Genomic DNA, 110,987 nt, shown 5'->3' on the forward strand with positions numbered 1-110,987 from the left:
AATCGTGAAACTGTATTTATCAGATAGTCTATGTTTTGCGATCGCAAATGATAGTTTTCGGTGTTAAGTATAGTTTACGGTTGTGAAACATAGATTATCGCGTTAACTATAGTTTACAGATGTAAAATATAGATTAACGTTGTTAACTATAGTTTACAGTCCGTAAACTATAGTTTACAACCGGTAAACCTAATTTATCGATTGTGAAACTATGATTTGCTCATTTTTGTGAATTTGGCGTGCCATAAAAAATTCTAAATTCTGGTGTTTACATCCCAACCCTACCCAATCCCCCCAAAATTCTTTAAATTGGTTTGTAAAAAAAGGTACATGTTCATAATTTTCAACACAACAATAAAATATTTCTAAATATATTTAACAAAACAAAAAAACTAAAATAAAACTCATTATTTAAATAATGGAAATTCCAGCAAATTTATGGTGTATTTCGTTGCCATGGCAACTGAAATGAAATTTTTATAATCATTTTTAGAAACAACACAATACTTGCTTTCAGAATATATATACATTGGTATATACAAAAATTACAAGAAATACCTCAAAATATGCATTGAATATCAATTTTTCTAGAAATGCCATAAATCTTTGCCATGGAAGGGGTTAAATAGTAAGAGTAAAATAACACATTCCTAAAGCTAGCTCATGTACATGAATTAACACACCAATTTAATATTCAAATAAAGGGAGTTATGATTGAGCATGCTCAGTAAAAAGCTGTGAGATAGGAATAGTTTGAAGCAAAACCCGCTTGCATTAAAAACCATCTCCCAGAGACAAGGATTCTGTGCCTCCACAAGAAGGGTTTCTGTGAGAGAGGATTCCTCACTCCAGACTCAGAATCTGTGTCTGTGTATATGGTAATCCAGAACCCATGCAGTTTTTAAAAACCCATGCAGGTTCCGTGTCTTAGCCAATTAATTGCCTATTCCACCTCTACATTTTGTACTGGGGACCACTCTTTCTGAATGCAAATATATATATATATAATTTTTGAAAATATCTCACCTCTTCAGTGTTTTATGGGCATTTTAGTATGCCATCCAAAACGTTGTTACTCACTGAAAACGTAATGACGTCGTGTGTATCTAGTTCAATTTCCAAACATTAAAATTACCTATTATTTAAATGTCCTTAATCATTTTGACAAATATAAACAACTTGAGAAAATATTAAATTTTTTCTTCCAAGCCACTAGTAATCCCTATGGGAATTCACATGTTATTACTATATCCATTTTATTTTAGAGCAGATCTAATAATTTTGTAAAGGGTGGATGGCATCTGATTATGGAAACCCGTGGGTGATTACACTTCGTTCCTTTCTCCATCACATCTGACAATGGGGATCTAAACAAAATCTAGGAACAGTTTATAATGCATTGAGTGGAAAAAATAAGACTTGTTTAAATCCACACAAATTATTCTTTTTGTATAAAAACAATCTAGTTCATTTTATAACTGTAAAATTTTAAACATTAAAAGAGAGAGAAAGAGATGTCAAAGAAAAAGGATTTTTTTCTCAAGTTGTGATTGGATTGATCAACTTTAATTGACCAATCAGCAATTGTTTTTTAAAATGACGATATTTGCGTTCATGACATATTTCAACACTTTACTCTTGTAAACGAAAAAAGCAAGTACATATGTAAACAACAATCATATGTCATCCAAAATCTTAAGATATATGCAAAATATGAATTCGAACCTATATTGAAGATGTAGATTTGCACATTTTTTAAAAATAACAAATGAAGAATCAATACCTTCTTCTTCCTGGTAATTATTCTTTGAAAATTACATGATTTAACTGCGCTATTTATTTCTGATGATGACGCAGTTTGTCCTATTCAAAATTCAAGATCACATGAAGAAAACAATCCTGTCTTTTCACAGCACTGTATGCCAAGAGTAGCATATCAGAAACCCTTAGCTAGCAAAAATGCTAGATGAGGTGCCAGCAAAGGCTTTCAAGATTCATCTTCCCGTGCGCCCTTGCGAACTTAGCCTGGGACAAAAAGGTGCCCAGTATCCGTCTGCTTCCACGTGGAGGCATCGCATAGGACTTGTTGTGGAGAGGCTATGTACTGGCAGGGGAAGACATTCCCTTTTCGCATATATTGCTGCTAGCCAGCGGTGATGGCTGAAAGCGAGAGGTGACAAGCACACAGACACTAACACCAACACACTAGATGCGTCACACAACATTAAGCAGACTGTTAGTAGTTTTAGTAGCTTCTTAGTAGGGGTGGGACAATACTCAGATCTTGCGATATTATATGTATCTTGAAAATAACATAACACTTCTACGTATCTCGACATTATGATAAATAATAAAACTATTTTGAAAAAAAATTTTTTATTTTTTGTTTTGACTTAAAGTCAACAAATTATTCTATATATCAAATCATCACAGTGCTTTAAAATTAATTTTTGAAGCTCATCAATTTCACTAGAGATTTACAAAAGCAATAACGTGTACCGATTCATTTGACAAATGTCTATAAACAAGTTGACTACAAGAACACTGTCATGACTAAAAAATTCACTTAAAAAAATAGGTAGATTATTAATAATTGCTGAAAGTTTTAAAATTTCAAATTCTAGAAATTAGAGAACCCATGCTTTGTAATGAGCTGTTGGTACTAACAATAATATCAAACGTTGTGGAAATGATACTTTCTGTGTATAACACACTTTACATCCTGAACTTTTCTTGTCCTATCTTATCTGAGGATGCTTAAAAGTGAATATATTTTACCCCTTATTTACGACTTATTAGTTCTAAAGGGTGTTTTCAATATCAATATCAACTCTACGTTTCGCACAAGCCATCATTTTCCAAGGACACCTACTTTCACTTTCAATTTTTTGGTAGATCATTCATATATCGTTTCATTACAATATTTTGATGCACGTATTGTAAACCATATCTTAGAGGAAAATATCGGTATGTATCAGTTTATCATCCCACCCCTATTTGTTACGATGATTTATTGGTAGTTGGTTAGGATGATTTGTTAGGATGAATTGTTAGAGTTATTTGTTAGATTAGTTTGTTAGAGTGAGCTCTTCATCTGCAGCTGGGTGGGTGGGTAGGTGCTCCAGCTTGTACCACGTCCAAGTGCCTGAAAATATACAACTGAGAGGAGATTAGTAAAAATTTAAAACAATGAAACAAAGCACACAAATTCAATGAAATTACAACAAAATGAATGTTAAGGGTAGGGGATGGTTAGTTCTGTTAGATTAGGGAAGTGCTCAGAAGACAGAGAAGAGACAGAAGGAAAGAAATAAATTCAAAATGCTTCTCTGTTATGCTTCCTGGTAGTGGAATTGGAACCTCGGCCGGGCTGGGCTGCGTTGGGCTGAGCTGGATCCCCTGCTGGGCTGGGGCTGTGGAGGACTGGGCTGGGCTTGGCTGCTGGCTGCGCATCCTGTCAATTGGAAAACAAGAGGTCAGATGCTGATAGGTCAACATTTTTTGGCAAGGCAAAGATCACAAAAGGCCGCAAGATGTACATTGTCAATCTTACCTCCTCTTCTTTTCTTGACTACAGTTGGAATCCTTCCGGGTCAGCATACACCTCCTCTTCTGCTAACAAAGCAGAATCAAAACATCAAAACAACTTCCTAGTTTACAAGATTTCAGCGAGTGCAAAAAGCAAAGTTAATGTACCTTTCAACACGAACACGCACTAATGAAATTGGACACACTGCAAGAATTTCATACTGCGTCTTACCTACACATTAGGGATTGACCGCAGTGCATTGCAGAACTGCTGCCTACTGGTGACAGTCTGCTCTTCTTGGGAATAGAGGGCTGCATCACACCGCATACCTACAGTACACAGACAAGACATCAAGAGAGATCACAGTCTTCATCAAGTGAGGTGAGATGAGTAAAACATGAATCAACACAGTAAATTCAGGTTGGACATGAATCTTACCCTCTCTTCCATGTGCGGTCGCAGTCGATCCTTGCTCCCCAGAATGCTGCTGTACGTGTGGTTGTGATCGACGCTCCTGAAAACACAGAAAAACAAGAGGTCAAAAGAAGAACCCTAGCTGCTCTGATCAAGTTGTAATGTAAAACAGGGATGTAGAAGTGCTACAAAACAAGCCCGTTACTCACCGCCTTGGCCAATGTTGGCTGCTAGACAAAGCTGGGCGATGGGCTCTTCCTCTTCATCTGGGCCGCTGGCTGGCTGGCTGGCTGGCTGGGTGCTCCAGTGTTGTACCATGTCCGAGTGCCTGAAAATATACAACTGAGAGGAGATTAGTAAAAATTTGAAACAATGAAACAAAGCACACAAATTCAATGAAATTACAACAAAATGAATGTTAGGGGTAGGGGATGGTTAGTTCTGTTAGATTAGGGAAGTGCTCAGAAGACAGAGAAGAGACAGAAGGAAAGAAATAAATTCAAAATGCTTCTCTGTTATGCTTCCTGGTAGTGGAATTGGAACCTCGGCATGGCTGGGCTGAGTTTGGCTGAGCTGGATCCCCTCCTGGGCTGGGGCGGACTGGGCTGGGCTTGGCTGCTGGCTGCGCATCCTGTCAATTGGAAAACAAGAGGTCAGATGCTGATAGGTCAACATTTTTTGGCAAGGTAAAGATCACAAAAGGCTGCAAGATGTACATTGTCAATCTTACCTCCTCTTCTCTTCTTGACTGCAGTTGGAATCCTTCCGGCTCAGCATACACCTCCTCTTCTGCTAACAAAGCAGAATCAAAACATCAAAACAACTTCCTACAGTTTACAAGATTTCAGCGAGTGCAAAAAGCAAAGTTAAGGTACCTTTCAACACGAACGCGCACTAATGAAATTGGACACACTGCAAGAATTTCATACTGCGTCTTACCTACACATTAGGGATTGACCGCAGTGCATTGCAGAACTGCTGCCTACTGGTGACAGTCTGCTCTTCTTGGGAATAGAGGGCTGCATCACACCGCATACCTACAGTACACAGACAAGACATCAAGAGAGATCACAGTCTTCATCAAGTGAGATGAGTAAAACATAAATCAACACAGTAAATTCAGGTTGGACATGAATCTTACCCTCTCTTCCATGTGCGGTCGCAGTCGATCCTTGCTCCCCAGAATGCTGCTGTACATGTGGTTGTGATCGACGCTCCTGAAAACACAGAAAAACAAGAGGTCAAAAGAAGAACCCTAGCTGCTCTGATCAAGTTGTAATGCAAAACAGGGATCCAGAAGTGCTACAAAACAAGCCCGTTACTCACCGCCTTGGCCAAGGTTGGCTGCTAAACAAAGCTGGGCGATGGGCTCCTTCCTCTTCATCTGTGGCTGGGCGGCTGGCTCGCTGGGTGCGCCCGCGTTGTACCACGTCCAAGTGCCTGAAAATATACAACCGAGACGAGATTAGTAAAAATTCAAAACAATGAAACAAATATACAACGGAATGCTGCTGTACGTGTGGTTGTGATCGACACTCCCGAAAACACAGAAAAACAAGAGGTCAAAAGTCTGCTCTTCTTGGGAATAGAGGGCTGCATCACACCGCATACCTACAGTACACAGACAAGACATCAAGAGAGATCACAGTCTTCATCAATTGAGATGAGTAAAACATAAATCAACACAGTAGAGAACTCTAGCTGCTCTGATCAAGTTGTAATGCAAAACAGGGATCCAGAAGTGCTAAAAAAGAAGCCCGTTACTCACCGCCTTGGCCAATGTTGGCTGCTAGACAAAGCTGGGCGATGGGCTCCTTCCTCTTCATCTGTGGCTGGGCGGCTGGCTGGCTGGGTGCTCCCGCGTTGTACCACGTCCGAGTGCCTGAAAATATACAACTGAGACGAGATTAGTAAAAATACAAAACAATGAAACAAAGCACACAAATTCAATGAAATTACAACAAAATGAATGTTAGGGGTAGGGGATGGTTAGTTCTGTTAGATTAGGGAAGTGCTGAAGACAGAGAAGAGACAGAAGGAAAGAAATAAATTCAAAATGCTTCTCTGTTATGCTTCCTGGTAGTGGAATTGGAACCTCGGCTGGGCTGGGCTGCGTTGGGCTGAGCTGGATCCCCTCCTGGGCTGGGGCTGGGGCGGACTGGGCTGGGCTTGGCTGCTGGCTGCGCATCCTGTCAATTGGAAAACAAGAGGTCAGATGCTGATAGGTCAACATTTTTGGCTAGGCAAAGATCACAAAAGGCTGCAAGATGTACATTGTCAATCTTACCTCCTCTTCTCTTCTTGACTGCAGTTGGAATCCTTCCGGGTCAGCATACACCTCCTCTTCTGCTAACAAAGGAGAATCAAAACATCAAAACAACTTCCTAGTTTACAAGTTCAGCGAGTGCAAAAAGCAAAGTTAAGATAACTTTCAACACGAATGCGCACTAATAAAATTGGACACACTGCAAGAATTTCATACTGCGTCTTACCTACACATTAGGGATTGACCGCAGTGCATTGCAGAACTGCTGCCTACTGGTGACAGTCTGCTCTTCTTAGGAATAGAGGGCTGCATCACACCGCATACCTACAGTACACAAACCAGACATCAAGAGAGATCACAGTCTTCATCAAGTGAGGTGAGATGAGTAAAACATGAATCAACACAGTAAATTCAGGTTGGACATGAATCTTACCCTCTCTTTCATGTGCGGTCGCAGTCGATCCTTGCTCCCCAGAATGCTGCTGTACATGTGGTTGTGATCGACGCCCCTGAAAACACAGAAAAACAAGAGGTCAAAAGAAGAACCCTAGCTGCTCTGATCAAGTTGTAATGCAAAACAGGGATCCAGAAGTGCAAAAAAAGAAGCGCATTACTCACCGCCTTGGCCAGTGTTGGCTGCTAGACAAAGCTGGGCGATGGGCTCCTTCCTCTTCATCTGTGGCTGGCTGGCTGGGTGGCGGCTGGCTGGGTGCTACTGCGTTGTACCACGTCCAAGTGCCTGAAAATATACAACTGAGACGAGATTAGTAAAAATTCAAAACAATGAAACAAATATACAACGGAATGCTGCTGTACGTGTGGTTGTGATCGACACTCCCGAAAACACAGAAAAACAAGAGGTCAAAAGAAGAACCCTAGCTGCTCTGATCAAGTTGTAATGCAAAACAGGGATCCAGAAGTGCTAAAAAAGAAGCCCGTTACTCACCGCCTTGTCCAATGTTGGCTGCTAGACAAAGCTGGGCGATGGGCTCCTTCCTCTTCATCTGCGGCTGGGCGGCTTGCTGACTGGGTGCTCCCGGGTTGTACCACGTCCGAGTGCGTGAAAATATACAACTGAGACGAGATTAATAAAAATTCAAAACAATGAAACAAAGCACACAAATTCAATGAAATTACAACAAAATGAATGTTAGGGGTAGGGGATGGTTAGTTCTGTTAGATTAGGGAAGTGCTCTGAAGACGACAGAAGGAAAGAAATAAATTGAAAATGCTTCTCTGTTATGCTTCCTGGTAGTGGAATTAGAACCTCGGCTGGGCTGGGCTGCGTTGGGCTGAGCTGGATCCCCTACTGGGCGGGGGCTGTAGAGGACTGGGCTGGGCTTGGCTGCTTGCTGTGCATCCTGTCAATTGGAAAACAAGAGGTCAGATGCTGATAGGTCAACATTTTTGGCTAGGCAAAGATCACAAAAGGCTGCAAGATGTACATTGTCAATCTTACCTCCTCTTCTCTTCTTGACTGCAGTTGGAATCCTTCCGGCTCAGCATACACCTCCTCTTCTGCTAACAAAGCAGAATCAAAACATCAAAACAACTTCCTACAGTTTACAAGATTTCAGCGAGTGCAAAAAGCAAAGTTAAGATAACTTTCAACACGAATGCGCACTAATAAAATTGGACACACTGCAAGAATTTCATACTGCGTCTTACCTACACATTAGGGATTGACCGCAGTGCATTGCAGAACTGCTGCCTACTGGTGAATGTCTGCTCTTCTTGGGAATAGAGGGCTGCATCACACCGCATACCTACAGTACACAGACAAGACATCAAGAGAGATCACAGTCTTCATCAAGTGAGATGAGTAAAACATAAATCAACACAGTAAATTCAGGTTGGACATGAATCTTACCCTCTCTTCCATGTGCGGTCGCAGTCGATCCTTGCTCCCCAGAATGCTGCTGCACATGTGGTTGTGATCGACACTCCTGAAAACACAGAAAAACAAGAGGTCAAAAGAAGAACCCTAGCTGCTCTGATCAAGTTGTAATGTAAAACAGGGATGTAGAAGTGCTACAAAACAAGCCCGTTACTCACCGCCTTGGCCAATGTTGGCTGCTAGACAAAGCTGGGCGATGGGCTCTTCCTCTTCATCTGTGGCTGGGCCGCTGGCTGGCTGGCTGGCTGGCTGGCTGGGTGCTCCAGTGTTGTACCATGTCCGAGTGCCTGAAAATATACAACTGAGAGGAGATTAGTAAAAATTCAAAACAATGAAACAAAGCACACAAATTCAATGAAATTACAACAAAATGAATGTTAGGGGTAGGGGATGGTTAGTTCTGTTAGATTAGGGAAGTGCTCAGAAGACAGAGAAGAGACAGAAGGAAAGAAATGAATTGAAAATGCTTCTCTGTTATGCTCCCTGGTAGTGGAATTGGAACCTCGGCCAGGCTGGGCTGCGTTGGGCTGAGCTGGATCCCCTGCTGGGCTGGGGCTGTGGAGGACTGGGCTGGGCTTGGCTGGGCTTGGCTGCTGGCTGTGCATCCTGTCAATTGGAAAACAAGAGGTCAGATGCTGATAGGTCAACATTTTTTGGCAAGGCAAAGATCATAAAAGGCTGCAAGATGTACATTGTCAATCTTACCTCCTCTTCTCTTCTTGACTGCAGTTGGAATCCTTCCGGGTCAGCATATACCTCCTCTTCTGCTAACAAAGCAGAATCCAAACATCAAAACAATTTCCTACAGTTTACAAGATTTCAGCGAGTGCAAAAAGCAAAGTTAAGATACCTTTCAACACGAACGCGCACTAATGAAATTGGACACACTGCAAGAATTTCATACTGCGTCTTACCTACACATTAGGGATTGACCGCAGTGCATTGCAGAACTGCTGCCTACTGGTGACAGTCTGCTCTTCTGGGGAATAGAGGGCTGCATCACACCGCATACCTACAGTACACAAACCAGACATCAAGAGAGATCACAGTCTTCATCAAGTGAGATGAGTAAAACATGAAACACAGTAAATTCAGGTTGGACATGAATCTTACCCTCTCTTCCATGTGCGGTCGCAGTCCATCCTTGCTCCCCAGAATGCTGCTGTACGTGTGGTTGTGATCGACGCTCCTGAAAACACAGAAAAACAAGAGGTCAAAAGAAGAACCCTAGCTGCTCTGATCAAGTTGTAATGCAAAACAGGGATCCAGAAGTGCTAAAAAAGAAGCCCGTTACTCACCGCCTTGGCCAATGTTGGCTGCTAGACAAAGTTGGGCGATGGGCTCCTTCCTCTTCATCTGTGGCTGGGCATGGCTGGGTGCTCCCGCGTTGTACCACGTCCGAGTGCCTGAAAATATACAACTGAGAGGAGATTAGTAAAAATTTGAAACAATGAAACAAAGCACACAAATTCAATGAAATTACAACAAAATGAGTGTTAGGGGTAGGGGATGGTTAGTTCTGTTAGATTAGGGAAGTGCTCAGAAGACAGAGAAGAGACAGAAGGAAAGAAATAAATTGAAAATGCTTCTCTGTTATTCTTCCTGGTAGTGGAATTGAAACCTCTGCTGGGCTGGGCTGCGTTGGGCTGAGCTGGATCCCCTGCTCGGCTGGGGCTGTGGCGGACTGGGCTTCGCTCTGCTGTTGGTTGCGCATACTGCCAATTGGAGAACAAGAGGTCAGATGCTGATACTGTCAACATCATTTGGCAAGGTAAAGATCACAAAAGGCTGCAAGATGTACATTGTGAATCTTACCTCCTCTTCTCTTCTTGCCTGCTGTTGGGATCCTTCCGGGTTAGCATTCATCTCCTCCTCTTTGAAATCCCTTTGAAATGTTGTTGTACGTCTTGCAGGGATCAACGCTCCTGAAAACACAGAAAAACTGGAGATCAAAGAAGCCCCCTGGCTGCTCTGATCAAGTTATAATGCAAAACTGGGATCCAGAAGTGCTACAAAAGCAGCCCGTAACTTAACACCTTGGGCAATGTGGGCTTCTGTACAAACTGTTGCTAAGTACTGAACTCCTTCATTTGAAGGACTTGCCATAACTACATGTATTGCATAATCCCTTAATCCACTTTATCGAAGGATACTTTGTGGCAAGTTTAATTAAAATTTAGCCTAGTTGTTTGAAGTTCTGGTGAATAATTTGAAAACGTAAAATGATTACAGACAACTAATGACAAACACACACCCAGACTCTTCTTGAACAGAAAATCATGTTCACTTTACCCTTCAGCTCAGCTATGTACCCCCCCCCCCCACCTTTTCAAGTACCTCTGATCCAGGGGCCCAAAAATTAACCATTTTGGAAAAGGCAGCTTTCTTCATCATAAATATGTACTTAAATCATTGGCATAATACCCAGGAGCAATTGAAAATATTTTTAAAGAATTCACGCATTTTCATTATACATGTATAAACATTAGAGCCCCGCCCTAACACAAGAAGCCCTGAAATTCACAAATCTCAAAGAGGCATCCTTCCTCCTCATAACTATGTACATAATTAATTAGTTTAATACCAAGGCGCAGAAAAGAAGATTTTCAAAGATTTTCACTATATAATCTTTATAGTCCCGTCCTAGCACTAGAAACCCTGACCCTGGGTCACAATTTTGGAAGAAGCAGCCTTATTCAACATAACTATGCACTTGGTTAGTTTATTTAATGTCCATTAGCAAAGAAGAAGAATTTCAAAGAAATAATGCATTTTCACTATATATTATATAATCTATATGTATAGCCCCACCCTAGCACTAGAACACCGGACAATAGGGCCATGAAATTCACAATTTTAGAAGAGGCATGCAGTCTTATTCAACATACCTATGCACTTGGTTTGTTTAATTAATGCCCATGATCAGAGAAAAAGAATTTCAAAGAATTTATGTATTTTCACTATATAATCTATATAGCCCCACCCTAGCACTAGAACTTTAAAATCCTAACCGGTGGGGCCATGAGATTCACAATTTTGGAAGAGGCAGCTATATTCAACTTAACTATGCACTTGTTTAGTTTATTTAATGCCCAGGAGCAGAAAAGAAGAACTTCAAAGAAATTTTGCATTTTCATTATATAATCTATTAAGCCCCTCCCTAGCACTAGAATTCCTGACCCTGGGGCCATGAATTTCACAATTTTGGTAGATGCTGATTACAATCATACCAACAGTTTGACTGCTTGATGTCCAGGAGTAAAGAAGAAGATTTTTAAAGATTGTACTATAATTCTAACGGTTTTGGTCATGCCCCCAGGCCCCAGGGGGCATTGACCATGAAATTCACAATCTTTATTCCTCTTCACCCATAGATGCTATATGCCAAAATTGGTTGAAATTGGTTCTGCAGTTTCAGAGAAGAAGTTGAAAATGTTCAAATGTTAACGCACAACGGATGATGACGGACGAAAACGGATAGCAATAGGCACTCACCTGAGTTTACTCAGATGACTTAAAAATGGATACCCAAGCGAACCTAAAATACTTTAGACAAGACTTTTGTAGAAAAGTGGTAGATTTATGAATAAAATCAGTAGGTGGGAGATGGAGTGAAAAAGCGGTAGACTCCCGCCTAAATCGGTAGAGTTAACATATATATTGTATGTGAGAACAATATCCTGAAATAGATCCTCATCTTTAAAAAAATAATAGTGAGGTCAAGATAAGACAATAGAGACAAAGTTGAATATACAAGTAATTCTTGTAAAGATGTATCTTTTTTTAAGTTTGAAGTAACAGTTTCTTTGAAAATCAGTTAAATTCAAAATGGTGAAAAGTGGGGTGAACTCTATAATGAATGGCAATTTGTGAAATATTTGTGACAAATTGTAATAAAGTGGTGAATAGTAAGGCTAAGATAAAGGAAAAGGTCATAGCTCAGAAAATAATGACAATTTGTTGAAAAGTTCCCAGAAATCAGGGATAGACATTAAAACCTTTATATTCACTTGTCCTTCAGCCAAGTGAACTACAATTTTGACTTGTCCGAAGGTAAAACTTAGTTGCCCAAAATTTTTAAAGAAGAAAATTCAGTTACTGTATATTAATTTGTTAATTGTAAATATGAACTTTCAGAGTGACAAATTATATCTTTTTTGAACTTAACTGCCAGGGAAAATGTTGATATTGAAGTGATGCTACATTTAATTTTTTGTAAACATATGTTTACTACTTTCCTTTGTCATTTTCTATCCTGAGAACACACACAGCAATACAGGAATATTATTTTCCTACGAATTTTTCCCCGAAATTTAACTTTTCACCCTCGCTAAAAAGAAAATAGTACGTTGCCATGTTTTGAATCAAGATACATTGTGCACCGAGAATATTTATATTCAGAATCTGTAATAGTGAATAAATAACCTTTCACAATAGGAATGTAATGTAAGTTGTCAGATGGAGAGCATATTTTTGTAAACTACGAAAGAAAACAGAATAACATTAACCCGATTTCTTACAGAGGGTATACTCCAGAAACGGTACCGAGGGATTCCAAATGCAAAATTGGTGGAAATCAAGTGTTCAATTTATTGTGTTTATTGTTTATAAATTAATGTTGAATTTTAAAGTGTTTCTAACAAATATATCAGTACATCGATAGTTTCACTTGCCCGGACTAAAAATTACTTGTCCCGGGCCATCAAACTACCGTTAATGTCGATCCCTTATTGGCAATATGTATGAGTGAGCTGGTCTGATTATAATCAAAAGTTTATCATAACAAAATTTTAAATAATTATTTTCATACTGAGCTCAACACAAAATAAAGAAGAGTAATTAAAGTCTATGCCACATGAAAATTCAAGTAAAGGATGCCAGATTAAATATACCGACATAAATTTGAATTCATAATTTGAATCTTGATTAAAATCTTAATTCTCAAGAACAGTGTCTTTGAAACTGGGCTAAATGCAAGAAACGAGGCTAAATGCAAAATTTGACAGATGGAAGGTTGGAAGCTTAGAGGAGATAAAACTATTTAAATGTGGAACTCGAACCATTCTCACATGCAAAAGCCAATTCATGTAAACATGTCATGGTACAATTATTTATCTTATAGTTATTTTAATGAAGCCAAATATACTACAAGTAGTATGGATGGTCAGAAAGTTAATAACAAAGTCCTAATATTTTCAGTAAATATTTCCATTTCTATTTAATTTCTCTGTGATAACTATTTGAAAGTTGGTGGTGTTGATTTCTTCATAATTCTACCAGAATTTATCTCAAATCTCATGCGAGTTTTCTTTGTGTCTAAAGCTAATGAGGCCAGATTTGCATGTAAATCCATGCGACTGTCTTATGAGTTGTGGTCAGTATCACTGTGTCCACTCGTGCATGAAAAGTAAGACCTTGATCAAGCTATATAGCTTTATCAAGCTATATATACCTTTATCAGGGTATTGTGCTGGACCTGTTATTCTACACTTTTAAAATCTAAATCTACAATTTTATTTCACAAAGAAATGGAAATATAGGAATCACTGTCTCAGTATAGTATGCCATGGACATCAATGATACTGGTAAAAGTGGGATAATTTATGCATAGCTGGCTTCAACTGTTATGCAAATTATCCCAAATTTCTCACTATTATTGATGCCCTGGCATACTATACTAACTAGACAGTGATTCCTTCAGTATATCAAGTAGATAACTGAATTTAACCCCCTTCTCCTTCTCCCCACTCCCTGTTTGGAGTCATTGTGAAGAGAAACAAAGGAGTAAGAAGACAGATTTTTTTTTATTTCTCTTTTTTAAAAGATCATGAATCTGATTTATTCAAACACCCCCCTCACGCTTCTAAGAAAAAAAATATGGATCTCTTAATTGTCCCTCAGGTTAATACGACTGGTATATTGCAAGGGGATTTTTTTTTAAAAACACAGAAAGAGAAAAGTCGAAACGTGTTTGATATGTACAGCACTTATTAAAGATCCAACAGCATTTTGACCTAAAATTATCTGATAGAAATTATCTATTTATAGGAATGGGTTCTTCAAATATGGCTATAACCTATTTGGTCATGAATTATGATTGTTCGTCTAACTTTACCGCTAAACCCCTCGATATCAGAGTTTCCTAGAATTATACATTTCATACAAATCAACGATTTATAACAAACATACTCACAAAAATTCCTTCGTTTTATGAGTAATGTGCATCTTCTAATCTGTAGAGTCGATGAACCGTCTGAAATCGGACTGCCCGCCTTTACACGAACTTTACTCACGGTTTGCACGAGCTCGTAAAACCGGAAGTGTATTCAAATTACTTTTAAAAAATAATACATCATTTCTGGCCTTGATAATTATGAAATCTATACTGAATTTAAATAAATCAATTGTTATAATAAAATTTAATTTATTTTGGATTTTTTTTCTTGGAGGGCCAAATGAACCAAATGAAAAATGAGTGTTTCCGGTAGCATGACAAAAATTACATCCATTTGTAAATTGCTGCATGTTTAACATTCATTACATTCTATCAAAAAACATCAAAACTTATCAATTAATGAAATTTATTTCAACTACACTTAAAAAAAAAAACCTTTTCATACCTTTTTATTTATTTGTTTTTCACCCCCCCCCCCCCATTTTTATTCAAAACATACAAATCAAACTCATAAATTTTACAAGATAAACAATGCAAGGGCTGGGAGGCCAGGGAAAGCCAGAGACACAGAACAATCTACGATTCTTTGTAACGAACGTCGCATAAATCGAACATACCCCAGTAATTGTATTTATAGTGAGCGCTAAAGCGCTCGTGCATGAAAAACCAGTTTCTTAAGATACGAAGTTTCACTGAGAATACCGAAGTAAAAACGTAAAGAAATAAATTTTGCCTCTGCTTACTAACTTAACTTATTTTATACTATCATTTCCACAAAAACGGGATTTCTTCAACTTTCATGTGTTAATGCATGTAGCATTGGCTACTATAGTTCATATACTCATATTCTTTTTTTACAAAATATTTTATATTATTAATAAGTATTAAAATAAATGATAAATACTCTTAAATGAGTATTGAGATAAGTACTCTTAAAGAACCATATTCCTTCTCATAGGCCTAATGAGTTCTCCGTATTTTCATTTTGAGAGTATGAAAATTCACGAAACAATGACAACACTGTTTTTAGACCTACGTTTCTCGAATATCTAATTTTGTAACTCTTCGTTAACATGTTCATTTACATTTAATATTCCATTTGGACTACTAGTACATTGATATTGGTTTCAATAAAATTTCAAATAGTCCTCACCTTCACCTTCGATGTGACGCCCATTAATACAAAACTGCCTGGTTTTTCGGTGGACTGCCTCGAAAATGTCTCAAAAGATAAAATCGACAAATATTGTTAAAATTGCAATTTCAGTTATGTAGCGGATCCCTAGAACTGGGGGGGGGGGGGGGAGGGGGTGATGAATGACTGGCATCATACCTTATATTTGTGAGGAAACCTTTTAAATAGCAAAACTGAAAACACTAGTTCTTGGATAAATTGTTATCGGCTACAGGAGAGGTCGATCTTTTCGTATTTGCAGTACAAAGTGTGCATTTGGGAAATGAGAAGTTATTCATCAATTATTTTGATAAATAATTTTTCAATGATAAATTGATCAAACAACAAATTATTAGGGGAAATGCTTTAATTTTACTTACTGACGGTATTATCTTTAATTTTTCCTCTGATAGCAATTATTTTTTTTTATTAGATAGAATGAGTTCAACAGTAATTGTATGCAACGTGAATGAAAATTCTTTGGGTCATTTGCAGCTTTAGCATGCTCAAAACACTTGTTTTACTGGTAAACATTTCAATATTTATCCATTATTTTTACCATTGTTATTATTGTCAAACATTTCAATATTTATCCATTATTTTTACCATTGTTATTATTGTCAGTAAAATCATATGAATTTATCTTACACATTCATTCCCATGTTGCGATATTATGTTCACTCTACTGTATCTTGCGCTTTCCTTGGATGCTTAGTGTCCTTGTGAAATTGCTTTGTGAATGGTAAATTTTGTTTTAGTCGATATGATGCTTCTCATTTATCCTATTTGTGATGACATACATAATCATGCCTCTTAAAATGCGTCGAAATCATACTGGGAATTTTGGATATTCCGTACAGTAGAATGAGATTTCCAGTAGAACAAAATACATCTCAAGACGAACAATCGTTATTCTGGGAATTTTTTTCTGAGTGGATTCGAGCTTGTACATCTTTCTTATGGAAAATCATGCTTAACATATATATTACACATAACTTGAACTTGGATATCTCACACGATCAATAATTATCAATTAGTAATCCAAGTTACTGAGACTTAAAACACCCAATCCTCGCCGTTGGACAGTGCTCAACGTGTTGACTCAAGACCCCTGGCTTGCGAGGATGAAAACACCTGTACGATTGCATAATCCACTAAATAGTTTACAAAATTGATCCATCTCCAATGTTCCATTTTAAAGGAAAATATCTTTTTGGGCAGCAAAATAGTAGGGAATAAGCTGAGGTGCCTCTGGTACCCTCTACAGCTTTATGTTTTAACTATACCTGGTAGAAAAGCAATATACAAGTGAAATGTACATAAATATTTAATTTTTGAAATTGCTAAGACGTTTGCTCATATAAAATATGAGTAAGTTTACTTTTTTAAAAACATAAGCAAGACTCTTTATCCATTCCTTTATGTTTACATTATTATAATCATATTTATTTTATTTTATTATATAAGTTTGCATACAGCATACACTCGAGTAGTGTGGATTCAAGTCATGATTAAAAACCTTCGCAAGAACACCTCAGCCATGTTTAGTCATATGAATGTGGAGCCTCCTCAGACAGTTTAGATTCATTTTTTTTTCAAACTCATTACTACTAATCCCAAGACCATAAACTGAGAAAAGACTTAAGCCATAACAAGCTATTCAAAATCAACTTTTGACTTGAGTCTGTTCTCAGTTATGGTCCTCAGGCCTGGCGGTAGGATGGGGCTACAATAGGGCAAAGGTAAATATAACGGAGAAAAAATCTGATGATGAAGAATAGTATACTTAGGGTCATATTGATTCAGGTGAGCATTGTGGCCCATGACCCTTCGATATACTTCCTTCTACTTCACTGAAACTTTAAACATTTAAACTGTTCGGATGTCAAGCTCCATCTTTTTGTCCCCCCACTAAAAGTAGGTGATGTCAATTTCGGTCCGTCTGTCTGTCTTTAGTTCTGTCTTCTGTAACGCCTCGTTTCCACGCAATATCTCGAGAACCCTTAGAGCATTTGCAATAGAATTTTACACAATATTACTCCCTTTGGCCCAAGGAAGACCCCTATTAATTATGAGGTCAAAAGGTCAAAGATTAAGGTCATAAAGTCAAATATTTGGTCCGTCTTAACACGTTTCCGTGAGATGTCTGAGAAGCGCCTGAGCTTTTGCAATGAGACTTTATACTACAACTCTCTATGGTCTAAGGAAGACCCGTATATATTTTGAGGCCAAAATGTCAAAGTCCTGAAAGGTCAAGGTCGTAAATTCATACATTTCCTGCATGTGTGTGCAAAACTTTGATTTCCGGGCAAAATATCAAGAAGCTGCTGAGTTTTTTCAATTAATGTCATACCATCAATCGATCTTATGCTCCTTCCACCCTTCTTAAAGTGCCCCCTCGACCCCTCCTCCCCCCTCTGGGTCGGCGCGTTTTTGTCTTTTTAGCTTTACTGGTCAGAGATCAGAAAAGCTTATGCGATAGCAAGGTATCCGTCATCCGTCTGTAATCATTTTTTTTTTCAAAAATGCTACTCCTCCTACAGTTTTGGTCCTTATACATTGCCATGGTTACTAAAAATAGAAAGTTCTGTGAAACTCCTATAAAATGTTACCCATCCTAAAGTTTTGGTCTGATTTCAATATAACTCGGCATACAGGGAGCCTACACTAAGAAACACAATTTAGTGCTTCAGTTTTTTATTTCGATGAACGGCGTTGCCATGGTTACTAAAAATAGAATTTTATTTGAAAATTCTTTAAAATGCTACCACTTCTAAAACTTTGGTCTGATTTCAATATAATTTTCCATACAAGTAGACAACATTAAGATACATAATGCTCTTTATTGATGCCTGTTGCAAGTTTCAAATCCAAGTGCTACTTTTCCTCTATTATACGTACAGATATACGTACAGACCAGTAGAGCTACAGTCTCACCAGAGACTTCTGGTTTTCAATGAATAATTTGTTCCCTTACAATTAAAATGACTCAGGTATGATTTATTCAAGGACTGATGTTTGATGTAAAAATGCAGTAGTAAGGGTGCACATGTATAATGACAAGTCATAAAATATTTCAATTGAGTTTATTATCACAGAATTTTTTAAGAATGTTGCAACAAAATATTCACACAAAGTTTTGTACAGCTACAGTAAATAAACCATCCTGGACAAATAAAATTCTTAAGATTTTGTTTCATTCAAAATCTAGAATAGGATTTTTACAATTTAAAAAGAGACTCAATTTTACATGTTTAAGGTACATTGATACTCTGATAAGAGGGATAACTCTTAATGACATAAATGTCTATTATTCCTTTATAAATTTGCCAAGTTAAAGTGTCTTTTTTGTCCAATTTTGCCCCGCAAGCTATGTTATAGTTGTTTGTATTTTACTTATAAAATACATTTCTTTTGGAAAATCACTTAGGTTCAAGCAACATTTTATATGAATGAGCACAGGGTTTATGAACCTTAACAGATTGTATAATGCACTAGATTACTGAATGTTTAACTTTAATTTAGCATTTTTCTAATGTTTATAGCATTCTGGATTACATTGCATCATTCTAATTTGAGCAGAGCAACTGGATTGCGAAATAAACATACATGTATATAATAAAGATAAAAATGAGAAAATTTTAAGCTGAAGAATTTATCTGTTACACTACTCATCATTTGGACAGTAGCAATTTTAATTATGATATAATGATTCTCACATAAAATTTAAATATTTACACATTCAGAAAAATATTAAAGTGTCGTTTACATAATTCACACACCAAATGTCACATGACAAATATTTGTTTTCTAGTTGTCTGTCAGGTAAACTGAAGTCTGAAAGTAATCAACAAATCAAGAAATGTGAACCACTCATTCTTCAATGTGCCACTATAAACAAAGAATACAACCTCCAATGCTCTATGTATGACATGATAACATAATGGCAAAAAAAAGCACCATATTACACAAATCACAGGAAAACAAAAATTTTAAAAATGTCAGAAAAAAATTCAGAGTTTGTATTGTTGAAGAAGCAAATTCATATTAGTAAAATTGCTTTTTTTTTGGCTTACTTTTCTGCTTCAAGCTCAAAATTTTACATTAGTTCAAATGTAAATGAACAAAAATGAAGCAATGGTAAATGTAAATCCTTGTAAATAATGATTTGATATGTGCAGGAAAAAAAAGTCAACATCAATTCCACTTCAGTAAAACTGCAACCATTAAGGAGCATTGTGCATTGATTGATGTATGTACACAAATACTCAATACAGATTCAAAATGTCAACTTAAAATATTGTCCAAATACCATGGTTATGATATAAAATTAAATTTCTTTCCCCAAATAAAAACAGATTTTCCAGAAGGCAGAAGCACCCCGGCCTAAGGAATTAATGCACTGCACCCTTTTGATTTTACAAAATTGGTAAGTGAATATCAGAGAAACTTGGAATGAAATAGGTCAAGAGAAAACTGACTGGAGTAGAGGGAGTTTCACAACCAGACCTTAAAGTTCCAATACAAACAGGAGCAATGTAATACAGTGTTCTATCATAGTTCTTAACTGAATGAATTCAGAAACTTCTTCTAAAATGCAACTGTCACAGATAAATGGAAAACATGTACATGTACTTGCAAAAATCATACAACCTCTAAACCCATATACAGTGTTATGCCGTATATCTATAAACACATATTCTTTAAAAATAATCCCCAACTTAAAGATGAAAGATATATTGCCATAAAAACATACATAATACAACCTAGAAATACTATAATTTGACAGAACTAAAGGGTTTGAGCATAGGTACCCATCTGAAGTACATTGATGATAAAAACTAATACAAATAATGAATTTAAAATTTGAAACGTGTCATCAGGTCACTTCTACTTCTCTAAAAAGGGTCATTTAAGCTTTTATCACCTGAAATTTTCAATTTATACCTTATTAATGCACAATATTGAATGACACTTTCAATCTTAATGAAATACATGAACACATGATGTCATAAACTAAAACATTTCATCACAACTTGTATACTCAAGGTATATTATATTGATCAAACATGATAATTCTCATAATAAATAAATTCAAATTCATTTACCTCCCTTTAACTGCTAGATATGTACTCATCATTCAAATCTTTTCACATCTGGGACCACAAAATTGTAAATTTTTTTCTTCAAATTCATAAAAACCTTACAGTAATACATGTATACAGGGTTACTTTCACCCCCTGTTATTTTCATCCATTCACACTTGCAAATAATTCTGCCCCAATTTAAATGTGCTTAATAAGTTATGTTTAAGAAATCATACTGTTTTCTTTGAATTCGCCCCATTTAAATTCACTCACCTGCGAGTAAAGTAAAAGGGATGAAAACAGAATGGGGGCAAAAATTCCCTTGTATACAGTAATACAGATTTAAGTTTTGTGGATACCATATCGGTCACTGTTATCATTATGCACTATTTTCCCAGCATTTCTGCCTTCAGACGATCAGCTATAGCTTTCCTCATGGCCATCTTTTTCTCCTCCTCGGGACTAAGTTTATTGGATTTTTCTGACACTCCATCTTCCATGGCTGATTTGGCCATGCGAGCAGACACGGGACGTTTTGGTTGGGACTTTTCTGCAGCTAATAACTGCTTTTCTCTTTCCTTTTTCTTCATTTCTAGCAATTTGTCTCTTTGTTGCTTCAAAAATTCTTGTCTCTTCTTTAGTTCTTCTGAGTTCATGTTTGACATGGCTGCCTGTATTTCAAAATGAAAAAAAATTATTACTTAACTGAAACAGATCTAAGTTCATGTGTATAAGTATAATTTTTTCTCCACAAATGCCTTGTGATTGGAATTTTAAGCTGTTCAAATACAGAAAAGTTAGATAATTAATCTAGTGTATCTTTTGCTATTTTTAACGTTTCTGCAATTCCACTAAACAGTAAACATAGAAAAAATGGACAAATTCTTGTTGCAATTTTACAGTATCTGTCATTTTGATCAAGATTTTGCATGTTTCACAAGTAATCTTACCTTTCCAATTCAAATGGCCTTGTATCTAAATTACTTTGAATTTAATAAAAAAAATATATAACCAGTGAAGAACCTAGCTAACACAAATACACAAAGCAGAATTACAGATCCCAGTACTCACAGCAGCTGCCTGGACAGCCGAAGTGGAAGGTTTGTTTGAAGTGGGCGTGTCATCTGTCTGTTTTAACCAGTTAGCTGCAGCCTCTGCACTCGACATCTGCGGTTTCTGTTGACCGACACTTGGTAGTTTCTGGGAGGCGATGGCTGCAGTGACACTAGCCGCAGGGACAGGTTCTGCTGGTTTAGGAGGGGGTGCGGCACTTTGGGGAGCAGCAGGAGTCACTGATATACTAGGCTAAAAATATGGTATAAATAGCTATTAATGAAATATGCCTTTTCTTTATAGTTTGCAAGACAAACAGATCAACTAAATAAATGTCAAATTCATTAAACAAGAGGTACAAATGACTCAACCATATTTTTGCCTTTTGTTGATTATCTCCCCTTGAAAGGGAGCTTGTTCTGTTATTTGAACAACTTATAACGAAGACTTGTACCAACAAATTACAATTGGACAAGTTGTTCTAAAGAAGAAAAATAGTGAAGAGTTTATGGATGGAGAGCTTAAAGCAGCTGAACAAGCAACTTGACAGTTAGACAGACACTTGGCTATGGGGGATCAGAAAAGCTTAATTTAGCTTCAACTAAGATGAGCTAATAATATACATTAAAAGGTAAGCAAGTTTGATTTTTGATCATTTTGCACTAGGAGTCTTCTCAATTGGATTGCATAAAAAATGATACAGATAATCTTTAAAAAAGGCTTAAAAAAATTGAAAGAAAGATTTGAAAATTTACTTCATCATCAATCAAAGGAAAAAACATTAAAATCTCAATATCAACAGGAAGAATGAGTTATTTTCTGTGTTCACTAAGTACACCCACCCAAGAGTTAAATTCTCAAAATGCTTAACATTTATTATGATATGTTTCGTTCATTCTGTGTCAGTGTGCTTGTACTTCAACAATACCTGACAATTTTTAAACATAATGCATGACCTAACCATATGTTTATAGTTTTGATGCTGAAACAAACATGCAGGCAAACAACCTCCCTTCTACAATTACAAATTATGTGCAGAACAATACATGAAATACCTAATAGGGTACATTACCTAGCTAATTCACAGCTTTGTGATCTATGACAGATTAACATATTAAGCAGACCTGTTTCTTTGCTTCCTGCAAATCCAAGTTAAAAATCCCACAAATGCATCAATACATTGAGGAAAATGGGGAACATAATCTGACAGTCAGAGGTGATAATAAAGTGATAAAGATTCTCCAGAATTGGATTACTAAGCATTCACTGACTGGGTAACCATTACTAGTTAGTAGTAGATACTGAAAAGTATAGGATGGAAAAAATTCACACAGGCATCATGACCATTTCATTAGCTCCTTTGATTGGAAAATATTCCCACTCCAACTTGACATTTATTTCATAATAATTATTTTATCAGATCATACATAGTTTTGTTTTAGGTTTTCATGTTTCCACATTATTTCCTGCTTGCACCTGTAGTTTGCTATCTTGATTTTGTAAAACTTTCAAGTTTGCACCAGTAAGTGCTGACTTGAAAAATATATGTGTTTGTGCAAATAGACTTAAAGTGTTTCATTTACAAGCTAAAGTGATATTTTTTACATACCTGTACTGCTGACTTGAAACCTGTTCTGGGGTATTGCTAGAAGTTGTTTCTTGTTTCAGCTTTCATTTGTGATTTATACTTACCACTGGATCTGTCGGAGGTTTTGCTGGTAATTGTTTATTGATTCCTGATGTAATACATGTACTTACTGCTGACTTGACCATGTTGAGATGTACATGTTGTGGTTTTGTCTATTTTGTTTATTAGTGAATAGATGTAATACTTACCACTGACTTGAGGTCTGTTTGTGGTTTTGGTGGTGGTGGTTTATTAGTGATGTAAAACTTACCGCAGACTTGAGGTCTGTTTGTGGTTTTGGTGGTGGTTTAGTCTCCTTTATTTATAAGTAATGCAATACTTACCGCTGACTTTAGGTCTGTTTGTGGTTTTGGTGGTGGTGGTTTTGTCTATTTTGTTTTTTAGTGATGTAAAACTTTCTGCTGACTTGAGGTCTGTTTATTGTTTTGGTGGTGGTTGTTTTGTCTATTTTGTTTATTAGTGATGTGATGACTTACCGCTGACTTGAGGGCTGTTTGTGGTTTTGGTGGTGGTTTAGTCTCCTTTATTTATTAGTAATGTAAAACTTACCACTGACTTGAGGTCTGTTTGTGGTTTTGGTGGTGGTGGTTTATTAGTGATGTAATACTTACTGCTGACTTGAGGTCTGTTTGTGGTTTTGGTGGTGGTGGTTTATTAGTGATGTAATACTTACTGCTGACTTGAGGTCTGTTTGTGGTTTTGGTGGTGGTGGTTTATTAGTGATGTAATACTTACCGCTGACTTGAGGTCTGTTTGTGGTTTTGGTGGTGGTGGTTTATTAGTGATGTAATACTTACCAGTGACTTGAGGTCTGTTTGTGGTTTTGGTGGTGGTGGTTTATTAGTGATGTAAAACTTACCGCTGACTTGAGGTCTGTTTGTGGTTTTGGTGGTGGTTTGGTGTTTCCTGCTGGTGGTTTACTAGATGCACTGGTTTGTGGAGCCGATTCATTTAATGTCATCCCAAACAAAGCCTATAATGCAGTGAATACAAATCTTCTAATATACATGTATATGCAGATTGACTGTGGATGGCAATCAAATACATGAATTACTAATTGGATAACTACAAGATGACCTAGTTCTGACCGATTAAATGGAAAATTGTATCAAAGTGGAAACATTTAAAACAAATTATTTAAAAATGTGCAAGCAATGACCAGAGTCAGTTATGTAGCATCAGCTTTCTCTGACATACACTTATAGTTAATCTGAGCTAAAGAGCAATGCCAATAGACTGAAGGAAAAAAAAACTACACTGTCATCTCCTGCTGACCTGGTCTAGTTTGGTTTTCTCTTTACTTTTCTCCTCCTCCAGTCTGGAATGTTCGACCTTGGAGATCGTTATCAGACTCTCCATCTCCTTCTTCATCTCCTCTTCTTCCACTGTCTTTTTCTTCTTCTGTTCTTCCTCATATTCCCTTTTGGACTGTCTAATATATATAAGAAAAAAATGCTTATTGGACTGCAAAAATCACTTTTTAATGACAATATATTTCCTCAGAAAATATCATAACATTATGAACTTTTAGTACCATTAGCTACTTTAATTTCTTTTCAGATGATTTTTTAAATTTTTTTTTAAATATATTTTTGTTACAATTTACTGGATTATAAAATGAAGCATTATGCCTTACTCTAAAACAGCTTTCAGGATTTCTTCCTCATTCTGTGCCCCGTACTGCTCATTGGAGGGGGCAGGGGGTGCGGATGTAGAGGGTTTTGATGTCCCCTCACTCAGGCTTTCAGGGAGAGCCCCCTGCATCTGCATGATCATGGCTAGAGCCTGCTGTTGTAACTCAATGTTTTTCTGAACCATCAGTCGAACAAAAATGGTGTAGTCCTCAGCAGCAAAGAACTGCTCAAACAGGCTCTGTAAAACAGATATCATTTTTATATACAGTAATTCAGTCAACAGTATTGAATCTAAGCCATTCATTTTTTTTATTTATCTTAGATCTATTTTACAATTGTTGATAGATATCAATTTGACAAATGGACATGGTGATACCCCACATCTTATTTTTCTTAAGGGGGAGTCTAGGTGTAAATTTCAATGCAATCGTAAAAAGTGGAATCCATGTATGGCATCATTTCAAATCAGACTCGAATTGTATGACATTCATTTTTAATCAAACTCAAACTTTTTAAATGTGTGGGGATTAGAATGTTGCATACAAAGAAAAAAATTGGTTTTAAGGTGGTGAGAAGAGGTCAATCAAAATAAATCAGTGACGAAAAAATAAAAATATGCATTTGAGCTTATTTTTTATTTTAAATTCATTTCCATAAAAATTACAATCTTTATATAGTGTAATAGTCTTCAACACAAGTGCCCCACTTACTCGCCAGTACTCCATTTCTCCCTGTTTATTAAATAGGATATTGATTTAATGAAAATACAGAGAGAGAGAATATGAATAGATAGCAAGGGCCACCTTTAATGACTATCATGAAAAATTTTAAGTTGCCCCAGATAATTTGAAGTATTCACATCATGTACAATTTAAGATTAATTTATATTCTGGTATTCATGAATATACTACTTAGGTTGATTACTTCAGAAATCAATATAAACTGTCTTTGTCAGTATCACTAGAGGCAGTGAAGCGGCTAAATTTGTAACAGAACTAGTCATCAGGTGGCCATGAAATGAGGAATAAAATTTCATTTTACCAAGCTGACTCTGCACTTAGCAGGATAGTAAAAATTACAAAATCCAACTAGCTTTAATTGAACATGAAATACTGGATCTCCTGTTATTTCTATAGATATCAGAATCCTTCTATTTTGTTTTCTGCTTTTCAAATTCAATACACAAAATTTACCTTGAGAGAATTACAATGCATGCATATAATTCTATGCTAACCCTGGGTACCATATATTTGTTTAAAATTTTTCAATATATCTTAATAAATTGGAAATTTCAATGAAAATAAATTATAATTACCGTATAAGTGGAAATTTTAGCGACCATTTTATTTTGGCATTATAAGCGAGGGTGCTGTGATCGCTAAAATTGAATATCGCTAAAAATTAATTGGGTTTTATTTGTTATAGCTTCTTAAGTGAGCATTTTAAAATCACTAAAATTAATTATTGCTAAAAATGAAGTACCAATTTTTAAGGAGAAATCGCTAAATTTGCGTCTTGCTAAAATTTCCACTTCTACAGTATATTCTAATTTAAATGTTAGAATGCATGCAAACTAAAACAGTTTATGGGAAATAAGATATTAAAATTAAAACTGCTTGGATAATGTGTTGATCATCTCTTTATATTTAGATCTACACTTTTTCTCTTCCATGAAATCAGCAGCAATACTGCCCTGATTTTTTTGTCAGATAATTAATCAATAAATGTGATTAAGGAAATAGGTTGACACAGCGCAATTGCTCAACCAGGAATAAATTATGGTTGCGAAATAACTTCACTACAGGACTTTGAACTAGTACATGTATTCTATTAATAATACTTCAATCTGAATTTTGCAAGAAAATATCATGACAATCCCTAAAAGGTGTAAGAAAAACTTGTTCTGAAATGACAATCAAACAATTTTCAAAACTTTTTAGAGAAAGGTGAGGAGGGGGGGGGGGCTTCTTCTTGGGATTTTACTTTCAAAACCTGAGTTAATGCACTATCTATAAATACTTACCTGGAACATTTCTTTGATTTCCTTTCTCCTGTTCATGTCTTGGACAGCTTTAATGACCTGGTCATGGCTTATACCTGTATCTTTTATGAAGGCGTCCAGCAACTTCTGAATCTATTTAGACAAAGAATTTAAAATCTGAAGTTTTCCCTAGAATCAGTAGAAGTCTCCAGACCTAAGTCTATGGAAAAGAACGACAAGAACTCATTTTGCCCTTCCTTATTTCGCAAATAAAACTTACAATAGCTTTGTATTCCTGGTGAACTTTCTTGTATTCCTCACTGTCTTCAATACTTGGATCAAAAACTGAAATTGAACAGCTTCATATACTTATATAAGCTTGAACCCAACATCACAAGTGATAAAAGGATTATGAAAATCTTAGATAAAAAATAGCAACTGCTTTTCATTTCACTTGCTAAATCAATATAAGTCCGGGCATATCATTATCTTGCAACTTTGAGCTTTTTCAAGGAAACAACAGCTCCTGGGAAAAATTTTGAGAAAATTTTTCAGTTATTTTCAGTGCAACTCCTTTTATATTCTTCAAAATCATTTCAGAGTGTATCTACATGTACTCTGATTTCTTTCCTATATTACAACTATATAAGACATATTTTAACTGTTAGTCTCATTGTTCTGACTATGCCTTCTCATGTTATATATGTATCTGCCATGGATAATTAGAGTCCAAATTATATATCTTCAGACCTTTTTCCAAATTATATATCTTCAGAATTGCGCCCATGTGAAAAGGGTCCTTATGGCAATTTTTATGCATTTTGAGTTTTTCACGGATTCTGATAGAGTAAGGTTAGAAGTTGTCAAATATGAATTTTTATGGTCCTACGTCTACTCTAAGTAGGTTTTTTCTTCATTTTTATCAAATATACTTTAACAGGTTAATAATGACGTCATGTTTTTCAACAACGTCAAACGTTTTCAGAGTGAACGTTAAATGATTTTCTTCTGTAATTTTACTACGGTGATTAATAGTTGTATAATATTTGATATTTTTCCATGCACATTATTTTTATCTCATTGTCTCTTTTAATTATTAATAATTATTTAATAGTTATATATATTATGGATTCATCAGTGGTGTATAGTATTATGAGTGAGTGTTTGTTTTACATATCACTTTTCTATGACACCAGGGGGAAACCTGAACAGCGGGCAACATCCATTAATTTTTTTTTTTTGTTTTTTTTTTTTAAACAATTATTTTCTCAAACAAAATATTTACTGGTAATCCATGCAAGAGTCATTTGATAAGCCTGTAGAATTCATTTGAAAATTATTTTAATTTAAACATTGCTCTCGATAGGTCAAGATTTCAGCATAAACGATATATCTTTAGTTACCATATATGTGAAAATTGCAACATTACGCTACCTAAATGCTACTGCGAAGCGAAAATTTATTTGATTGTTCTTTCTTTCTAAATTTTATATAAAAGACAGAAAAATTGTGAAGTGTGGTACATGTAACATGTAATTACGATACACAATGCAATAGACAGTAAATAAAAAGGAAATTCGGTTGATTCACTGCATCTACGAGTATAAGGTTGTCTGTCTGCATTGGGTCAATAATGACACTGCTTTTTTGAGAATATAAAGGATACACGAAATATTTTTAAGTTTAGCAGTAAAAATATTTTAATATTAACCAATCAAAAGGTGGAAATTTTACAAACAAATGAATGAGTTATAATCCGCAACATTTACACAATAGATAAACCCAGGATTAACATTTGTAGGATTATGTGTATGTTGGTGAAGGGGGGTGGGGGTGGGGGGGGGGGGGTTAAAAAATCTAAATGGCAGAAACTTACAATTCTTGTGAACACGAGTTAAAATAAATAAAAAATATTTTTTTTACTTCAAAAGTTTTAGGTGCACCCAGTACCATTAACCCTACAACTTGAAGATTCACTTTTTTATTTAGGTTTGAAATAATGCTGCCTATCATTCTTCATTTTATTTTTGTACCTTTAATTCTGAGCATTGTCATTTTCAAAATCGCACAGCGATCATAAACACTATGAGCCTGGAACTGAATTGCTATGAATTCAGTATTGTTAATCATGTATATAATGATACCCTAAAATTAAAAAATCTGGTTTTATTTTATGAAATGGATGGTTTTAGAAGCACACCCATAGAATTAAATCAAAGATGCCATTTACGGTTTATATGTATAGCTTTTGTTAGGGTAGGGGTGGGTTAAAGATTAATAACATGTAATTGTTTATGCCTAAATATACAGTCAGTTGAATATGACTGTTTTGTATAATATATTTCCTGAAAATTTTCTGTGAACTGGCTGAGCTTTGAAATGTCAGATTTATGTAGGGATGTAAACATCTTAGAAAATCATCATATTATTTATGACCTAATTAAAAAAAAATCCCCTTCATTCTAATGTTGTTTTCTAATTTTGTTCTATAAAGTGAGTTTTAAAGAGTATGAATTCCATTCTGGTCCCGTGCCCAGGGACGTAGCCACAGTGTGTGTGTGTGGGGGGGGGGGGGGGGGGGGCTGGCCCTTCACTTTTTTCCCCAACCTTACTTATACTATAGGAATTGATAATTGAAAGTCTGGTTGCCCCCCCCCCCTCCCACTATTGTGATGTACGGAAAACATAGTATAAAAATTGGTACTGAAAAAAATTGGCCTCTAACCCCCCCCCTCCCCACGAAATAGGATTTTCGACTTTGTGCAACATTAACCTTTTTTTTTTTTTTTTTTGCCTGTCAACTTTTTCAGGGAAGTAAAAAAAATTCTCTGGCTGCCCCCCCCCCCCACTTTCAAAAACGATGCTACGTGCCTGGTGCCAGAAGCTTGGATATGCTAAGTCTTGTAAAGCCTACATGTTACGGAAATATATATAAGCACCCCCCCCCCCCCCACCACCTCAATCCCCTGCACTGCAGCCAAAATAAAACAAAATGCAAGCATATTGTTGCCGTTATATGTCATGTATTTTCAGCATTGAATTTTATTTTCTGTTAGCAATTACATGTAGAAATAAAACCCGACCCTGAACTTATAAAGATTTTTTTATCAACCAAAACAAATAAATATTTTTTGAGCATATTTAATAATATTTATCCATAATTTGATGGCAGGTTAAACAATATATTATTCCACACTGATAACTGCAATGAGAAGTTCAGTGATGATTGAGTTTTTAGCATGATAATTGATCTGTTAAGAGACATTCAATGCTGATCGAGCTTTTATGAAAGACAAAGTTTGGCATGGCTTAAAGAATTAATTTGCAGATAATGCTTAAAACATTTGAACTCCGTATGAAAAAAAAAACAACAACACGTAAGTACCAAAGAGTTACATGTATATTAAACTTGGAGATCTTGAAAATAAATAGCTATACATGTATATATAGTTTAGAGAACAAAATTGATATTTTCTTTCATTTATTATTTCATTTGTTTTGAAAACTCATCTGTTTCAATAGAGTTTCACATTTCTCAATATTAGATAAATAGATTCAATATAAATATTTTTATCTATATACCCTCTCCTCTCTCTCTCTCTCTCTCTCAGATTTACTTGACCAGCTCTATTTAAGTTAGAACATTAAGAACATTTTTTTTCATTCGGATGTTTTTTGCTTGTTTTAATTTCTCTAAATTGAAGTGTCTTTGTGCAACAAGAATATAAGACAAAACAACATTTTTAAATTTTAATTTATTTTATCTTGATTATAGGGTAGACCTTTACATGTGTATTATTTTTTTTAAATGAAATTCGTCATGAAATTATTTCCTGCAAAAAAAAAAAAAAGCTATAGATAAGAGATTTGAAAAAAAATTAAAGTCTGTTCAATTTTGAAGTTTTCTTTTTTTTTTTCTTCTTTGTTTTTGTTTTTAAGTTAACCTTATTCCCAAAGTACAACAATATTTTTTTATTTAAAAATGCATGATTATGATGACGATTAAAAGTTTTTTTTTTTATTTGGTCATAAAATATCTCTTTTATAATACGGGAGAAATTTCATGCGAACATGCAGCTGAAATGTGAAAAAGTACGCAGTTAAAATAATGAATGTCCCTGCCTGGTACCCCTGTTACATCGATTGTTGACATCAGAGTTATCTCTCCTATTTTTATTTATAGAAAATACAAATAATCTTGACTATCGTTCTTACACATTCTTGCTAGATTTGTAAAAAAGATGTATGTTTAATTTCAACATTTGTACAAACAATTTAACAACAGTTTAAGCAGTATGCACCGATGAATCAATGTTTACAAGTGATCGACGCGATCTTGATGTGTATTTGAGAGTGGTGGAGCGGATCTCAAAGAAGTAGGAAGACATTTTTCCTTTGCAATATTTTTTTCGACATACCCTGTCTAAGATGTATTCTAAAAATTGTATAAATATGTAAATAAAATTTATCTAGCGTGTAAAGGTTCAATATCCTATGATCAGAAAACACCTTGTCTACAGCTTCTATACATTTAATCACCTATGTAGGAAAACTATTGGTATTATAGAGACGTATTTAATAATGTTTGTTAAGAAACCAGTTCTAAATGTTTTTATTTATATCTATTATAATCGGTGGATTAGAAGATTCAGATATTGATTCAATTAATTTAACGATGAAAATAAATTCCACATGCTGGAAACAGCAATGAAAACTCTGGATGCGTCAAACGTCAAAACACGTGGTTAAAAAAAATCTGTGTCGAAGTTCACCGTCAGTCTGCAACGTCACATCTTTATGACGTTATTTCTCTGTTTTAGCAAAAATGCCATAAGGACCCTTTTGTCATGGGCGCAATCATTTGTTTCCTTCATAAGAAGTGGAAATTTAAAGAAAAACTGTTCAAAAGATATGGAATATATCAATTCATATTTTACTATGCTATTTTATGCACTCAAAATGGTCATTTACATGATGAAATTCAGTTGGGTCCCGCAAATGTGCTTGCCCTGCACCGCATGGGATCTGGGGTGGTCTCCAGACCCCCAGCTGATTTTCCCATTTTCTCCAGAAATGGTAGTTTTCCCTAATAGCTAGATTAATAATAATCCCTAATAGCGGAGAAAAAATTACATAATTAGCTGCTAAATGTTCTAAATTAAAATTACCACTGACCGGACTTCGGTTTAGTATTATAAATGCAACATACATACAACGTCTTGTGACGTCAGAGTCTAGACGTAGCAAACGTCACATGCTGTTTGATGAGACCAAACTAAAATAGGCAAAATTAAATAGAAATCTGCGCCCTAGCTAACTGTCAACATATTATTAACATTTGTAAAATTCTGATGCCTTCTTTTACAATCCATCCACGCAGAAAAAAATCAAAGGTGTGAGAAACTAAGAGTAGATCTAGTGGAGATATTGCAATAGGTGAAAATAAAAATCGATGTCGAGCATTGGCATGCATAGCAATGACATACATGAACTTTCTCTTTGTACACATTTATATAAAATAAACATTCACCAATAACGTGAAAAAATACTCACTTAAACATTTTGATTCCATAAAAGTTAAAACTGGGACTTGAAAGAAAGGATTTCCCAAGAAACACAGTAGTTCATCGTAGACCCAATCATCTCGCTTCGCCATCTTGACAAAATGACGCCAAGTCTCGCGTTTCTAGGGATTTTATTCGGAATTCTCTAGACTTTACCTTGAATACACATCGGAAAAAATTAATTTGCTCAAAATTTAGTCGTGTCTATACTTGATTCAGTATAATTTAAAAGGGACCAACTCAATAGATACTCAATATCTAATTGTAATTTACGATCCTTTTGCTGATTAATCAAAAGTACTTAAATATTCTTATTCTTGTTATATTCATAGGGTTATAGCAATTTTTTTCTTAGATATAAAATAAAAAAAGAAGCTATTTAAGAGTTTCATTAGTTAGAAAAATGATATTTTTTCAGATAAAGGAATAAATTTGTAAATCATCAATCATTTGGTTCATTTAAATTATCTTTTGTTTTACTAACAATGTATACTTTTATTAATTTTTATCTTTGTGTAAATATGTTAAAATAAAATCGGTTAAAGAGCTTACCACAGCTCATGTTATCTCTATTGTACTGTATATATGTGCCGACTATTAATAAAATTTACTTGACTTGATTATGATACTCAATACAGTTTGGGTTATTTAGAAAACCGTACAAAATATCTTAGGTATCATTTTGAGGATACACCGTTTAACCTCAGTTTCAGTATCAATCTTTCGGAACCCATTTCGTATTTCCCTTGGTCAATTCTGAGAGATAGTAATGAGATGATGAAAAGTGTAAATTTGAGCTTCTACAAGTTTGAGGAATATGATGTTTTAACTTAGATAAGTTAAGTGGATAAAAAGAACTGAAAATGACAACCCGTGCAGCAACATGTAAGTATAAGGATATTGTGACTGCACTTTGAGAAGACGCAGACGATAGGTCATGAATGCAAATGCAATGATGGACTAATCTGATTATTATGAACGTCCATTTTTCGATGGTTGTATGCGAGAGCGTATTATCACGTAGCTCTTTCTTCCTCTGTCCTAGTGAATGTGTATTTTAAAAATAATTTTAGGGATGTGTATTTTCTAATGATTTTATAAACCAATTTTTGTATCTTTGAATTTTGTAAACTGCTACTCCCTTTAATAACAAAATGCCAATTTGAAAAATTTGTGACATATATGAGGCGCCGTTTTAATATTTTTGGGGTATTTTCTGATATCCAAAAAGAAATTATTGATATCAATAATTTGAATTCTTGATATCAAAAAATATTTTTTGATATCAAAAAATAATTCTTGATATCAAAAAAAAGATTTTTTGATATCAGAAAAAGATTTTCTGATATCAAAAATTCGAATTTTTGATATCAAAAAATCATTTTCTGATATCAAAAAAGAAAGAAGAATTTTTGATATCAAAAAATACATTTTTTGATATCAAAAATTCGATTTTTTGATATCAGAAAATAAACAAGATTTTTTTATATCAAAAAATCAAATTTCTGATATCAGAAAATCGTTTTCTGATATCAAGAATTCGAATTTTTTATATCAGAAAATGATTTTTTGATATCAAAAAATGATTAGTATTTTCTGATATCACAAAATCAATTTTTTGATATCAGAAAATAAGAACCAAGTAAAATTTCGATCGATTTAATGAATGATCCCCGTTATGAACTTTCAGTTCCCGCCACACAAATTGTTGCGAACTTTGTTGAGTTCTAATAAGTCTTAAAATTGGACATGTTTGGATATGTTAGGATGCTGTCGTCTTTTGAACATGCTTCTCATAAGTTGAAGACCTGTCTTGTTATAAGGATGTCATCGTTCTTTTACACTATTGACTATATTTTAAGAATTTATTGTGCACACACAACTTAAGCACCAACTTTATGGATAACTCCGACTTCACCTTGAAGACCACACAACGAGTACTTGCTGGTCAGCTGTGATGTTACATCACTTTAGACATTGACAAATATGCAATTGGAAAAGCTAATGGCTGCTGTTGATAGGAGTAACAGAGAAATTCTAAGTCTAAGCCCGACCTACAGCACACCTAGATTGTTGCCGATAAACAACAATTTCTTTCTGTTTTACACTTTAATGTCTGAACATGTGTTTAACGAATATACAACGTTTTCTAAACATTTACTGTAGCCCGAACCCGATCCTAAAACAAGATTATTTTTACAAAGATGGATTATTTACTCAGATTTATCCCAAAAACTAAAAAGTAATATATTTGAATTCCATGCAAATAAATATGACCAAAAATATCAAAAACACTTATTAAATTCTTCCATTAAAAAATATTATTAAAAACCTGATTTAAATTAACAAATTTTAGTAGAAAGCAAATCTGGCACTGAAGTTCGGGATTTTCTCAGATCAAAGGAGTATTCATTATTTATGTGAAGTTTCTTCGACATTTTATTTTATTTTCTGATATCAAAAAATATTATATATATATATATATCAAGAAATCAATTTGAATTTCTGATATCAAAAAATCATTTTCTGATATCAGAAAATCGATTTTTTGATATCAGAAAATGATTTTTTGATATCAGAAATTCGAATTTTTGATATCAGAAAATGACTGATATTTTTTGATATCAAGAAATCGAATTTTTGATATCAATAATTACATTTTTTGATATCATAAAATCCTGAAGATTTTTTGATATCAGAAAATGATTTCTTGATATCAGAAATTCGAATTCTTGATATCAAAAAATGATTTTCTGATATCAAAAATTCGAATTTATGATATCACAAAATGAATTTTTGATATCAGAAAATACCTTAAAAATATTAAAACGGTGCCCCATAGACATATACATGTGAGAAATTGCTTCATGTAGTGGGAGCTCTGGGAGCACAAGTAAGAGTATTTGGTATCATTTTGGCTATATGCCCAGCATCACTTGGTCTCTAATCTGCCTAATATATTAATTGTTTATCAATGCCTTAATGCATATATATCTTTTGAATTAATTGTAAGAGGAAAACGTTTAAAATTTTGGAGTATATATATTTCATAAGAAATTACAAGGGCTAGTAAGCTCGTGACCTAGATCCTGTTGATATTTAACTTTGACATTTCACAGTGAAATTGTAAACAATTTGATATTTTTTTTTTAATTTTAAAAACAAGGGAGATAATATATAGCATGTACATTACTAATTTAGCCTTTGCAAATCACTGACTTGGGATCTTGAACTTGTTCTTAGACTTTAACTTTTCTTATTAAAGTAAGCTTGACTTGATTTTAAAATGTTAATCTTTCAGGGCTAGGACAAAACTGAACATTGGCATCTTTCAATTATCATTATGCTAAAGAAACTAATTACTTTAATTCTCTGGAAGTCTTTTATGAATATGAGTTATTCTGTATGTCTGTGCATTAGATTTTTTTTGTATTGTGATAGACACAATCCATGCCTCAATCCTTTTCAGTCAATTCAAAGATCAAGAATCTAAAGGACTATAGATTTCGGATTTTAAACAACTTGACCCCACAGCCCACTGGGATTGAAATCGAAAACACACTGAAGTACTTTTCCCAGACTTTAAGAAGGTGAGCATTTTTTGTGTGCTTGTAATGTTTAATAGCTGCTTACAAATTACCTACATTATATATACAGTGCAATCCCCTCTTTTATTTTTGCACCTTTTGCCCAACTCTCAGTTGGGTGAATTTAAAGTGGGACAAGTCAAGGAACACTATTATTTCTTGATCAGAACCATGAAAAAGTGAATGAATTTAAAGGAGACTAAATTTTTTACAAGTGTCAAAGGGCAAAAATAACTTGGAGGGGGGATAACCCTTTATGCAGTATATTTTAATAGCAAGAAATGATTGACAGCCCATTAAGGCATAAACTGTATATAATTGTAACAACACCCTTACAACAGAGAGAAAATATATAACACCATGAGTTCATGACCATCTTCGATGGATCCTGCATCACGCAGCAACAATTTATGTTGATAATTTAATCACAGACTCAAACTTAGTGTAGATGGTACATCTGACCGATACTTTTGTGATGAACTGCAAGGCTAAAGTTTCTTACCAGGTTCTTTACTTAGCATCTATAAGTCGCACCATAGCCAAACTGACATTGATGCTGCTTCCAAGGATGTGTGTGGAGTTCATTTCAGCTGGATGGTAAAGATGTCATATGATTGGTACAGAAGAAGCCAGATTTACATTACTAGAGCAGCTTCATTTTCATATCTGATAAAAATTTACCAAATTTAGACTTTCATGTATGAAACTTCTAGGGTTGCTTATTAGCTCTGACAACTGAATTTATAGTTTGTACTAATAGTTTTTAAATTGAACATTGAATTTGTGTGAGACTAATCCTGACTTGTAAGCATACGCCAAAGTGACCTTCCTAGTCTTATTTTGCCTATTTCCAGTGTATTGAAGGATGTCCCCAACATTCCAGCAGAGAGCTATGGACCACGACAGAGGGACAGTGTGCGGCAGTCGGTTTTTCCTAATCTGAACTACACAGGGTTGTATTATGCCATCCTGAATATGATTGACATTGTACCTACAATGCAGATGAAACAGATAGGTATGTATTAAATTTTTGCCAGGAGGAACCTGTCAACCAATCACAAAACAATTATAATTACAAGAGCTGAGCTTGATTTTTGAAAATGTTAATGTTTTTCATAACAGATATTGAAGTCTGAAATGTAGATGAAAAACTGTGAAATCAATAAATGGATATCTTTTTTTTTGATATATATACAATGAATATGAAAAAGACATGAGTATATATGAGTTATTTATTTACAGAAATAGGGGAGTATGTTCTTAAGGTTCTGGGATGCCTTGTTCCATTTTTGGAGCACGATCTACTGGATTCTCTACCTTACACAGTGGCTTCAACCTTAGCAATATTTCCTCCTACATTACACAAGGACACCATTGATCTGCTTTGTAGCAACATGCTGCCAATGACTCTGGGTTTGTATTATCTAAAAGACCACATTGCTGTCTGTGTGTACATCTTTTCAGTCTTTTTTTTTTTTTTTTTGATATTAGGAACATAATTTTTATCAGCAAAATACTGTTCATATTTATGAAAATGATAAAAGAAGAAATCAAAATAAAATGGAGGTCTAAACATTTTGCCTTTTTATTCCCTCATATCAAAGTTGGAGAGATATAGTAATGAGTTTGTGTGTGGACGGGTAGGTGACTTAGTAATTGCATGCATCATAATGGAAGAGATGAAACTACATTGTAATAATGTATATCATGATTGATGTGCTCCTATGCAAAGATGATAAACATATGTAGCCAAAGACTATTACCATGGTGCACTTCAGTAATATGAAGTTGCACATGCACTACAATATTTTTTTTTGTCTGACAATTGTTCTTAGGTGATACATGTACATATTTTTAAAGTTTATTTAAGAATAATTTTTTTTAGCTCACCTGAGCCGAAGGCTCAAGTGAGCTTTTCTGATCACATTTTGTCCGGCGTCCGTCTGTCTGTCCGTCTGTCTGTCTGTAAACTTTTCACATTTTCGACTTCTTCTCAAGAACCGCTGGGCCAATTTCAACCAAACTTGCCACAAAGTATCCTTGGGTGAAGGGGATTCAAGTTTGTTCAAATGAAGGGCCACGCCCTTATTCAAGGGGAGATAATTGGGACTTAATGAAAATTTAGTGGCATATTTTAAAAATCTTCTCAAGAACCACTGTGCCAGGAAAGATGAAACTTATGGGGAAACATCCTCAGGTAGTGTAGATTCAAGTTTGTTCAAATCATGACCCCCTGGGATAGGGCGGGGCCAAAATGGCCGACCAAAGTTTTACATAGAAATATATAGGAAAATTCTTTAAAAATCTTCTTCTCAAGAATGACAAAGCCATAATTCATCATATTTATATGGGAGCATGCTCAGGTAGTGTAGATTCAAGTTTGTTCAAATCATGACCCCCTGGGATAGGGCGGGGCCAAAATGGCCGACCAAAGTTTTACATAGAAATATATAGGAAAATTCTTTAAACATCTTCTTCTCAAGAATGACAAAGCCATAATTCATCATATTTATATGGAAGCATGCTCAAGTAGTGTAGATTCAAATTTGTTCAAATCATGACCCCCAGGGGTAGGGCTGGGCCAAAAAGTTTTTAAAGATATATATGTAGGAAAATTCTTTAAAAATCTTCTTCTCAATCATTTTCTAAAAAATAGCTAATCCATGATTGGTCATGGGACTACTTTTGGATTTAAACTTTACAATAAAAAGCCGTTTTCTACATTTTCCTACCCTTAGTGCTCAGGTGAGCGATGTGGCCCATGGACCTCTTGTATTTATAAAGTTCTAAATTTCCAGGTTATGATGGCTGCTTTGAGCCTTCCTATGCCAGCGAGTCAGCTGCTGCCATTATAACGATGGTTCTCCAGCATACAGACAATGGTTGTAAGTTCTAAGTCATTTGTTTAATCTATTGCTTCATCAGAAAAAAAGTTAAACAGTTATAGAAAAAGTTCATATATATATAGTAGTATCATGATAAATATTTTCTCTGCAATGTTGCATGTGTGTTTTTATCTTATTTTGTAAAAGATTAAAAAGCCATAAACAAAAGTGAAGTTGGAGGTGAGGGGTAGAAAAAAATACCCTGGTAATGCAAAATGATGTAAGGTCATGCTCATTGATGTTTATTTTATTTTTTATATTACAGCATTCCACTCACAGATTTTAGAATGCTTTATGAGCATTAAAAGAGACCTTATTAAGGTAATTTTTACATCTAAGTCTTCATACTTTGCCATTGTGTGGTAAACAACTATTTCAAACTAGAAAGTTACATTCCAATATTTACTGTTTCAATGTGTATTAAAAATTTCTTTATAGCATATTGAAATACTAGTATATTGAAGCACTTTGAACAGCCCAGTGGGGCTAAACTTTAGGAGAATATTTCTTAGCTCAAATCAGAATTGACTATAGCCCCATCTTCGCTAGCCAAGGGTGTCCGATCCAAAGTCTACTCTCTGAATTGTTGTAGAGTAGATTTCGGATCGGAAACCCTTGGCTAGCAAAGATGCTATAGCCCATGCTAGTGAAATCACAGAGGGAGTAGTGCTGTATTAACTCATTTTATTGTAGGACATCCTTAGTATTGTGGCCTATGGACCTTTCACTGCTAGAGCCCCTGCTGCCAATCTGTTGTTTTATTACTGGCCTCAGCTTAATCCTGCACTGACAGATAGAAGAGGAATCCACTACAAATACACAGGTAAACCAATACATTGTCAAAATAGGAAGTTAGCCTTTATGAGGATATCTGTATATAAAAGCTAAAGAAAATTAAGAATCGTGATGATTATAGGAAAATTGGTAAAAAAAAGTTGGTCCGCCTATAAGTTGGTTGTATATTTTGAGCTTATATTGTAGGGAATGACCAAATAACATATCTACCTTTTTATAACTCATCTATAAGTGGGTCAAAGTGTTTTGGACCAAAGATTAATCTAAAAAATCCGACTTATAGGAGAGTATATTAGTAATTTAAAATGATAATATATTGCATATTGTATTGTTAGCTCACCTGAGCTGAAAGCTCAAGTGAGCTTTTCTGATCACATTTTGTCCGGCGTCCGTCTCTCTGTCCGTCTGTCTAGCTGTCTGTCTGTCCGTCTGTCTGTAAACTTTTCACATTTTCGACTTCTTCTCAAGAACCGCTGGGCCAATTTCAACCAAACTTGCCACAAAGTATCCTTGGGTAAAGGGGATTCAAGTTTGTTCAAATGAAGGACCACGCCCTCATTCAAGGGGAGATAATTGGGAATTAATGAAAATTTGGTGGCATATTTTAAAAATCTTCTTCTCAAGAACCACTGTGCCAGGAAAGATGAATCTTATCGGGAAATATCCTCAGGTAGTGTAGATTCAAGTTTGTTCAAATCATGACCCCAGGGGGTAGGGCGGGGTCAAAATGGCTGACCTAAGTTTTACATAGAAATATATAGGAAAATTCTTTAAAAATCTTCTTCTCAAGAATGACAAAGCCATAATTCATCATATTTATATGGAAGCATGCTCAGGTAGTGTAGATTCAAGTTTGTTCAAATCATGACCCCCGGGGGTGGGGCGGGGCCAAAATGGCCGACCAAAGTTTTACATAGAAATATATAGGAAAATTCTTTAAAAATCTTCTTCTCAAGAATGACAAAGCCATAATTCATTATATTTATATGGAAGCATGCTCAAGTAGTGTAGATTCAAATTTGTTCAAATCATGACCCCCAGGGGTAGGGCGGGGCCAAAATGGCCGACCAAAGTTTTTAAAGATATATATAGGAAAATTCTTTAAAAATCATTTTCTAAAAAATAGCTAATCCATGATTGGTCATGAGACTACTTTTGGATTTAAACTTTACAATAAAAAGCTATTTTCTACTTTTTCCTACCCTTAGTGCTCAGGTGAGCGATGTGGCCCATGGGCCTCTTGTTATTTTTAGCTTGGCCTCCAGTACTCTGTCAGAGACAAGGTTGTGTTAACTCAGGGAACTGTCAGGCTGTCAAGGTAAACCTTCAAATAACAGCAATAATCTGTATAATAATTTTAAAGTTCCTCTTTCAGGTCACACTTTAGATAAATTTTCTTGAAAAGAGTAAATTAAACTTCTTTTGATCATTTCCTCATTTACCAGTAGGTAAGTTAAGAATTAAAGGCTTTGTACATGTATTAAAGTTATTGTTTAAACTGAATTGTTCGATTCCGTGATAGTGACCTTTTATATTTCCTTGTATTTGAATAGATGTGTTTAAACCCTGCCCTGGCCATTCACTCTGGAGACAAGCCCCCTCCCCTGTATATCTGTAGTGACTGCGCCGATGAACTGAGAAAGGAACACAGTGAATACATCACAGATATTCTACTGCCAATGTCACATGTATCAACTGTCTGTGAAAATAAGGTTTCATATGGCTTCAACATTTAATTGAAAAAATAAAAATAATCAGAAAAACTTAAGAGAATTTAGTTTATTTACTGTTGTTACAGAACAATTGTTGTAAGGTACAATATTAGAAGCATATTACTTGAAAGTCTTAATATATATACATGTAAGTGAAAATGAAAAAAAAGGTACACAATAAACATACAGCAATATAAATTACCTGCTGTATGTAACTTTAATTCTATTATAGAACTGCAGGTCAGAAGACAATCTTGCTGTCTGTACATGTTTCTCTATTGAGTGTGCCAGCTACAATGGCAATCGACCAATCAGATACTGTGAGTACTGTGACAGCCAGCGCCACCACGGACAGAAAGGAGAGCTCCACATCTACCACCGCAGTATTCCAGAAATATGGGACTGTAACATGGAGGTCCAGAGGTACCTTACTGATGGCATTGTCAGGTAAGGAAAAGTGTCCATGCCATGCAGATTTCTTTTCAATTTCAACTATCTATTTTTGGCCAGAGATTAATTTTCTAATCTGTTCAAGGCAACTTTTTTTCAGTAGATATTGAATCATGTAATGGAAAAATACAATCCTCATGTTTATGAGTCATGTCTTAATCATTGATATTGGTTCAGGATGGAGGATTTTTTCACTTCTGCAACATGAAATATTAGTGAGGTTTCTCTTTGTTTAATGAGGTCTAATTTACATGTCTAAGCTTACTAAAAGAGGCCCAGCCAATAGAAAGCAAGCGTCTGCTGGAGATGGGAGAAGAGTACCAGCAGACTACAGCTGAGGAGGAACAACTTCTGCTGATTGAAGAAGCAGGGGAGAGAAAACTACTGAGTCGATACGGAATCTGGCTGCTGGTAGAACTCTGTACCCCCAGGGAGGATATTCCTATTGTATGTATTCTGTAGAACAAAAAGATAGTGAATGTTAGATAAGTGTGCATTGTTCCTATGTTAAATATCCAAAATTATTAGTTAGTCCTGTAAGGTTGAAATGGCGCATCATATAGCAGCATGAATGTTTAATTGTGATTCCTCCTTAAATTAGTACCTTGTGCATGCATACATGTATTGTTTAAATGGTGTTGAATTCAAATAACAAAAAATATATAGCAAACTTAAAGCTTTGTGTCCAGCAAAAATCAGACAAAGTCAATGTTAATATTTTCATCCCTGGCATGGTCATCTTTAAATTCAGAAGTGTAATATAAAAGAAAAAAATCCAGATCTTGTACTCTGTGATATGCTTGCTTTTAAGGGACGTTGGTATGGAAAATATGGTGTATGTTTTTATGGTGTTCCCTATGAATCTGTTACATTACCATAACATTCTCTCTCTTATTTTGGATTTCAGGTTCCCTTTTTTGTATACTCTTCTGTGCATATCCTTTGTATCCTTGGGTTTCAGTTTGCATGATGATGTTAGTGAAGTAATAAGTGTAAGGGTTGTACCTGAAGCTTGAAACTTAAAAGGTAAAGGGGACTTAGATTTTTGTATCACAAAAGTTTTCTGTCACTATGCATTGTATAAGTAAATGTGACAAACAACTATTTCTGAAAAATATGTCTTTATTGTAGTGTCTTCGAAAAAATCCTATTTGGCAATGCATTGATTTCTCAGTTTAAAACTTTCTTGTAGTACATGTATATGAATTTAGGATTGACAAACACTTTTATGCACATGATAGGATTTTTAAAAAAGACTTTAACGACATGATTTTTTTTTTTCAAAACAACAATGTTTCAGAGCCTAAGAGATTTTGTTTTTCAAAGAAATTTTGTTGACATACAATGTACATGTAAATAAGACTTGGTTCCCAGACTTTGTATGACTGTTGTAGGAGGTGCTAGGACGCTTGTTAGGGATGTTGTTCCAGTGGTTTGATGCTACAGCCTATTTACCTGATGGTGAGATTTTATATTCTGTTTCCTTATACAGCTGATTTATCATAGATATAATATAGTTAAAAGAAGTAAACAACTAAACTGTATTTTTTTCAGACAATGTTGGAAATGCCTTGGAGAGATTAAAGGATGAAGTATGTACACATTTTGATTAAAGAAAAAAAAAGTTAGAATAAAAAATCAGAACATGAAAGAGGATAAAAGTGTCTTAAAATTGATTTCCATGAAAAGTTTACATATATATTATTATAACAGTAACTTGATCCAAAGGGTCGTATCACGTCGAGTTGACAGGCGCGGATCATCAGATCAAACGAGACGCTTCATGTCATAAACAGAATTCAATATTATTTTAGCTGTATTGTTTGCAAACATTGACAATATTTTGATATACATGTATCACTAAATTATATGTACTATAATACATGCACTAGTATTTACATAATACATTTAATATATAAACAACTAAAGGTATTCTTTGGAATCATTGATGTATCACCCATATGATCTCTAACCCACCCCACTGTGTTACAGTATGTCTGTGATTGGCTGGATGAAGTGGCCAAGACTCACTTTGAGGTCATTGTGTCCTGTCTGTTGCCACACCCAGTTGAGTATGCCAGGGTGGGCGGATTCTGGTGGGTAGTTTTCTTTTAATTTATCACGTTTTAATTAATCTTTTAAATTGTTAATTGCAATCAATGTAAAAATGTTATAATATTTGTAAATAATACATAATCTGTAAAATTTACAGATAACATAGTTTGATGCTGGAATAATTCGCTTTTGTCCATTTTTTTTTCAGGGACACCTTGTGTTCCAGAACAGTGCAGATCAAAGAAGGCCTCAATTGTTTCTTTTGTTTGGTGCCCTATGATGTCATTACTTTTGAGGTATATACATGTATTATGAAATTTATTGGCATAAAAAACTTCCTCAATAATCTATTAAACATACAGCTAAAAGAGAAATTAGAGAAAATGGAGATATGCAAGTACATGTACATTGATTTATTCAATTAATAACAGTTCATCAAATCAAATTGATCCTTTGTAGATATGGGACTATGTGATGCCGTACTGGTTAGAGGCAATCCGAACTGAAGTACCATCAGAAGATTTGCATCACCTCAAAGTTTTGCTGAAGTAGGTTTATAAAAAAAATAAGTTACCAGATTAAGTAAGTAAGACTGAGTACTTTCTATTGTCATTTGCAAGTGACATACACCTTTAACCATAGTGTCTAGGTACATACATAATACACTTTATTACTGTTTATTGTAGTAAGTCTTTTGACATGGACTTGTGCCCTTTACCCTTTGGTACAGACTCTGACAAGATGTACCATTTTATATCTGAGAGGTTTGATGACAGCAGTGCTTATGTACAGGAGCAAGCTTTACAATGGCTACAGGTTTGTTCTCATAGAAAATATGTCAAGTGCTGAGTGAACATGATGAATACAGAATACCAGCAATAAAAGATAACACAATGAAAATTGGTATTGATTTTGCTCCGATATTTTTAAAACAGATTTTGTAAACATTGTTTTTGACAGAAAACTTTGGAAAGTTTAAGCTAAGTTTCTGTGATGTTTTTTTTTTTAAATTGGGGGTGGGGGTGGGGGAATAAATAAATTAAAATGAATTTGACTATCCTTTTCAGATCCTTTCCACACTGGACATCTACTTGCCAATCCACATGCTACTGAGTATGTTTATATCAGGAGTACAGAACATGACAGAGCTCCTAAAACAACAGAGTACAGCTGAACCGGAATCCCCCACCAAGGAAACTAAGCCCTCCCAACCCCGCTCCTTCCCCCAAAATTCTCCAGAAGAAGAATGTCCCCCTCCCCTCAGTCCAGCTAAGTCCCATGTGGTGGTGGAGGCATTTGAAATTTATGACAGGGAGACGGAACTTGTGCTGCCTTGTTACATTATGATGCTGGATTTGATTTTGAAACAGGTACGAAAAAATTAACACTCTTGAAAGTATTGATATGGCTTATATTTTTATTTTTATGAATTTGGAGGGGATATTAAGATATATTTATGCCTTTTAAGTGTGTGAGCTCTTGTGTTATCGAAGAGAAAATTTAAATTAGGATCAATGTGCTCTCTTGTAAGGGAGTATTCCACTTTCCATTGCCTTTGTTTGTTATTTTTGTTATTAAATTTATTTAATACATTCCAGCTGGAGCTTCAAAACTTCCCTAAGTACCTTGGACTGTACAATGAGACCAGCCGTCAGATTATGCAGTTACTGACCCTAATGCTTGGGACTCGCTGGGATGGCACCCACATCTGTAGTGATGAACAGCAGGCCAACAGTTGTATGTTCTGTCAGAACACAGCTCTGTGGCACCAGGTCACTTCTCAGGTGATGCAGAACTTCTGTCCTCTCAGCCAGGTGAAGATTCCAACCAAGGAAATTCCACGAGTGGACGAGTCCAAACGATTATCCACTACTCCAACATGCATGTCAAGGAAAAGTAAGTAGTGCATAAAATTTGAACTGACATTTTTGGGCCCTCATTTAAATTTTTTTTTTATTGCATTCAGACAAAGCATTCTTTGAACTGTACAATGCACATGGGAGAAGTAATTAATTCTTGCTGATAAATTTTCTTTGGTGAAACTTTAATGGAAACAGATATACAATATGGTATGAACAAGTTATGTGTGTGTAAATCATCTCATAAGAAAATTTTTTTTAAGGTTCAGTGACTTCCAATGATGATGTTGAGAGTACAGTGGGGGAGAAAGAAGAGGAATGTCCAGGATTTGATATGACTACTATGCCTCTACACTTGCAGCTCCACCATGCCTTCCTACAGGTAGATAACATTCCAGGATTTAACACTTCTGAAAGGTCAAATTGAGCTACTGTACATACCAACTACTATATACCACATTTTTCATGCATCAGTCTCCCTTAATTAAACCTTGTCCTTGACAAGTAATGATAAAGATTAAGGTTCCCTGTTTAAAAAACCTTTTCAAGTTGAACTTTTTTGTAACCCTAAATATCCTTGAGTTTTGTTTATATGCATCATCTGAAACCCAATACTAATCTTCCATCAATACCTGGCCATGGGTTTCTGACAATGATTTACTTGTGAATCTAGCAGATATACTTGCACACTTGTTACCAAAGGTTAAGAACAAGACTGCATTTTGCAGAGGATTACTACACCAAACATCAGTGTAAATACTTCAAGAATGATAAAACACGAAAAGTCATAAACTCTTATTAGTCTAGAGTAGAGTTGCAGTAGGCTCAACATAAGCACTCTGTGAAACATATAATATTCACATTTATGATAGCTAAATAAAGACTAATTCCCTCTTATTCAAACTGGAAGAGGAGAGTGAGCTATATTTAAATAATCATTTAGGCAGTAGTTTATAAAAACTGTATTGTATTTTATTTTTTCATCATTTGCATTATTACACTTGTTTGCAGGAACTTGAAAATACAACAGATACTGATGCTGGGTTTGCTTTGTTGACATCTATGAAATATTTGATTCTAAATGGAGAGTGCTTGAATTACACTGTGACACAGTTCCCAGATTATGTAAAATTCTCACTCAGCAAGTACTTAATTCCTAAGTAAGTCCTATCTGTACTCAAACTTATATGTTCATGTGCCAGTAGCTCTCAATTGAACAAATGTATTTAATTGTTATTTCATTTAAATTTTCCCTTGGTTTGAAGTTTTTATCCTCACAACAAAATAGAGGTATGGCTTGGTCAAGACTTTGAAGTCCAAAATCTTTTCTTTAAATTATGTTTTGATATTTTTTTTTTACATTTCCTCATTTTAGAAATATTTGAGATAATTACACTGTTATATAATCTTTGTTTAGTCTGTGGAAATCCCTGAAAGCCAAGCAATCCCAGCTGGCCTATGTTTCTGTCCCCCTTCTTTTACATTGTCTGACCCTCCCCACTGGGGCCGACGTCTTCTGGAAGCTGGTAGAAGAGGACTTCACCAATGATGAGTGGAAGATCAGATTTGCTGCTGGTACGTGTACTGTAATTGACATAGCATTTGATGTAGTAATGATTGTTTTAATCTCATTGAAATTTGAATGATCAGCAGGGTACTCAGTTTGTATACTTTTCACTGAGTTTTAATTCAATGAAATAAATATTTTGATTTTATAGAGAAAAAGGATAAGTATTTAAGTAACATTTTCATGGTAAGCACTAAACTAATGTACATGTAGATCTATGTAAGTGAATTGTGTTCTAGTTTGATGCTCTACTCCATTCTTATCTGTAGTGGAGAAAGTTACAGTGCTGGCCAGATTTTTAGAACCAGATGGTCTACAGAACAACCAGATTATCCAGACAGCCCTGGCTCATGCCTTCTGTTTACTGATTGGCTCAGTGGAGGACATCAATGCAGCGGTTGCCCAAAGGGCCACTCAGTATCTGGAGACAATCAAATTTGCAGCAATCAAGGTATTTTGGCTTTTAAATTTTATTAGATATATATAATCCACTGATATAAAAAAATCTTTATCAGAAAAAGTTTGAATTCAACTTATTAGGAAATTGAAATTTTCTGGCATATTCAATTTGATTGAATTCTACAAATTCATTCTCTATGTTTATTTTGAGAGTATAGTAAATGCTCTGCAATTGCTGTAATGATAACTTACGTCTCAGCAAAATTGTTTCGCTACTTCAAAGAAAATAAGATCCAGAAAAATTGAACACAAGTACCTGTATGTGTATCTGAGTGTGACTATTTGCAGTGTTTGTGTAAGTGTCTGGAGTTCCAGTTTGACCACGTGATCAGTGACCGGATCATGATTCTCCAGAGACTCCACCTCCTGTCTAACATCATGAAGGACCACGAAATCCTCAACTGGGAGTTCTTCCTGGCTCGGTTTGACGCCCTCTCCCTCGAGGCTCAAATAGATCTGGAAAATAGTGGTGAACTAGCTTGTCTTACAGGTTATCACGATTACAACAAATTCTCAGGAAATGGTCTTGTCTCAGAGTTTCTAGCATTGCCGTGGTGTTTTTCTTCTAAATGGTGTGCTCTCTTCTTGAATATTGTCTCCATTTAGAATGTAAAACAAGTAATATATCTTTGGTGTTTGGCTGTTTTTATTGGACATTCTGACTTTTCAAATCTACTAGAAATTAAAGAAGTCCCAAATATACATCGTGTAATAAGTAAATGTATTCATTAACAACTAGTACATAAATGCATGAATACAACCCAATATATACATGTATAAATGGTCAGTTCTTAATACTGTATAAGCAGAATATTTAGCGAGAATTTAATTTTGGCATTATTAGTGAGGGTGCTAAGATCGCTAAAATTGATATCGCTAAAAATTAATTGTGTTTTATTTGTGATAGCTTCTTAAGTGAGTATTTTTAAATCGTTAAAATTTAATCTCGCTAAAAATACTAGTTTTTAAGGTCAAATCGCTAAATTTGCTTCTCGCCAAAATTTCCACTTGTACGGTACATGTACATCTAAATACATACAGTATATATACATTTGGTATAAAACATGTATCTGCATAATTCAGTAGACAAACTTAGAATTACTTGTCTGTAATACTTATTCTATTTATCAGACTCATGCCTGCTTTAATAAAATAATTGATAAATATCTATTAGCACTTCACATTGCTGAATGTTAACCCTGAGTCTATTAATCTGTTTATACTATTTACTTTTTTTTATTTTCTTTATAAATGAAACAGTTTAATTTGACAAATGCATGTTGATAACAATTTTTAAAAATTTTATCTATATTGATTTATATTTCATTCTAAAATCTGTATTCTCCAGTTCTTGAAAATATAAATATACATGTAGCATGCATACAAGGATATTTTTAATGTATTTAGTAAGAATCTGCACACACACTTATTTCATTAGACACTGAAATTTTCTAACAACATAGCATGTAAGATTTGAAGTTGTCAGAATGTCCAGAACACTGCATATATCTATCCATTTCTTGTGATTTGTTGTGGTTCAAATGAAATCTCAACACTGCTACCATATTGGGTTTCTTTATGTTTAATAAATATAGAATTAAAAAAAAATCATTCACACTCATGAATAGTACATGACATCTTTATGGAAAGCACTGTTTGCTTATTAATAATCAATTTTGGAAATAAACACATTAAATTGTACAAACCATCATTTTTTTTTTCCATTTAAATGTGCAACCACATTACATGTAACTGCATGCAGCATTAACAAACTTGAAATGTCCATAATTCCATATTAATTCTAATTCTTAAACCACTTTTTCTGAAGATGTTCTGTCAAGGGGAGGTGCCAGCTTAAAGTGTCGAAAATTTCAGTTAAGCAGTGTTGATGTTTCAAATATGTTTTGTTTAAAAATTTTCAAATGAAAATTGTGTTACTATGTAACTGTTTTGATATGTTATTTCATATTTTAAAAATGTATTGCAGTAGATGATGTACATGTATCTGGTAGTAAAAAGTAGATGAGGTTCCACTGTATTTTAAAAAAATATTGCAGTAGATGATATATCTGGTAGTAAAAAGTAGATTTGTTGAAGCATACATAGTGTGTGCAAAGTGGCAGATTTTCTCTGAGAAATAGCAAACAATCCTTTCCAGAAATTATAAAATTGGGAATAATAAATATTTTAAAGAGCCATTCTCTGTAAGATTTGTATTTATAAGGGCTGTGGCACATGAATATATAAGCACAAATTTCCTCATAACTTGGTAAAATGGAGGTTATTCAGTACAATTAATAATTAGTAATAAAAAATATTATTTTTTTAATAATTTTTAGAAAATCAAGGAAATCATCCATGAGTGGTTATTATGGTAATGGCTCTCAAAGTTTTAAAAAACAATTTTGAAATCTTGCTGCATACTCTTGCAGCAAAGTGGAGCAATAATCATTGCTGAAACAACTAAAAAGCCCACTGGAAATTTAGTCAATCTGTGGTGTTACCTGGAAACAAAAATGAAAATTTTAATAGATTGTTACAGCTGGATTTTCAAAGTTTTTTTTTAACGTCTTTTGAACATTCACAGATGACAGTAAATGCAAAAGGTAGAAAATATATACTTAAAGACCTTTTGAAGGCTACATACATGTACTTTTAACAATAACATTGTGCATGGGGGAATTCAAGGATGCAAACAAATGCAGATTTTTTCTGTTTTCTGCTCTTTTTGCTTAGTTACTATGGACACCAATTTGTATTCCTAATGGACATGGAAACAGAAATCCATAACAACATTTTAAGTTTGCAGTATTTATCTACATAAAGTTTCAAGAAAACCCTGATCATAAGTGCCAAAAAGTTTTAAACGCTTTATACAGAGAATGGCTCATAAAGGCTTCTTGCTTTTAGCATTGTTTAGCATTATTTATACCGGTAGATGAATTCATACTCTTTCATTAGTTCGTTTGTACATTGAACTTTCTGTTTTATTCTTCTTATGAAAACCACTTACTTTATTTTGAAAATACAAATATGTTTATAGATGAAATGCAGGTTTAAAATTCAAAGAGTATACATGTTTAAAATGATTATTTAAAGAATTTAAATTCATGCTATGATGAAAGTTTGGCTTTAAACTTTGCATGATACACGACAAGAATGGTGTGGGTTTGGGCTTCATCATGAATTTGTCCAAGAAATGAATATCATGGTAGACAAATTTGCTTAATTGCAAGATTTTCTTTGCAAAAGTAAGAAGATTTTTGCCTTTGAAAATTTCCTGTGATGTTGTTTATTATTGAATTCTTTGTTTCAGCTGTACCTATGACTTAATTTTGTAATAAAATTAAGATATTTTTGATGAGCACAATTCATAGGTTTTAAATATCTAATGATATATTTTGTACTGCAGGCATTGAAAAAAATCACCTCTAGATATAAAAATTATAAGTACAGAGGACACTTGAATGCCCCATGTAATCAAGAATTCAGGGCATAAACTTTTTTATTTTTAAAAATCAATAATTTCAAGAAATTTCAGTATTTTTTTTCTGTATTTTCATTTAGATCTGACAAGCAGTGATCGAGATAGTGAGCATTTTTTAAGGAAATTGAACCGAGCTCGATTTGCCTTGGCCAGGACGGACAGTATTCGCTCTGTGAGTAAAAGTGTAAAGCCGCCCTACAGACGAGCTGTGTCTGTTCCTATGCACCTGCTGACAAAGACCACACCTCCCAAAGGTAGACTGTCTCTTACTCTAAGTCAATATCTGTAGAAACAAAATTTCCCCTGCTTTTATTAAGGGGTAAAGGGATGAGGGAGGGGGTATTTGTCTGTCAATCCATATGTTCTGTATATGTTCTGTACGTGTCTGATTTTGAGGTCAAAAATCATGGTCAGAAATGGTTTGTAGTTTATATTTTTAGATCTCTTCATGCTTTGGCATTGAAATTGAATATCAATAAGACTGTAACCCTCTTAGACTTTATGAAGACCCTTCTTTATTTCAAGAACAAAATGTCAAGGTTAGAAATTCTTAAAAATGCAAGCTTTTTTAAGATGATCAAAATGCATCAGTGAATCAATATTTTTAAGGATTATCTAACTTAAGGTGACAAATTATGATCAATATTTTATAAATTATAAGGCTGTCAATAAATATATAATTGGGCAATGTTTGAACACTAAACCACCACCAACTTTTGTTTAAATACTAGCATTTAATTTTTTTCGTTTTTTTATTAATTTGTTTTCAAATGTATTTGAATGCAATTATCCTGATCATTATTGAAAAACAGTCATGTAATCATGCTTTTAGTTTTCTGTTTATTTTTATTAAATAATGTACAGTAAAACATGGTTATAGCGAATATGCTAATAATGAGTTAATTACACTTACAGTAAAGTGATTTTCATTCCCTGTACTTTTTTAAAATAAATTTTATCAGCTTAATAGATATAATGAAATTCATAACAAATCAATATTAACTGTCATTGGCACTCTGCAATAAGTGTGTTTTACTGTATTTTTAATTCCAATACATGACGCTTCAAACACAGAATGTGACCTTATTTACAGAGATTCTCAATAAGTGGAAGATGCTTATGCGTAAAGTCCTTCGTAAGTCAATAACAATCAGTTGCCATTAATGCTTCTATTTTGAACTTTTGTAGCTTCTTGGAAATGTTTGACACATGCATGTGTGGATTTTCAGTGTGACCAAAACTTCAAATCAACTTTTGAATGAAAATTGTTTGATTGACTTAGTTTAATTGAAACTTTCTACTTTATGTAATTATAAATATTTTATTGTAATAAGGAAGCCCAAGCTGAGTGTGCAAGCAAATGTAATGCAAAAGAATTTTCTGAAAAAACTTTAACTAGATCAGAGTAAAAAATACTCAGAATTGTTGTTGATATCACTTTTTAGTGATATGTATTCTATTGATATAGTTGAAGTGTCAGTTCATTTTTAGCTCACCTGAGCTGAAAGCTCAAGTGAACTTTTCTGATCACCCATTGTCCGTTGTCCGTCCGTCTGTAGCTGTCTAGCTGTCCGTCCGTCCGTCTGTTAACTTTTCACATTTTCAACTTCTTCTCAAGAACTACTGGGCCAATTTTAACCAAACTTGGTACAAAGCATCCTTGGGTGAAGGGGAATTTAAGTTGTTAAAATAAAGGGCCAGGTCCATTTCAAAGGGGAGATAATCAAGAAAATACAAAAATAGGGTGGGATCATTAAAAAATCTTCCTCTCAAGAACCACTGGGCCAGAAAACCTGAAACTTATGTGGAAGCATCCTGAGGTAGTGTAGATTCTAAATTGTAAAAATCATGACCCCCATGGGTAGGGCGGGGCCACAATAAGGAATCCAAGTTTTACATAGAAATATATAGGAAAATCTTTAAAAATCTTCTTCTTAAGAACCAGTGGGCCAGGAAAGCTGAAACTTATGTGGAAGCATCCTGGGGTAGTGTAGATTCTAAATTGTTAAAATCATGACCCCCGGGGGTAGGGCAGGGCCACAATAGGGAATCCAATTTTAACAGAGGAATATGTAGGAAAAATCATTAAAAATCCTCTTCTCAAGAACCAGTGTGTCAGGAAAGCTGAAACTTATGTGGAAGCATCCTGGGGTAGTGTAGATTGTAAATTTTAAAACTCTTGACCCCCGGGGGTAAGGAGGGGCCACAATAGGGAATCCAAGTTTTACATAGAAATATATAGAAAAAAAATCTTTAAAAATCTTCTTCTCAAGAACCAGTGGGCCAGGAAAGCTGAAACTTATGTGGAAGTATCATTGGGTAGTGTAGATTCTAGATTGTTAAAATCATGACCGGGGGGGTAGGGAGGGGCCACATTAGGGAGTCATAGTTTTATATAGAAATATATTGGAAAAATATTCTTCTCAAGCACCAGTGGGCCAGGAAAGCTGAAACTTACGTGGGAGCATCCTGGGGTACTGTAGATTCTAAATTATTAAAATAAAGATGGGGATTGGGAGGGGGTAAGGGGCCACAATAGATGTAAGTAGAGGGGAAATCTGGTAAAGAACTGCATCACCAAAGTTACTCAGGTGAACGATGTGGCCCATGGGCCTCTTGTTATGGAACTCCTACGCTTTTATCTAGCAAAAGATATACTACCTAATTATTTTTGCCCTCTGAAACCTTAATTATTATCCATTCACAGGCCTCATTTGTATTTAGATATATGTGTCAGTAAATCAATGATATTCAACCAATTTTCTTATAAATTTGATTGATTTATACTGAGGTTTGCCATTTTTAGCAGATTTAGATTATCTCTTTAATAGGCAATACTTATAGCACATAGCAGTTTCTGAGAAATCAAAATTATAGAAGTCTCTACTTGATAGAAATCCAGTTTAATACACAGGTTAATAGCTGTGATAGATTGATGTCCTAGTCATATATTGATCTTCAGGTCACTGCAACATTGAATGCCAACATCAAATGTTATCCATCCAATATCCTAGTATCCCCTGCTTGATGGTCATCACACTTTGTTGGCCAAGGTGAACCATTGATTTTCTAGACAAGGTTGTCATATTCCCTGCTACAATGCACTGTTGTCCCATTTTCATTGGATAATGTTAGTTACCAAAGAAGTATATGCAATATATAGCATATTTTTGCCCCCACAAAAGTCATACTTTGAAAATTTCTTGAAATGTGCTGAATTGTATAAATTGTATGAGAAATATAAATTAACAAAACATATTACAGTTTTAAAGTAGGTTATTGATGATTTTTAGCTCTACTGGTCAGAGACCAGAAGAGCTTATGCAATAGTAAGGTGTCCGTCGTCCGTCCTTCTGTCTGTCTGTCTGTCCGTCTGTCTGTAAACAATTTTTCAAAACGCTACTCCTCCTACAGTTTTGGTCTGATTTTAATATTACTTGGCACACAAGTAGACTACACAAAGATACATAAAATAGTGCATCGGATTTTGATTTCGATGAACGGTGTTGCCATGGTTACTAAAAAAAGAATTTCCTGTGAAATTCCTTTAAAATGCTACTCCTCCTACAGTTTCAATCTGATTTCAATATAACTTGGCACACAAGTAGACTACACTAAGATACAAAAAATAGTGCATCGGTTTTTGATTTTGATGAACGGTGTTGCCATGGTTACTAAAAATAGAATTTTCTGTGAAATTTCTTTAAAATGCTACTCCTCCTACAATATTGATCTGATTTCAATATAACTTGGCACACAAGTAGACTACACAAAGATACATAAAATAGTGCACAGGATTTTGATTTCGATGAACGGTGTTCCCATGGTTACTGAAAATAGAATTTTCTGTGAAATTCCTTTAAAATGCTACTCCTCCTACAGTTTTGATCTGATTTCAATAAAACTTGGCACACAAGTAGACTACACTTAGATACATAAAATAGTGCATCGGATTTTGATTTTGATGAATGGTGTTGCCATGATTACTAAAAATAGGATTTTCTGTGAAATTCCTTTAAAATGCTACTCCTCCTACAGTTTCAATCAGATTTCAATAAAACTTGGCACACAAGTAGTCTACACTAACACGCCTGCTAATCGATCACTTGCAACACCAGCAGTTGTGTATAACAATCAAAAGAGATCGATTTCCGGTTGTGCAGTTGATGCGAATAATTCCAGTGCACAGGTAGTAAATGGACTCGATTCAGGCAATAATTGATATTTTTATTAAAATATAAGAATGTGATTCCATGAGCAATTTATTTTTCTTTAATTTTACACTCTCATAAAATGCAGTGATTGTCGAATAGCGACTATATTTGTTTTGAAGCAAGGGCTGGTAGAGTGAAAACGCTGATTGAAATCAGTATTCGCCGACTAAAATTCGTTTTAATCTCAACCAACCTTGAAAATTCAGTGTCCACCATGAGTATGCAACAAGTGCATCCTATCCACCAAAACTGGGACTTCTATATATGTTTAATTTGACAAATATTCAAAGAAAAAAACATTGCTTGTGCATGCGATCATTCAGTTGTGAAAGAGATCTCGGGTTATGCATGAGATAAAGGATAAAAAGTTACCCAAGTATTATACAATCTCCATAATTCACCTCTTATACTATTTATTTTTGGTAATTATAAAGTGTTAAATATTGTCTATAATATGAAGACATCGCAGGGGCAGATCCAGCAATTTTTGAAAAAGGGGGGGGGGGGTGGGTGGGGGTTGTCCATGTGTCCAACACTCATGCATATAGGCACTTCAAACCTGGCAACACTAAGTTTTCAACAGTTCTATGGGGGACTTTGACAAGCCAATCACAAACAAACAAAACAAAAACACAAACAAGCAGGGTTCGGATTGCATGTGACGGTACTCGGAGGAAAGCATATTAAACGAGGGAACTTTATTTATAGCGATCAGAAAGGACAGACATTGAACAACATGTACAGTGTATTTATTTTATTCGAAAAATTTTTTTTATTCAAAGTATTTATTTAACTCAAAATATTAGACATAATAAAATATCCGTGTTACATAACTCTCTCTCTAATCAAATAGAGGGGGGGGGTCCAACCCCAGGAACCACCTTCTAGATCCGCCAATGATGTACAGTCATTTTTGCAAGCACATTTTGACTTTTTCAGCAGCAGAGGCCGATCTCTTATATCGGGAAATGAGGCGTTATTTTTCATAAGTTCTGTAAACTAATCTTAATTTTAAAAACTTTCTTTAAACTGAGCATTTATTGTTGTTGTTACAATTTCATTGCCATTTCTAATTGGGTAATTATCAGGCACGTAGTATCCGGGGGGGGGGGGGGGCCTGGCCCCCCCCCCCCCACTTTTTCTCCCAACATTATCTTTACTATAGAAAATGTCTATTGAAAAGGTGGTTGCCCCCCCCCCCACTTGTAACCACAGTATATACATAGCAAGGAAATATAGGAAAAAATTGGCAGTGAAAGGAAGTTTGCCTTGAAAAAAGTTGGCCACTACCCCCACCCCCCCACCCCCAACGAAATCGGATTTTCGAGTTTGGGAAATTTTTTTTTTTTTTTGCTTGTCAACTTTTTTTAGTTAAGTAAAAAAATTTTCTTTCAAAAACGATGCTACATGCCTGATTATATAGAAAGAGTTTACAATAGGTACTCCCCAACCAGGGAGTTATCAAGATAAGAAAGGAAATCGTCATGATTTTCCAGATAATAATGAAGTGGTTAAAGTTGCAAGGTGAATAAAAATTGAAAAAGTTTTTCAACAACACTGTAGTAAAAATTGTTTTGAATGTGCTACAGATGTGACAACAAAGATTTTTCTTACATTTTTTCCATCAAACTACGCGCCTTGATTAGCCTACTGCAGAAACCATGGGTATTATCACGTGATAAAGATCCAGGGTTTCGGCATGTGGTTCATCTTGAGAGACCTACATCTTCATTCATACATTCTCATAATTTTATTGACTTTTTTATTGATTCATTGATGACTCCATTTGATGAACAAATGCACTAAAATTTCTATTTAATTAAAAAAAAACCATTTTATTTATTTTTGCTTTGAAAACAGTCTGAAATGAAATTGATCTATTTCAGCTTTGAATATTTTGTGCTTCCCATGCATTGATGCTTTTGAAATAAAGAAAGTACTAGTAATTTTTGAAATTATAAATTTTGCGGCTGAATTGATGCTTTGCATTAATTTTATTTGGAATGTTTAATAGGGATATTTTTTATTGAACGACTATTTTGGATTTTTGACGATTTTTCCCCTATGGTATACATGATGAATAAATGTAATAAATATAATTTGTGAGAAAAAAGTGTCCAACAAGTCCGGGGGGGGGGGGGGGTCCTGTCCAGAAGCACCGGTAATGTGATGTTGTCATCTTGGTCCTTTCCATCTCGATAACAAAATTCAGGATACCTAGCTTCAAAACACCAGGAAATATTTACCCCTTGGCAAACACATATCATCGAGAGCCTGCCTCTTATTTTTTCACAGACAGCACTTTTACTTTAAATATATATATGAAATGAAAGCATGAAAAATTCGGTCTTTCCCTCCACTTTTGTTAAAGTACCGTCAAATAAAGGTAAGGTATGTTTGAGTTTTCGTACTGAAAGAAAATGATATACTGCCCAGTAGATGCTGTTTTTTTTAATTTTATTTTATCTTTTTTTTATTATTAATTTTTTTTGCATACGGAATAGTCATATTAACCCTTTGTGTGCTGACTTGTTTTACGTGCACTGTAACCTCAGGACTGAGTTGTTTTGTAATATCAACAAAATTATCACAATGGTGTACTAAAATGCAAATATCTAAAATTGTTGACAACCAATTTACTTGAAATTTGGCAAATATATAGCAAATGTTGTGTTTTTTAATATTTACTATTTTTTTTTAGAATCTAATATTTTATGTTGCCATGGAAACCAAATTTTCAAAAAAAAAAATTTTTAAATGACTTTTTAGCATTTTAACTATATTTTTCAGAGAAAATATTGCACTTTGATGAAAAAAAATAAACCAATCGCTTTAAAAATTCAACTTTAGTTTAATATTATGCAAAAAAAAATTAATTTAAACAATAACTCAATGATCAAGTCAATGTTTTATATATATATATATATATACCGTTATGTTGTGAAAAGTCATTTTATACTTATCTGAGTAAGGGATATATTCATGTAGGTTTAAGTGAATTCTGATTCAAGTTAATGGATTTTTTTTTCAGATTTTAACTAAAAAGAGTATAAATTGAAGATTCGAGTAGCCTGTAAATATAAAACCAGTGATTATTTTAAGAAATATGGGCAATCATATAAGAAAGTATGATCCTTAAAGAATATGTAGTTTTTGAGGTTGGGAAATCTTGGAGCAAATTGGCACAACAATGAACTAATTGCTGTTACTTGTATTCATTTTCAAATTAAAGCAGTCAATATGTTAAATAAATAAAAAAATAATAAAATAACATTTACACTATGTTATAGAGGTCTTATTTTCTAATGACTGGTATCTAACAGCCCTAAATATACTCTAGTAATTCTCAAATCTTTTTTTTTAATTTTGCTTTTATTGAAGAAAATGCATTTCTCCATGTTATTTGTAAAGTCAACTTTCCTCCCACAGTACTTTTCACTCTGTAAGAAATGTGGCATTTATTTTAGAAGTTTTATTCCTGGCTGGCAACAATAATTGCCAGCAGGAAAACTAGTACTTTAAAATTAGAAATTTAAGCACCTATAACAGTCATTTATAATGTTTTCAAAAATGACTTCGTTCAATGTGGTCACTGGTGAATAAAAGTTTTGATTTTTTTCAATTGATTTTAGTTAATGATGGTTGACAGATATGTACCATAATATCAATCAATATATTATGAAATACTTTTAAGTTTATGCAAGTCTAATGGTATGGGTCATGGATATAGGCCAAGTAAGCTCAGTCAGTAGAGCATCTGACCAGTGATGCAGGGGCCCCTTCTTAGATTCACGGTCCAGCCGTGCATTTTCTCCTTCCTTCTTACATATTTGATGCTATTGACCCCTCTGGATTTGCAAGTGAAAGTCCTGTCAGGTGTGTCTGCAAGGATAAAGATAACTTTAAGGAGGGATATGTAATGGTTGTGCTATGGGTATCAACCTGGGTAGCTCATTCGGTAGAGCACCTGACTAGTGAAGCCGGGTTCCTGTGTTCAATTCCTGGTGCAACCATAGTTACCATACATTTTCTCCTTTCCTATTACACAAGTTTTAAATGTGCCTGAATTTTTACTTCAACAAAAAATATTATTCCTAATACTGTATACAGGGAAATTTTCGCCCCCGTTTTATTTTTTACCCTTTCACCCTCTCCTTGATTGGATGAATTCAAATTACACCTCATAATTTCCTAAACAGAACTATGACTGGGTGAATTTAAAACCTAGGGCAAAATTGTTCACAAGTTCAAAAGGGTGAAAATAACACGGGGCGAAAATAACCCTGTATACAGTAATGAAATTTATATTTTATTTCCACTATGGGATTTCTTTGTATTCTTAGTAACTATTCATATTTTCATATTTAAAAATAAACATATCTTTGGAGACCAAAATGTAATATTTGTTGATAAGTAATTGTACAGGAATTTGCATTTTTGAAGAAGAAAAAATTTGACCATCATTAAAAAAAAATTCTCACAGCAAGTCTTAGCCTTTTTCTGTATTCATTTACTGTTACATATCTAGAAGGGATGGAATGTAGAAGCTTCTTGTGCCTTATAAATTTGTAAACTAGAGGACATATTACATATTAATAGGTGAAAACTTGTACAGTGTGTACTTTTGAGGTTGAGAAGTGCAATTCCTACAGTAAAACTCAGTTATAACGAAGTCACTGGGACCTATGAAATTACTTCACTATATCTGTAATTCATTATAACTGTATAAAGAAATCAATTAAATTTATTTAGCTGGCTATCCAAATTGACTTCGCTATATCCGTAAATTCGCAATATTCGTGTTCGTACTAAACAAGTTTTGCTGTATTACCCAGTCTTTATTGTAATTTATTGAACAGATGGACATGCAAGTCCATACAACATGTACAATTTACAAATTACTCATTCTAAAGACTCTGATCTCCTTCTTATGCCTACAAAAATGACAATTCATCTTAATTTTAAACTGTAGAGATACCTTTTATTTAACCAGTGAATTTTATATTTTTGTGTGTGCATGTATAGGTTGGGGCAGTCTCACTGTTTTTGGTTTTTAATAAAATAAAAAGTGGAGGAAATGTGCAATTTCATCCACATGCTTTATTCTGGCAAAATTCCATTTTAAAGAAAAAGAAAATTTCTCCCTGATACATGTTCTTACACTTGGTTTAAAAAAAATTCTGATACATGTAGTACCAATTATTTTCACTTACTAATTAGGTCCCATGCAAACTAGAGTATGTAAATGCCTTGAAGAAATCTAACTCTTAAGATACCAAAGATCCCAGATCATGTTTCGTTTTGAAATTATTGAGAGTCTATATAATCCTCATCAAGGAAATAAAATGGTATTTTATTACTTACTGAAATAAAACAAATACCACAGTTTACACAAATGACAGTCATTTCAGGGAAAATCAGCACTTCAAAATTTTTTCATCACTTTTTACCATTTTCATGTATATGCACATGATCAAATGCATCAATGCATCTTTTCTGATAACTAAGCTTACATTTGAAGACACTTTATAGAAAAAAATCAACTTTATTTTTAATTTTTAATTGTGCTAAAAATTTTACAATTTATCATATACTGTTATGAAAAAATATTTGAAAGTTTTCCTAAATAGATGGAACATCAAGCAGCTTTAAATCAGAATTTTTAGGTGTAGTTAGGGCCACTTAATTGACTCAATGGTTGTCAATTATAAAATTCATAGTGTATATTTCGAATACGTGTATCATGAATTAATTTTGCTTGATCACAAAAATATGTTGATGGATATATATTCTCTATATATCTCTTTTCACTCACTTATTAATGCAATAACTCATTGGAAAATTTTCTACAATGTTCAAGGTCCTCCACATTTATTACTTTTATTAGATGGAACCTTTTTTATCTTTCAACATTTTTGTAATGGGTCTTTAGATTAAAAAAAATGTTCACTTATTTATTTGTTTATTTATTGTTTTAAAAAAATGCTCTTAATTAACAAGATGCTTCAAATTATTTTTTGTTAACCTTTATTTCAAAGCAAAGCTTGATTGACGTATGTAAACAACGTGCACAGAAAAACGTCTGTGACTTGCCAGGTTCAATCTCGCGCATTATTGTTTTCATTTAGACGATGTATTGTATGTCTACTTACAAAACACCAAATAAACAAATAATAACTACCGTATGTCCAAAATATAAAACTCTGCCGTCCATATAAGCTCTCGATATGCTTCAGACTGAAGTTCAGGTTCAGTAGCATGTGCATCCTACTTTCGTTTTAACAGGAAAAACATCGCAAGGTTAAGGTCAAGTCAAGTTAACCAGAGTTTTTCTCACAGGCGCTTGTTTCATACAATAGGCTAGTTTTTATACTATACAATAACACAAGGTATCCATCTTTTTCGAGACCAAAAATATAGGTCACCAGATCAAACCCCCTTTCTATCTATTGTCCGCAGCTGGCCCCCCAAAAAACACATGTAATGGTTAGCGGAACCCCCCTTCTTGAACCTCATGTATATTTCCTTACCTCACCCCCTCGAGAACCTTGACACTGGCCATAAAATTACACGCTTCGTCGATCGAAGTCAAAAGTACACATCTAAACAGCTCTGAACTTCCGGTTTGCTGTATGCGATATGATACACGCGATCTCATTGGCTACTGATATTCTCGGGTGTTTTCCATGCAAATGTATAAAGACACAAGAGAATCCCCAAATTTCACTTGGCGCAAAATTTAAAATCACTATTTTTTCGAGGTTTCTGTCAAAGATGACAACCTTTTGGTATGTTTTAAAATTGATTTGATAGTAATTATTTTTAATTGAATATTTGTTAGGACCTTCTCTACATCAGCACAAATTTTTTTTTTGGACAATTGATAAAAATATATTGAATAAAAGTTAGGCCTAAAAAGTTTTAATATTGATCTTTTTCACTGCATTGTATGGCACGTGGTATTAACCCCCCCCCCCCCCATCTTCCCCCAAAATGTTCAAAACAACACAGAGTCAGTGAATAGAAATCACTGTTTATTATTTCAGTTGAGTAAATATATGTAAATAACCTATAAACATGGTAAATAACATGTTCATTCAATTTATCTTTGCCTTTATAAATGTCTAGAATTGTTTACAAATTGAGTAAAAATCAGCCTTGTCTGCATGTAATTGTGATACACAAATTTCAAAGTAAAATATTTTAAATGTACTTTGAGATACAAATATTTTAAACTCAATTTTTACATTGCCTTTTAGGCTCTCAGAACACATTCTATTATCTGAGCAGCATAATACACCAGTTCAAGAATTAATTGAGAAAATAAATCAATCTTGTGGAGAAGATGAAAAAATTAGCACAAAGACTCTAACACTTTTGTTGCCTACACTTTTTCCAAATATTGTGAAATCAAAAGTCAGACTGAGATGTGAGGACAAAAATATGAAAGTCAGTTTCAGAATGGAAATCAATGACAAAATCAATTCTACAGCACTTAGTTTCTCTGATATTCAAAATAATGTGCCAGTTGATTGGTTTATCATGCACAAAACCACTACAGAAATATCCTTGGGACATTTACTACCAGCAAAAAGTAATGGACAGGGTATTATACTTCAGGTTTCCCTAGGTAGTGATGGGTCTGTGTCAGCAGCAATAGCCAATCAGACACTTGATTTGAAACAGTATGGAATTCCTCATCACATTCTTTACACATACACATCAGTACCAGCCCTCTTCAGGTGTTTTAAAGTCATACAACCATGTCTAGGTTATACTCATGATGAAATTAAAACTGGTCAAATGTTATTAAATTCAAAAACTTCCCGAGAACTTATCACACTTGAGGAAAAATCCTACTTTGCACTTCGTTCCAAAGTTTGCACTAGAGGGGTATATCTCTCATCAACTGCATGCTTGAAATGTAGAGCATGCTTTTCTTCAACAAAAAGAAAACTTGATCAAGACAAAGAAAATGTTAGTCCTGATACTGATAAATCACTAGATGAAACTTATTCTAAGTTGAAAATGCTAGCTCCTAATCTATCTGAGAAACAAATAAAATTAATGGAATCGCAAATCAAAGCATCAAACACGAGTAAAAAGGGTATGCGTTGGGATAAAGATATCATTAGCATGTCAATAAGCATATACAATAGGAATCCGGGTGTTTACAGAGAAATTGTACAGCAGAAATGGCTTCAACTTCCTTCAGAATCTCTGGTTGGTCTTTACAAAAATTGTGTGAAACAGGGCCCTGGAATTTTACCTGACATGATGACATGGATGAAAAATGAAGCTTTCCGCCAAAACGTACCCACATCAGGATATTATGGAGGCATCATTCTGGATGAAATGGCCATCCAGGAGGATCTGCAAATAGTAAACACCAAATATGGAACACAGGTCCATGGCCTTGCAGATAGTGATGAAAATGTGAAGAAAATGAAAATGTTGAATGCAGGAAGTGTGAGTGAAAATTTAGCAAATCATGTACAACAATACCTCTTTAATGGATTTACAGGTTTTCGTTGGCCATTTGCCAACTTTCCCAACCGACAAGCTGACCCGGCAGAAATATTTGTCACCACTTGGAAGTGTATAGATGCACTAACTGATTACGGATTCTCACCTCTGTATTGCTGCATGGATGGATCCTCAAATAATCGAGCTTTCCTGAAGATGCATTTTGATGGAGATCCAGTATCCTCCAAAATGATTGCTTCATTTTACAGAGACCCTACAAAACAGATCATTTTTATCATGGATCCACCTCATTTACTTAAGAAAATTAGAAACAGTGTTCTTAGCAGTGGCTTTCTACAAACACATCAACGCCTCCTTACTGTGAATGGAAAGTTCATTCTTTGGAAGATGTGGGTCGACGCATACACCTGGGATCGACTTAACACCTTCAAAACTCACAATAAACTAACAAATGAACATATCTTTCCGAATGGGGCCCAAAAAATGAGAAACAAACTTGCATTTCATTGTTTAAACGATGACATGCTGAACCTCATGACACAGTATGCATCAACGTTGTCACCAGCAGGGCAAGAAGATCTCAGTCAGGCAATCGAGTTCCTCAGAAGAACCAGTTTCTTGGTTCGTTTCTTCATGGACTCCCGACCTATAAAAGAGAAAAATGATGAACGACTGACTGCGTTTAGGGAGGTGTACGATTGGTTTAAGGCCTGGGAGAATTCCGAATGTGAAGGCAAGGATGTACACAAGAGGTACAAAAGTTTGCTTACTATGGAAACGCGAGAGGATTTAGATTACCTTTTCCATGGATTTATGTCACTTGTTGACATGTGCGTTGACAAGCTACACATTGATTTGATTCCCAGTCGCTTAAATAGCGATATAATTGAAAACATCTTTTGCCAACAGAGAGCCCTTTATCACGGTGCAAACACTAATCCCAATTACAATGAATACCGGACTGGTATCAATAGTATTATTTTAGGACAGACCACCACCTCTAGAAAATCTAATGTGGGGATGAAGGAGCCAGCAAAACCATTTGCACTGGGGAAACCACTTATGTAAATAATGGACTTTTATGATTGTAATTGCCAGTAAACATATTGCACTAAAACAATGATTAGTTGATCATTCACATTTATAAAATAAGAACAGTTACAGTTTACTTGTTAAGATCTTAATGCATTTATGATAAGTTTAGTACTTACCTGAATATTCTACTATCTAGGAGTTACCACATTACTGGAATCTTGTTCATTCCTAAAAATACACAAAATAAATTTACTGGTATGAAATAAATTTCTTAAGGATTTTATCAAAGACAAATGCATTAATTTATTATATTTGCAAGAAATTGTCAATTAAAATCTGTTTTCTTCCTCATTATATCTGAGCCATTACTAAACATTTTTAAGATCAGAGAATAATGATATGTTTTAGCTTTTTGTGTACAGTAATAAAATTTACCTGACATTCTGCACAATACCAGTCAAAATTTTCTATGTCTGCCCACTGATCATCTGTTAGAGCTGCACAAATAGGATCATACCATCTATCACACAAATCACAAGCAATCCAATTTTCACCTTCAACATATACTTTGTGGCATTTGGGACATGTTACTTGTTCTGATTCTTTGGATTTTCTCTGTTTCCTTTTCCCCGATGCCGCTTTAGATTTAGATCTTCGTTTCCTTGGCACTTTTTCTCTTTTTTCCATTTGACTGGTACTTGGCATCTCCGAAGTCTTATCCTTGTTTGTCTTCTTGGAACTGTCTGAGCTGGTTTTCTCATTACCTTGACCAGAGACAACTTTTTTCCTAAGCCTTTCAGATTTTTCTTTTCCATATTTCTGGAGTATGTCTTTCCTGAACTCATTATTTCCAATTTTTAGGAATCTGGTGACAATGTCTTCATACAACTCCACTTTGCTTGCCTGAAGTGAGTCCTCTTCTATTAATAATCTCAGACTGGGATTGTCAAAGTCATTAAAAAGAATTTCCCAGATGCTTTTTAACTCTGTGTCCTCTTTAAGATCCTTGTCACAAAGTGTCAGACATGATGCACCATGTAAAGCAAATGTCACATCATTGTGAAACTTAAGTCTCCTTTTACTTAGCTCCAAGAAGAATTCAAATACACTGTCAGTAACAATTGTTAGACCATGTGAAATGTTTTGTTTTCTTTCAGTTTCAAGCAAAGACTTTGGATACTTAGAAGATATCAAGCTGTCCTTTATACACAGATGGTCTAACATTTTCACTTTTAAGTATGAATTAGATGACTTGTCTTTATTTTTATACAAGGACTTTCTTGTTAAATTCATAAAATGAAACTTTGACTTGGCAACACATGCACCACCAATGTAGCGTATTTTACCATGGCTGGTATCAGATATTGTCATTGTTGAGTCCCCTTTTCCAGCTTGAGAGATTGCCAAATGAGACGTGTGTTCCTCTATAATCGAAGATGATACTTGATCAAATATATTTCTGCATAACTGAAATTCCTGTGTTGTAGCTTTTCTCCCAAAATAAGCCTCAACAAGTTTTTTGTATTTTTCAGAGGTTGAGAACTTGTACACTTCTGAATAATAACATGTCCAACTTTTGCTATTTGTCTTTAGATTTTCACCACCAGTTGTGTGCACCTTTTGAAAAATATCCATAATTTCAGTTTTTAAATTATTTTCAAAATTTGTAAGAGAAACTTCGTTGGATTCTGCAGTACAGAGTCTGTCTATTTCTTGAATTTCGTCATGACTGAAATCCGATAATTGATTTTCCTCGTCGACATCATATGTGATTAATTCTACGCAATGTTGATCCTGTTTACCTGTAGTTGCAGATAACTCTATTTTACAGCACTTTAAATCTTCATTAAAGTCAATACACACATTGTTGTCACAGAATTCATACACTTGGGAATTGTGTTTCAGCACTGAATTTGGGTTAAAGTTAATAATTCGAAGATTTCTCTTGATTGTTGTTCTTCCTATTGCCACCCCTAACTGACCAGGGCTGAAGATATTGTCCCCATCCACTTCTATTCTGTCAAGGGTGAGGCCTTGGGCCTTGTGGATTGTTATGCTGAAAGCAAGGCATAAAGGAATCTGGATACGTGTTGCAATTACTTTTTCCTGTGCAGTGCAGTAAACGCTAAATGATTCTGGTCTTAACTTTACTTCTTTTGACAAACTATCAAAATACACAGTGACATCATTAGCAGAAAGTTCTGTGATTTTCCCTCTGAGTCCATTAACTAAGTTATCACTTAAATTCTTCAAAAGTAATACTGGACAGTCTTTTTTCAGGTACAGTATTTCTGGTACAGACAAAGAATTTAGATATTTTTTTTCACCATTATCTTCAGCCACATAATTCATTGTTTCACCTTGCATATCAATCAATTTAGAGGCATTATAAACGTCACAGTCAAATTTTTTTGCACAAAGTCGTACTGGAGGTGGTCCTGGGGGTAGTGGTCTTTTCATTCGCCTAAGAAGTGCTAGAGACTCATCGGTCATATTTCCTTTCGAAACTTCATTTATACAGTTAATAAAGTCAATTTCATTTTGTCTTTTTACTTCGTTTAAAACGATACAGTGAGTAAATGTGTTTGTAAATCTTTCTGATAAAAAGCAAAATTCGCCTCTGTCGCCCTTTAGAGGATCAGGCACAGGTGGTAATTGAAAAAAGTCACCAATGACAATCACTTGAATTGAGCCAAAATACGTGTCACTGTCCCTAATTTTCCTGCAAACATGCTCCAGGGTATCAAATAGCTTCAGACTAAGCATAGATATTTCATCTATTATTAACGCATCAGTGTTTGAAATTGCTCTTTTCTGATCAAAGTAACTTTCATCTAAGAGAATTTTTTTGCACAGTGTCTCAGAGGAATCCCTCCCATCTCCTATCCCACTCCAGCGGTGAATCGTTGTCCCGCCTATATTTAATGCAGCGATGCCTGTAGTTGCCGTCAAGGCCACTTTTTTCCCACATTCTTCTAAGGATTTTTTTAATTCCTTTCCTAGAAAAGTTTTGCCCGTTCCACTTTGGCCAAGCACTGCCAAATTATGGCCTTCTTTGGCTTTAAGTAATACTAAATTTTGTTTTTCGGAGAGCATCTCAGCATGTCAACCATGTGTTTACATTTACATTTGTGTTTTTTTGGTTTTCTTTACTAGAGAGCTCTAGAATATCAGTAGCCAATGAGATCGCGTGTATCATATCGCATACAGCAAACCGGAAGTTCAGAGCTGTTTAGATGTGTACTTTTGACTTCGATCGACGAAGCGTGTAATTTTATGGCCAGTGTCAAGGTTCTCGAGGGGGTGAGGTAAGGAAATATACATGAGGTTCAAGAAGGGGGGTTCCGCTAACCATTACATGTGTTTTTTGGGGGGCCAGCTGCGGACAATAGATAGAAAGGGGGTTTGATCTGGTGACCTATATTTTTGGTCTCGAAAAAGATGGATACCTTGTGTTATTGTATAGTATAAAAACTAGCCTATTGTATGAAACAAGCGCCTGTGGTTTTTCTGCTAAAATATCGAAAATTTCTAAGTAATTTTAAGTGTACTAACACAAATTTATTAGAATTATTGATATTAAACTATTTCTTGGAATTATTTCTTTATTTCCCTTTATATTTGAGCAAGTTAGTAGATATTTATTACATGCGCGTTTTTTCCCTGTTTCCAAAAATAGCGGACTGACTTTCATCGTAACAAACGCCAAACACCTTCACTTTACATCACAATTTCACAAACAATTCGCATATTTTCACATCTTAATTACCTATTTTTCAATGTGTTGTAGTTGTATAATACATTTTGATAGATTCTGAATAATTCACAGCTCATTTATACGTTTTATACGACGTTTTATGTGACGAAGCGCTAATTTCAGACTCAGACCCAACATATTGGGTTCCCGCACGCAAGCGTTTGTGACGTCAGACCCAATATATTGGGTTCCCGCACACAAAGGGTTAAAGATGCATTGGATAATTCTCACAAGATTTATGATTTAAATAATACACACATAATTTTTTACTGTAATTAAATTGATTGTAACTGAAACTTTAACCCCCTCCCCTAACAGATCTACTTCAACAGTTTACTTATCTTATATATCTTTTTTTCACACAAATTCAACTTATTTGCAAGAAAAGTCTATAGTTTTATGTTTTAAATTTTGCAAGACTACGTTATAATTATATAATGTTTAATTTTATTCGTAAAGTTTGAAACTTTTTGTCCTTCATCTCATGCATAACCCGAGATCTCTTTCACAACTGAATGATCGCATGCACAAGCAATGTTTTTTTCTTTGAATATTTGTCAAATTAAACACATATAGAAGTCCCAGTTTTGGTGGATAGGATGCACTTGTTGCATACTCATGGTGGACACTGAATTTTCAAGGTTGGTTGAGATTAAAACGAATTGTCGGCGAATACTGTTTTCAATCAGCGTTTTCGCTCTACCAGCCCTTGCTTCAAAACAAATTTAGTCGCTATTCGACAATCACTGCATTTTATGAGAGTGTAAAATTAAAGAAAAATAAATTGCTCATGGAATCACATTCTTATATTTTAATAAAAATATCAATTATTGCCTGAATCGAGTCCATTTACTACCTGTGCACTGGAATTATTCGCATCAACTGCACAACCGGAAATCGATCTCTTTTGATTGTTATACACAACTGCTGGTTGTGCAAGTGATCGATTAGCAGACGTGACTAAGGTACACAAAATAGTGCATTGTGTTTGATTTTGATGAACGGTTATGCCATGGTTACTAAAATAGAATTTTCTGTGAAATTTCTTTAAAACACTACTACTCCTACAATATTGATCTGATTTCAATATAACTTGCCACACAAGTAGAATACACTAAGATACATAAAATAATATACCGGATTTTGATTTCGATGAACGATGTTGCCATGGTTACTAAAAATAGAGTTTTCTGTGAAATTCCTTTAAAACGCTACTCTTTCTACAGTTTTGGTCTGATTTCAATATAACTTGGCACACAAGTAGTCTACACTACGATATATAAAGTAGTGCATCGGATTTTGATTTCGATGAACGGTATTGCCATGGTTACTAAAAAAATAATTTCCTGTGAAATTCCTTTAAAATGCTACTCCTCCTACAGTTTTGGTCTGATTACAATATAACTTGGCACACAAGTAGACTACACTAAAATATATAAAATAGTGCATTGGTTTTTGATTTTGATGAACAGTGTTGCCATTGTTACTAAAAAGAGAAATGTCTGTAAAATTCCTTTAAAACACTACTCCTTCTAAAGTTCTGATCTGATTGCAATGGCCTCTTTTCTCATCCTTTGTTATAAGTACAAACCAGTAGAGCTACAGTCTCGACAGAGACTTCTGGTTGTTTTTATGACATCACAAACTAGTAGGATTTTGCATTATTTTTCAGAAAGAGGTCAAAATGGACAAAATTTTAACAATTTTAGCTATAAAATTTATAGAGCGCAGGCATGCTCAAGAATAATTTTTATATATATTTCATTGATATTATCATTCTACACATTATATCAAAATATTGAGCTTAAGCAGACCTGTGCTAGGTGACTTTTACTCAAAACATCGCCGTAATATATACCCTTTTCTGGAAAAACAATGGAAATTTTAAATTTACGTCATTTTCCTGACGTCATTTTAAACATACGACGTCATTGCTTATGAAGATATTCAGTGCTTTGAAGTCTGCAGATATCCCCCCATTTTAGAACATAATTATATATTTCTCCATCAACGTTTGATTTTGGGGGAAAATGTTGGTCATTATCTAATAAAGTCCTTTCCAAAACAGGCTGGCTGGCTATGACAAAAATAATAAATCTTATTTTATAGAATTGAATTTGGAGGAGAAGAGGAGGGGGGAGGGCTTGTATGTTTTACTGATATTTTTTGAGTTTTGTTAACTGTCAGTTTATCATGGAATTGTTATTTTTGAAAAGATATAGTCTGTGAACATCAATATGTATGCAAATAATAAATAGTGGGCACTTCATGAAAATTTGTTTGCACACGCCATTACAATTATAAGACTCTATCTTTTAAAAAATATTTACAATTTTTTAAACTCCCTGCTTTGTCTTTAAATGTGATTTATATTCAAAATCTCTTTATTATCCTTCAGGCAAGTTTCAATTAATGGGAGAGCCATTGCAGCAGCTGCTACATTTAACTGTTCCACGAGAGTGTGAATTTTGATTTTTGCTAATGACTTTTCCCTTGCATGGCATATTCAACATTTGTGAGGTCAAAAAACTTAATTTAATGTTTTGTCCTCTGTACCCATTTTGATGTTGATGCCAAAGAATTCCACACATTTTGTCAGCAAAATACATGTGGGATGTAAATATACAAGTAAATACCTTAAAACTTTGGTTGAAATGATCATATGAAAACAGATTTATTTTGTGTACCAGGACTTTGAATATGGTGAAATAGATGGGGAAAAATGTCGACCCGGGACCTCTGGCTAACCATGCGAGTGCTCTAATCACTGAGCTACCGGGCCAGCGTACCCAATCTTTGTTACAATGGTTTACTAGGCACCTTCTTGGGATTAATATGGTCAAAATTTGCCCACAAAAAGAACACTTTGTTTTGAATGGCTTTCTAGCCACAGTTACCTTGAAACTTGCCAATTTATTGTCAAGTGGTGCCAACTTAGCGTTGTGTGATTTTCATTCATACTGTATTAAGAATCTGAACATGGGCCATTGTTTGTAATGCTGTTCCACTTTAAGGTTTAAATATAATTTGATATGTGTATTGTTAAAAGTTCTTACATATTGTGATCATTTTTACTTCACTTGATGTTCTTTTTTGTTTACTTTGTTCATGTGTACATATATTATAATGAATTTAATTCTGTTTTTAGCTCAGCTGTTGAGCTGTTCTGTTCACCTGTTATCCGTTGTCTTTCCCTCTATCCATCTGTCTGTGAACTTATTAAATTTTCACCTTCTTCTCAAGAACCACTGGGCCAATTTTAAACAAAGTTGGTATAAATCATCCTTGAATGAAGGGGAGTTTAAAATGATAAAATGAATGGCCAAGCCTCCATCCATTCATCATCGCAAACCACGGGTTTTGAGTCCAGAAGCTTCCTCAAGATAGAGAGAATCGATGTGAATCATCCGTTGGTTACCGACGATGCCATCCATTGGGAAATAATCATGAAAAGACAAAAATAAGGGGATGGGGGGTTCGTTAGATTACTTCTTTTCAAGAACCACTGATCCAGAAAAGCTGAAACTATTGAGGAAGCTTTTTTAGGTAGGGTAGATTCTACATTGTTTAAATCATGGCCCTTGGGGTAAGGGCGGCCACAATAGGTAATCAAAGTTTTACACTGAAACATATAAGAAAATCTTTAAAAATCTTCTTCTGAAGAACTACTGGGTTAGAAAGCTTAACCTTATGTGGAATATTCCTTAGATTCGAATTTGTTCCCTGGGGTAGCGTAGGGCCACAAATCAGTGTTACAAGGAGAAAAATCTGATGAAAAACAGCTGAGCAAAAGGGACTTGGGTGAGCTTTGTGGGCCTCTTTTTAAAAAGAATATTTTTTTGCTGCTTCTTTGCAAGTTTAAAGCTAGTTTTGAATGGTACACAAGAATGCTGCTGTTTAGAAGTGAATTACTAGTATCAGTCTTACTTATTTCAGTGGAACAAGCCAAAGAGAAAGCTTGCATTAGACAACAATCAGCACCTCACTTCAACCTAGGCAGACGAATGACCACCAGGATGCAGTTCGGAGCATTCAGTAACATTTTTCCAGGTTTAGTATCCATTACGTTTTATCTTAATTAAAACCCCTGCTATTTAGTAATTACAATGTAGATAAAAAAATAAGGTTTTTTGGACAGAATTTACATTGCCCAAGGAAAGTAAAGTCCATGCAAAATGACTTCGATCCTGTTTTTCATAAAAAACTATGAAAAAGCAGTCTGTGTGAACCAGATTGTCATATATGGCATTTAGTTTAATTTTTTCTTTTTATTTAAACATGTTTTGTCAAGGAATGATGAGCTCATAAATGCAAATATTTAGCATTTTTATATACTGATGAATATCAGTGTTTTCTCTTTATTTCAAAGTAAAGGATTAGAGATGAATTGTAACAGGCTTTGAACCGAGGTTCTGTAGACCTTACAACAATTAAACTTTGATTTTTTTTAATTTGAAACAGCATTTTTGTCAATTGAAGCGGTCAATTTGGACGGTAGCCGGTTCTTAGGGAAAACACTGAATATAAAGAGTTTTTTATTCTAAGACCTTATTTATTTAATTAATACAGGAATTGAGGCGTATTAAAATGATTTTTTTTTTTTTTTTAGGAAAGAAGGTGTTATGTAAACATGCAATTACAGAAATTAATTGATGAAAATGTTAATTTTTTTTTTTACAAAGGAGGTAACATCAAGGAGTTTACAGATGAGGAGAGTAATTTTACTGCCCTCCTGCAGAAAGCCATGGACCTGGAGGGTATCGACCGAGACACGGTGTACCAGTTAGTAGCCCTGTTGATGAAGGTTGGTTTGCAGTACTGTAGGCTATCAGTCATTGTAATAAACAAATTTGCTAACTGTATATTTCAATAAAGGTCTATATTCTTTCATAGTTAATATATGCCATCCAAAATCAAACCATGCAATGAATTAGTTTTAGCCATTTTTTAACTTAATTATTTCAGTTTATGGTAACAGTGAAACCAAACGAGGACAAAAAGAAAGATAACAGAACTCAGGTTAGTTAATCAATTGTCAGACAAACCTACTCTGTAGAAATTTCAGTTCCCACTCCCAAGATGGGACAAAAATATGTACAGAATTAATTTATTATTTACTGTATTCTTTTCATTTTAATTTGTAGAACATTGTACTTCGACATCTGAATGTTCTCTTGGGATACAATCAGACAGAAAAATCCTTCAGTGTCCCCCCTCATAAACTCAGGTACAGTGCAGTTACTTGATATATATTTACATGTATAATATAGAAATAATTCTCCAAATCCATTTCTTTTCATGTTAACAAACTTGACTAATTTTCTTACATAATTCTACATTTCAGATCATCTGCTGTCTTTAATGCTTTCCTGAGTGGGGTTCCATTTGTAAGCTGTTCATTTTGTTTTGTGTTATTTAAAAATCTTTCATAATAAAAATTGTTTAATTTGCTTCTTAGCTTCATAAGAATGTCTCAGATACAAAGAATACTGAGAGTAATACTTCTGTTTAAATGCAAGTAAGATTTTTTTCCAGTGTGTCAGTCTTGATGATATGGAAGTCACTAAAAATTTCAAATTTTTCCTCACTTTTCAACTCCACTGTTCTTTTGTAGGTCTTGGATCGTAATTTTGACCTGGGGAACCAGATCCTCCCCATCACCCTGTTGTTACTGCAGTATGGACCCTCCCCCCAGAGATACGCCAGTGACTACCAGCCCCCTAACTACACACTGTGGTACATGGAGCCCTATACCCGCATCTCCTGGCTAACCACACTGCTTGTTATACTATACAAGGTTGGTACAAGGTGCTACTTTACTAAGGTAGTTCCATAGTTCAGTACACAGGTTGTTTTATGCTTTGAAGTGGTGCTATAAAGGTGATAATATACTGTATAAAGCATGTTACATGGTAAAGATTTGGAATTCAAATGGTAGATGGTATAATTGTTCACTATTGGTACAAAGATGTCACAGTGCTAAAATTGAAGAAGGTTTCTGTATCGTTTTTATTATGATTAAGTAATTAAGACATGGTTGCCAATGTAATTTGTATAACATTTTACATAAATACAGCCTCTGTTTACAGTATCAGTTCTACACATCCCCAGTATCTGCCATAATTCAGACCCTGGTAAGAGTTGTGATCAACACAATTGATGCTCAACATCACCGCTGTAAGAAATCTCACGAGGAGGGGTTCCTTCCACCCAGTCCTTCTATGCTCAGGAGTAAAGGTACTGTGAAAGCTGGTAAAGAAACATAAACAAGTTTAATCAGTGATAGAAATGTGTTGAGATTGTGATGATCTATTACTTACATGTCTTGAATCAACAGTTTAAGTGCTATATCTGATTCAGCATTTGTGTTGATATTTTTCCAGATTTCTTATGTTTCTTTTTTTTCTCATTTAGAATCATACCAGATTCTTTGGCAATTCCCAACAAAGTGAAAAAAAAGCTTTATTTTCTTTCAGATTCCACAAAATTGAATGACTTGGAAAAAATTCAGGAAACAGACACACCTCCACAGAGTCCAAAGGTCAAGGACACAGTAGAGGTGAACTTGATGTCACCTCCAGAGTACAGCACTGTCCAATACAAAACAAATAACACAGGGGGTGTGTCTCCTTCAGAGGAAGATCAAGGACAGGAGGTGTCTGAAACCCCCAAACGACCCTCCAAGCAAAGGAAACCAAGACGAATCATAGAGTACACAGAGCCAGAGGGGGAGAAAAGTTTTAAGTCACGGAAACAGTCACCAAGGGTATAAAGCTTGACTAAATGACTTATCTTCTCTAACTCTTGTACTGGAAAAAAGGGCATTTTTAAAAATTTGCAGTTTTAATGTGTTTCAAACATTCTTTTTTAGAATAATAGAATTAGTTACATACTTTATTAATGAAACAAAACATTGCATGAATGATGGCCAATAATAGTTTAAAGAGTTGAAATTTGCAGATCTGTTGTATTTTTAGAGAGCTGCAGAGATCAGAAGAGGTCAGCAGAACGTCATATCCACTCCAGAAAGATCCACCTCCCCAGCTCGTATAGAGACAACCCACACTTCTGACGCAAAGGCAGACGCTCCTTCTGTTGACCTCATCATGGCCAAACAGCTGAAAGAATTCAGTGAAAAGGAGGACAAGTCATTTAAAGATACATATTTATCTGGTCCGCAGGTCTCTCAGACAACCGACTGCAGTAAAGGCACCATGTTCAGCAGCAGTGTGACGGACGCCTCCAGTACGCTGACAGGACACACCTCCACCACTGAACACAGCAATGACATGACATCCGAGGTAGAGAGTGGGGCAGAGGACAGCGAGAAGCAGACAACATCAGACACTGACGGAGAGAAATACACGGGGGGAGCCACTGACTCGGGGGAGGCTGACACACTGGAGGAGGGTAAAGGTACAGTCCAGTCGTCAAATGATACTTAGAGTAATAAAAACCCAAGTAAATAGTCTTAGCTGGTCTTCATCTACCTACTGTAAACTATATAAAAGTATCAGTTTTCTCAACTCTCTTACTTACATGCAGCTTTGTTGCGGACATCAAGTGTACTGAAAGGTAGTCAGCCCAGGTTCAGAGCTCGCAAGCCCAGGAAAACAGGACTGATCACTGTGGAGCTACAGAAGGCCTTCCCAGAACTGAACGAACAGCTTCAGGAGGAGGCAGTCAGCAAACCAGGAGGGTGAGGGCATATGTGTTGTTCATTTTCAGTCTTTGGATGTTAATAATATTTGATTTTAAATCTATGATGCATAACATTAGTGGCTTATGAAAATATTAACAAGAATATTTTAATACCAGGAGAAGAGCTAGAAAAAGTGAGTTGCTTGCCAAACAAAAAGCTGCCAAGAAAGCCTCATCCTCTAGATATGGAGAGAATGTCATGGTAGAACGTTGCCCAGAATGCAATGCTGTTCTGGAACAGTATGATGAGGATACGATTGGTTACTGTATCATCGTCCTGGCAACCTTTATACACAGAGAGCCTGCTTTAGCTACACCTCTCTTGTTGGAGACTCTGCAATGTGTGTCCAGGTTAGTTCTCTTTACATGATTTGAAAGGTGAATAATCTTGTTGATTTAAGTTTTAAAAAATTATGCCTTTCAAGTTAGTTATTAATTTCCACTGTTAAATTTATCATAATCTGTTATATAACTAATCTGTAGAATTATCAGCAATAATTATGCAGTAATATTTTTTTCTCTAGAATTGCATCAAGCAGTCCCTATGTTTGGCAGGTTGACAGGTAATTAGTCAATATTTATACATGTACAGTGGACCCTCATTTATCCGGACACTTTGGTTCCCGGTCAATTTGTCCGGATATGTGAAGCATCCGGATATCTGAATCACCAGTTAAACAGGACAAAATAACATTTAAAAATTTTGTTCCGATGAAAAATCGTCCGGATACTGAAGCATCTGGATATCTGGCGTCTGGATATCTGAGGGTTCACTGTATATGGATAATTTCAAATTTTGTACAACATTTCTATTAATTTAATTATTTTGAAAAATTTTGCTTTTAGCTCTTGTATGTTTGGTATTGCTATAGAATACTACAATATTAATTTTGAGAATAGGCTTTGAGTGTTGTTTAAAAAAATGCATTAGATGAATGACTTTGAAATATTACAGCAATGTCATGGTCCCAGGAAATAGTGTGAGCATTGCCAGACAGTTTATAAGGTGTGTGCTGCACCAACTGGCTCCCAATGGGATCTTCCCAATGCTCTATCAGAGTAATTTTGAGGGTGAGTTTCTCTGTGAAGGATATAGCACCCAAAGAATACATTTGTATTGCCAAGGTTTACTGTAAACCAACTCTTATTCACGTGCGAGAAATTTTCACGCTGTTCGCGAGAGCCCCTTCATCGCGAATATTTCTCGCCGCGAACCTGTCCTTAAAGTCTATGTGCCTATTAACAACAGATCCAAAATAGGCTTTGCTGCAAAAATTGATCGTTGCGAACAAATTTAACCACAGTAAATTGTGAAATAAAGTCGTCGCGAATAAAAGTTGGTTTACAGTAATAGGTATTACTGTACCCTAAATACTGTATACAGAGTTATTTTTGCCCTTTCACACTTGCAGACAATTTTGCCTGGTATTAAATTTGCCCAGTCATAGTTTTATTTAAGAAAACATACTGTATATAGGGAAATTTTTGCCTGATTTAAATTCACCCAAATAAGGGTATCCTTAACACAGGCAAAAATTTCCCTGTATACCGTATTCACAATTCTTTTTACAGATGTGGATTTCTTCAAGACTATGGCTGCAGCTCTGGCAGACTTTACAGAGCTTCCTTGTCATGCCCCCATACAACTTCTTCTGGAGGTATGTTGAGAAATCTTTTCTCTTAATAATCTAAAGCATCAGTGGAAAAAATAAATCCCCTAAAAATCCAAAAAGTAAAAAAAAAAAAATCACAGGAAGGTAGCTCGTTTCCATAGAATTTTAAGAATTTGGATTCAGCAATTATAAATGTAGACACTTGCCAGTCCACATGGTTGATACAGATATACGGGTATGGCATTTTGCAATTTAATTTGTTTTTGGTCTAAGTAATTTGATTGAGTTGTAAAAAACCATTTCAATAGGATTCATATTCTTTGAATGTCGCAGGATAGAGGCATGTATACTGTTTCTATTTCTTTTGTGATTGATATCTAGGGTTTGAACAACAAGAAGAGTCTGCCCTCGGACACCATCATCTTGTTGCTTAACAATCTGGCAGACTACATGAACTGCATCTCTTTGGAGACCTCTGCTCCTATGTGGAACAGCATTGTGGGTAGTTTTGAAATCTTCCTGAGAAAGCTCTACACAGTGCTGCCAACACCATTTGATCCATCCTCACTTCTGAAAATCATGATATCTATCCTGAAGGTGTCTGGGATTAGTAACTCCAGGGTACGTTTACAGAAATTCTGACAACTCTTATCAGGAATTTTCATCTTTACCGGTAAATGATATTTAAATATCAGCGAACTTCAACAAAATTTCCTTGATTTGTCATAATTTTCACAGAGAAAAAATGGAGAATATTCAGTACCAGTAATAACCTCTCCAGTTTTACAGCCACCTTTTTATTCTCATTTGTATTTTGCTTTTATGTCCTAATAGGAAAAGATTTGCATATTATCTTAAATTAAAAACTAGTGTTGGCAACGAGTACCCGGTTAACCGGTTAACCGTCGAACGTTGCGAGTATCGGTTAGTAAAACTGCTATTCGGTTACTCGGATAAAATAAATTATGCATAGTAAAGGCATAGAAAATGAATGTTTTATAATTTATGAAAGTATACTAACTTACACATTTCCCTAATTTTAGGTACAGTTAGACTTGATCTAGTGCATGGTTGTAGTTGTTTTGATTAGTTTTCACAGTTTATATAATTGATAGCTTTGATTGCTTGGGGTATACATATTTTGAAGGCCTGAGTTATAATTACCTCATTTGATAATTTAACGAGATACCGCCGCAGACATAATAAGCTTGGAATTGTAACAAAAGAACAGCTGATTCAAAATCTGTTAAATCACCTAAGCTTAAATTAATTATTCGGAAACCAGCGATTTACTGGACACTCCACATATTAACTATTAATTATGGAATATGTAAATAAATATTCTCCTTGAATGCGACATATTTCGGGGGCTGAAATAGAAAGTTTAAAATGGTGATTGACGATGACATATTTATTTGTCTTTGTGTATCGAATTCCTATTAATTTTCTTTATTTTAAAATCGTAAATCTTTGACAATATCGTATGTGTGTATTGTAAATATAATGTCAATAAACAGTATATTTGTGTATTACTACTATTGATAAGTATAGAATAAGATAAATAATAGATATTGATAATTTTACAAAAAATCATCCGAGTAACCGGGTACTCGATCGGAAGATGAAGCGAGTAACCGGTTACTAAAAATCGTCCGATTTGCCAACACTATTAAAAACTGTTATGTGTGGTTTGTTCTCTTCTGCAGTCAATATTGGAGCCCTTTTCCAAACTCCTGAGCTTTACTATCTTGAACTGTTCATTCAAGTTACAACAGGTGCTGGACATTTGCTCTCTATGTAATAGAGTCTTTGTCAAGGTAGGGGAATATGCTAATGCTGATAAAATTCCAAAGAACATATGCAAACTTGTCCATTAAACATTTTGAGTGAGTAACAATTTTGTTTTTGTTGAACAGGAGAGAGACAAGATGTACTTGACCAGAACTGTGATCTTTGAGCTTGTCCAGGCTCTCAAGTTCAAACACAGTTTACCTGATGAAAACTTCCTGCTCTTGGTACAGGTAAGAACACCAGATCCTAAAATTAACTACAACTCTCTGCACTAAAAATGCTCAAAATGAACGAATCCTGCATTCAGCAAAATAAAAAAATGCCCAACCACACTCAATTGTAGTATGTATTCTGTAAATTCCTTGTTTTAGTTTGTAGTGCTAGATGCCTATGGAACACTAGGGTCCACTAACAGTGTTAGTAAGATGTTGATGTGATTTTCTATTTTCCTTGTCACGTGTACAGTTTGTAGTACTTGATACTGGAGGTACACTAGGGTCCACTAACATTGTCAGTGAGATTTTGATGTGATTTTCTATTCTCCTTGTGTTGCAGTTTGTAGTACTTGATACTGGAGGTACACTAAGGTCCACTAACATTGTCAGTGAGATTTTGATGTGATTTTCTATTTTCCATGTGTTACAGTTTGTAGTGCTGGATGCTGGAGGTACACTAGGGTCCACTAACATTGTCAATGAGATGTTGATTTGATTTTCTATTTTCCTTGTGTTTCAGTTTGTAGTGCTGGATGCTGGAGGTACACTAGGGTCCACTAACATTGTCAGTGAGAAACTGATGAGATTTTCTATTTTCTTTGTGTTTCAGTTTGTAGTACTTGATGCTGGAGGAACACTAGGGTCCACTAACATTGTCAGTGAGATGTTGATGAGATTTTCTATTTTCCTTGTGTTTTAGTTTGTAGTGCTAGATGCTGGAGGAACACTAGGGTCCACTAACATTGTTAGTGAGATGTTGGTTAGATTTTTAGCTCTTCTGAGCCAAAGGCTCAAAGAGCTAATGCTATGGCCATTTGTGCGGTGTGCGTAAACTTTTTAGAATATGGGCCATAACTCAAGAACCCATGGGCCAATCAGTACCAAATTTGTCACAGGGTATCCTTGGCCCAAGGGCTACCATTTGTACTAAAATAAGGGTTGGGACCCTTAAACAAGGGGGAGATAATCAGGAAAACAAAACCAAAAGTACTGGTTGCTAAAAAATCTTCTTCTCCATAACCACCAGGCAGATTTTCACCAAACTTACATACTAGGATCAGGATATGTCGAAGATTAAACTTTGCGCGGGGAATTACCCTGGGGCAAAGGGCGTGGTCTCAAGGTCACTTCCAAGTTGACCTAAATTTACAATTAATAAAAACGTGTATATTTTGCTTACTATAAGGACTAGGATCATCAATTCTTGTAAGTTGATGCATCTTACGACTTCACATCGTTAACTAAAAAGTAGGTCACAGTGACCTACTTTTTAAATTTTGCGGGGATTTGTTTTCAAATTGATTTGAAGGCATATTTTGGACACTTTAAGGCCTATGATCATCAAACTTTGTCAGTTGATGCATCTTGGGTCTTTGAACAATGTCAACTTAAAAGTAGGTCACCGTGACCTACTTTTTGAACTTGATGACTTATCCTTTTAAAAACATTAAATCCCATTATTTCAGACACTGGGAGGTTTAGAATCATCAAATCTTGTACTTTGATGCATCTTGGGACCTTAAAACATATGTATGAAAAATAGGTCACTGTGACCTACTTTTTAAAAGTTGTTTAAAACGCATATTTTGATTACCTTCAGACCTACGATCATCAAACTTGGTCAGTAGATGCATCTTTTTGAAAAAACAAAAAGTAGGTCACGATGACCTAGACATTTTATGGCTATATTTAAGTATCTTAGGTATTTATTGGCTAAGAATCATCAACTTTGTGAGTCCATGCATATTTGGTTTTCCCTCTAAAAGTAGGTCACGGTGACCTACTTTTGATATTTTATGGCTTTATTTTAGTATCTCCGGTACTTATTGGCTTAGAATCATCAAACTTTATATGATGCACAATTAAAAAAAGTAGGTCATGGTGACCTACTTTTGACATTTTGTGACTAGAATTAAGTATCTCTGGTACTTATTGACCTAAAATCATCAAACTTTGTGAGTTGATGCATCTTGGGTTTACACAAAAAGTAGGTCACAGTGACCTACTTTTGAGATTTTATGGCTATATTTAATATCTCAGGCACTTATTGGCTAAGAATCATCAAACTTTGTCAGTTGAGGAGAGAGACAAAAAATAGGTCACAGTGACCTACTTTTGAATATCTCAGGTACGTATAAGCTTAGAATCATCAAACTTTGTCAGTTTAGGCACCTTGGGCTCGGAGAAGTTCAAAAAGTAGGTCACTGTGACCTACTTTTGAAATTTTATGGCTATATTTAATTATATCGGGTACTTATTGGCTCGGAATTATCAAACTTTGTCAGTTGAGGCATCTTAGGGTTTCATTGAATGTCCAACAAGAAAGTAGGTCACGGTGACCTAATTTTGAATATCTCAGGTACTTATTGGCTTAGAATCATCAAATTTTGTCAATTTAGGCATTATGGGTTTTTGAATAATGTCAACCAAAAAGTAGGTCACAGTGACCTACTTTTGACATTTGATGACTATATTTAATTATCTCTGGTGTAATTGGCCTAGAAGTGTTTTGAGATGATGCATCTTGGGTTTTCAGTTTGACCAAAAAGTAGATCATGGTGACCTACTTTTGATGCTGGTACTTATTTAATTAGAATCATCAGTCTTTGTCAATTAATGGGTCTTGAGTCCTCAGAAAATTGTCAATCGAAGGGTAGGTCACTGTGACCTACTTATGGTATTTTATAATTATATTATTCAGTCTAACTGTGTTATAGTTTGTAGTGTTGGAGGCTTCTAACAGAAGTGATAGATTGTACAATTTATCAGAAGAGGATTCAAGGTCCTTGGGCCTAATTTTCTTGTGCTAGTGAGATGTTGATGAGATTTTCTATTATCCCTGTGTTTCAGTTTGTAGTTCTGGAGGTACACTAGGGTCCACTAACATTGTCAGTGAGATGTTGATGTGATTTTCTATCTTGTGTTACAGTTTGTAGTACCAGATACTGGAGGAACACTTACATTGTAAGTGAGATGTTGATGAGATTTTCTATCTTGTGTTACAGTTTGTAGTACCAGATACTGGAGGAACACTTACATTGTAAGTGAGATGTTGATGAGATTTTCTATTTTCCTTGTGTTTTAGTTTGTAGTGTTGGATGCCGGAGGAACACTAGGGTCCACTAACATTGTCAGTGAGATGTTGATGAGATTTTCTATGTGTTTTAGTTTGTAGTACTAGATGCCGGAGGAACACTAGGGTCCACTAACATCGTTAGTGAGATGTTGATGCTGTACAACCTTCAGAGTCAAATGTTGATATAGCAAAGTAAGTACCTGACTTTGCTATAACCGAGTTTTACTGTAGTTACATATTTTAATATTTTTTGTTGTATCTTAAGTGAGCATTACTTGTTTGTTTATTGATAACAGATTAAATATCGGTTTCATTTCAAAAACATATTTATTTAAACCAGGTTAAAACATCAATGGATTTACTTGACATTGTTTACCCTTAAAAAAATTACTTATATGCGGGTCAAGGAATTTTATCAAAAAATAACCGACTTATACTCTCTTATAGGGTTAACATATCAAAGGTTTACATGAAAAGATTTTTTTATTATGATAAGAATTGAATGCTACCCATTACTTAGACTTAAGTTAAGAATAACCTTATACTTAGATTGTAAAACTAATGACTGCATTTCATGAGTATCTGGCTGTATATGTAATTTCAGAACAATATGAAAGGGGGAGGAAGCAGCTATTTGAATGAGGACACACTTGGAAATCAGCTGAAGTCTGGGATAGCTCAGTTTGTTGCCTTGGAGATCACTCGTGGCAATGGCCGTGACAACAGAGCAATATCTCGTTACCTGCCCTGGCTCTACCATCCCCCCTCCACAGTACAGCAAGGGTGAAGATTTTATGATAAATTATATATTTTTTGGTAATAAATTACAGTACAACAGAAAGTAAGGATCTGGAGATAAATAGCTGTACAAAAGAATTAAGGTTCTTGTGAAAAATGGAAGGTTCTGTAAATTAACTGACAGGATAAGCTTGTAGTGATGCAGTAATTTACTACAACAGGATACATAACAGTCCAGAGGTGGCAAGAATCAGAAGATTCTAATGTTAAAAATATAGAATAATGTTTTAGAATCTAAGGATATTTTTTCCAATGCTATAGTTTACCATGTGATTGCAAAAAATGTGTTCAAATCTTCAATGCATGTGTGAGTTTGATAAATACAATGTATATCTTTGCTTTTAGCCCAAAAGAGTTTACAGACTGTATTGGCCACATACGTCTTCTCTCTTGGCTTTTGATTGGTTCCCTGACTCACACAGGAATGACAGAAGGAACCGCCCCCATTTCCTGTCAGCCAATCCCATTGGATGCTAGCTCCTACATTGCAGAACATGTTTTGGTCATTATGACTGGATTTGATGAGAGATCAAAGGTTAATTCTTATTAAATTACTAGAGAAAAGTATTTTTGATTACTTTTATTTTAATTACATTGTAAATTATATATGTTATATGTATTTTTTATTTCATCACATTTTTTGTTATCTTTCTGTTAACACTGAATAATAAAATCTAAGGAGTCTGTATTCATTTTAATTTTGAAAATTGCATTTTCATATTTTAAGGACATGAAGGTATGAAGGATATTGTATTTTTGTAGTCAACTAAGTGTACTGCACTAATTAACAAGGAATCTTGATACACTGTGATGACTTGATGATCTATAAAATACTGTTGCCTTATCTTGTTTTTTCTTGTCGACCTTTGCTTTTGGAAACCAATTTGAGAACTTAAATTTCTTGTAAATACATTTATTTAAAAATTTGTTGTTTTACTTTGCATAATGAGCAAACAGGCTATGTGAATTAAACTAAGATTCATTATATATTCATATATCATATATCAGTGCCATGATTTTAATTAAATTATGCTAGCTTTAGATTTTCTAATGGCATGTGCATTTTTGAATGTACCAGTTCCTTATGCTACATGTGCAAGCTAAACTATAATTGTTATTACAGTTATTGTCTTTCTGATTTCAGGACTCGGTATTGCACATGAGTTCCCTCTTCCATGCTTTTATCCTCTGCCAGGTTTGTGAACATAAACAGTAAAACAGTGTATTGTGAACATAAATAATTAAAATTAATATTATATTACCATAATAATTTTGTAAGATACTTGTATTGGTATGGTTCACAGACTTCTATCTTTTAAGAGATTTGTTCTGTATTTAGCTGTGGACCATGTACTGTGAGTCGACGGCGGCCCAGTATCCTATGGACAGTGAGAACCACAAACTGGCCTCCACCATGGTGATGGACTTCTGGGGGCGGGTCACGCCGGGGATACTGCAGATGTTAAACACTCCCAAAGAGGTACAGCATGATTTCATCTAGCCTCTCAAGTAACTTAGAAGTTTAAAGAGGCAATTTTATATGTTGTCACTGATTAAAAAGAAAACAATATGCCATGCATATTATATGAACTAACACAGATGTCTAATTCGTGAATACATTATTTTCTAGCAGCCCTAGTCTTTAGCAAAGTATTTTTATAGAATTTTATATTACAAAGTCACAATTGATTCACAATCCATTAAGACATCTATTACTCTTTTAATTGCACCATGGGGTATACAGCATGAGAGGCCACAAAGACAGGTTTGTTTGATGTTTTTGCCCATGAAAATGCATGACAATAGATGACCCATCTTAAAATTGTATGGTCCAGTACAATCTTTTGTAGCAAAGCTTCAAAGGTTATTGTGTTTTAGCTGTGTTTTAAATTTTTCCTAGAAATGTTTTGTGATTGAGGAATATTCCACCAATAGTATGTGGGGGAAATCTGGGTCTCTTGGTATATTTGAGCTAAAATCCTCGCCTTTATTCCCCATTTGTTTTGAAAATATTTGTACATTTTTTTTTCTTGATATATGTTTTCTTTGGTTGATATTTTTTATTCTTTGTTTTACATTTGGGGCTTTTTTGGTTTGAAGATACTGTTGAGATGCAAATAAATAGCTTTGTTTATAGTACTTTTATGTTACATTTGCAGTTGGCAGAAATGGTCAATCTTCATTTTCTAAGTTTGATGGAGGCCCTAAGGGAATGCAATTCTTCGGTTCTGGCCAAATTGTACCCCATGTGGACTTCAATTTTGTTTACCTACCACTCGCAGGTAAAGAATACTGTAAATGGAGACATTTTTTACCAAAGGTTGAATATTAGAGAGCTTTTGCTTTCAGTCTGATCCAGTCTATTTCTCTTCCTTTATACAAATTTCTAAGCCCTAAGTTCTAAAATACAATGTACATTGTATGAAGGCATAAATTGTTAGTTTTATTATAATATACTGTGGAATCATTTTAATTCGTGGGGGTCAATGTTCGTTGGTAAGCAAAATTTGACCTGTTCGTGGGGACGTATTTTCATGGGTTACTCGTACGTACGATGGTTCAATGAATCAATATGTTATCAAAATAAACGTTCGTGGAGATGTAAATTCGTGAGTATGGGTGACCCACGAAATCCACAAACATTGGTCCCCAACGAACAATGATGATTCTACAGTACATGTATACACAACTAGTTTCACATTGATTTTTAAAGCTAAGGAACAATTTTAACTCAAATTTGCATCATGGCAGTTGGAAGTCCATCTATGCCTTAGTGATAGAAATGCTTCAGACTCTTGTTCCTTATTAATAGAAATGACTCTGTCTACTAGCTCCTTATTTATTTCCACAGTTGCCTGGACATTTACAAGTGAGACTTCAGACAGTGGAGAACTGGAAGCCTCCCAGTACATCTAAGGACCAGGCTTCCTTTAACATCCTGTTGACCTGGCTAAAGCGCATACAGTTCAAACTGGGTCAGGTGGAGGTGCAGTCCTCGGCTGCCACTCAGTTCTACTCTGTTTAATCTGGGAAGGGGGTCAGAAAAGGCCATAACTCAGATCTAGTAATCTGGGGAGGGGGTCAAAATAGGCCACTAAACACTAACACAATTGGATGTATTAAATTGTCATAATCAAAGAATGCTAGCTGGATCATGTATTATGGATTAAATCTCATTCATTGATTTTCCTAACATTGTAGCTTTATAGAAGGCATATAATGTTTAAGATGGTAGTATTTAAAGAAGTTGAAATAATAACTACTGTACATGTACATATACTGTACATAAATTAACTTATCCAAAATTTAGCTGAATCTCTAGTTATTGCGTTGTTGGCATATTCATACTAAAGCACCATATATTTTATGTATAAACAATTTCTTGGTGGTATTCATGAGTTAGTATATCGTTGTCCTATAGCTAAAGCTGCTAAAGTATGAAGCCTGCTTTTTAAGGTGCACATACAGTATTTTAGAGGGGTTAGGATTTGATTGATGTAAGAAAATTACATTATTTGGTTTTCAGTGTGAAGAAGTTCGTACATTTTTGTATAAAAAGTATAATTTAGTAGAGGAATGTTCAAATATACATTTATTAGTATTTGTTGTATACTGAAAGAATGTATGACGGTATAATCCCTATTAACTGCCCCGGGCGCTTAGAAAATTGCGAAAAGGGGACGGTTATTTTGGTACATGTATTCTCTTTATGATATTTAATGTCATATTTTAACTTAAAAAAATCTTTTGAAAAAAAATAATAAATACAAAGAACCACTAAAATAATTTCTAGCTTTTTAGCTCACCTGAGCCGAAGGCTCAAGTGAGCTTTTCTGATCACATTTTGTCCAGCGTCCGTCTGTCTGTCCGTCTGTCTGTCTAGCTGTCTGTCTGTATGTAAACTTTTCATGTTTTTGACTTCTTCTCAAGAACCGCTGGGCCAATTTCAACCAAACTTGCCACAAAGCATCCTTAGGTGAAGGGGATTCAAGTTTGTTCAAATGAAGGGCCATGCCCTCATTCAAGGGGAGATAATTGGGAATTAATGAAAATTTGGTGGTATGTTTTAAAAATCTTCTTCTCAAGAACCACTGTGCCAGGAAAGATGAAGCTTATGGGGAAACATCCTCAGGTAGTGTAGATTCAAATTTGTTCAAATCATGACCCCCGGGGGTAGGGCGGGGCCACAATGGCCGACCAAAGTTTTACATAGAAATTTATAGTTAAATTCTTTAAAAATCTTCTTCTCAAGAATGACAAAGCCATAATTGATCATATTTATATGGAAGCATCGATCCTCAGGTAGTGTAGATTCAAGTTTGTTCAAATCATGACCCCCGCGGGGTAGGGGGGCCACAATGGCCAATCAAAGTTTTACATAGACATATATAGGGAAATTCTTTAAAAATCATCTTCTCAAAAATAGTAAAGCCATGATTGGTCATGGGACTACTTTTGGATTTAAACTTTTCAATAATAAACCAATTTTTACTTTTTCCAAGCCACAGTGCTCAGGTGAGGGATGTGGCCCATGGGCCTCTCGTCTTGAAGTGAGGATAATCCACCCAAATTATGCTAATTCATTTTCCACTGAGAAATTGGATAATAGACAAGTTTTATTTTCACTTTATCCAATTTTTTGATACGATTCTAGTTGATTTTAATAACTGTACAGGGGGCCCTTATTTCCAGACAACTAAAAAATACCTAAGGGGGCGCTTATAGGGGCAGGGGCGGTTAATAGGGATTATATGGTAATCCATAAATATTAGAATGTGTAAAAATTAAGTAGTGTTTCTTTAGATAAAACTAACCGTGCTGTTAAACAATGCATAATTTTAAACCCAGTGTATCAAAACAAAATTTTTAGGGCTATTCCAGATTTAAGAGTGCAATAATTACATGTATTGTGATATTTAAAAATTATATTCTCCTTAAAAATGTTGACTTTTCATATCTACAAACTGACATATAGATATCTATGACTGTATGTATACTGTATACAGGGTTAGCTTTGTCCTGTTTTATTTTCACACTTGCAAATGATTTTATCTAATTTTAAATTTGCTCCAACTTGATTGTTAGAAAAGGAATTTCTCTGTTGAATTCACTCATGTGACAATCAGGATTGTAGGAGCAAAAATAAAATTGGATTGAAAATTCCCCTGTATACAGTGTAGTTAAAATATGTAGCTCACTGATGGCCAGAACATGCATAGATAGAGGAGAGATTGTTATTCATTCTATATTCTTCAGACTACAAATCAGATCAGAAGCCTGATATGGTTAATGTGTAATATTAGATCATGTTAATGTTTGTTGTTTTTGCAACTTATGTGTTAGAATAAAAATTATGTCTTGTTTATCATATTTTCATTGTGTTTGAATTTCAATCAATTCATCAACAAAAAGTATGATTCATTTTAGAGTCTTGTTTACTGTAGATCACCAAATTTTTGTGACACCTTTTTTCCGTCAGGTATTCATTAATGCCACTATAATTTTTCCAAGATTTGTAGTTATTGCTCTAATCGTAATATAATCTTACGGAATACTACTGTATGTGAGAATGAAATTTTAACAAGCACACTGTCACACATACTGTAAACGAACTATTATTGGTGATGGTGATACCGTTGGTGTCAGTTTTCTTTTACCGGATAAGTACTTCTATACTGTAAATTATCTAAGAGATGCATGGAAGATGCTTCTAGTGTGCTTTATTGTACAAGTCAAGGTTTCAGATGCTGCAATTTCAACAAAGGAATCATCAGGTTAATGTTTTTGGAGCAGGTTAAAGTTTTGAGTGCATGTCTCGTTTCCAAGTCAATAAAAGCCCAATTTTGACCAAAATTGCATGGATGATACATCTAAGGAGGCACACTACCAGGCTTGCTCAGATGCTGGATCTGACCTGCATTTTCTGGATGAGTGAATAGGTTTCAAGTTTTTGAAGCAGCTTCATTCAAAAGTAACTATAGGGCCTATGTTGAAAAAACTTGCATAGATGGTACCTTTGAGGATGCTTCTGATTATGGAGCTGACACATTTTACAGACTTGCTTCAGATGCTGGATTTGAATGATTTTCTGTTTGAGTGACTAGTTTGAATTTCTTGGAAAATACTATTCCAAAGTAACTGCAAACCCTCTCTGAATGAAATTGCATGAATGTTGCATCTTGGGATAGTTTAATGTGGGATTTTGCCTTAATTAAAGATTAAATATCTGTTGAGATGAGCTCTGTAATCTCTGATAAACTGTTTAAGTGATGCAACTTAATTTTCACCAATTCTTAATTAACCCCGCTTGGGCATGTGTAGCCCTTCATTAAACAAATGTAAATCCCTTTTACCCATGAATGCTATGTGGCATGTTTGATTTCATTTGTAGGGATACATTCTCACAATGCCAGGAGTTCTGAATCAATTTGTTGTCGTTGGACCTCTGACAAATTTCATTCAATATTTGTGGGCTTGCTTCTCTCATTGATAAGCACCACTCAAATTAAAGCTTTCATAAGAGATAGATAATGTAAACAGAAAGGAATCAGTGAAAACCTCAAATGTATGTGTTACAAATTGTTTATCAAAAGATTGACTTTAATGTGATAGGCCATGCAGAGTTAATTCCTTGGTTCTGAGGTCTTTTTTCAAGAAATATGAGGGAGGGAGGCTTTTTTAGCTCACCTGAGCCGAAGGCTCAAGTGAGCTTTTCTGATCACATTTTGTCCGGCGTCCGTCTGTCTGTCCGTCTGTCTGTCCGTAAACTTTTCACATTTTCGACTTCTTCTCAAGAAGCGCTGGGCCAATTTCAACCAAACTTGCCACAAAGCATCATTAGGTGAAGGGGATTCAAGTTTGTTCAAATGAAGGGTCACGCCCTCATTCAAGGGGAGATAATTGAGAATTAGTGAAAATTTGGTGGTATGTTTTAAAAATCTTCTTCTCAAGAACCACTGTGCCAGGAAAGATGAAACTTATATCCTCAGGTAGTGTAGATTCAAGTTTCTTCAAATCATGTCCCCCGGGGATAGGGTGGGGCCACAATGGCTGACCAAAGTTTTACATAGAAATATATAGGAAAATTCTTTAAAAATCTTCTCAAGAATGACAAAGCCATAATTCATCACATTTATATGGAAGCATCCTCAGGTAGTGTAGATTCAAGTTTGTTCAAATCATGACCCCCGGGGGTAGGGCGGGGCCAAAATGCCCGACCAAAGTTTTACATAGAAATATATAGGAAAATTCTAAAAAAAATCTTCTTCTCAAGAATGACAAAGCCATAATTCATCATATTTATATGGAAGCATGCTCAGGTAGTGAAGATTCAAGTTTGTTCAAATCATGACCCCCGGGGGTAGGGTGGAGCCAAAATGGCCGAAGTTTTACATAGAAATATATAGGAAAATTTAAAAATCTTCTTCTCAAGAATGACAAAGCCATAATTCATCATATTTATATGGAAGCATGCTCAGGTAGTGTAGATTCAAGTTTGTTCAAATCATGACCCTCGGGGGTAGGGCGGGGCCAAAATGGCTGACCAAATTTTTACATAGAAATATATAGGAAAATTCTTTAAACATCTTCTTCTCAAGAATGACAAAGCCATAATTCATCATATTTATATGGAAGCATGCTCAAGTAGTGTAGATTCAAATTTGTTCAAATCATGACCCCCCCGGGTAGGGCGGGGCCAAATGGCCGACCAAAGTTTTTAAAGATATATTATAGGAAAATTCTTTAAAAATCATTTTCTAAAAAATAGCAAATACATGATTGGTCATGGGACTACTTTTGGATTTAAACTTTACAATAAAAAGCCTTTTTCTACTTTTTCCTACCCTTAGTGCTCAGGTGAGCGATGTGGCCCATGGGCCTCTTGTTTCTACTTTTTTATTGCCCCCAAAACATGATGAGGCAGCTTTTTACATTGTACAAAACCTCATTTGTTGTTTTTATTTTATTGATTTAGCAATAAAAAGGGTCAATGAGGCACCCTTGGAAGAGATGAGGGAGCTCCTGAGAACCAAGAAATTAATTTTTTATGGCCATAGGTTGAGGAATATAACAAATAATCAAGATTTGTAATTTTTCCAAAGGACATTGGTACAGTCATCCCAGGATATATATTGAATGAAATTTGTCAGGGCTCTAATGGAAACATATTGACTTAGAACCCCTGGAATTGTGAGGATGGTTGGGTTAGAGTGGAAAACTTTTTAAAATGTTGCTATTTAAGAAAATTGATGCCATTTTGCATAAAGACACATAACAATGGTAGATTTGATCTTTAACTTTATTGCTATATCACTGACAGTAACTCTCCCCTTTTATGGAAAATCACCACAATAACAAATTATCAAATACTTATGATATTATTAGAAAACAGAACAGTATCATTGTAGAAGTGTGCCATGGCTAATACATTCCAAATGCCCATTAGTACCGTTATCAAAACAAGAATATGAAAGGCAATGGAATGAACAAACTTTAGAATATAATGAGGGAAACAGAGCTGATAGAAATGTCCATTGTGTTAATTTTTCATCTGAATGTAAAATGTTTCTTTGCTTATTAATTTAAATAAGACATTTTTCATTTTTTAAAATTCATGAATTTTTTTTTGGATTTCACTTTAACTTATATTTAGACATATTCATTTCACCTAGGGATATAACTGATTGGTGTATCCTATATCAAGAATAGACCAATTTGTGGTAATTATATTTTCACATAAATGTGTTCTTACAGTCAGTTTTATATTCAAACAAGATGCTGTAATTATGTTTCACTTCACTAGTCAGAGCAACAAAAAGGGGAGATAAATCAGTGATAAAACATACTTAATTTCCTTCAAACAATATAACAATATTCTCTAAACATGTATCATCGTTGCAAAAGTTACACGTTTATTACACTCACATAAACACATTCATCTGTCCTAAAATATACTAGCACTTATATACAAGTATAAGTTATATACAACAGGTATGATCAATTGTGATAAGAGACTTGTTCACACATAAAACTAATACCAAACAAAATGAATGTGCATTAGATGAACCTTAACTTTCTTGATGAAAATTGGGGAAAAAAATGAATGAAAGAATATAATTTCAGCATTAATAAAATCCTTTCTCATTTATTATTTATTTAAATTGAAAGGCTATATAGATGACTTGAAAAGGGTCATTTGTTTTGTAAACCATTCAATTAATGGAAAAAAAAAAATATCAGGGATGTTATAAAAAGAAATATTAGAGTACCACAAAATTGATATAATTAGCACCAACTAAACATATTTCCTTAAGGATCTATGTTTCATAAAATAAGAATTGATAATTTTAACATTTGAATTTCTTCCAAACTTTGCGTTCTGAGAAGAAATTTGTGAAATCTATTATTTAAATGGAGGATTCACTGTTTGTTATTAACAGAACTGTTAAATGCCAAAAAAGTGACTGCATCAATAATAATTTTACATTTATATGCATGATACTGATTTTATATTTAATTATATTTTTTTTCTACTGCTTTTGTTTAGTTGTCACCAGTGCATGGTACATAATTTGCATGTTATCTTTTTCCGCCTTTAGATCTTGAAAAGTTTTAGTACAACAATATAGGTATACCCTTTCGTTTAGTAAAAATCCACATCGAAATTTTTTGCATAAATTGAAAATCATTGTTATAACTTCCAACCTTTGTTGATAATATATATTGAAACAGATATATCTTTATTTCAATAAAATTTTATGTGAAGAAAAAATCAGATTTGTAAAAAAAAAACAATTAAATTAATAAAAACGGCTTGAAAGATTATTTCCTTTACTTATAAGTATTCATTTTGGTTTAAGTATCTAGTATGTAGTACTATTTTGGTCCCTAAAATCATATAAATTAATTGTTTGGCAATGATTTAACATATGAATGACAGTGTCCATTTTCGTTGTGCAATTATTTCAGCATTTTGATGGCATATAATACTTTATTTAAGGTACAATGAAGCATTTTTTAGAATGAAGCACATTTTTTTGAAACGGAATAACTACTTTCTTCATCCATTAACTTATGTATTTTCTAAATACCAGATATGGAAAATTGTTTTGATAGTCAAACATGTAATTCAAAATTAAATTTTGTGAAGTATTCATGCATATGTAAATTCATGCAAATTTTATTCACATTTTCACATAAATAGATTTACCCGGTATATTGACGGTATCTATACCTGCTATGTCAGCTTGTCCCAAATGTTTTAATGCCCCAGAACACAAAATAAAGTAGCACCACAAAACAGTCTATTTCTATACCTGAAAAAATAATCACAAGCCCAGGACGAACATACATGTATGTCATTTATATATGTACAAAAATCTAGTATAGATAATATCTATATACCTGTATGTAAGTCTCTTCTGAACATGAAAAATTTACACGAAGGTTTGATATGTTAAAAGCAAAAATATATTATTTTTTAGATAATGTAATAAAACGTGAAAATTAAACAAATTCTTTAATCCCATATGTGTTCTTTTGAGTTTTTCCCCTTCGAAACTATCATGAAAATTTACAGTTGAGCATCATTTTGCAAGGTATTTGAAATCATATAACACTGTACATTATGGTGAATTTGGTTTTTGTTATAGCTTAAATTATCACAGATATTTGAAATTATACATACAATGAAAAAAATGATCAGAAAGAAAAAAAAAGCTTATCATGAGGATGTAACCGATCTATAAATAATAATGTGGCTGCAAAATTAATACTTGGTCGACCTTTACTATTATGGCTTTAACCTGCAAAGGGAAGAATATTTTAAAGGAAAGTAGAAGATATCGACTAAAATGGCTCAATTCCTCAAAGCTTTGTAAGCATGATTGCTGTTTGAGAGCAGCATTGTGAATTTGTTGTCCAGCATAAACATAAAACTAAATCTGGACCTTTTCCGGTCAATAATTGGAAGCCGATTTAAGTCAATCACACAGTCAGCTTAGAAATCACGTTCTGGTCAAACGGCTACTTTTCTTATCTCCAACCGTTTACGGCTCTGCAATTGAGTAAATATGCACGAAGTGAGAGAAAAAAAAACCCTGCTATGGTATTATTCTGAAAAAGTCAATATACTATATATATGTATCAAAATATACTCAAAACACACAGAATTATTTCTAGAAAATGGGTAGGGAAAATTGTATGAAAACATATGATCAAGAATAAAAAGTTTCCACATATACGAAACACACAAAAATTATTATCTGGCTTATCATCAAACCAGTTTTTTTTTTTAATTTAGTAGTATATTCAGCAGTTAAGTGTGTAAAATTCCTTAAAACCATACAGCAAGTAGCATACAGGTAGCAATAACAGACACAAAAGGTGTGCAAAGCAGTAACAGCCAATCGGGATAAAGTTCTTTGGACAATAGGGAAGCCATTTTGAGTGCTGAATGATGGGTGTTGAATTGTGCAATAACATGTTCCATGCAAGCTCACTGTCCACCCAGATTTAAACTCGGTAACTTTGGTATAATGGATCTAGTCTGTCAGAAACAAAAGGACAATTAACAATACACAGTATTAGTAATAACAAGAACAGTTAGTAGAGAAATGGATGCCTCCTCATGCACACAAATAAAATCAATTATCATTAAAGGCAAGTACACCTAGCTATATCTTGATGTTCATCCTCTGTAAAAGATTTGGTCCATGCATGTTTACAAAAGCCAAATGCAGCAGAATTTTCATTTAACATTAAATATCAATGCTTTACTCCTTAAAAGTGCATGATTATAAATACTTATCTGGAGATCATCCATTAAACTCTTCTTATAGTTAGTAAAAAGTAGTAATGTACTAGGACAAATGTTAATACAATATATGTAGTTCTAAAAATACATCTTTTAAATCAGATCCAAATGTGTTCCCAATGAGGACTGTGTATAACCCCTACCTCACGCAGAAAAATGTACAATATTTGCAAAGCATGCCATAAAAAAGAAGGAAAAAAATAGAAAAAGAAAGGTAAATAAAAAGTAATTCTCAATAATCAAAACATTTCTTCTTCAATCAATCTATGAAGACATGCAGGGTTTCTTTCTGATATTCTGAACAATAGAAAAGACTTCAATTTAGTTTTTTACCAATATTCTTTGGAAGCATATTGTTCCAATAAATATTGAATTCATCTCAGTTATCTAGAACTTTTCAGGGACACGGTCATCATACTGTACTTTATAGTGTGTTAATTAATGGTCAACTGTATTTATATATAGTCAGAGCAGAAACTGAGGGAAAAAGACAGAATTAATACAGCTAGTTTGCAGGCATTCAACATACAGATATTCATTAAGCAAATTTTGACCACAGAAATGCTCATGCATATTACTTTACTGCTGAATACAATCTTAGAATGTTACTCATTTATCATTAAAGAAACGATAAGCTGAAAAGCTTATTTCAATTCAAATTATTTTTGCAAAAAAATATATATACATATAAGCTTTACGAAGGCAAGTGCTACATGAAGTATGTACTTCCGTCAATAATTATTGTCTAACATACATTAATCTCTTTACCTGATAAATAGTTGTAAATAAAGTCTTTTCTAGATAAGTGAAACTGTACTATTTTTGCAAAACCTTGTGCAAGTAAAAAAAAACTGCATGATTATAGATGGAAGAGAATATAAAAAGTCCTTGCTGCCAATTTGCTTAAAATATCCAAAATCTGTTTCATAATTACATGTGGCACATTAAATTATTTTTATTAATTGCTGATGTCTCTTTTTGGAATCTATGAATTAATTAATTTGTAACTGCATGTAGAAAAAAATACTGGTATATCATGAGACAAAAATGCAGATACCCAGTACATGTATCTGTGGATTTTTATAACATTTTTTTATCCACCTGCAATCTGTGATTCAATTTTGAAATATGGGTATTTTCCCCTGTTTGTTAAAAAGATATTTATACAAAAAAAGACTGTCACAATGTTTAAAGTCAGCTTCATGTATTGCTCTACAAATAGATGATTTAGTAATAAAACTGCAATTTAGTAGAGAATACTTTTTTGGTTTTCTCAAAAGATGCCTTTAAAAAATTATCATCTTTTTTTTTCGTCATGATAGACCATGTTTATTCGGCTTCAAAATTTAATGTTATGCTAATACTCCAAAATATTTTTTCATGTCAATTTTCTTTGTGCTCCTCATAAACACTGGACATGTATATGAATACCGGGTACATGTAATTTTCTTTCTAATGCAAACCACAGCAAGAATTTATCAGAAAAAAAGAGGTTAAGGATAAATTACTGTCTTTAGAACTTAGACAAAATAGCTATAAGAAAGTGGAGGGTGTAAATTTGTAATAAGTTTAAAAATTTGGTAAGATTTGGAATTTTGAAAGCTTAGAATATGTATAGTTATTAGACAACAGTAGGTTTATGCTTAAAAACAATACAGTGCTTTTGCTATTGGCACATCTATAACTAAAATGTAAGAACCGACCTTCATACGAACAAGCTGCAGATTAAAAATTAAATTATGATTAACCCAAAATATACATGTAATGTTAATTCTATGCATCTATTCTATACACTTATAATCTATCCTAAGTACAATTATATTACAATAGCAACTATTCTGAATTCAATAACTGGGCAAAATAATATGATAAAACCAGCACAAACTGAAATTTGTTCTTTTTAAGTAAATATTTAATTTTTTGTCATCTCTAAAACATAACAGAGGTTAACAAGCATAAAGAATCACAAGAAGCCTATATATGTGGGCTTAGTAAGTAGTGGGCAGTCCCTTTATTGGATAAATAATTCATATTGGCTCATACCAAAATACTTTTTGTAGAAAATAGACACATTTGAGTAAAAATACGTACTGGTCAACAACTCTCAACTAATGCTGAAAGAGAGACACTTGTTCACAGCCTTGATTTTTTATTTATTCAAAGTAATATACAGTCTACTCTTATTATATTGAATTCAATGGGACCAAAGAAAATAAAGCTTAAATACCCAAGGTTTCAAGATATCAAGGTCAAAATACACAGAGAACAAGTTCCTAGGGTTTCAATATCAATTCTGCATATCCAATGTTTTCAAGATACCAGTGTTCAAGATATTGAAGTTCAACTGTAGTTAATAAAAAAAAAGTTGAACTGTAAAACAAGTCCAACCTTTCCTCATTTTCACAAGCACTTGAACAGCACATACAATTAGAATTTTGAAATAATTTGAACAAACTTGTATCCATTCTGAATGTGTTGAATATCAGTTTGATCATTGAAAAAAAAAGAATTGAGATAAATTGAAAATATTACTATTTCAGAAACAAATGCAAGATTTGAGGTGAAATTTAGAAGTACATCTCTTCTGCAATATGTATCAATCTGCGACAATTAATTTTTGTGATCAAGGAAATATTTTCTACAAAAGAAAAAAATTATATTTCTCGCAAATAAAAGTTGGTTTACAGTATCAATAAGCTAAACAATACTTTCCAACTACAGTTCTCAACTTCCAAATCTTGAACATCAAATCCCAGGGATTTGTCAAAGTCAGCTGACAGTCCCATTTTTATTACTGATATGAATTTCAGCTTCAGTATCTCAAAATACTTGGATGTCTTAAGATTTATCAAAATAAGTCCCACCATATTTGAAGTACCAAGTTTAAGTTGTATTTCTGGTTTTTCTTTTTCAACCAGAGATGAATCATATTCAAATTAAAGATTGAATTTCTTTTTCGGAAGGAATATATTATTAAAATGCTGTCAATAAATACCTCTACAAGTTAATGAAACTAAAAATTAAAATATCACCTGCTTATTTCAAAGTTGTAAAAATATATGAAGAAATATAAATTAAAATTATTATCTTAAAATGTTTATAAATATATTTAAAAAAAAAAAAATCAATCATTTTAAACAAATATCACAATTTATAAGATTTAACAAAAAAAGGGAAGGAAACATTTATATGTATATACCAACTGAATCCAACACTAAATGAGATAACAGTGGCTAAAGGAAATAAAGCTTGTAAAATAGCACATATTATATTTTCATATGTTACTAAAAAGCAGGAATTTCACCTAAAATAAATTAAGAGCTAGCAATGATAAGCCGATTAAAGAACATTTTTTTGTTCATTAAAGAAAACAATTCATACATACATGTAATAGCTTCAAATAAAAGATAGATATAGTGAGTACTTAAAAATTATATTTAAAGGTTTTAATCACAACAGAATGGATTACAACATAGAGGAACGAAAAAAAACAACATGAGGTAATGTTAAATTATAAACTCTTCTTATTATCAAAGTTTTAAAATACAAAAATATCTAAAATATTTTTCATACAAATGTATCAAATTTAAAATATATGCCATCTTATGTGGCTTATCTAACTTCAATGGGTCAATCTGTTCAACTTATACAAACAGATTAACCATAAGTCCAAAATCAGAGAATATATATATATAGGAATTTCAAATCTTACTGAAAATGAAACTTTTTTTTATATTCACTGAAAAGTAAAATTTTAAAGTAGATCAAAATAAGATATCATAATGCTCTTTTTTTATGTGCGTGCTAAAATTCTGTCCCTTTCAAAAAACAAATTGGATACAGGACTTGACAATTTTGAAGAAAAAGACTCTCATATGCACTGCAAGTTTTACCAAACCAAACTGCAGTTGGCTAATAGCCATTAAATTTGCCTTTCTGTTTCTCTAATATTTCTCATATATCATTATTTATTTTCATTACCATGCCCATACATTGTTCATAATTTTGATATTTTCGTTATCAGTTTTCACTATGAAATTATAATTATTGTGTTATATGCAATATGGTACGTAGAAAAATTGAAAAAAAAAAAAATGATGTTAATGCAGAATTACCCTCAAAATTGCATTTTGTCATGATACAAGACATATTATATTGGTACAACTGAATAAAAAAAAGAAGACGACAATATTGAACACTGATTTGCCGATTTGGCAAACTGGAAGGCACATGCTGTACCACAGCATTACGTACGTATCAGCAGGCATGAGGGGGGACATGTAATCACTGACTCACGAATGTTTGAAGGCTGAAAAGTTGCTTGCAATGGCAGGCAAGAGTCTTACTTTTTTCCGTGTGCCACTGAGGAATTCCTTATATTGGTCAGATCTTAGATAACGACTATAGCTGTCACTTTTCATTAATTTAAATATATGGTCCTGAAACAAGAAATGACGAAAAATATTAGTAGAATTTTGAAATGTTAACACTCACGCATGTCCCAATAATTCAGAAAGCTAATAGTGGCCTCTCTTATTATGATTCGGACAGTTCTACTTACAAATGCAATATTAAATTTCACTTTAACTTTCTTTGAAAACAATCATTTTAGAAAACAAAAAATTTTTCAATTTTTAAGTTACATTACAAAATCACCAACATGTACCAACAAATTCAAAGGAACCAATATAAAGGTGCTACATTGTTCGGCTGTAAAATTGGTTATTAATACATTCAAATCGCACTACCTGAGCTTCATCAAAAACGTATCTCGTTGGGTTAACTTCCATCCGGTTCCTCACAAGTTCTGTGATGGTTCCGTCAACATTAACTGGATTATGTGCACCAGGTGCCAGAAATTCCCTAAAATAATCCACAATAATTAGTTCCAATCAGACTGCCTTGTCAATTATGTAAATGTAATTAGGCCCGCTGTATCAGTTTCTCTGTTCTAATGATTCTATGTAGAACTAGGAGAAGAGTAATTACTTTTTTGACATTTTTTAGGTGACAAAAATAAAAATACCAGGCATATTTGGGAAGTTTGAAAGAATGTGATGTACTTCTTGAACAAATGAGCAGCAGTTTACTGGAAAATCCTCTTTTTCAAATGTCCCTCATACATCAATTTGTCATAAAATACCCAAAATACATGTACTTACGTAAATATTTCGTGTACTTTGCGGTGTACTTCCCTGATAGGTAAACCTTTCAATTCTTTACAAGCCAACCAAAATCTGTTAAAGGAATTCAACTTATCTTAACATTAAACAGATATAAGTAAATTACATATCTTTAACAATTAATATCCATATATTTCTATACAATCATGTCAGTACTTCTGAAAAAATCTGATTAATAACTAAGAAGTCAAATTATTCTGATAAAAGAATGAATCATAAAAATGCCAAAATAAATATCTAATAGTTTTCATTTGACATTTATACAGTCACTTACTTGAGATTTTCTCCACTAAATTCCTTGTCTAAAAATTTACTAAACTGGTCCTTTCCAGCAGGGTCTTTGAGTAATTCTTCTACAGTGAAAGCCCATCGCTTTACCCTCCGCTGGGGGATATCTCGGGGATTTCTGAGGGGAAAATGCAAGTTTTTACAATGGGGTGAGCAAACAACTTTAACTTCTTTGAAACTTAAAGAAAAGTTGCATATATCCCTATAGTCCACATTTTTTTACTCTTATTCCTTTAGAATACATCTGTCTTAATTTGCAACTAGAAACATATCACGACTCAATGAGTAACATAAGCTGCATTAAAAAATCTTATTTTAATTGAAACCTGTAATATAACTTAGTTTATATCTCATGATTAACAAAATGTAGTTTTAAAGCAATTGCATGCAATGTCAAGAATATGAAAGGAAAAAAAACCCCATCTGCTTGAATTTATTTTGCTGTTGGTTTATCCATGTTAATATAAACATTTGTATATATAACCAATTAAATATGGTACATCTTTGTGTATGTTGTTTTACTTACAGAGTTTTTTCCTGCTCCCAGAAATCTGTGCTGTCAGATATCCAGGGGTTAGACGGGTCGGGAGCAGTTATAAAAGCATCAAATTCTGCAAACTGCTCATAATACGCTAAATAACTGAAATACAAAAATACAACAAAGTTATTGTTATTTCTTTTTAAAGTTGACAACAGACAGACAAACAGGACAAAAACAATATACGCCCCCAATCTATTGATCCGGAGGCATAAAAAGGCCCTCTGTCGCTCTTGCTCTTTATCAGCGAAAGTTTGGACAACATAGTAACTTAAAGAATTAAGAATGAAATCACCATATCCTCATTCCTTTATACTCCTTACCTTTCAGTAACTTTTGATATTTTAACTCTTCTTTTTTCTAGTTTTTTCCTTAATAGACTTATCTAAAATATGAAAGAAAAGTAATTTATAACCAAAAACTAGAAAATAAATAAATAAAAATACATGTATGTCTCTTAAAGTTAAGTGTGCATAGGATACATGTACTTTTACAAATGCATTATTTAATCTTTTAACAAATGAAGTAGGGGATGTCAGGGACTACAAATGGATGCTATAATTACAAAGTACCATTCCTTCAATAGAACTAGATGGAGGCTAGCTGCCACAATGCTTACATGAATCTGAACTTGAATCAATATTGCATACAGATGCTTAATTCCCTATTATACATGTAGCCCTGCCCTTGCTGCATGCCATCACATTTACAAAACTGTACAAAAATTATGTGAAAATTCTTCATTTTTGATTTATCACTACCCTGCCATCTTATATGATATTCAGTGGAATCTTGATAATCTTGATAATCTTGATAATTCCGATGCCAATAATCAGGATACATGTACTTTTTGTTGGGAACATAAATTTACATACACCAACTACCAAACATTGAAATCCAGACAGTTCAATGCAGGTGTCTAGCTGCACATAAATTGTCTTTTCTGGCTTTATGGACAATGAGTAGAAGATGATTTTTCTTATCTCTTGCTGAAAAAGGTTGGGACCTTCCATCTGCACAAACATAACCTTTTTCACTAAAGGGTGCTTTATGGCACATTTGGTTGAAATTTACCAAGCACACACTAAAGTTCTTGTGGATATAAAAGGTTAAAAACAACAGGCTACAGACAGCTGACAAATCATGGAAAAAAATTTCCGAAAAACTAATAGAAGAGCTTAAAAAGGTTAAGAAATGAATCTAATAGCTCTCAAGTTTTACTGTTTAACCTAGGTTGGGACAGTTTATGCTTTCTAAACTGTATCCTTATAATTTAATGTTCTATGAAACATTTAAGTAGACAATAAGACAATTTCTCATTAAAAAATGCCTTAAGTTGAGCACATTTTAAAAGTAACGTAAAACCTGGCAGGTATGTTCTTGACGTAAGTTTTCGTGACATAGGCAACATGTTGTATGATATACCGGTAATCAAATTTTGCATTCAATCAAATGGCCTGTTACAACCAAAATTAAATTATAAGAAGATAAAGAAATATAACTGGTTCTTACATCATGTCGTATATTGTCACATGGATTACATAAATCAGCTTCCGATATGCTGGGACTTATTCTGCCTCCAGGCACTGCATAATTTGGCTAAAAAAATATGACTAATCAAAATATTTCATTCAGTTTTTTAGCATTTATGGTTCAAAAGTAGGAAATCATTATAATACAAAATATCAACTGAAGGATAAATATTTTTAAAAGTATGAAAAAAAAAAAAATCAAGAAAGTACTTTATACATTGATGTTTGCATTCCAGAAAACTGCAAGAGTAGATGGCATTTAACACAATTATATTTAATGAACTAAAAAGTGCATATTCAGATTACAAGTGAAAAATAAATAAAGAGAAAGAGCCATAAAATCAAGCAAATATTTAAAAAAAAAATATAAGTATAGTATTCAATAAATAAAGAATTCACCAAATAAGATTGAAAGATAAGCCACTAATACAGAGATACATGTACTCTAATTAGATTACCAGTACATAAATATCTTTTTCAGTGATTATCTATAGATGTATTTCATTATATCATGATGTACTTGTTTCCCTTGCAATAAAAAATATGACTACTTTTTATAATCATTATACGTTTATAGATTTAAGGGAAAAACTCTGAAGAAATCCTGATGTACTGGTCCCCCCTCTCTTTTTTCTGCTGTAACTGAAAACATCATGATAAAATGAGATGTGAAAACAAGTCGTTTCTATACCAGATCTACAGAAGTGGTCATGCCTCAGTCTGAAGTCAGGTCTGCTTGGCGGGCACCATGCACTTACCATGCTACTTACGCGAATCATCTTGGTGTGTCGATTCATTCGACATGCTTTCTTAATGTCTACTTCAGTTGTATTTACACAACCTGGCTACAAAAAAAAATGTATAATCAAAGTACTGAGAACAGGAAAAGGTTATTTACCACATAATCACTTTGTCTGCTAGATATTCAGAAGTGAAAAAGGTTTTTAGAAGAAGTATGTTGATATCTTTGTTGTATCCAGCATCTGAAAAATGTCTAGTAGTGTTCTTAAGAAAAATGTATACAAGTGAACAATAACAAATAATGGGCACATTTCAGTTCAGGTAAGCTAAAACTCAAAGTTATCTCAAAGCAATGTGGTTTCCCTTTATTATTATACATATACAATGAATGTAAAGTAAAACACTGAATGCAGATGTGAGGTAACCTACCACTGGTCTGTGGACATCCCAGAAGGCCCGCTCCTGACTGTCCAATACCTTCCTCTCCAGTTTATCTCTCTTCTTGTCCACTCTAACAGGAAAATCATAAAATAACAAAAATCACTCAATATTACTGTGGCCAAAGCCAAGATGACAAAAAAAATATGATGCCTGCCCAGTTTTTACGACAATTTTGGAAACCTTAATCTGTGATATTGTAATACAACTAGAGCAAAGCTCGTTGCAAAGCAACGAGTAGGTCTTCCGTCCTGTTTGACCGGAAGTAGCTTTCATTTTTAACAAAAATGAGAAATAACGCCCAAAAATGCTTTGAATCCTCTAAAGCTATGTTAATTAATGAAAAATAAGCCATTTTTTGCTACTTCCGGTCTAACCGGAAGTGACGACGACGCATGGAAAATTAATTTTTAAGCTCCCAGAGACATATGTTACCCAAAAACTTGTCCAAAACGGCAAAAATACGCGTTTTCCGACTACTTCCGGTTTGGCCGGAAGTGACGACGCTGAACGTATTTTGACGACTCTATTAGATTAAGCTTGACATTTTCAACAACTTTGCTTCTTTGATGTATAACAAATTCTCAATACTTTTTGAGATATCTGGAAAAAACTTTTGGCCCCTTAGATCCCTTAATTTAGGGGTCAGCCCTTTTTTCAACATATCATTTGAAAGATCTTCTAATTCTGCACAAATGATGTTCTATATATTTTAACAAAATATTTTTAGTTTAGAAGATAAAAAGCAAAATATGAGTAATTTTTGGCTCTTTTAAGCGTTCTAATTTTTGACCCCTATATAGTGCCATTTTGAATAGAGAAATCGAAAAACAAAAACCGATGTGCACAACTTCAATCCTTCTATTATCTAAAATCAGTAGAATTTCTGCTCCAGCTTTAGCCGTCTCTGAGCCTTTGTCTGGAAACGAAAGCCTATAAATTTTCATTTAAAGGGAAATAACTCAAAACTGGAAGTGACTTTTTGAAATTCTAGTCAGCAATCTGATAGAGTTTATAAACGTCCATAACCTCTGAAAATTTGAGCGAAATCCGTTGAGAAATGAGTGAGATATGAGGCCTCAAAGTTGCGGTCTAGGAAGCAGAAGAAAAAAAAGAATAATAATCTTTACCAACAGAATCAGTAGAAGGTCTTCCATTGGAAACGGAAGACCTTAATTATTTATCTCAGTGTAGTCTACACATGCCAAGTTATATGAAAATCAGAGCAGACTGAAGGAAGAGTAGTGCTTTGAAAGTATTTCACAGAAATTTCTATTTTTAGTAACAATGTCAACACTATATAATTCACTGATATAAAAAAATATATAGAATTATGTATCCAAAAGTTGTCTACTAGTGTCCCAAGTAATGTTGAAACTAGACCAAAACTGTAAGAGTAGTAGTGTTTTGAATGTTTCACAGAAATTTCTTATTTTTGGTAACCATGGCAACACAATTCATTGCAATCACCATTCATTGCAATCAAAAAAGATTAAAAGAATTAAGTACCATAGGGAAGTCTACTTTTGAACCAAGTTTTATTAAAATCAGGCCAAAAATGTAGGAGCTGTGGTTTAAATGTATTTCACAGAATTTTCTATCTTGAGTAACCATGGCAATGCCATTCATTAAAAGAAGCATCTATCATTTGCAAAATGAGGCATATTATGTTTATATTTAATATACAGTATATGGAAAAAGTTTCCCCCAATTTTATGCTAACATTTTTTTTTATTCACTGTTGTCCTATGCACTAAGATTCCAAGAAAGTTTGTAACTCTGACCGAAATTTATGTGCTCTAGCTATTTTACATTGTCCTCATGCAGCATGTTTAATGTGGTTTTGATTAAACTTGATGAGTTGGTGTTTTATATTCTGGAGAATATTCTACTAGTTTGGATTAACATGAGATACATTGCAACAGTCACTTGTATATCAGGCTAGCCTTACAGTACTTAGGTTAACTGTACCCATAGTGCCTAGCTACTGCAAAACACACAATAAACTCCCAGGAAGATTAAATTATCTTTTTAGCACAAATTTTTACCACCTTGATCTTTAATAAACAATATGAGACCTTTAGGGAAGTTAATTAATAAACAGTTTTAATTATTGATTATCAATCATGCATCCTTAATTCTCCAATAATAAATTAAGGTTTTAGTTCTTTAATTAAAACAAAAATTACCATATGCAAGGTTGTCTGATCAAGAGTTTTCAGCTAATTAATAATTCACAGTTTTACTTTCTAATAGGTAGCTTTTTAATTCTATGGCATTCACAATTTGTTTTGCTCATTAAGTGCATCGAGCTCTAGTCAAGCATCGTGCACAAATAGCCATCTTCGAAACAACACTACTCATAATTCTACTGACCAATCAGAAACCACCGATCCATAACGGAGACAATCATATTTAAATTGTGTGGGCCCTGTATCAATACATATATCATGAACACCCTGGATTACAGAGTACAGAAGATCTTTAAGAAGACTATAGCGCTAGTCCTCCTCATTTACAGATACACCCACACGAAGATTCCATTGGCTTACTTGGCCTGGGCTTCTGCTTGCATATAGATGAACTCCCATTTTCTGGAGAACATCTTCTGAAGTCTGGCCAAGTTTTCTGCCTCGTAATCGGCCAGCTCCAATCTCTGTTTGTTTTGCATTGTTCTCTTGCATAAGTAAACAGCTACAAAAGACAAAAATAGGAACTGGACATTAAAAACATGTCACAGATATACCCTGCTAATACTATTTCATATTGCACCTAATATCACAATTTCAGTCTTTCATGGTAGTGCAAGTGTACTGGAACATTATGTAGATGTGATTTCCTGTACATAATACAGATTTTGAAAAGAAACATGAGTTTGCCAGATACATGTATTTAGTTGCCTGATAAAATTTAGAACTATATCAAACAAATTGTTCAGCAGATACTGAACCAAAAATTTGAAGAGGAAAATATTACTTACCGGTACATTGCTTACATTGCTTATTGAAATTTATGCAATTCAAAGCATTTTATGATTTGCCAGTATACAGGAACTCATCATAATGTACGTGCTTACATACAAATCATTACAACAGTGTCAAATGTTAATCTATTGTTTTCCCACAAATGTGTCTATGATCTTTTTGGTCGTCTGGCAGATTTTTGTTATTAGGTATTTTTATAATTCTCTTTACTCTACTGTTAATAATGTCTGTAGTTTTGTATACTCTTTTACAATATCCATTACTGATAGTGCACATGAACTGGTGCATGTAAGTCATCACGTATATCAAGTTGCTGTAATTTATGGAAGAGCAAGCATATATTATACTGCTACTTAAGCATATATATACATATATGTACTAAAAAAGGGTTTACATATCATGACATGAATGCCCATTTCATTACATTTTATAGGTACTCAATTCCCAACAGGCACAGTGCAGTAAGCATACTATTTAGAACTAAAAAAGTTTGGAGGTAAATACAGTAAAATTTGTTTAATATGAACATGGATATTGCAAATTTAGGGATATAGCAAAATTATTTTGGATGCCCAGCAATATAAAGAAGAAAGAAGGGTAAGAGCCAAAATCGGCCCTGTCCCTAAATCCAATGAAATTGTTCTTGAAACATGTCTAGAGTATGACCACTTCCTAATTCATTTTAATTTTTTTATCATTATCTCAAACCATTTCTCCAAGAGAGCTCTTTAAATATAGGGAGTTTTATTTAGATAATAAAATCATTGGGTATTTTTTTGTGGAACAATTATTTTAGGGTTTTCACAATTTTTTCTTATGTTACACATGATGAGTAGTGTAATAAATATAATTTGTGAAAAAAATGACCAACAAGCCCCGGGGTTATATATATGGGGGGGGGGGGTCTTTTCCACAAGTACCTGTGTGCATTGATTCTGATATTCAAATTTAGATATAAGTATGACAAAATCATGAGACATCTGCAAAGTAATCTGAAAGATCCTAAAATGCCTTTAAGGGAAATATTTGACAGAGATCCTGTGATTCATATAGAAAAATGTTTGACAGCAAATCTATGACTCTAAATTCCCCTTTGATAACATCCCAATATCTTTGAATAAACAGGAAGTATGTTCATTTAATGTCCCTTAGAGAATTTTTCAATCACATAGGGATGCCACCTTTTGCAATAGAGGGTTGCCAACATAACACCTATACTAGGCACTTGAGGCTTTTGAGCAGTGAGGGATCTTTTTTGAGAAAATATTAATCCAGATAAAATACTCCCGTAAAGAAACATATATATATATAGATATAAAGAGATCCTCAGATCCTTATAGAAGTAAAATGAAACATATTCTGGCTGATAAACTAGACACACAACTTATAGATACCTATAAAAGCAACATACCATAATCTGTATTTTCTGGTTCTCCACATCTAGATGGCCAAAAACAGGGTGTCTGAAAAGAAAAAATAACCATTATATAACTAAACAGTATGTGATTAATTTGATTTATTATAGCTGCATGGTCTGTATTTCTTCTACAAAGAAGCAAAATCATTTCTTACATGCAAAGTGGACCATTTCAAACTACAGCTTCATGCAAACACTTTCAAAAAGCAGTGATTGCATGACACATTATACAGACACATTCCCTGTTCCAAACTCATTCTGGCTAATGGGTTAATAACTTGAGGAAAAAACCTGATTTTACACAACAACAAAAATCTTTAATATCAGTATGCTTTTACTTCCTCTGACCTGTCATTTTTAGGAAAAAAAGGAAAAAAAATATTCTGCATTTCTTTCATTTCTAAAACACTTTGATCCATTTATTAGGAAGATAACCATTGGGCTTCATTTAAACTATAAAAGTACTACTGTACTCCAAAAGGTTCCAGACCAATTGATGAATCTGGGATTGCTCAAAATTGGAAAAAATAAATAAAGATAAAAAAATATACAATGAAAAGTTGCCAACATCAGACACATTGACAACAGAGACAAAGGCAAGAAAAACTTGAGTGGGAAATTAAGCTTTGAGTTTAAGGCCCAGATGAACTTAAGCTTAACAAAATTTTCATCATATAAACCCCCTTCCAAAGAAGAATGTGAGGGATTCTTGGAAATAATTGGGAAAAACACTCTTGGCAAACTACCTTGGTCAATAATGATGGTGACAATTGACCAACAAAGCTAACACTTATGTTTTGAGCAATGTCGTGACCTGTTTATTTATGGAGAAGATTCACAGTTGCTACTTTTGCAATATCTTTGATCTAGATGATGGAAATTGTTAAAAGGGGACATGAAATGAGATGATATTGATATATTGATGGAAGTGATATGCAGGCTAAAGGCAGGTCTTTTAGACCCTAATGGAATCAATAGAGAACACTGTCAGGAAAATAGCTCCGACTTGATTATCTGTGGTCTCTGCTTATGACATATACTGTACTCCAAGTCTGATTGTTTCCCCAATTATACTGCAGAGAAAAAAGCAATGTTTTAGGGGGATGGGTGGGCAAAGCATATAATGCTGTGTTTGTTTATGGGCTTTTGATCACGAATGACCTACTCTGTCATGAACTTCTTGATTGCTAGAGGGAAATGGAGCAATGTTAATATCTAAACGAATGAGTAAATAACCACAAATGTAACATCAGATTTGAACTGAAGACAGTAAGCTTCACCCATTTTTTCCTTTTTTTTAATAATCCGCTTCTTTGAAACTTGACCAGAAATCTTGTCAGACAGCTCTGTTTAAAATCCAGCTGCTGTTGCATGGTGATAATACTTAAACAGGAATTTGGCTTTCCAATGTAATACTAGCTGCCCACATCAATATTCCTCCATTATAAATTTGTACTGAAATGATTTCTTTGCATGAAAGAATGTTGCTTTAAACAGATCAATCAGGTCTGTTAGCCAGCATTTCCTTGCTGTTTCTTTCTGGGTTTTATGTCCTGAATCTCTTACACTGTGCATAAGGGACTTTATGAACTCTGAAGAGGATTAGGGAAATCTTAACTGATAAAGTAAACAATTTGTTGCTGAAACTTATCAAGATATACAGTAAATGCACAATGATTTACTCATTAGTAACTTTTTTGCATTTTTTCCCATAAAACAGAGTAAAAGGATATTCCTTCCTCATCAACGTTAATTATCAGAATAAAGAATCCTATAATTACAAGAGGCCCAGGGGCCACAGCGCTCACCTGAGCACATCAGCTAGGAAAAAACACATATCAGACCGGACCTGAAATTTAACTTAAGTTGGGGGGGGGCTTGAATTTTAACCCCAAAGGGATCATAATTTGAACGAACTAGAATCTACATTACCTGAGGATGATTCCATACAAATATAACTAATCCTGGCTTTGAAGCACTTGAAAAGAAGATTTAACAAGAGGCCCAGGGGCCACAGCGCTCACCTGAGCACATCAGCTAGGAAAAAACACATATCAGATCAGAACTGAAAGTTAATTTAAGTTAC

General features: G+C 34.1%; 4 protein-coding genes and 4 long non-coding RNA genes across 16 annotated transcripts in view; 1 reads left to right on the forward strand and 7 right to left on the reverse strand.

Moving 5' to 3' along the window:
* Positions 1–2,967: 2,967 nt before the first annotated feature.
* Positions 2,968–4,195, reverse strand: LOC134246051 (uncharacterized). Its single transcript, XR_009987569.1, has 5 exons — positions 4,153–4,195; positions 3,968–4,043; positions 3,761–3,858; positions 3,554–3,615; positions 2,968–3,454 (listed from the first exon to the last, which is right to left on the reverse strand). It is a non-coding gene; the product is annotated as an uncharacterized LOC134246051 (long non-coding RNA).
* Positions 4,196–4,232: 37 nt separating this feature from the next.
* Positions 4,233–5,408, reverse strand: LOC134246050 (uncharacterized). 2 transcript variants are annotated; one of them, XR_009987568.1, is made up of 4 exons: positions 5,085–5,408; positions 4,883–4,980; positions 4,674–4,732; positions 4,233–4,574 (listed from the first exon to the last, which is right to left on the reverse strand). It is a non-coding gene; the product is annotated as an uncharacterized LOC134246050 (long non-coding RNA). The 2 variants fall into 2 exon arrangements; XR_009987567.1 differs by having other exon boundaries at positions 4,674–4,735; positions 5,085–5,406.
* Positions 5,409–5,711: 303 nt separating this feature from the next.
* Positions 5,712–6,534, reverse strand: LOC134246052 (uncharacterized). The gene is made up of 3 exons (XR_009987570.1): positions 6,436–6,534; positions 6,231–6,292; positions 5,712–6,132 (listed from the first exon to the last, which is right to left on the reverse strand). It is a non-coding gene; the product is annotated as an uncharacterized LOC134246052 (long non-coding RNA).
* A 13,389-nt stretch (positions 6,535–19,923) lies between these two features.
* Positions 19,924–32,514, reverse strand: LOC134246078 (cilia- and flagella-associated protein 36-like). Its single transcript, XM_062728343.1, has 8 exons — positions 32,412–32,514; positions 27,139–27,203; positions 26,901–27,011; positions 24,880–25,115; positions 24,519–24,675; positions 24,103–24,216; positions 21,614–21,847; positions 19,924–21,213 (listed from the first exon to the last, which is right to left on the reverse strand). Exons 1-8 carry the CDS (start codon positions 32,512–32,514, stop codon positions 20,929–20,931), a joined length of 1,305 nt encoding a protein of 434 aa, XP_062584327.1. The 3' UTR covers positions 19,924–20,928.
* A 648-nt stretch (positions 32,515–33,162) lies between these two features.
* Positions 33,163–88,244, forward strand: LOC134246034 (protein unc-79 homolog). Its single transcript, XM_062728297.1, has 52 exons — positions 33,163–33,307; positions 35,892–36,012; positions 36,864–37,024; positions 37,252–37,422; positions 38,808–38,894; positions 39,160–39,215; positions 39,588–39,717; positions 40,943–41,007; positions 41,243–41,401; positions 41,634–41,848; positions 42,112–42,298; positions 43,246–43,312; positions 43,406–43,443; positions 43,844–43,947; positions 44,115–44,202; positions 44,366–44,454; positions 44,593–44,722; positions 44,974–45,276; positions 45,505–45,802; positions 46,029–46,147; positions 46,777–46,925; positions 47,183–47,340; positions 47,602–47,783; positions 48,080–48,281; positions 51,359–51,532; positions 52,372–52,413; positions 72,708–72,821; positions 73,454–73,575; positions 73,737–73,790; positions 73,916–73,998; positions 74,116–74,158; positions 74,386–74,568; positions 74,861–75,008; positions 75,248–75,537; positions 75,749–76,187; positions 76,317–76,470; positions 76,590–76,823; positions 76,997–77,035; positions 77,428–77,543; positions 78,045–78,130; positions 78,467–78,706; positions 79,792–79,902; positions 80,002–80,106; positions 80,522–80,543; positions 83,282–83,345; positions 83,615–83,630; positions 83,772–83,950; positions 84,311–84,500; positions 85,110–85,160; positions 85,305–85,445; positions 86,125–86,247; positions 86,817–88,244. Exons 1-52 carry the CDS (start codon positions 33,286–33,288, stop codon positions 86,988–86,990), a joined length of 7,038 nt encoding a protein of 2,345 aa, XP_062584281.1. The 5' UTR covers positions 33,163–33,285; the 3' UTR covers positions 86,991–88,244.
* On the reverse strand, positions 62,514–64,226 carry LOC134246080 (uncharacterized). The gene is made up of 2 exons (XR_009987571.1): positions 64,125–64,226; positions 62,514–63,865 (listed from the first exon to the last, which is right to left on the reverse strand). It is a non-coding gene; the product is annotated as an uncharacterized LOC134246080 (long non-coding RNA).
* LOC134246079 (uncharacterized) lies at positions 64,539–68,412 on the reverse strand. Of its 2 annotated transcripts, none has more exons than XM_062728344.1 (3): positions 65,450–68,411; positions 65,191–65,242; positions 64,539–64,625 (listed from the first exon to the last, which is right to left on the reverse strand). In XM_062728344.1, the coding sequence occupies exons 1-2, from the start codon at positions 68,108–68,110 to the stop codon at positions 65,237–65,239; spliced, it is 2,667 nt and encodes an 888-aa protein (XP_062584328.1). In that variant the 5' UTR covers positions 68,111–68,411; the 3' UTR covers positions 64,539–64,625; positions 65,191–65,236. The 2 variants fall into 2 exon arrangements, with proteins under 2 accessions (XP_062584328.1, XP_062584329.1); XM_062728345.1 differs by having other exon boundaries at positions 64,548–64,625; positions 65,218–65,242; positions 65,450–68,412.
* A 4,004-nt stretch (positions 88,245–92,248) lies between the features above and the next one.
* LOC134246081 (regulator of G-protein signaling 7-like) overlaps positions 92,249–110,987 on the reverse strand; it is a 44,107-nt gene continuing 25,368 nt past the window's right edge. For 4 of the 7 annotated variants that reach the window (XM_062728347.1, XM_062728346.1, XM_062728352.1 and 1 more), the window contains exons 5-16: positions 108,896–108,947; positions 107,053–107,194; positions 104,492–104,573; positions 104,080–104,166; positions 103,302–103,388; positions 102,113–102,174; positions 101,778–101,891; positions 101,238–101,369; positions 100,943–101,017; positions 100,529–100,643; positions 100,127–100,219; positions 92,249–97,498 (exon numbers count right to left, since the gene is read on the reverse strand). In XM_062728347.1, coding sequence (XP_062584331.1) covers positions 97,424–97,498; positions 100,127–100,219; positions 100,529–100,643; positions 100,943–101,017; positions 101,238–101,369; positions 101,778–101,891; positions 102,113–102,174; positions 103,302–103,388; positions 104,080–104,166; positions 104,492–104,573; positions 107,053–107,194; positions 108,896–108,947 — 1,116 coding nt within the window. In that variant the 3' untranslated portion in view covers positions 92,249–97,423. The remainder of the gene's footprint in view (positions 97,499–100,126; positions 100,220–100,528; positions 100,644–100,942; positions 101,018–101,237; positions 101,370–101,777; positions 101,892–102,112; positions 102,175–103,301; positions 103,389–104,079; positions 104,167–104,491; positions 104,574–107,052; positions 107,195–108,895; positions 108,948–110,987) is intronic. The other 3 variants (XM_062728350.1, XM_062728348.1, XM_062728349.1) reach the window with 3 other exon arrangements.

This window comes from Saccostrea cucullata, unplaced genomic scaffold (genome assembly GCF_032062105.1).
Source record: "Saccostrea cucullata isolate Sc308-1 unplaced genomic scaffold, CSIRO_AGI_Scuc_v1 ctg217, whole genome shotgun sequence".
NCBI lineage: Eukaryota > Metazoa > Mollusca > Bivalvia > Ostreida > Ostreidae > Saccostrea > Saccostrea cuccullata.

Excerpts from the sequence above, each read along its gene's own strand:
- LOC134246078 (XM_062728343.1), bottom strand. The coding sequence starts at position 32,514 with ATGGCGAAGCGAGATGATTGGGTCTACGATGAACTACTGTGTTTCTTG. Across the intron at positions 24,217-24,518 it reads AGAAAACCAAACTAGACCAG|GCTTTGTTTGGGATGACATT; the intron begins GTCAGCAGGAGA and ends ACTGCATTATAG. Across the intron at positions 21,214-21,613 it reads CGGCTGTCCAGGCAGCTGCT|GCAGCCATGTCAAACATGAA; the intron begins GTGAGTACTGGG and ends TTTGAAATACAG.
- LOC134246034 (XM_062728297.1), top strand. The coding sequence starts at position 33,286 with ATGACAACCCGTGCAGCAACAT. Across the intron at positions 39,216-39,587 it reads TTAAAAGAGACCTTATTAAG|GACATCCTTAGTATTGTGGC; the intron begins GTAATTTTTACA and ends ATTTTATTGTAG. Across the intron at positions 46,148-46,776 it reads TCCACCATGCCTTCCTACAG|GAACTTGAAAATACAACAGA; the intron begins GTAGATAACATT and ends ACTTGTTTGCAG.
- LOC134246079 (XM_062728344.1), bottom strand. The coding sequence starts at position 68,110 with ATGCTCTCCGAAAAACAAAATTTAGTATTACTTAAAGCCAAAGAAGGC.